Source organism: Eublepharis macularius, chromosome 4 (genome assembly GCF_028583425.1).
Source record: "Eublepharis macularius isolate TG4126 chromosome 4, MPM_Emac_v1.0, whole genome shotgun sequence".
NCBI classification, from domain to species: domain Eukaryota; kingdom Metazoa; phylum Chordata; class Lepidosauria; order Squamata; family Eublepharidae; genus Eublepharis; species Eublepharis macularius.
This window is the reverse complement of record NC_072793.1, coordinates 151,868,324-152,002,061: the sequence shown is the minus strand read 5'-3', so window position 1 is coordinate 152,002,061 and position 133,738 is coordinate 151,868,324. Positions and strand designations below refer to the sequence as shown.

The following is a 133,738-nucleotide window of genomic DNA, read 5'->3' as shown; positions in this document are numbered from 1 at the left end:
TTGAGGTATGTTAGGCTGAGAGAATGTAACTGGCTCAAGGTCACCAAAAGCGTCCATGGCATCAAGGGGATTCGAACCTGCGTCTCCAGATCCTACTCTAACACTCAAACCACTACACCATGCTGTCCCTTATATATAACTCCCCAGGCTCTTAACTGAGTCTGCATGGGTCAATTCAACTCCTTTGAACATGGGGAGAACAATGTCCTTCAATATCTCTTCCTTCCCAGCCAGCATCACTTTAGTCTCATCTGGTTTCAGTTTCAATTTGTTCATTTTCAGACATTTGACCACAGCTGACAGGCAGTGACTTAAGATATCTACTACATCAGCAGGCGATTGGGATAGTGAGATATATAGCTGGTCATCATCCCCATATTAATGACATCCAGTTCCATAGCTACGAATGATTTCTCCTAAAGGTTTTACATGGAAGTTATCAAGACAAAGTCAATGTTTCTAATTTAGCTGACACTTACATTTGTCTATTTTTATATTAATTATAAAGCAGAATCAAACATTGTTGGAAAAATTGGACTAGGATTACAAAATGAAGCAAGAGAGTGACTCATAGAATTTTGTCAAGCCAACAACTTGTTCATTGCTAATGCCAACACATGCTTCAGGCAACCAAAATTACCAGGTGGCCAATACAGAAACCAAATAGATTGCATAATTGGAAGAAGAAGATGGAAAAGCTCTATTCTCTCTGCTAAAACAAGACCAGGAGCTGATGATACAGAAAATGAAGAGGCACTAGAGATCACACTGCAAATTAACAATGGCTAATGGCACATACTAAGGAATTTCAGAAGAAAATCACCCTGTGTTTTATAGATTACAGCAAAGCTTTCGATTGTGTGGATCATCATGAAAAAGTCTAGATGGTGTTACAAGTAATGGGGTGCCACAACATCTGATCGTGTTGTTGTGCAACCTGTTCTCTGGGCAAGAGGTGACTTTCAGGACAGAAAAGGGGAAACAGAATGGTTTCCAATTAGCAAAGGTGTCAGACAGGATGCATAATATCTCCCTATCTTTTCAACCTATATGCAGAACATGTCATTAGGAAAGCTGGATCAGATTTAGAAGAAGATGGAATGAAAATTGGTAGAAGGAACATCAACATTTTGAGATATGCAGATGACACCACGACCATTTCCACACATCCTTACAGGCATGGCCTACCCATGGAACTCTGGTGGGCCATTTCCTCACGTCTACATTTGCAAAACGTATGCATACTGTTTCATTACCGCCTTTTCCACATGTTTACTGAGAACGCAGTTTCTTTAGTATTTTCTTCTGCTGAGGGTTGACAGAGCGGCTTTTTTCTGTTCTTTGACATATGAATGCTGTGAAGAATCCTCCTGTCTTTGCCTAGTCTGTCCCCCAAAGCTCATTCCCTTTTAGTTCAGTTCTAAACATCTCCTTGCAAAATGAGCTGAATGCAATCACATATGTGCCAACTGCCAAGTTAAAAAAAAAAGTTGAAAGGGAGGGGGGGTAATTTCAGGCTAAATGTTGAAAGGGAGGCAGGCGATTTCAGGCTATGATGACGAAAGTGCCCAACAACCTCTCCAAAACTACTTTTGTTAGGGACTGTTTGGAGGCTGTCCTGTGACCTCACAGCACAAGGTAAGCACATGTGGGGAGTGTGTTTGGAGGATGAGTTGTTGGAGCAACTCAGCAAAACACACACCTAAAGTGGAAAAAGGGTGGGAATAACGGGCTGTGTGGAAATGGCCCACGTTACTGACAGAAAATAGTGAAGACTTGAAACAACTACTGATGAAGGTGAAAGAAGAAAGTGCCAAAGCAGGATTGCAGTTGAACATCAAGAAGGCAAAAGTAATGACTATTGAGGAATTACAAAATTTTTAAGTTGACAATGAGGAAATTGAAATGGTTGAAGATTTTCTATTCCTTGGCTCAATTAACAACCAAGAAACCAGAAGAAGATTGAGACTTGGAAGAGCAGCCATGTGGGAACTAGAAAAGATCTTTAAGGGTAAGAATGTCTCTCTGTGGACCAAGATCAAGATAATCCAAACTACAGTATTTCCCATTACTATGTATGGATGTGAAAGTTGGACAGTGAAGAATGCTGACAGGAAGAAAATTGATTCATTTGAAATGTGGTGCTGGAGGAGATTTTCATGGATACCATGGAAAGCCAAAAAGGCAAATAAGTGGGTCTAGATCAAATCAAGCCTGAATTCTCCCTAGAAGCTAAGTTGACAAAATTGAGGCTGTCATACTTCGGTCACATCATGAGAAGACTCTCTGGAAAAGACAATAATGCTAGGAAGAGTTGAAGGCAGTACGAAAAGAGGAAGACCCAATAAAAGAAGCTACATCCTCCAGTTTGCAAGATATGGGCAAGTCTGTTAATGATAGGATGTTTTGGAGGTCTTTCATTCATAGGGTCACCATAAATTGGAAGTGACTTGACAGCACATAACACACACATGCATCCCATTATTCCTATGTTCTTGATATGCAGGGAGTTGCTACAGAGAGTCACTTTATAAACTTTCTTAAACATTTTACTTCATGTCTGCAGCTGATGCATGTAAAACTTTCCTTGCTACTTAACAGGATAATACAGAATATCAAGTTTCCAGAGGATGAAGAGAGCTCAGATCAGTAAAATTAATTCATCTTTGTGAGGTTTAAAGGCCAAACTACATATTACAAAAGAAATGCAGCAGCTGCTGACCATGTCTTTGCCCTACTTCCTTTCAATATCTGGTTTAACAAAGCACGTGCTGTGTGTTGCCCCATCTCCACTGACTGTGGTGAGGCAATGCATTGCATAATAATGCATTAAATAGGGATTATAAGGAATACAAGAGAGTCACAGCGGCCTCAGCTTCATACCTTTTGTAACATCTAGTTCTGCTCAGAGTTTGTTCTCAAGTACTCCTAACTTTTTGCTGGGGAGTTTTAATTGTGCAATATGCTTCTTTAAAAATCTGATAATATCAGCTTTATTACTAGGCAATTCCAATGTTTGTCTTGCAGGATGGGAAAGACCATTTTCATTAGACAATTTGGCACTTGCTTTTATCAGTATAACATGTCGTTCCTATCTAAATCTGGGGGGAGTAGAAAGACCACCCCTAAACCAACTGCAATCCTGCTGTAACAGGGCAGGGTCTTATTTATATACTAATTTAGTTCATGTACACCCTGCTTTCCTCCCCAATGGAGATGCAATGGAGTTTTTAATCTCCTCATGTAACCTCACTTTAACTCCATTCCCCAATCCTTAGCTTGTTCACCTTTTACAGAGTATGTTAAACCTTTTAACTCTTTCTCTTCCAGCTGGAAGGGTTTCTGTTTGACTTATCTTGGCCTTAACTCAGAATATCTTGAAACTTTTTATGGCCTTAACTCAGGAAATCCAAAAGTGATCTATTTTGCCTCTTTCTGGTAAGTGGGCAAATCCCTGTCCTACATGTTTGTCTCCATAAAGGGTGAGAGTTTGCTTTCTGCCTTAAACCCAAGGATTTTATTTCTTTGTTTTCAGGACAGAGGGTGATTTATCTGAGGCCAGGGTCTTTTGTGTGTTACTCAGGAGTCGGACAACCCATATTTCCTCATCATAATGTAGCTCTTTAAAGGGTGATGAGCAGAGTGTTGTGGTGAAATGATTTCTCATCCCACAGGCAACCAAAGAAAAATTTACAGTTTGGGTGTAAATATGTTTAATATGCCCTCAGTTAATGCTGAAATTCTAGCTTACAACTACCCCACCAAGTAGGACAAAAAATGTAAGTCATTTGGCTGTAGCAAAGGTCTATGCATTGCCTGTTTTCAGCTAAAAAGTCTGCTATGGGCAGAGACAATTGAAATGTAAATTGATGACCAAGGTTTTCCAAGTGATTACAGAACAGAGATTCCCAATCTTGTAAAGCCTGAGAACACTTTTGAAATGTAGAGAAAGACTAGTGTAAGCCTGTACTGGAAAAAGGGTTTGGGGCCTAGGACCTAGGCCTGAGTAATAGACTGCAGATACATAGACCAGACTAACAGATAATTGAGCTGTACCTAGGGTTGTTTAATTTGCATGTTTAGCGAAGGCCCATGGGGCATGTATATAAAAAAAGAGGTCACCATGACTAAGAGGAGTGGTGTTATACAGGACTAGGCTAGCTGGAAATACTAAAGGAAAGAACAGCTGCTGCTGCTGCTGTTTGGAAGGCAAAGCTTGTTTCCAAGCTTTGGAGCTAAGATCATCACAGAGCTGAAACTACTGGCTGGAAGAGCTGAACTCTTCTCCCTGGAAGACCTGCAGTAGCTGGGAAGAGCTGAAGAAGCAAGAGCAGGGGGCGTGGCGTCGGCACCGAGAGGAATGGACGCCTGAAGCCGGAGCTCCGCTTCACTCCCGCCTCAAAACCCCATTAACAGCTTCAAAAAACGTTCTACACACCTTAGCATGAAGGGTAAGCACGACTTATCCTCAAAGAAGCAGAGTAATAAGGCAGTGAAAAGTTTGCAGAGCTTCGATCGGGGAGGGAAGTCGAGAGGAGAATTTAAGATCGAAACAGCGATTACAACCCGAGAAAGCTGGAGAGAAGGTAAAGATCGCTATCTCTTGAAACGGGACAGATTGACAAAAACAGAGAGGAAAGAAAGTAGATTTTTAAACTGCAACAGACTAGTGAAAAGGAGGTGAAGACTCGGCAGGAGTTGTATTTTAAAAGAGACTAAGTTTAAAGAAGTTATTACAAAAATCGGACTATTGTTTTGAATACCTGTGGTTTTGGAGCTGTGGGAAAAAGACACCATCGCGAGACCTGCTGTGGGAAGACGGGAGACAGGAAGTGCGTAACAACAATAGAGTGGCTGGAGGGAAGCGGCCCTTGCCAAAGGACAGGAAGTGGGGAATCGCCATCTTTGAAAGTGGAAGGGTCGTGGCTTCAGCGGAAGAGGAAGTAGGCCATCTTGGATTATAATAACATAGAGAAACCATAGAGAAAAGACGCCCGACATTTTGGATATAAAAAATTAATTTTGGCAAAGATTGGGACATTTAAAAAAAAAAAAGGAAAACGTTTAATTATACGCCACGGAGCTGAGGAAGAGAGCAGATTCGTGGGAGCGAGCTAAAGCAAGCCCCACGATGTCGAAAAAAGAGTGGCAATCGGCAATAGAAAATTTGGACAAAAAACTTATAGACATGATGAAAGAACTTAAGGACACGAAATTGGAGCTTATTAAAGAGGTCAAGGAAGTTACACAGACAGTAAAGTCGGAGCTGTCAGAAGTGAAAAAAGGTGTGGAAACGATTAGCAGTGAATTACAAGGAACGCAGCAGAGAGTTAAAACAGTAGAAGACGCGATGGAGAATTTAATAGACACGCAACAAACAGAGATGAGGCTGGTGAAGGGGAGGATGTCAGTTGCAGAAACTAAACACATGGAGAAGCAGCTTCGTTTTCGTGGTCTGCCAGAAGTGGAAGGGAAGTCAGCGCAAGAACAGATGACTGAGGTGTTGGCTGATTACCTGGGGAAGGAGGAGGAGGAAATTGTGGCTATCCTAGATGTGGCGTATCGTGTGAACTCGAGAATTGCAACCCAGAGGAAACTACCAAGGGATGTGATTGTGCAGTTTACAACTAGAAATATGAAAGAGAGGATTGTGACCAAACAATTTCAAGATCCATTGGAGATTGATGGCAAGACGATTATTATAATGAAGGAATTGCCCAGATCAGTGTTATTGGACAGGAAAAAATATAGAGTGCTAATTCAGACTTTGAAGGACATGAATATCAGATACAGATGGGAGTTACCGGAAGGAGTGTCCTTTGAGTTTGGAGGGGCAAAAAAACGCATCAGATCTGAGCGGGAGATGGAGAGATTTATCAAGGACAATGAAAAAGACTTACCAACAAAACCATGAATATGGAGTGTAAAGTATTATCCTGGAATGTAAATGGACTAAACTCACCGAATAAGAGAAAAAATATTTTTCATTGGCTACTAAAACAAAAATGTGATATTGTTTGTTTGCAGGAGACCCATATTAGAAAACAGGATGTAAAATATTTAAAATCTGGAAAATTGGGCAAAGAATTTGTAGCGGCTTCCAACAAGAAAAAAAGAGGAGTGGTGTTGTATATAAAAGAGGAGCTGCAGCCAAAATTTGTTATGAGAGATGTAGAAGCTAGATTTGTAGCAGTGGAATGTAATTGGAACTTAAAGAGAGTGTTGGTAGTCGGACTTTATGCACCTAACGGTGCAAAGGAAAGCTTCTTTGAGGACTTAAGGAAGCACCTAGACGATCTTGTATATGACCAGATAATTCTTGCTGGAGATTTCAATGGAGTGACAGATTTGGAATTAGACAAAAAGACTACAAAAGCACAAAAGAAAAGAGGACTATTGCCAAAGCTTTTTTTTGAGTTGATTCAACAAGAGACTCTCGAAGACGTATGGAGGAGAGAATATCCTAAAACCAAACAGTTTACTTTTTATTCTGCAAGGCATCTTACATTATCAAGAATTGATATGATCTGGGCCTCAAAGGACTTAGCGCTATGGACTAAGGAGGTAGAAATAATGCCGATGGTAGGCTCAGATCACAACCCAATTATGTGGAAATTTGGAAAAAGGAGAAAAAGGAAAGCCTGGAGAATAAATGAGGACTTGTTACAGGAAAGTGAGAATATGGAAACACTGAGAAGAGAGACTAAGTTTTTTATACAATACAACGTGAATAAAGAAGTACCAACCAGTAAAGTTTGGGACGCGTATAAGGCGGTTGTAAGGGGCATACTAATGGACTTAAATGGTAGAGCAAGGAAAAAGAAAGAGGAGAAAAGACAAGAGATTGAGGAGAAAATAAAGGCCAAAGAAGTACAGTTAAAAAAGAGACCAGGGAAAAAGAAAATACATCAGGAAATTAAAATTCTTCAAGAACAGTTAACAGCAATGAGTAATAAAGAATTGGAGTGGAACCTTAAAAGACTGAATCAAAAAGCTTTTGAGGGTGCTAATAAACCTGGGAAATATTTGGCATGGCAATTAAAGAAGAAAAGGGAAAAGAAAATAATAAATAAAATTTGTGAAGAAAACATAACGTATTTGGAGCAGACTACCATTAGCAGAGCCTTTTATAAATTTTACGCTAAGCTGTATAATAAAAAAGAAGTAAACAAAGAATCAATAGCATCATATTTGGAGAAAACCAAACTTCCAGAGATCTCGGAAGCTTGGAGAAATAAGCTGAACAGTGAAGTAACTGATGAGGAAATAAATATGGCAATACAATCTGCAAATCTAGGAAAGGCGCCAGGGCCAGATGGACTTACGGCTAAATTTTATAAGACAATGGTCAATGAACTGGCACCATTCCTAAAAGAGGTGATGAACGGAGTTTTTAGGGATCAAAGAATTCCAGACACTTGGAGCGAAGCGAATATATCATTGATCCCAAAAGAGGGCCAAGATCTGACTAGCGTGAAAAATTATAGGCCTATATCACTACTCAATAATGACTATAAAATTTTTGCGAAGATATTGGCGGAGAGATTGAAGGGGTGGCTCTCGGAAGTCATAGAGGAGGAACAAGCAGGCTTTTTGCCAGACAGACAAATAAGAGACAACTTAAGGACAGTGATCAATGCTATTGAATACTACGACAAGCGTTGTGACAAAGAGGTTGGTTTCTTCTTTGTAGACGCTGAAAAAGCGTTTGACAATTTAAACTGGGACTTTATGTTTGCCACTATAGAAAAGCTACAACTGGGAGAAAGATTCGTCAGAGCAATCAAGGAAATCTATAGAGACCAGACTGCAGCAATTGTAGTGAATGATGAATTGACCAAGAAATTGACGATTAGTAAAGGAACAAGACAAGGTTGCCCGTTATCTCCATTGTTGTTCATTTTAGTATTGGAGATTCTGATGATACAAATTCGACAAGATGAGGAAATACGAGGAATAAAAATAAAGGACTATTCATATAAGGTCAGAGCATTTGCAGACGACATAATGTTAATTGTAGAAGATCCACTGGAGAACATGCCAAAAGTGATAGACAAGATCAAGGAGTTTGGAGATTTGGCAGGTTTCTTCATTAACAAAAAGAAGTCAAAGATATTATGCAAAAACATGACTAAGCAGAAACAACAATTGTTAATGGAAACAACGGATTGTGAAGTAACTAGTAAGGTGAAATACTTGGGAGTTGAGCTGACTGCAAAAAATATAGATTTGTTCAAGAATAATTATGAAAAATTATGGACTCAGATAGAGAGAGACTTGATCAAATGGAATAGATTGAACCTGTCATGGTTGGGCAGGATTGCAGCAGTTAAGATGAATGTGTTACCAAGAGTAATGTTTTTGTTACAGACAATACCAATCATCAGAGACTCTAAACAATTTGAAAAATGGCAGAGGAAAATATCAGATTTTGTTTGGGCAGGCAAGAAGCCTCGAGTGAAAGTAAAAGTTTTACAAGATGCAAAGGAGAGAGGCGGAATGCAACTGCCCAATCTGAGACTTTACCATGATGCAATCTGCCTAGTTTGGCTAAAAGAGTGGATGACATTAAAGAATAAGAAACTATTAGCCCTAGAGGGATATAAAAAAATTTTTGGATGGCACGCATACCTATGGCATGACAAAGTAAAGGTCAACTCGATGTTCCTGCATCATTTTGTAAGGAGAAGTCTATTTACAATCTGGAAGAAGTATAGAACCTACCTACAAGAAGGAACCCCCTTGTGGGTGGTTCCATATGAGGTGATAGATCCGAGAGCTGTGGATAATGAACAACAATGTTTAACGTACAAAGAAATAACTAAGATTGAAGTATCTAAACTTAGAATAAAGACGCAAGAGGAACTATCACCTAACTATGATTGGTTCCAGTATAGACAGATTAGAGACTTATACAACTCAGACTTTGCAAAAGGGGGCATACGAACAGAGAACTCGGAACTAGAGCAGACCCTTCTTAAAGAAGACAAGAAAAGAATATCCAAGGTATACCAAGTATTGCTGAAATGGTATACTGAGGATGAGATAGTTAAAACACAGATGGTGAAATGGGCTATAAATTTCAATAAAGAAATAACAATGGAGGCATGGGAATACTTGTGGAAAACTACAATGAAGACAACGACATGTATTAATATTAAAGAGAACATTTTCAAAATGATCTATCGTTGGTACATGACACCAAAGAAGATTGCGCTAGGGAACTTGAATACTTCTAATAAATGCTGGAAATGTAAGAAACATGAGGGCTCCCTCTATCATATGTGGTGGTCGTGTGAGGTAGCTAGGCAGTTCTGGGGGGAAATAATAAGAGAAATGAGTGAAATTTTACAGTTTCAAATAAATAAGAACCCAGAACTCCTGCTGCTAAACTTGGGAATGGAGGGAATTCCAGCCCATCATAGGACGTTGATTTTTTATATGACTGCAGCAGCTAGACTTTTGTATGCGCAGAAATGGAAAGTACAAGAAGTACCAACTATTGAAGATTGGATCTACAAATTGCTGTATATGGCTGAAATGGACAAGATGACAAGAAAACTGAGAGATCTGGACTCAGGGCAGTTCAACACAGACTGGGAGAAGCTGAAACAATACCTGGAGAAGAAATGGGAGGTGGGAGGAAAACTGTGGCAGTTTGAGAACTACTGAAATATAATAAAAGTATAAAAGAGAGGGGTGACTTTACCGGGGGAGGAAGAGAAATGTGAATTTATAAGCAGTTAGATTAATTGATTGAGATATATATAGATATGTATAGGTCAACTGATAGAGAATAATTAATGATAAGGTTTAAACATGAGGATTGACTAACTAACAATATTTTCTTTCTTTGACAAGATTTATATGCACCAAACTGAATGTATAGAAGAGTTAAATTGATTGAGTATCTGAGGAGTTATATAGAATTACCATAAAAAGTTGAAATGAGTAATATATAGAGAACAAATCAAATTGTTTGATTTAAATGTGGGAAATTTTTATGGTTTATGATATATAGGTTTATATAGAATTACTCAAAACTGGAAAATGGGATAAATTGTTTATCTAAAGACGTATAGTTTGGGTGTATAATAAGTAAAGGTGTTAAAGATGTACTGCTTAATATAATGGAGAATGTATATCTGTTTTAGACAGAGGAACTTAATAAAAGTAAGGGAAAAGGGACAGAGGGTGGGAAAGCTGTTGGAAGTCAACAAAAGGGGGGGAAAGGGAGGGGGTTAGAAACGAAAAATTAGGGGAAAATTGACTGTAATGTAAAAATAAAAATGTTCTAACCCAATAAAAATTTTTCAAAAAAAAAAAAAAAAAAAAGTTTGCAGAGCTACTTTCCAACATCGCAATCTGAAGGTGCGGAGGGAGAGGGGGAAGGAGCAGGCAATAACATGGCGGCCGCGGTGACTAACGCTGAGGCGCGAAAAACACAAATAATATCATACGACCCGGCGTTGAAAGCCCTACTGCAAGAGCTTGAACTGAGCTTTTCTGACAAAATTTCTCATCTGATGGAGCCATTATCTCAGCAGATAAGTGACCTCAAGATAGTTATGGACTCTGCCGTCTTAAAATCAGACCAGGCTCTTAACCAAAATGCTGCCTTGAGGGAAGAGGTCCGCTCCCTGCAGTCAGAAAATGACCGTGTCCAAAACAAGATCCTAGACATGGAAATCCAAATGCGGGGCTCTAACTTGAAATTTAGGGGGATAGAGGAGAATGCCGCCATAGATACGGACCTCCCTAACTTTTTGGCGGGCTGGCTGGCGGCAGAGCTGCAACTGAAGGAATTCCCTGCAATGTCTCTAACCAAAGCCTATAGAGTGGGCCCCAGAAATCCCGAAAAAAGAAAAGGTCCCAGGGACGTCGTGGCTGTCTTTGCAGACTGGAGGCTAAGAAAGACGACGCTTGAGACGGCAAGGGCGCGAAAATTCCTATCTTACAGGGGAGGGCGGATAAGCGTTTACACAGATCTGCCGACGGAGATCCTAGAACGGAGAAGGCAGTTCAAGCGCGTAACTGAAGAACTTAGAAATGCCCGTATAGAGTACGGTTGGACCCGACATTCGATGCTGCGACTCAAGGTGAACGACAAGCAACAGTTGATCTCCTCTCCTGAGGAAGGCCTTCGCCTCCTTCGTGATCTGGGCATAGAGGTTGCCATGGAGACAGATACCGGCTCTCAAAAGAGAAAGCGGAGCCCTCCGATGTCTCCTCAGAAAAACAGCAAAATACCCGTTCGGGACACCTGACTCCACATATGAGATAGGTGGCTTAGTTTACTGTGTTAGAACGTCCCTATCTTATTGTTCTCCAAACAGATGGGGGTGGTTGAGGTGGGATTGAAAGGGCTGCTTCCCCATTTGCCCTTTCCACAGGCAGTCCTCCTTACTGTGTTATTGCAGCAGTCTCGTTACAGAATCCATCTGCGAGGCTGCTGAGGACTGTTTAGCTCTTATTTGTTCCCAATATGTTGAAGAACTACCTACTTGATTAGTGCAAACTTGTTATACTTGTATATATATACAATTTTCTTCTTTCTCAAAATCCTTTAGGAAAACAAATACAATAGTAAAGTGCTAGGTGCTTGTTATATATAGTTAATATACACGGCTAAGGCAAGTTAGTGGTTAGATACTAGAAATAATTTCATTAGGTCGGTTCGCTCCTACTCAGGCTAATAGAACAGAGATTCTTAATTAATTTCTAATCAACTGAATAATCTATTGAATACCCTAGATTTATTGAAACCCAGTGCATTTCTTGTCAGGCAAGCTTGTTATACTTGTATATAGATATAGATATATAAATTTTCTCTTTACAACCCTTTAGACATATAAATAGTTTAGTACAGTGCTAGGTGATTGTTGTATATAGTTGATATAGACGGTTAAGGCACGTTAGGGGTTAGGACTTAGAGACCAATCCATTGGGTCAGTTCGCTCCTAATTGAATTGATACCAGGGAGAAGCTTAATTAATTTCTGATCAACTACATAGCTTATTGAAAACCCAGGATTACCTGATATCCAGTACTTTGTTAAGGTAGTTAAGGCAAGTTAGGGATTTAGTCTTAAGAGGTACATCTATTAAATTGATCTACTCCTACATACGGTAATACAAAGAAATCATAATTAATTGGTACCTATTTGATTAGCTTACTATATACTTGGAACTCATTGCTGTTTGATACATCCATAATCAGAGAGGGGAGGTAACATAGCATACTACAAGCTCATCACAACTATCTGTTTTACCCATTGACAGTCTGCTTGTTTATCATCATACTTTAAAAGGATAAGGGCGAGAGTTGATTAATTATTTATTGAAAATTATCAACACAACAAATTAATTTACGCTCGCTGTACATTCCATTGCATTTGTGTTCTGTGATAAGATTTCTCTCTTTTTTCTAATGAATTTATTGCATGATTGACTTTAAATTGATGAAATTTGACTGATTAATTAGCTAACTTTAGACAGTGATTTATTTACCTGAATCTTACTGCACTTGTGTATTGATCCTTCAATTGGTGCTTAGATCATTTCAGCCATCTCATTCATATATACTATAAACTATTGTAGCAGGAGCCATTACACGCCTGTTAGCGGTATATATACTTGCACTTTTGGTCCTACAATACTATTCCATACCATTTCAAAGGCCAATTCTGATACTCTAATTTTGCCCATTCCATAATGGCCTCACAACCACATGTCCATATTGTCTCGCAAAATGTGAGAGGTTTAAACAACCTGGTGAAGAGAAGGAGAGTTCTGACCAGCCTAGCGAAGCTGAATGTAGATGTAGCCCTGATCCAAGAAACGCACCTCCATGCATCCTATGAGGCGGAGCTTAAGGCCCCATGGATAAAATTGCAATTCCACGCAAAAGGCTCCTCCAAATCTCGCGGGGTGGCAATCTTACTAGCAAACAGGGTCCAATTTGAACACAAGGCCACCCTAAGGGACCCTAGAGGCAGGTTCTTATTTCTAAAGGGGCACTTCAATGGGCAGTTGCTTACACTGGCATCTGTCTATGCGCCCAACACGCAGCAACTGGAGTTCACGGAAGAAGTTCTCCAAAAATTGGAAGCATTCCAGGAGGGATCCGTAATTGTGGGAGGGGACTTCAACTATGTAGCACACTATGGCCTAGATAAATCCTCATTTCCCCTCAACAATGCACCTCGAGCGCCAAGAAGATCTAAGAACCCTAACCGTGACACGCAGATGCTCACACTATTTACTCGGTTCCACTTAGTGGATATATGGAGGGAGATGAACAAGCTGGCCAAAGATTACACATACTACTCCCCACGCCATGACGTATACACCAGGATCGACTATATCCTGGTGTCCCCAGATCTGAGAGACAGAGTGCTACTCTCCAGCATAGGAGACATAAACTATTCGGATCATGCTTGGGTAACGAGCAAATTGTCTCTAGACAGGCCCTATGAAAGAGAGAGGCATTGGACGTTTCAGAAAAACCTCATACTTAATGAGAACAATGTCCTACAAATTGAACGAGATATCGCCCAATATCTCAAAGATAACCAAACAGGCACGACATCTTCCCAAACAGTTTGGGACGCTCTTAAGGCGGTACTAAGGGGACAACTGATCGCTCTCTCTGCCTCTCTAAATAAGAAGAAAAAACTCCAAAAGCAACTCATAATGGATAAAATCCACCAATTGGAACGCTTGCACAAGGAAAGAGGCAGCAAAAAAACCTATAAACAACTGCTCCACGAGCGCAAAGCCCTGGAGTCACTTGAAACGTCCCAAATTCAAAAGAACATCTTATATATATATTTTTTTTTTGTTTATAAACTTTTTATTAAACGAAAACAATTACAACATACAAACTTGAACATGTACAACAAACAAACAATCAATTCAATGCATGGAATTTTGTTACAGAAGGAGAGTCAGCACATGTCAACAAAGTTATATACATTGTGGAACTTTATAGTGTAAAACCCTTTGACATAGTTATTGTTTGAAGGATTTTTGATTTCGGCTGAATGTTATGTTTTTCAACATATTCAAAAAACGGGAACCATTTCTCCACAAAATTAGAGCTCACCGGAAACTTCTCTGCTACATAGAGATCGTTGTGTGTTTTTTCCACAATGAAATAATTCCACACTTTTTCCAACCATGCTTCAATTAAGGGAGCTGAGTTTTTCTTCCAAACCAAAGCTATCTCATTCTTTGCTACTACAAGAAAAGTTGCAATCAGATCTCTTCTAATTTTAGGTATAGGTAAATCACCCCACTGATTCAAGAAGATAATCTTGGGTGTTGCCAAGTAGGCCCCCTCCCCTGCTTTAAAGCCTGCCATGAACTGTGTTAGAGTTTCCTGCATTACTGTTTTACTGCTACACCAAAGACTGCTTTGCACGTGTGTGCTCTGATACACGTGTCAGTTTCCTGCCTGCGTGTCAATTACCTTGCTGCTGCAATAGACTGTGTAGTTTACTGACTCCATGTTTGGTTAACTGCACAAAAGGACTCTCTTTCTGGGCAGCCCTGCCCTGACCTGTGTCTGGATTTCCCAGTGTGTGTTTGGACTTTATTACAAGTGTGCCCCGTGCCTGCATTGCCATCTGCCACGGACTGTGCCTGTTCCCTGTTTTGGACTGTGTTTTAAAGTGTTGTTCCCGCTGCCTCCATGGAAGCCTGCCTCATATGGGCCCAAGCCGCTGCTAGCAGCCGGGCGCCTGCCGGGGAAACCTCCAGCGAGCCTGGCTAGGCGCTCCCTGGTCAGTTCCCGCCTGGAGCCTCCCGCGGGCCGGTCGCCGAGCTTGCCCTCGCTACCGGGCAGCCTGCTATCCAGCCCCAGCTATGCCCAGCTGGCATCCATGTTCTCAGGCACCCAGAAGACCCAGAGGGAGAAGACTGCTTTGAGAAGCCATTTCGGCGAAGCGGGCACACCACGTCCGCAGCGAGAGCCCCTCGCCCCGCTCTGCATATCTTAGGAGCCGCCCCGGAGAAGGAACTAAGTGCCGACCATCCCAAGCACTTAGAGAATGCATCTCAAAGAAACCTCCGCATTCCAAAGCTGATGACATCAGGACAAGCCCTGTCCGCTGGAACATCCTTTCAGCCCACTTGGATTTCCCCCTCCCTCTTTTGTCCCCTCTTCCTGAGGTGTCACTTATCACAATCTGATTACCAAAGTGGCCCATCCAAGCCATTCAGTAGCCCATTAGACCCTTTGTTTTAATCTGTGAGAACCACCAAGTACAGCACCAGCCCCAGGGTACGTTTTGGGGTATTTAAGCTGGTCTCTCAGACCACTCGGTGCCTCGGCCATTCCCATCCAGAACCCCTCGCTGTCTGTGGCCTCGGCCATTCCCTATCCAGACCTCCTTGCTGTCCGTCTGTGGTCCCAGTGCTGGCATTGGGCCACCCTCGCTGCCGTGTCTCTGCTTCGCTCCAGGATTGTGAGTATTTCCCTTATCATCGTTGGGAACCAGCTAATGCGAACGTCTCTGTATTTCCTACTCTGTATTTCTTAGACCTTGTGTGTTCCTTGTATGATTGTGCAAGCTAGGCTTACGCTACACTCAATACACGTGTTTGAACCTGACTCGTTGTCTGCCTCTTTTTCACTAGAGTGTCTGGGATCAGGACCTCCGTATACATAGGTTATGATCCTCGCTTAATATTAATAGTTACAGACTGCTACAGCTAATTCCCCATTACAATAAAGAGCAGTTCTGGTAACAGTTTACTGGTGGAGAATATGCGGGCATAACCCAGTTCGTGTGAATACACGTGAGTCGACACGCGTGTCTTCAGCGAACTGACTTAGAGGAAAATTTTCCAGACCTCAGTGTAAAGAGCGCAATTTAGCTCAGGGAATTAAAAGTGTGAGTGTGTGTGGCTCTAGCGAGCAATCCTATCTTGTGGGTTGGCTTTTCCCCCATTTCCTCCTTCAGCCAGCTTTGGACTACTTGCCTTTTGTGGTGCACCGCGAGGCCCTCCAGCCGTTATAACCGGTGTACTGTGGGTGAGGACCTCTGAACTGGTGAAGTTCCTGGCCACCTTCCGGGCCGCCTAAACGCGTCTATGTGGGTGGGATCCCAGAAGTAGGCTCTATAGATTTATATATATCCTGCAGCAGCACATATAAAATTCTCTTCCGTCCTCCCCCGTCTCTCCTAAGCCCGTCCAAACCCCCGTTCCTGCCAGCACTTAGGCTTCAATCCCCGCTCCGGAGGAAACGTGAAGGGATTGATAGTCCGTTCGTTTAGCTTTGGGAATCTAAAGCCAGGTTCCTGAAGCCCCGCGGCAGCCGGCCGCACCGTGCTTAAGAGTTTTAAGTTAGACTCTTGGGCGCCTTTCTGCTTGCGAGTTTTAAGTTAGACTCGTGAGCACACTTCGCTTGGGAGTCAGTGGGACTCTTGGGCACACTTTTGCTTGGGAGTTGTTAGAACTCTTGAGCGCACCTCGCTTGGGAGTACAGTAAGCTTTACTCCTGGGCACTTTTGCTTGGGGACTTGCAGAGGCAGTCCTTGAGCGCATTTAGTCTTTTGGTCGAGGCTTGGAGACAGTTTAACCGTTTGTCTCTGAGCACGAGGCCTGGGGACACTTTGAGTTTAGTTCTTGGGCAGAGAGCTTGAGAGCATTTGCAGCTTCTGAGTAGAGGCTTGGGAGCATTTCTGGTTGCCTGAGCAGAGGCTTGGGAGACCCCTTTAGTTGCAGTTTCCAGGCAGAGGCTTGGGGACACTTTTTGGTTTTCCGAGTATAGGCTTGGGAGACCCCTGAGCTTTGGCTTCTGAGCAAAGGCTTGGAAGCACTGAGCGTTTTTGGTTCTTGGGCTTAGAGAGCTTGAGAGCACCCTCTGAGCCAGTAAACTCTTCCTGGTCCCGTGGCTTGTAGGCAAGCTTGAAACGGGAATAGGAATTTTCCTTCTCCCCCAGTGGAGAAGAACCGAGTGTAGGACCCTTAAAAATACCCTGTAAACCCTAAAGGTAGAACCTTAAAACCCCCCTGGTAAAAACCCTTGAGGACCTGAGGGAAGGATAAACCTCCCAAAAGGGACATAGAGAGGAAGAAGTTGTTAAAACCCTTGAGCACCTTTAATCGCCCCACCCCTGGTGTCGCTGATCCACTCTTTAACCTCCCCCGAGATCAGCCTTAAACTAAAAAGTAAAAATGTACCGGGCAAACCCCACCGTGCCCCGCCTGGAGAAGTGGCTAGTGAAGAAGGGAGATTGCCCCTGGGAAGCCGGTTCCTTCAAGGGACCCGACCCACTCCAGATAGTTAGAAGTGCCTTCCAAGATTTTTGTGAGAAAGAGAAACCCAAGTCGAGCAAGAAGGACAGATACGGAGCTTGGGCACTTTTCACCGCCCTACAGGACAGCGTGTCCCTGATAAATAAATTACATATAGCGCAGGAAGATAGTGAGCAGGAGATAGAGAGGCTTAGAACAGCCCAGGACAGAGAGAGGAAGGAGCTAGAAGAGAAAGCCAAACGAGAACAGGACGCCCTGCATCTAGAAATCCAGAGTCTCAGGGCCAAACTAGTCGAACAGGAAAGAGAACATGAGGAAAAGGCAGTTGAGTGGCGCGCCGAACGCGTCAATTTCATATTAGAGAAGCAAGGACTAACTACCGCCCTCCAGGACGCTCAGCACAAGGCTGAAGCGGCCACCGCTCGTGCCGATATGGCTGAGCACGCATTATCTGAGGGACAAGAAGAGATTACTAAGCTCACCCATGCCGCCCGGTTCATGGCGGACCACAACCAGTCCAAAACCGCAGCCGCGGACCATTCAGCTTGTAAGAGGGAGCTAGAGGCCCTAAAGCGACACTTGGGGATGCAACAGGCCGTAATTTCCGCCGTGCACCCCTCAGCCCTCTTGGCCCTCCCAGAAGATAGTAAGGATAGCTGGGCATCTCAATCGCCCCAACCCGAGGAAGCCCCACAGCCCCTCCATCCAATAGCTACTAAGGAAATTGTATCCATGGACGAGGATGGCAGGAAGACAGACCGGGTCGTTAAGGAAACCCGCAATTGGAGGCCTGATGAGCTCCAAGCCATAGCAGATCGCATGGGACCCCTAAACCGAGACACAGCCATCCAGTGGTTCACCCATGTGACCACCTCCCAGCCCTCCGCTAGTGGTTCCGATGTGGCCCAGCTGGCCCGCCAATGCGCTGCCCCTGAGATAGTCTCGGCCCTGAATGCCTATATCTCTAACCGAAGGTTAGCCACCCGCAGTCAGTATGGAGCAATTAAAGAAATTTGTGCATTCCTGTGGCCCACCAAGAGTTTGAAAGCCCTGTATATTGCAGAGTCCCAGAAACCCGGAGAGGACCCAGAGGCATATTTAGCTAGGAAACAGCTTCTTGCTGAGCTAGCAGACGAAGTGGACCTGGATGCAAGCGATGTACCCGACTTTGACGAGTTAGAATTCAGGAGAGCAGTCTTAGATGGACTCAATAGTACCACCCGCCTAGCCCTGGCAGGAGTAGAGCCCGGGAGCATCTCATGGGGAGACCTGGAGGCTCGCATCAGAAGCATTGCTGGCCTGTTGCGAGAAACCGGCGCCATCCGTCATGTGAAGTCCCCGGCCTCCCATAGGAAAGAGAGTGAGCCCATCAACACAGTCACGTATGCCAACCATGGTCCCCACTCCCAATATCGGCCCCAAGGACATAGCTCGTACTCGGAGCCTAGAGGTGGAATCTTGCGTGGGAGAAGCGGTAGCTTCACTCGGGGCCGCAGCCAGAGGGACTCTCGTCCAGGAGTAACCTTTGCGCCCACCCCCAGTCACTACCCTTCCTCCCCACAGGGACCCTCTGAGCCCTGGAGACCTGCGCTGCCCTCGGCACCCCTGCCCCCTTGGGCACCTCACCCCTACAATCACCATGTCTACCCTCCCCCAAGTCAGGCTGACTCCTGGAGACCGCAGCCAAAGGACCATGAGGAGCCCTCTGACATAGGAGAACCGCCACCAGCTGGGAACCCCTTTTTCCAATAGGGATGCCCGGGGGTCACACATTATTCTCCCCACTTAACTGCCTGTGGGAGAAAACCAAAGGTTGAGGCTAGCCTTCGACCTCCGGGAACTAAAAATAGCTGGAAACTTAAAAGAGAGAAGGAAAGATTCCAAAGGGTGATTCGCACCCAGAACCCAACACCAACTTTGCCAGACACCTCTGAAAGAAACCTGGCAGAGATGCAAAATAAAATTCAGGAGCTTATAAGTGTAAACAGGGAGCAGAACTTAAAAATAAATGATCTTAATAAAGAGAATGAGGAATTAAAAGAAAAATTAAATGCTTGCACAATAGAGAAAGAGCAGCTCCACAATAAATTCCTTAACATGCAGACTTTGCTGGAGAACCAGAATAATGAAACTGCCACTTTAAAAACCCTGATGCAAAATCTCCTGGAATCCCAGAGACTCACTGAGGCCAGATTAAAAACTTTAGAGGAACAATCAGTGATTGAATCACCACCCCGCCCCACCAAAGGCAGTGAAACATGTAGCCAGTCACCTTTGCCTCCAATTTCTGCCTCAGCCCCCATGCCCAAGAAGCCAGAATTCACTTTAGCCTCTGAGCATGTGCAGAGTTTAAAAGTAATTCCCCAGGAAATTGTCTTGGCTCCCATAGAGTGCCCCCAGCCAAGCTATACACAGCCCACTGTGACTGTGCCCTCTTGCAATGATCCTGAAGAACAGGTAAACAAAAGTAAAAATGCAGTTCCTTTAAAAGAATTAAATTGCTTTGAGAATCCAGTGCTTGCAACTACGCACCAAATAGCTTTCTCTCAGCCTTCCCTGACTAACACCCCTGAAGAAAACCTCATGTTGGGCCTGTGTGGTTTAATAGTGCTTGAGCTAATTCAAAGACATTTGTGTATCTGTTTGCACGTTTTAAAAGGCTCAAGCCCAAAACTTAGTGAAAAGGTAGAGCCTCCAGCAGTAAGTGCAGTCAGGAATGTAATAATGCAAGTGAGCAAACTCCAGAAAGAATCCCAGTTGCTAGCAGCATCTGAAACAGACTGTTCCCACTCAGCGTTGCACCCCCACCCCTCATTGAAATGGAAAAACTGGCCAGACCAGGATTCTGACCTCCTCCCAGTTCTTCCTTTTGTCCTCTCCCAGGCTGAAGCAAGCCCAAATAAATGTAATCACTGGTTCCCTGTCAGAATTTGGAAGGGATTGGAACCAGGAGTGGAAAAGCCACCTTAAGGAGACTTGAGTTCAAGTCCCCGCAGCCCCCGTCCCTTTTTGTTGTGCAGTCTTAACTTTATGTGTGTGTGAACCTGAAGCCCAATTCCCTTTTGAAATTAGATGTAAAAAGCCAACTTGGCTTCATATAATCATTTAGTGTTTTTGTTATTTCTTGTCAGTTCTATTCTTTAACTTTCTTAGGCGGGCCCCATAGTTGGGACCCTTGGGGGGAACACGGCAACCGGGGCCAAGTGGGACCACCACCGAAAGTGATTCTTAATTGGATTTTAAGCCGCATGTTCGGAAAAAAATTACACAGGCAAAAGAGAGTTGCCTTGTGGTAAGTTTTGGAGAGGCTTTAGCCCAGAGGTGCATACATTCTTTCGAACATAGTGGAACCACCAAATAAGGTGATCCCTGTATTCGAAAATATATCACCCGCCGTGCTGGTGAAGATCCCGCATCTACGTAGATTCGGGGTCTCACCTGCCAGACCCACGCTTTCGCATGATGGTCGGCTTTGGCTTTGAGGGTCGTGCCTCCCCTGGAAAAGGACCCCCAGATAGCCCAACACCCCTCTTTTACTAATGTTCATATTCGTCATGGTGAGTTGCTATACGGCGCCACCAGCCAGTACGCTTTAGTGCAAAGGTAAAAGACCCGCCAGTATTTTGTAAATATGTTACCTCTGGAATATGTTATTGGGGTACGTTCGCCACGCACAAGGGGCAGCGTACCTCATTTACATAGCCAGGATCCCCCGCGCCAAGATGACCCCCGAATAACCCAGACCCAGTGGCGCCGGCAGATCTCGGCCGCCTCCGCCGCTTTTCGATAAACGCCGCCGAGCGCCTTCGGCTCCACTTCGGCCCTTTCCGCCAGCAGCCGCCCGCCCCACGTAATCTTTTCCCTTGCCCGTACCGTATAAGGGAAAAGAAGGGGGGGAGACATATTGAAGTTATAATGAAGCCCTGCCAGGCACCCCAAGTAAGGGCAACCTAAAAGCACCCCATACCCGTGTGCTTCTTGCTCCGTGTATTTTTCTTTTTGCTCAGTGCATTTTTCTTTTGCTCAGTGTATTTTTCTTTTTGCCCGGTGTACCTTTTTTTTAAAAACCAGAAAATGGGGCCTCCCGAGGGAGTCCCTCCAAAAATTGCTAGTCCTGCAAACATATGACGAAAGCCCATTTTTAGGAAATTAAAGCGAGGGCCCTCGTCTGCAGCAACCCTTATAGTTAATGGAAGCCGCTCTTTAGTTTTTTCTTCCTTTTAAAGCGGCAAGGCCAGGCCGAGCCGGACCAATAACTCTCAGCCCGCAAAATAAAAGCAGCCCGCCACCGAGCAAGGGGCACCTGAAGGCCACATAGCCTAGGCACCCAGGGACCCCTGGGGCGAGTTTGCATAACCCCGCCTAACGTACGGCCGACCCTCGCCCGACGCAAAGACGTTACCCTCTGAAATATACACGCCTGAGAAAGAAACCTTCGCACAGGAGCTCCCCAGAGCAACAAGCTGGAAGGCTCGCTTAGTGCTCTGGGACTTCTCGTTCGAGCCCCAATCAGTAAGAGTGCTGGCAGAAAAACACCCCTCTTCTTCCCTGCTTTACTTCATTCATTTTTGCTGTAAGAAACTCAGGGAACCTGTACTTATATCCGCAGGTCTCCCCAGGATATTTTCACTACAGAAAGGAAAAGGAAGGCCAGGAGATGAGGCACCTGGCTACCCTGTGTTTGCTCGTGCTGGCAGGCACCCTAATAGAGGGACGCCCGTCCAAATTAGTGCCCTACCCCCACTGGAGATGTATCAATACACTGGCAGGAAATGAAATGATGGTCTGCAAAGTTGTGCAGCAGAGCAATATGACCACCCCTACGGATCGCACAAACTTCCGCAGTTGTGAAGAGCAGTGGATCCGACCCCCAGAGCTTGTTATTTTATGTGTGGGAGTAAAAACCATGTCCCAAGAATTAGTATGTTACTCGCCTACTGACACAGTGTCACCACTTGCTCCAATTCCATGTATGTTTCTTCCCCGTATAAGGCCAGCCCCCACCGCAGTCCCGGTGGTAGACAAATATACCACCCCTGCCAACTTCGAAACCTCGCCATTTGTCACTGAGGCTTTTGGACCATACTGTGAAGTTATTTTAGTGTCGGCCGCAGTATGGAAGGCAGGAGACCCCTTTAGAATGACCATCCTACTAGGCACCACTACCATTGAACCTGCATCGGTCACTATCACGCCCCCTTCAGGCGCAGTTCTCTCCTTTGCTATAGAACGCTGGGAGAACCTGACCTGGATTGTAAAGGAGGAAGACCTAGCCAAACATGGCCCACCCGATTGGATTCTGGTTCAACAGACGCCCGAATGCCAAACCAAGCCCCTAGTAGAGAAATTTCACCGGCTTGGGCTGCTCTTTGTAAATTTGGCTCACGAACCAGGCAATTATTCACTGCTGATCCGGACCCAGGAGACCCACACCATCCAAATTGACCCTTTGATTGCTAGCAATGAACGATTGAGCCAAGGCGGCACGCATATAGTGGGCTCCCATGTTTTGAAAACTGACATTCGAGAGAGAGTTCTAGTCCGCCCGCAAATGTCTTTAAAAGAGATCCGCATAGACTTAGCTGAGCTAAATATAACCCAGAGGCTGCCGCAGTGCGCTCCCTATCTGGAGGCCGGTAGCAAGGGTTGGAATGCATGGCTACAACTGTGGATCGATCCCTCCCCCTCTCTCTCGCGTGCCAGACGAAGCATTGCCGACTGGACTGCTCCTGCAGCCGGAGGCTTAGCAATCATGGATTCGGTCAATATTGAGACTCTCGCTAATAAGTTTGCCCATGTTACGACTAGCATCTCTGACTTAGGTAAACCAGTGGTGCAGTCCCTAAATTCCATTTCGAATGGGCAACACGAGATCAGCTCCATTTTAGTTAACTGGGAGAGTCAAATTGAAAGAGACTTTTCTCTGCTGCTCAAAGGGACACAGTCTTTTGAACGCAACGTGTCAATAGCTATGGCATGTATGCAAGCCCAACAATTAAATCAGGCTGTGGCCATGGGGCTAATTCGGCAAGCCACGGACGGGCATTTGCCCCTGGAAATTAAAAGATTGATTATGCCCAAATTGTCACCCATAGAACTGGAGCTTGAATCCTGGTGGTCTCTCGTAAATTCCTCATTCTCACCGACCACCCAGGAGCTTAAATTATTTTTATTAACGGCCAGTGCGCACGAGTCATTCCACGTGTATCCAGTCGTGCCTCTGGGACTCCAAGTCAGCGACACCGAAGTCCTCTACGCTCGCCACCCCGACCATTGGGCCCGCTTCACCCCGACCGGATGGCAGCTCGTCAGCCTCCAAGGGTGCCAGCATCGAGACCAGACTGGCTTCATTTGCCAGGACCAAGCCTTTGCACCTCACCACCCCTGTGTAGCCCCGCAAGTCGACGCCCTCAACGAGTGCCCTTTCGAGGTCGTCCGGGAGAACAGCTCCGCCGTGGTCTACATTGGGAAAGGATGTGCCTGCGTGCGAACGGCCTGCGACTTTGTGGTCCTGAACTCGTTCCAGCTCAAGCCCGTGATCCCGGGAGTCAATCGCTGCTTTTGCAACCTGTCTTCGGTGGCAGCCTGCGACTTCACCTACACGGTACCGGTCTGGACCCAAGAAGAGATCCTGGTGGCACCCTCCATCTATCGTTATGTGAAGCCAGTTTCCCTTGGCATCGGTCTGGAGCTAATCCACGAGCTCCTGGCCCACCCGCAGCTCCACCGCACCCTCCAGAGCATCCAGAGGGACGGGGACACTACTGCTTTGGTTGTGTCCCACAACGGAAAGGAGATTTTGGATCTGGTCCAGCGGATTAAAACCACCGGTGAGCATTCATGGTGGGAGACCCTCTTTGGCTGGAGCCCCACTGCCACTGGGATTTACAATTTGGCTTTGCACCCGATCATCGTTATTTTGGCCTTTCAAGTTTTGTTGTGTGCCTCACTGCTTTATTTGGGCTGTTGGAGCCGCCGACAGCTCCAGCAACTCCAACTATCCCACCGTCTGGACCATTACAATCCAGACCTACTCTTGCCCTAATGGTGATTCTTGGCGCCCTCCTTTAACCCTTGTTTATTTGCTTACGTTGTTATGAACTGTGATTATGTTTTATTATGTGTACGAATCCTGCACCGGCCCCATGGACGATTTGCTGCTGGACACCGCTCCGAGGCCCTCTTGTGGACTAGGGGGGGACTTAGTACTCTGCCTCCCAGCCCACGGCCCGTCTCCAAACGACCGCCAGCAGCGCCACCTCCATGAGGACTAGAACTGTGTGCCTGAAGCCCTTCTCGCCGCCTGCCGACCCTGCTCTGCGGATTGACACAGACAGCAAGGGGGGGTGGAAGTGTGTTTTGGGACACATGGACTAAGTTTGCTTGTTCCTGTATATATGCAACCCAGTCCAGCAGCTGTACTGCGGACTGAGCCGCCTGTGATCTTTGTTACTCTATGGTTTTATGAATTTCCCTCCACTGCTTTTATGAATTTTAACTCCCATGAATTTAGCCCCGAACTAGTCCCTCTCTCTATCTATTGCAAGTGCGCCCATGAACTTTATCCCTATGAATTTGATTTTAACCTCAGGAATTGCCTTTTTAACCCGACTCCCTCCGCCGAGGTAATTCTAGCATATCTATTATTTTATGAATTTGGTTTTAACCGGGACCCCTCCTGAACGGTCTCTTTTAAAGGTTATTTTATTTCTGATTTTAAGCTCGATGAATTTGGTTTTAATATGACTATATGAGTTGGTCTTTTAATTGCAGAGTTTATTTTTCTGACCCCCTATGAGCCCTTCCGCCGCTCACCCCTCATGAATTGTTTCCACGCACTTGCTTTTACTCTTGCTGCTTTTATTGGTTTTAACCTCCCGAATCATTGCTTTTAATCCTATGTATTTATGTATTTATGGTTTTAATTATCTATGAATTGTTCAACCCTTGATGAATTGGTCTATGCCCTGCTTGCACATTTCACTTTTACCTTGTATGAATTGCTTTTAACCCTGCATTCATGAATTGAACCATGAATTGCCTTTGCTTTTATACTTATGCTTATGAATTAATCCATGTATATGAATTGCCCCTGGTTTTAAGTGTTTTAATCCTCCATGAATTCCGCATGAATTACCCTCATCCATGAATTGATCAATGTACCCAAATATGAATTATTGCTATTTATATGCATGAATTGATCATTGCTGCCTACCACTATGAATTGCTATCACCTATGAATTATTACTATTTATTCTGACGGTTGCACTTAGCACACCCCCTGGTGTGAACCCAGAGACCTGCAGCCCATTGGCTGATCTAAATTGCACTTATTCGGATTAGGTGGTTCTCCAAACTAAATTTTTGAGTGACGCCTCCCCCTCCTTCCCTTCCCACTCCTTCTTCGCTCGAAGCTCGACCACCGGACATTGCTGACCACCTCGCCTTTGAAGTCAAGTTCGGAGACCCGCGCGCCTGGCGTCCCGGGGTCTCCGAGGGGGGGAATTGTTGCCAAGTAGGCCCCCTCCCCTGCTTTAAAGCCTGCCATGAACTGTGTTAGAGTTTCCTGCATTACTGTTTTACTGCTACACCAAAGACTGCTTTGCACGTGTGTGCTCTGATACACGTGTCAGTTTCCTGCCTGCGTGTCAATTACCTTGCTGCTGCAATAGACTGTGTAGTTTACTGACTCCATGTTTGGTTAACTGCACAAAAGGACTCTCTTTCTGGGCAGCCCTGCCCTGACCTGTGTCTGGATTTCCCAGTGTGTGTTTGGACTTTATTACAAGTGTGCCCCGTGCCTGCATTGCCATCTGCCACGGACTGTGCCTGTTCCCTGTTTTGGACTGTGTTTTAAAGTGTTGTTCCCGCTGCCTCCATGGAAGCCTGCCTCATATGGGCCCAAGCCGCTGCTAGCAGCCGGGCGCCTGCCGGGGAAACCTCCAGCGAGCCTGGCTAGGCGCTCCCTGGTCAGTTCCCGCCTGGAGCCTCCCGCGGGCCGGTCGCCGAGCTTGCCCTCGCTACCGGGCAGCCTGCTATCCAGCCCCAGCTATGCCCAGCTGGCATCCATGTTCTCAGGCACCCAGAAGACCCAGAGGGAGAAGACTGCTTTGAGAAGCCATTTCGGCGAAGCGGGCACACCACGTCCGCAGCGAGAGCCCCTCGCCCCGCTCTGCATATCTTAGGAGCCGCCCCGGAGAAGGAACTAAGTGCCGACCATCCCAAGCACTTAGAGAATGCATCTCAAAGAAACCTCCGCATTCCAAAGCTGATGACATCAGGACAAGCCCTGTCCGCTGGAACATCCTTTCAGCCCACTTGGATTTCCCCCTCCCTCTTTTGTCCCCTCTTCCTGAGGTGTCACTTATCACAATCTGATTACCAAAGTGGCCCATCCAAGCCATTCAGTAGCCCATTAGACCCTTTGTTTTAATCTGTGAGAACCACCAAGTACAGCACCAGCCCCAGGGTACGTTTTGGGGTATTTAAGCTGGTCTCTCAGACCACTCGGTGCCTCGGCCATTCCCATCCAGAACCCCTCGCTGTCTGTGGCCTCGGCCATTCCCTATCCAGACCTCCTTGCTGTCCGTCTGTGGTCCCAGTGCTGGCATTGGGCCACCCTCGCTGCCGTGTCTCTGCTTCGCTCCAGGATTGTGAGTATTTCCCTTATCATCGTTGGGAACCAGCTAATGCGAACATCTCTGTATTTCCTACTCTGTATTTCTTAGACCTTGTGTGTTCCTTGTATGATTGTGCAAGCTAGGCTTACGCTACACTCAATACACGTGTTTGAACCTGACTCGTTGTCTGCCTCTTTTTCACTAGAGTGTCTGGGATCAGGACCTCCGTATACATAGGTTATGATCCTCGCTTAATATTAATAGTTACAGACTGCTACAGCTAATTCCCCATTACAATAAAGAGCAGTTCTGGTAACATGGGGTCTAACGGGATTATATACTCTGTTATTACTCTGATTTCTTCAAGCACTTTACCCCAATAATTTTTAATAAGTGCACATTCCCACCAACAGTGGGCGAACGTTCCTACCTCTCCACATTTCTTCCAGCACTGTGGGGAGGCCAATGGGTATATATGTGATATTCTCTTAGGGGTAAGATACCACCTGTGCACAATCTTGAAAGATTGTAACTTAGTTGAAATAACATTTGATTTGAAAATGTCTGATGTCCAAATTTTTTTCCAGGTTTCCAAGGATTGGTCTACCTTACTGTCTTTGGCCCAGCTGGATTGACATGAAATCTGTTTTTTATTCACCGTGTTTAGAAGGATAGAATAAAGTATCGATATCATACCCTTTTTTTGCGTTGTATAGGAGCGTAGCACCATTTCAAATTCTGTCAGTGGTTCTTTCATAATTGACTTCAGACCTATTTGTTCTGACATGCTTTTAACCTGTAGATATCTGAACCATAACAGTTTTTGTTTCAGTTTACGTTCTAGTTCTAGTCTTCCCAGCAGACCCGCGGGTGACGCTAAGTCAATTAATCTTGTCAAGTTGGCTTGTCGAAAAATGTTTTGGAAAACTGGATCTTTACCTGGAGAAAACCAGGTTTGATTTATGAAGGAAGAGAATCTGGATATGTCTGGAACCAGTTTATTTTTATGTTTATCCCATGAGTTCAGTATTGCAAATAAAAACCTATTTTTATGAATGCTATTGGGCCTGTTTGTTTGCTTATTCCACATTAGATCGTTGATAGTGTATGTGTCTATAAGCGTCTTGAAGAGAGTGACCCAGCCTGCTGTATTATTTTCGGAGATAAGTTGAAGTAAATTGAGAAGCCTGATTGCTGTTTGGTATAGGTTGAGGTCTGGGAAATTAAAACCACCATCTCTGGATTTCCGACGTAGTGTGGAGAATGGGATCCTGGGGTGTTTATTTTGCCATAGAAAGTTATTAATTAATGTCTGCCATTGAGTGATTAGAGTTATGGGAATTACCACTGGGATTGCCCTAAAAATGAAGAGAAATTTGGGTAAAATGAATGCTTTTATTAGTTGGTATCTGTCAAACCAGCTAAGTTGTAATTTGTTCCAATTAGAGATCTCAATCTTGATCTGTTTTTCTATCCTTTGGTGGTTTAATTTAATAAGGTCATTTAAATTGGAGGGAATATTAATGCCAAGATATGTTAGATATTTTGATGCCCATTGGAATTTGTACTGTGTGCCAATTTGATCTTCTAAATTTTTAGCTATATTTATGGGGAGAATTTGAGATTTTGATTGATTAACCCTCAGGCCAGAGATATTACCAAATTCCGATAATAAGGGATGGAGATGTTTCAAAGAATTTACTGGATGTGATAGATAAATAAGCATGTCATCCGCAAAGAGGGATAATTTAAGGGAGTCATTTTTAATGGGAATACCATGAATGTCCATGTTTTCCCTTAATGCTATTGCAAGTGGTTCTAAGGCAATTGCAAAAAGTATGGGCGATAGTGGGCAACCCTGTCTGGTACCTCTATTTATTACAATTTTCTCTGATCGTAACCCATTAATTTTGATGTTGGCCGAGGTGTGTGAGTATATAGCCCCTACAGCATTCAACATTTTTTCCCCAAATCCAAAAAATTGGAGGGTACTACTCAAGTAATTTTTCTCCACAGAGTCAAAAGCTTTTTGAATGTCTAAAGACAAAAATAAGGCTTCAATTTTGTTGTTTTTGCAATGTTCTATCAAAGACAGAGTTTTGTAGATATTATCTGTGATTTCTCTTTTTGGGATAAAACCTGTCTGGTTGGGGTGGATATAATTGCTTATGAATGAGTTTAGACGCCGGACTAGAATGGATGTGAATACTTTATAATCATGGTTGAGCAGTGATATCGGTCTATATGATTCTGCATTTAATGGGTCTTTCCCTTGTTTATGTATTACGATAATGTCAGCCATGTTCCAAGTAGGGGGCATTTTACATTCATTCAAAACTACATTGCATGCATTGGTTAAGTGTTGAGCTAAAAGAACCGCATATTTTTTATAGAACTCTGATGGATAACCATCCGGTCCCGTAGCTTTGTTATTTTTTGCCAAGTTGATTGCTTCTAATGTTTCCTGCAAAGAGACAGGTTTGTCTAAGAGAGTCCTATGGCAACTTTCTATTTTTTTGACATTTTTGAGGGATTGTAAGAACTCCATGATTTTAGATTGATTAGGGTTCGTTGATGAGTACAAGTTCGTGTAAAATTCCCTAAAAATGTTTAGAATTGATTTGGAATCGTGAAATTTAACCTTGTTTACATCTTGAAGAAGATGGATATCATTCTGAGTGTTCCTCTGCTTTATTCTTTTCGATAGGGTCCTTAAAGCTTTTGGAGTATTAAACCAGTATCTTTGCTTGGTCTTAATTAAACTTCTATGTACTTTATTTGTTTCTAGCGTCTCCAAGATTTTACGTTGAGCTGTTAGAGCCATGTATGTCTTTTTATTTCCTGTTAGTTTATGTTTTTCCTCCAATATTTTAATGGACTCTTCTAATTCCTTCCTTTTCCTCATGTTTTCTTTATTTATTTTTGATGACAAAGCTATAATATGACCTCTAGCCACAGTCTTGATCGTGTCCCAAAGAGTGCTAGCCCCTATTTCTTCTGACATATTCTCATCTATGGTTCTTTTTAAAATTTTACCTATTTCTTCAGCTGACTGTTGGTTATAAATCAAATGCTTAGGCAGACACCATTGTTTAGAGCCTTGAATATGTGGTTCTGCTGTTATTAACACATTGACCCAAGAATGATCAGAACATGTGCTTGAACCAATATCTGAATCAGTCACTTGATCAATCACTGAATTAGAGATCAATATGAAATCAATTCTAGTGTATGTGTTGTGTCTTTGGGAATAGTACGTATAATCTCTTTCCCCTTCGTGTAGTTGTCTCCATATATCAGTAATTTTATGCTTCATTATTATGGGAAACAGTTTGGTTTTACTATGTTTCTGAGTGGAACTTTTCCCAAAATTTGATTTGTCCCACTTATAATCCATTATGTGGTTTAGGTCCCCCCCCAGTATGAGATGACCTTCCTGAAATTTTCCCAATTTATCTAAAGTTTCTTCTATGAAGTTCAGTTGTTGACTATTGGGGGCATATATAGATGCCAAGGTATAAGGTTGATTCCCCAGTAAACCTTTCACAAAAATGTATCTTCCTTTAGGGTCTTTAAGAGTTTTTTTGTGTTGGAAAGGAAGACCTTTGGCCAGTATTATTGCCACCCCCCTTGACTTAGAGTTACCCGCTGCACAATATTGGGATTGAATCCAGCTTGCTGTTAGTAAGCATGGAACATCGTTTCTAGCATGAGTTTCTTGTAGAAAGATTATTTGAGAGTTAGTCTTAGCTAACATTGATATCACTCTTCGTCTTTTAATAGGGTTTCCCAAACCTCTTACATTCAGAGTAGTTGCTTTAAATTTGGAAGCCATATTATACTAATTAAATTTCTACTGTTGCACTAAAATATCGTTTCAGAATTCCTGTAATATTATCAGCAGCGATGAGCTTACAATATATTACTTTATATAATTTTACAAGTTTACATACTATCAATATACGTGCAGCCAAACCTTGAATCTTGTCCCTAGATAAATACCTTATTGATCAACCTTGCTTGCTTCTGTATTTTTTTCCTTCTTTTTTATTTCCCACAGTTTCAAAAACGATGTTATCCTTGCTTGTGTTTTATGTTCCTTTGGGATTTTACTACCTCCTGCACTAAACTATCCTGTACAACACTCCCCCCCTCTTTCCCGTAGTATAAAACTTCCAATAAGAATGAATACAAGCCTCAAACGTCCCCCCTCCCCTCCCCACTCCCTTACCCCTAGAATATCAAGTAACTTTATGACTTTCCCAATCAACTTTAACACTTTTAACCACTTTTTAAACTAATATATATTTTCCTCAAAATTGTTTCAAACAAGCTTAATTTTCTATAACTTGTAAATAACAAATGACTTCTTATTAGTTTAACTTTTCTTTAAACATGCAAAATTCTGCACCTCTTCCCTTTCTTCTCCAAACACTTTGAACCTTGTTCCAACAATGAATTCCCCCCCTATAAACCAACACCCCCTCCCCCTCTTCCCAAACTATCTAACAGCCCTATAAACACTCTCTATCCCCCCCAACCTCCCAATTTGTCTAATAACTCTGTAAATATTCTTATATATAAGTATATTCTAACTAGTTATCACCTGATATCAACAATTCCAGCTCAATATAGAACTTTCAGACTAGAGCGATCAATACCCACTCTAGTCTTGGACAGCCCAGCTTCCAAATGAAAAGTTCTACAAATAAGGAGCTATGCCGAGGTCACCCTTCTCCCACCCCCCAAATCCCCATTTGGCATTTATTAAAGATATTTAGTACACAACGAAAACTACTTGTTACTGAGATATCAATCCTGTCTTCCAAGGCACCTTAAGCATGTCTTATGGGAATTTTACTTCCCTTCTGCGGAGAAAGTAAGTCCGTTGATTTCCTCTTCTGGTTCTGTTTGCTTGTCTCCATAGGGATCTCCACCCCGATGTTGTTGAGAAGTTCTGTTCCATTTTCCAAGTTAGTAGCAATATGATGCTTCCCATTCTGTATTACTAATATTTTCACGTAGTTTAGCCATTTATATCTAACGTTGGCTTTCCTCAGTGTCTCTGTGATAGGCTTTAGTTCTTTTCGTATCAGTAAGGCTTCTCTTGGCAAGTCATTGAATATTTGCACAGGGGATCCATTAAATAAAAATGATCCAGTTATTTTAACCTTTTCGATTATCTTCATCCTTATTCTTTGGTCAGGAATTTCTATAATTATGTCCCTTGGTACTGATTTATTTCTATATTGCTTGATTGTTCCAACTCGATATGCTTTGGTGATTAGGGGGGCTATACCCTCCTCTAATTCAATTTGCTTTACAAGCCAGCTTGTAATCACAGATGTTAAGTCCTCCTTTTGTGTAAAAAGCTCATCAATTCCTCTTAGTTTAAGGTGATTTTGTCTGACATTGATTTCAAGATTAATTAGTCTCTCTTGTTGGGTCTCGATGGTTTCTTGCAGCGTTTTTATTTCACTTTGTGCAGCAGAGCTCATATCCAAGGCTCTGTCTGCTTTCTGATTTGCTGACTGCAGATCGAATTTTATTTCAGCAAGTTGTGAAGTTAATGGGGCAATTAATTTAGACATTTGGTCTAGAATGTCAGTTTTCAGTTTTGCAAGCTGTGGAACCAGTATAATTTCAGAATTATTTACCTTTTCAGTCCCATTTGTAAAGCTTCCGTCGGCCATTTTGGCCTGCTCTGTTTTTCCTTCTTCGCTTAGTAGTGTCTCTTTTGATGCCGAAAAGAATGATTGTAAGTTTTTCACTGCTCTAGAATCATTTTTCTTCTTTTTAGCACTTGAATTTCTCATACTCTATTGTTTAAAAGATCCGTTGTGTTGCTTTTAATGGGGATTCAGGGGATGGGAGGATCGGAGATCTCTCAGCATGCATCCATCCCGCAGGCAGCGATGCCACACCCCCCCAGAACATCTTATATTTAAAACAAAAGTATTGGAACCACTCCCCTAGAACCCTACGTTATCTGTCCTGGAAGGTCAAGGAGAAGAGAATAAATAGGCACGTCAGACTCATAAAAGACGACAAGGGACAAATGTTCACCAAATCTCCCGAAATATTGAATGTATTTACAAAATTTTACACAAATTTATATACTTCATCCAGGCCAGATAAGGTATCAATTAGGAACTATCTCTCAAACCATAAGAACATTAAAAAACTGACGGAGGAACACAGCCGATTGATGGATACCCCAATCACCGCTACAGAACTGCTGGAATCCATTAAGAAATTAAAGAGCAATAAGGCATCTGGGCCGGATGGCTATCCGGCCGAATTCTATAAAAAATTTGCTTTGTCGTTAACCCCGCCCCTGTTATTGGCCTGTAATGAGGTACATAAATTGGGGACCTTACCTGGAACCTGGGCTGAGGCAGTCATCACCATGATCCCCAAGGAAGGCAAAGACCCCTCTAACCCCGGTTCGTATAGACCGATTTCTTTGTTGAATGTCGATTATAAAATCTTTACCTCAATATATGCACGACGCTTCAATTCTTTCATTGGAAATTATATTTGTACAGACCAGATTGGCTTTATTCCCAATAGGGACATCTCCGACAACATTTATAAGGCATTGAACATTTTGGCATTCAGTAGACAAAACAAATTACAAACCACATTCCTCTCCCTGGATGTCGAAAAAGCTTTCGACACCCTGGAGATCCCGTACCTGCAGATGCTCCTTTCCCACATGAAATTCGGCCCCAACTTCCTACAAACAATTAAAGCGATATACGCAGGCCCCAGGGCAAGAATCAAACTTAATGACTTAGCGTCCAATCCCTTCACTCTACACCGCGGCACGCGCCAAGGATGTCCCCTTTCCCCTATCCTTTTCGCCCTCGCGATAGAGCCCTTAGCAGAGGAGATAAGAGCCAATGAAGGGATTCGAGGCATTGAAATAGACAACCGTACTTACAAAATATGCTTATTCGCTGATGACATCCTGCTGTTTCTTACGTGCCCACTTGCTTCCCTAAAGGCTCTGGCAATTGTTCTTGCTCACTTTGGGTGTATATCGGGGTTGAGGATAAACCAAGCCAAATCCACCATCCTATCAGTGAATCTCCCAGAGGAGACGTGTACCGACTTAAAACGGCAATTTAAATACCAGTGGGCCAAATCACACCTCCGATATCTGGGCATAAATATCCCTTCCAACCCAGCCCAGCTACTCCAGGTAAACCACGTCCAAAAGCTGAAAGAAATCAAACACCTCCTGCTCAAATGGAACAAGCAAAATCTGGCATGGTATGAAAGATACCATTTGATAAAATCCTTCGTCCTCCCAAAATTGACATTTTTATATAGAACAATTCCGATTGAAATCCCTAGCAAAATTCTGAGCCAATGGCAGACGACATTAAACCGATTCTTGTGGCAGAATAAGCGTCCTAGGATTGCCTTCAAAGTTTTGTGCGCCCCTAAAACAGCAGGGGGCTTTAACTACCCAAATATAGGGCTCTATTCTGATGCAGCCAGATTGACAGACATCCTCCAGATATTACTCCCTTCTGGACACTCTGATTGGATAAACATAGTGGGCACCTATTCCCAGCCAAAAACGTTGCGAGAGACTTTCTGGTCTACCCCAAGTTTGCGTCCTCCCTCCATATATCAAAATATGTTCCTTGCTGCACTGCTGAAGCTTTGGGACAGACATAAGCGTTCCCTTCTCCCGGCCATATCCCGCTTTTCAGTGCTCACATCACATAAGGGCATGCCTCGCCAGCATAATATAACCGCACTGCGCTCCTGGGATGACCTGCGGGACTTGAGGTTGTTGGACATAGCCACCAAGGATGGTATTATAAGCAGAGTAGACTTGAATAACAACCTGGGCAGGGAAGTCCCCTGGTTTTTCTACCTGCAACTGCGGTATCTTCTGCACGAATTGAATATAAAAAGCGTAATGACTAAACCACCAACTAAATTTGAAACACTTCTGGACTCCCACTCATTTAACCGTAAAGGTCTCCTGTCAAGACTATATCTCACCCTGCTTGATACCAAACCCCTAAACACTGAAGCGCTGCTCAATAAATGGCAACAGGACTGTGGGATAGAACTCACACAAGAGGATAGAGAGCATGTTTGGCACTCTGCATTGCTTACCTCCCCTGTCACCACTGTGCGCCTCCAAACCTATAAGATTATCCACAGGTGGTACCTTACTCCCCAAAAGCTGGCGAAAATATATCCCAGCAGATCTCCACTCTGCTGGAAAAAATGCGGGGAGCAGGGTACGTTCCTGCACTGCTGGTGGGAGTGTAAAAGTGTTGCTGCCTTCTGGAAGGCTGTTATCCAGGAAATTTCCCGTATCACGACTTATGTGATACCCCCAAGCCCGGGACTTGTTTTCTTGGACCTTTGGGGAGATCTAGATATTCCTCATTTGCGGAAGGCATTGGTCAGAACTCTCCTAGTAGCTGCAAAAACCACAATTGCACTCAGGTGGAAATCACAATACCCACCCACTCTTGACATATGGTATAGAATAGTGTGGGATCACCTTATAATGGAAAAGATAACAGACAGAATTCGAGTATTGCAAAACCCCTCCAAACCTACACAATTTTACGCACAATGGTACCCCTTTCTGGAATTTTTATCTCAGAATGAATGGCTGATCTCTAAGCTACCTCACTAAGCGATTATAAACCCCGAAATTTGAACTATGGATTTACTCTGCGACATACTGGATGTGCCTGTACATGCTTCTCCCGATGCTGTTGTAATTAGCTTGCTTAACACTGTATTAGAATCCTGTTGACTATGTATAATATTTGCACACTTGATTATTGCCGACTATTAGTGTATTGATGTTTATGTATTGTTGTATTGTTGTATCTGAACATTGTTACGTATGATATCACCTTTTTTCTACGCATTTATTGTTGATCTTGTTACTTGTTATACCTTCAATAAAAACTTTAAAAAAAAAAAAAGAAGAAGCAAGAGCAGGAATTGCTGGCAGCTGAACTCATTGACTGCTTGAGACCAGTACCCTAGCAGCTGCCCCACTTCATCTTGCTAGGAGAAAAGGGGAACTGCTCCTAGGGCAACAAGCAAGCCCCAGGATTCAGACAGCATCTTCACAAGAAGAGTACTGTTGTGGCAAGGCCTGCTAGATATTTGGGACACTGTTCCAGGCAAAGCCTCTGGCCAAATCTACAGAACTGTCTGTACACTTTATCAGGGGATTGTGAGTAGGACTGTATTCTGGGGTTACTGGTTACTGATCCAGTATTAATAACTTTGGGAATGTTTTCATAGTTGTGTTTAAATAAATTGCATTTATATTTGAATTGGTAAACATATTGAACCTGGTCATTGGGACTCTGTGGGTTACACTAGTAGCTGCCACCACAAAATGGCTGCAAAGGTGCAGAGCCAAACCACAAAATGGCTAACAACAAGGGCAGGTTAATCATAAAGTACCTGGGAGGTTCCAAGCCAAGCATCACTCTGTGACAAAGGCAGGTGCTTCTATCAGGACAGACACAACAAGTGATACTTATCAGGCTTTTCTGAAGCACCTCTAGAACTACACAGGTAGAGCCACAGACAGAAGTTACCAAGCCAAGGGCACTCCAATGGGAGAGACCTGCTTGGGATAACTGAAAGAGAATAATACAGACCTCCATGTTTTTTTCTGTTCCCCTCAAGACCATTTGTATTTTAACCCTAACATTCAAGAATTAAGCTGTGTTAGGAAATTCATTGACAATCACTGTTGGTACCCCCCACCCCCCAACATTATGCCCCATGATGGAAGGAAATGGGAAATGCTTCATGGAGAGAATTTTTCTTCCTTTTTAAAAATTATAGTTAACAGGAATAATGGAGTGAAATTACAAAAAAATCTAAAGAATCACTCTTTTCAAAGTTTCAAAAACACAGAAGAAAAAATTGCCTAACACTTGCAACTCTGTGAGGTAACACAAAAAGTGAAATATTTAGGAACTGAACTCACTGCAAAGAACATAGATATACTTAAGAACAACTATGAGAAGCTGTGGCAACAAATAGACAGAGATATGATTAAATGGAATAAACTGAATTTGTCATGGCTAGGAAGAATAGCAGCAATTAAAATGAATGTGTTACCGAGAATAATGTTTTTACTGCAAACAATACCAATAATAAGAGATAACAAACAATTTGACAAATGGCAAAGGAAGTTATCAGATTTTGTGTGGGCTGGGAAGAAGCCCAGAGTAAAAATGAAAGTGTTATGTGATGCAAAAGAAAGAGGAGGACTACAATTGCCTAATATAAGATTATACCACGAGGCAGTATGTTTAGTGTCGCTTACAAAAAGGATACAAAAAGCTTTTTGGTTGGCACGCCTACTTATGGTATGAAAAACTTAAAGCGGACTCTATGTTCTTGCATCATTATATAAGAAGAAGCCTTTTTAGGGTTTGGTCAAAATATAAAAAATATTTAGATGACGGTATCCCGATGTGGGTGGTGCCACTAGAAGTTGTTGAACCAAATATAATTTACAACAGAGAACAATGTTTGACCTGTGAAGAAATTTTGAAAAAGGAGCAAAATATGGCTAAGTTGAAAACATGTGATGAGCTGCCAGTTGAATATGGTTGGTTTCAATATAGACAGATCAAAGGCTTATACGATTCGGATCATTTGAAATTTGGATTTAAACTGAAAAACTCTGAATTGGAAGAAAGCATACTGCAAGAGGGGGGGAAAAGATATCTAAATTTTATAAGGTCCTGTTAAGATGGTACACAGAAGGTGAAACAGTTAAAGTGCAAATGGTGAAATGGGCCATAAATTGTAACAGAGACATAACAATGGAGGCATGGGAACACTTGTGGAAGAACACTTTAAAGATATCAACATGCACCAATTTTAAAGAAAATGTATATAAGATGATGTACAGATGGTACTTAACACCAAAGAAAATAGCATATGGAAATAATCAAATGTCTGATAAATGTTGGAAATGTAAGAAACATGAAGGTTCATTTTATCATATGTGGTGGACTTGTGATGTTGCAAGGCAGTTCTGGAAGAATATTATAGAAGCTATGTCTCAAATTCTACAAATCCAAATAAATAAAAATCCAGACCTGCTTTTGCTGGACTTGAACTTAGATGGAATTATTCCATAAGACAGAACATTAGTATTTTACATGACAACGGAAGCAAGAATATTGTATGCTCAAGTGTGGAAGACAAGAAGCGCCATCTGTAGAGAATTGGATACAAAAATTACTACATATGGCTGAAATGGACAAATTAACAAGGAAGCTAAGAGAACAAAATCCAGAAGAATTTTTTAAAGACTGGGGGAAATTGAAACAGTATATAGAAAAAAAAAGTGGGACGTAAAAGGGGAGATGTGGGTATTAGATAATTTTTAGTTTTTGATTAAGGGAGGAGTTAGTGATCATTACAAGGGGGAAATATGGACAATGATGTGAAATAGTAACTGAGTTAAGAGAACAATTTATTTACTAAATAGCCAAATAATATTAAGCAGAGTAGTTAGATATTGGGTTGGAAAGCTGTTGGAAGTCTATAGTAGAAAGGGGGGAGGGAAAGGGTGGGGAAATAGATTAAGAATGGGCAGATTTGGGAAATGTAAACATTTATATTATACTCACCCAATAAAATTTTTTTTTAAAAAAAAAGAAAAAAAATTGCCTAACACAACTGACATCTACAATATAAGTCATGGTATCTAGGGTGTCAGATATAAGCAGTTTTCACATCATTTCCTTTTAAATCTGCTAGATACACGTGTCCATAACCATTCCCAAAGATATTTTGGTCATTGCAAAAATAACATTTTATTCCAACTTCCTGTGATCAAAGAATTTCACAACAGCCTCAACAGATGAGCATCATTTTTCATAGAATTTACTAGATAGTATTCACCAATGCAATAATACCCCTTTCTTGTATCTGTGAAAGATTTTTTAAAAATTACTTAGATATGGGTTATATTGCTTGTTAATGCTGGAATAATTAAATAACAAAAGAATAACTCAAATGATAGTCTTTGTGGCAGCCTAATCAATATTCAAGATTAAAACAATAGCCTGTATAATTTTTTTTACAAGTAGCATGAGGAATACAACAACAAAATTGTAAGTGAAACGTTTCCCCACCACCCTAAATCTTAATTTGACTACTTACTGAGTTTACTCAAAAGAAAGATGACCTGAATGTAAGATGACCCCACACCTAAAAATGTTATATGCAAAAAGATGTACCTGATGGTGAGAGCCCTGATTCTCAAAAGCTCATACCCTGGAAATCTAGTTGGTCTTTAAAGTGCTACTGGACCTGAATCTTACTCTTCTACTACAAACCAACATCGCTACCCACCTGAAATTATGCCCAAGTTGTTTTTCCAGACTGGATGTTCATTTTCAAGCTAAGCTTTTTTTCTTTCTCTACATTATAAGTTGTAATTATGCCATTCTAATAACTTTTCTATGGCAATTGGTCCAAAAAATTTCTTTAATGGTAAAAAGTCCAAAGAACTCCTCTTGGTGTACAATCCACAGAGAGCCAGTTTGGTGTAGTGGTTCAGAGCGTGGGACTGTAATCTGGAGAGCCAGGTTTGATTCCCCACTCCCCCACTTGAAGCCAGCTGGGTGACCTTGGGCTAGTTACAGTTCTCTGGAGCTCTCTCAGCCCCACCCACCTCGCAGGGTGTTTTGTTGTGGGGATAATAATGGCATACTTTGTAAACCACTCTGAGTTGGTGTTAAGTCATCCTGAAGGGTGGTGTATAAATCGAATGTTATTACACTTTTAATCGACAGTTTACACATCCATTTGATTCTTTCTTTCTCCTCTCCTTTCCCTTTTTATTTTCTTTGAAAATATATGTCACAGTGAAAACTCCTTTTGAGGTATTGCCGTGTGCCTCACAGAGTTGGAAGGGGCCATACAGACCTTCTAGTCCAACCCCCTGCCCAATGCATGATGAGTCTAAAGCATCTCTGACAAATATTCATCCAGACTCTTCTTGAAAACTGCCAGTGAAGGGGAGCTCACCACCACCCTAGGCAGCTGATTCCACCTTTTAATTACGCTGACAACCCAAGACTGAGTTTGCCTTTTTTGCCAACGCATCACACTGACTGCTCGTATTTATTTTACAGTCCACTCTTACTCCAAGATCTCTTTTGCATAGATTACTACCCAGAAGTGTATCCCAGTATCACATTTTTGTGGCCCAGATATAATACTGTGCACTTATCTATGTTGAATTGCATCCTGTTCACAACCGCCCTCTTCTCCAGAGTATTCAGGTCTTGTTGAATTTTAACTCTATCTTCTTGGGTGTTTGCCACTCCTCCCAATTTGGTATCATCGACAAATTTAATGAATAGCCAGTTTACCCCTTCATCCAGACCATTGATAAAAATATTGAAAAGTACCGGGCCCAAAACTGAGCCCTGCGGCACCCCACTGGACACCTCTCTCCAATCTGATGAAACACCCTTGACCATCTCTCTTTGGGTGCGGACCTCTAACCAGTTCCCTATCCACCGAACGATCCTATAGTCCAGTCCGCAGTCTTCCAGTTTACCCATTAGAATGTCATGGGGAACCTTATCAAAAGCTTTATTGAAATCCAGGTAAATCACACTGACAAAGTTCCCACAATCCAGTAAGCTCATCACTAGATCAAAGAAGGAAACCAGGTTGGTCTGACAAGATCTGTTGGGGACAAAACCGTGTTGACTTCCCTGGATCACTAAGTGGCCTGTAGTTTCCTTGGTCATCCTTCTTCCCTTTCTTAAAGACTGGGATAACATTCGCTCTTCTCCAATCTTGTGGCACATCCTCAGTCCTCAAGGAGGCCTTGGAGATGATGGACAGAGGCTCTGCAAGTTCTCTAGAAAGTTCTTTGAGCACTCTTGGGTGCACACCATCCGGCCCAGAGGAAGGTAAAAAAACCTCCAGGATCTGTCCCCTAAACATGGTCCCTTCCGATTCATGGAAAAATTATTCCTGGGATTGATCCACACATGAATAACCACATGCAGTAAGGTGGAAAAGGAGATAAAATTGCTCCCTGCTCTATCTTCCGTCAGTGAAGTTATGCTGATAGAAGAGCAAGGAAGGGGTAATTTTACCTTATTCCCCCTCTGCACTGTAGCCCCCCTGCCCCCAGCTTTTCACATAAATAGATCTGGCAACACAGGGAATAATCTTTCTAGATGTCAGAAGGGACTGGTGTGTGTGTGTGCGCGCGCGCGTGTAGAAAAACAAAAGTTCTGATTATGCTTCATTCAGTACAAGCCATTCGTTTTATAACAATCTGAATTTTAAAAACAGAATTCTGTAAGTAAAAAAAGTGGAATTCTTAAGTATAAGGAAGAGATGGGCTCTCCCTCCTTTGAGGTACTGAAGAAGGGGATAAATGGCCACCTGACTGCAAAGACGATTCTATGATTCAATATGAATGCACACAAATCAAGTGAGGGAGGACATGAAGCGATGAGCCAATGCTAGGCTCTTGTGGCCCCTTCTTATACGCCCAAGGTAATGGCTGTTACCACTTTGGGATCAGGAAGGAATTTTCCTCCAGGCCAGATTGGCCAGGGATCCTGGAGGTTTTTTTACCTTCCTCTGGGCATAGAGCAGGGGTCCTTGATGAAGGTGAGGGGGGAAGCTGTGAATTTTCTGCATTCTGCAGGGGTTAGACAAGATGACCCTTAGGGACACCTTCCAGCTCTGTGTTCCTATTTTTCTAATAAATTAACACTGAAACACTTTCCCCCCAGTCCATTCCACTTTAAGCATATTACATTCTATTCTGATCACAGGTGGATCAAGGTATCAGAAAAGAAAACATGGTTCTTGATTCTTTTAGAGGACTTTTTCATTTGGGCCTTGTACTTAGAGACAAATGACCCAATATGCTTTTTAATGAGTTAATTCTGGATTTTCCCCCAGTGGACAAGGGGCAATTTTTTGCCTCACTTTGGATCTGTACATGCATAGAATTCTGTATGTGAAACTCCAAGTGGGGCAAATAATCCCCCCAGGGCTGTTTTGGCTTGGAAAAATGGCACAGAAAGGAGGCAGGAGCCTTTTCTCCTCCTCTGATACAATCCCAAGATGAATCAGCCCCCTCTCCCCTCCAGGGTTGAAAACAATATTCAGAAGCTGGACCTGTCTCATTAAAAAAAAATCTCCTGTAGTTTCAACAATTGGTCAGACCTTCCATTAGGGCTGCCAGGTCTCCTTTTCCAGTGGAAGACCTCTAGCCCAGCAGTCCCAGTTCTTTGTTGCTGCTTGACAGGGCAGTGTAGGGAAAACTAGGTTGGGTGGGAAATGGCCATCTTTTGGAAGGCACATTACTTCCAGCATAAACTTGGAAGCCACATCATCACACCAGGAAGACACTGTAAGAGCCCACTGAAGCTCTGTGGCAAAACCATAGTTTTGGTGGAATCTTAGAACATCATACCACCACAATGGTACTTTTCGCACTCGGTTTTTAGAGCGCGTTTGTACCTATTCCACATCCTATGTTTGCAAGGTTTTCACACTTAAAAGCAGTCATGGGATGCAGTCCCGCTTTTTGTCCGCTGTATCCCCGATTTTCCCCCCTGCGGACATACCCCGATGTTTTTTTAAGTTCACTGCCAACTGGCAGCTGGCCCACATTTTGCTAATGTGAACACTTTTGCCCCCTTTTTGCTTCTCTCCCCCCCTCTCCTTTTCCCTGGGAGCTGATTGGTTTGTGCAGAATTAACCACTCCCACCCTCCTCAGCTCTCTGAACTCCTTGTCCACCATTTTTTTTAGTAAAGCGAGGTGAGAGTCATAAGGCTGCTTCTTCGTAGGTTTCCTTCCTCCCGGTATGCATGCTCTTTTATTTTTTTTCAAAAGCCAGGAATGATTCCTAAGCTTGCTGCTAATTCCCTGCTAGCTTTAAAAGCAAGGAAAGTGTTAAATAGCTGCTTTCTCCTTCCTCCCTTAGGGTATGCACACACATTCTTTTTTTTTTTTAAAGACAAGAATGGGTTGCAAGGTTGTAATGTTACTGCACTTTCTTCCTGGCTTTAAAAGCCAGGAAAGGATTAAATGGCTGCTTTTCCCTCCCTCCCAGGCATGTTTCAGACTTTGCCAAAGAGGGGGAAAAACCCAAGCACTTTGCACAGCCCTTTGGAAACAAGCCTCTGCTTCCTGGGAGGAGATGAATCGGCAGCATTTTAACCCTTTCGTGGCTTGATTAAAAAAAATGAGAGTGGTACATGTTTTCCCCCAGAACTCTGCCACCAATTGCCTCTCCAGTGGGCAGGGGACAGCCCAATCAGCAAAAAGGGGGGAAGGGTTCCAACATTGCAACGTTACTACGCATGCTCAATTTATTTTAAAAAAGTGTGACGTGAACTGCAAGGCCCCGAAAGCCCAAAATTGCACCGAGGTTTTGAAATGAAGCACAGACACCAAATCGAAATTGCAGTGGACAGTGTGAAATGAACAGGTGCAATGCCGAAGCCACTGCGATCGGGGCAAATGCTCATAAATGGCGGTTTAAACCGTAAATGCGAAAAGGGCCAATGATGTAACCCGAGCTCATGCCAGCAGTGACATTGTACCATTGGAGCAACAGCAATTTACATGTCCGTGCCCCAAACTATTGCCTGCTGGTTGCTGGTGCTGGGTTGGCAACTCTGCCTCCCATGGTCATGCCAATTGCAAACAATGGTCATAAAACTGTCTAAATGTACATGAACCATAACTACTGCTGAAGCTTAGATGGGAGCCCATCTTGGGAACCACATGTTGGTCCCTCTGAGCTCTTTGGTGGAAAATAGCAAGGAATTCCATTACTTTGACAAAATATAAAACGTTGTTCACTGAAGGCTGGGTTCTTCAAACTGAGCTGCTGTGATTTAAGGCTATTGGTAAGGTTGGAAGTAGTTGCACAAGAAAAAAAATCACTTAAGGCGATGAATTAACTTACAGGAGTTTTTCATCTCAGTCCTGTTGGCACAGCATGGTTTGAACTGTAGCTGAGCTATAAATAAGGCTTCCACACACTTATAGTAGTAAAAGTGTATGTACAGTTTATTTACAGTGACTTATATACTGGACTTTGTTCTCAGTGTCAAAGTGCTTCGCCAAGCACTTAATGGAACAAGCTGCACACTTACACTAGACACAGCTGGCTTATATACATCCATAGCACCCCCCAGTGTCCAATCCCTGCACATCAGGTGAGGTGTCTAAGGCTGTTGCTTCGCAATTGCGTCATCCAAGGACCTGTCAAATAGATCTTTTACATCAGTTGTGACAGACAGACCTAAACAGCAAGATGCACACAATGCTTCTTGGCTCATTATGTCAACACTCCTCGAGACAAGAGGCATGATACCCAGCATTTCTTTGCATTTAGCCAACATTTCCTGGTTTTGTCCCTTTGTCAACAGATCTGCACAATTTTCATTTGACCTACAATGACTTAAACATATTATACCTCTGTGAATGGCATCACGTACATTTTGGTAACGGATCATAATATGTTTACTTCTGGCACGTATTGTTTGGTGTTGTGCCAATTGCTCCGTAGCAGAACTGTCACACTTTATTTTCACTGGCAATGGACATTGGATATTCAGATCCCCCAATAACTTTATTACCCTAAGAGGTTAAATCGGAAGGGGCGTTATATGGGCGGGCTTTGTGGCTTATTTAAGAATGCCACCAAATTACCTGTCACCCAATTGGAGCCTTGCCCTCCCTTTGCCCAGGCTTTTCACATCCCTTTTAAAGATTTCCAGTTGATTATTGTTAATGTTTATATGCCCCCTTGTCAAGACAATAATATGCTCAGAGTTCATTGGAATTCGCTGAAAGACTATTACCCATTCCAGTTGCAGAATACAATCACTTAATGAGGCAAATTCGGCCTCACACGAACTAGTTGCCACTAATGTTTGCCTTTGTGATTTCCAAAATATTAGTGCTTCCAGAACTTGTATAAGATACCCAGAAGTAGACCTTCCTTCATCATCACCCCATGATGCATCACTAAAGGCTACCACTTCAGTACCTTTTGTAGTGTTTAGTACAAGCCTGTGGTCAGAAGTTCCCTTCAGATAATGCAGCACCCTTTTTGCTGCTTGCCAGTCCCTTTCACAGGGATCTGCACACTGCCTACACAGCCACTGCACCACATAACCCAGATCAGGGCGGCTCCAGCAGGACAAATATAGCAGTGACCCAACTAACGATTGGTGTTTTGTTTTATTTTCTAAAGGAGTATTCCTTGGCTTCTTGAGACACCCAGCAGACATGGGAGTTTGCACTTCTTTTGCCTCTGACATTCTATGCTGCTTCAGCAACTGTTTTATTTTATTGCTTTGACTCAGATCAAAACACCCTGAGCTGTTTCTGGTGATTTGCATACCTAAATAGTTTGAAATAGGTCCCAAAAATCTTGTTTTAAGCACACCAGTTATTGCTTGTTGGAATTCATCCAATTCTTCGGTTGACTTACAAAGAAAACAGAGATCATCCACATAGCAAAGTAGGTAGCATTGCTTCTCGCCTCTCTTCTTTGTGTATAAACATGGATCCGTCTCTGCTTGCTTAAACCCAAGGCTAGCTAGTGCCTTTGATAAACACAAATTCCAGCACCGTGCTGCCTGTTTCAACCCATAGATGGACTTTACAGTTTTAATACACAACCTGTTTGTCCAGACTCCAAACCTGGAATTTGTTCCATATATACCTCTTCTTCCAAGTTTGCATTTAGAAAGGCAGTTTCAATATCAAAGTGATAAACAGCTAAGCCCTCTGCACTTGCTTTGCACAGAGCAGCTCTGAAGGTTTCCCCCTCATGGTGAAAACACTAAATCATAATCCTGCCCCTGTATTTGGGAGTATCCCTTTGCCACAAGGCGAGCCTTGCACTTAAAACCTCCGTCAGGGTTATATTTCACTTTATACAATCACTTGCAGCCCACTGGGCTTTTCCCTTCTGGCATTTCAGACAGAGAGAACACTTGGTGACCTACGAGAGACACATATTCCTGTCGCATAGCAGCGAACCATGCCTCTCTCTCAGACCCATCCAGCTGCAAAACTTCTTGATAGTCAGCCGGTTCTGGCACCCAGACAAAATTTACTTGCGGCAGATCTGGCTTAAAGCCATATCTCACAGGAGGTGCTCCTTTTGTGGAGCGTTGTGACACTCTTGGAATTTTCATACCAGGACTCTGAGACTGTGTAGGAGATTTCTCTTCCCTTTTAACCTCCTGCTCATGAATCACACTCTGTGGCTGACTTTTGCCACTCTGAGCCTCTTTGTGCTCTGTTAATGGCAGAAACACCTGTGATTTCTCCTCCTTACCATGGAGTCTGTCCCAGCTATTGTGTTCGTTAAAGCTTGCGGATCTGCTAAAACAAACCTTTCTGTCTGCTGTGACAAACCTGTAGGATTTCATACCAGACTGATATCCTACAAACACATGTTGAATTGCCCTGACAGATCCCTTTCTTCTCTGTTTCAGAGGCACATTTACCCATGCTTTAACCCCAAACACTCTTAGATACCTGAGCTTTGGGTCCTTTTTATACAACACTCTGTAGGGAATATTAGTTATTGCCCTACTCCAAACCCTGTTGCTGACATAACAGGCTGCTCCCACTGCCTCAGCCCAATAAGATATTGGCAAGTCTGCATCTGTCAGCATGGCTTTCATTATTGTTTGGACTTTTCCACCACTGCATTCCACCACGCCATTTTCACTTGGAACCCCTGGGTTTGCCATTCTATGAACAATACCCTTTTTATTCAACCATCTAGAGAATTCATTTGTCTGGAACTCTCCACCCATGTTGGTTCGAATGGTATAAAGCTTTTCTCCCAGCTGCAATTCAGCTCTTTTGTGCCAGTACTTCACTGCTTGAAACATGTCTGACTTGTGTGTCAGCACATATGCCCACAGATAACGACTCTTATAATCACAGATAAAGCATATCGTTTCCCTGAATGACTTTGAGGGTACGGCCCTGTCAGATCCATGAGGACCAGTTCTAAGGGCTTATTTGACACATGGCTACTGGTCTTGGCCACAGGATAAGTATGACTCTTTACCTGTTTGCAGACCTGGCAGTCTAGAGAATGCTTACATGGTTTTACACTTTCCCCTGGTAGCAGAGCCAATGTTTTCTTAGTGCTTCATACCCGACATGACCAAGCCTACGGTGTAAAATATGAACACACCCCTCATGGTCACACTTGTTGGACACAACCTGTGCCCCTACTTTAACATTCTCAATGGAATAGACATCATTATGCAATTCACCTTGCATCAGAGGCTTTCCTTCTTTAGAGATCGCGCACCCACTCTGGGAAAAAGATACGTTAAACCCTACTCTTGTTAGAGCACACACACTCAACAGGTTGCTTTCTAACGAGGGTACGCATAATACATCCCTGAAAGTATGTCCTAAGGAAGGAAAAATTAGTTTGCCCTGGCAAGTCACCTTTGCACACCTCCCATCAGCTAGCCTGACGTGAGGCAGTGTTGACTCGTGGATGTCCTCCAGCACGGACTCCTCTTGGCAAATGATCTGCAAAGCGCCTGAATCAACGAGCCAATAGCTTCCAGCGACAGCAGACAGCTTCTGGAATCACCTCGGCTGTTGCTGGACACCGGCTTCCTTCCTTTCCTTCGATGTGGGCACTCTCTACGAAAATGGGATGTGCTTCCGCAGGTCCAGCACTTTCTTGCTGCCAACAAAACTGGAGACATATGAACAGCTTGCCTGTCGTCTCTCTGGAGTGTGCTGTCGGCCCCCTCAGAACATGCTGTAGACTTGGCTGCATTCCCAGATTTGGCTGCATGCCCAGACTTGGCTGCACGCCCGGACTCAGATAACAGCCTGTCCCTTTGCCTCCTTTCATAATCCAGCAGTTTAGCTACAACATAGCTCCGTGTTAAATCATCTGTTTGCACCATCTCCAGTGTGGTTAGGAGAATATCATACTCAGGTGCTAAGCTGGAGAGCAAAATATATACCCTGTCCGGCTCTGAGAAAGTCTTTCCTCTTAGCTCCAGGTCCCTGAAGCTCTGCGTCAATGCGGCTATGTGGTCTTGCACTGGTTCTCCAGGCTTCTGAACCCTTCGGTACAGGGCTCTTGTCAGGGCTATCAATACTCCTGCTGACTCACGCAGGTGCACGGCCTTGAGTGCCTTCCAAGCCGCCTGAGCTGTCTTTTTGTGGGCTACATAGTTTAGCTGGCTGTCAGCTATGCTTAACACAATTACAGCCAGTGCCCTTTCATCTCTTGTCTCCTCTGCCGGCGTGGGTGCATTTGGAGGGTTGTTAACACAGACCCACAGACCTTCCCTCTTCAAATAATGCTGCATATGGAGGGACCATACCTGGTAGTTCTCATCCATGAGTTTCTCCACCGGCAGGGCTGTTTGGATTTGTGCCATCTCTGGTATCTGAAATGGCCCCGGGAGAACGTCTTCCTCCTTCTCCTCCTCCACACTGTTTCCCTGCAAGGACAGCTTGCCAGCTGCTGTTTTTCCTCACCAGTGCAGGACAGTCACTCCTGGACTTCACCGTCCACAGCCTTCATCTCCAAGCCTCTCGGGACTTCACCGCTCACAGTTCCTCGAACCTTCAACGCCCACCACGCAGTTCTGGGCCCATAACCCTGTTGGCACAGCATGGTTTGAACTGTAGCTGAGCTATAAATAAGGCTTCCACACACTTATAGTAGTAAAAGTGTATGTACAGTTTATTTACAGTGACTTATATACAGGACTTTGTTCTCAGTGTCAAAGTGCTTCGCCAAGCACTTAATGGAACAAGCTCCACACTTACACCAGACACAGCTGGTTTATATACATCCATAGCACCCCCCAGTGTCAAATCCCTGCACATCAGGTGAGGTGTCTAAAGCTGTTGCTTCGCTCTTGCATCATCCAAGGACCTGTCAAATAGATCTTTTACATCAGTTGTGACAGACAGACCTAAACAGCAAGATACACACAATGCTTCTTGGCTCATTATGTCAACAAGTCCATACTCTGAATTCTGTTGGATGCTTGTACTCAATGCTCTGTGGTTCTTTGGAGGAAGAGACATGAGACTTTGGTTAATTGCCTAGGTGCTCTATCTCCATGTGAGAAGCTTCACTTGCTTCTTTTCTTCGCCTCATGCTACTGTGAAAGATACAGGTGCAGCTGCACTTGAAAAAGAAAAAAACTGTTTCTTACATCTGGAGCTCTTTTGACACTAAAGACCCAGTTTCTGCTGACTTCCCTACTTCTACCACCCTGAAGGCACCAGAGGTTCTGTAACCGAATAGCCTTGTTTATATTTTCCACACCACATAGCTAGGACCTGCCACCATAAGTGACTCTGTTCAGCATTATGTACACTGATAGAGATAAAGAAGTAGGGAGTCCATGAGGAGTGTAGGGGCCTCCCCTAACTCACACTTTTTTCTCTCCCCTTTCCCAACTTCCTTCTCTCTCTGTCTCCCACACAGCAGTCAATCTACATTTATCTTCCCAGTCAGTCTTCAATGTTACTTCTTTACTTTATCCTGGCATTTCTCCTCTTTCTTCTCCCATCCTGCCCAACTACCTTTTCCCCTGTTCTCCCCATTCAACTTCCCCTCCTTATCCTCCTTTCCTTGCTTCCTGCTCTCCTTTCCATCTTTTGTCTTTTTCAGTCTCTTCCATTCCCCACATTTGACGGACAGAAGGCTTGGCAATATTGTTGTAGTTGCCTAGTAACCCTTGAAATGGCCAACGAGATCTCAGAACGTAATCTTATTTGTTTGTTAGTTTATTAAAACATTTATACCCCACCTTTTCATGTGGTTCAAGGCAGCTTACAATAATGGTAAAAAAACATTTCCAAATTAAAACCCAGATAAAATAACAGACCCCAAATTTCTCCCCCCTCACCCTTTAAAATCCCTGTCAAACAAGCAAGCCTTACAGCATCTCCTGAAGATCTCCAAGGAGGGGGCTCCCCTCTCTTCTTCAGGGAGCCCATTCCACAAAGCAAGAGCCAGAACGGAAAAGGCCTAGCTCTGGTCAATGTCAAATGGGCCACCCTATATGGTGCAGCACCCAACAAACATCTGCCTGAGTGCTGTAATTGGTACACTGGGACATATGGAAGGAGATGATTCTTCAAATATTTGAATCTCAGGTCTTGTAAGGCTTTACAGGTTATGACCAGCACCTTGAAAAACAAACTTTTCTGGGGGTTCAATTTACTATTCCTGTGTTTCTTCCCTGGCATTTGTTTCCCCATTGCCTGGCAAAGAGTTAGTGCTCCTAAACCTGCTGCGTAAGTAAAGACACGTATGAATGCTGTGGTTGGGGTGGTCGTATTTCCCTCCTTCTCTATGTATGAGCCTGGCAAAAGGGATCTTGGCTGCAGGTGGGGACTCAAACCCACATCTGCAGAGCTCCTCCTGACTGCACCACAGTGCTCCTTCCAGGAGGGGGTGCTGTCTCTATCTGCAGATGGGAGTCCTCTGCAGAATGGCCACAGGATATCAACAAATGGCTCCAAGGCCATACTTAGATTTGGGCTGAAAGTTCCCTAATTATCCCTAACTATGTGGAAGTCTTTAATAATAATAATAATAATAATAATAATAATAATAATAATAATAATAATATTCAGTTTATATACCATCCTTCAGGACAACTTAACACACATTCAGAGCGATTTACAAAGTATGTTGTTATTATCTCCACAACAATCACCCTGTCAAGTAGGTGGGGCTGAGAGACTTCCTAGAAGAACTGTGACTGACCCAAGGTCACCCAGCCAGCTTGGAGGAGCGGGGAATCAAACCCTATTCTCCAGATTAGAGTGCTGCTGTTGTTAACCGCTACACCAAACTGGCTCTCCTGAGGTGAGTGATTCAAAAGGGATTTAATAATAACCCTGTCCCAGATTTCCACGATGGCAGATCATATCAAGTAGTTAATGATGGCTATTCTTTCTTTGTTCTTCTGCCAAACCTAGGCAGATACAGGGGTGCTCACTCCCATGTGATCTATTGCGTAATATTGCTATGACATTTCCCAGGGCCTCAGAGTGGGGAGCCGCCTTATAGCTTTAGCCTGCTGCCCTACTTCTCATCCCAGGCCCTCCCGTGCACCTGCTGCCTCTGCAATTCCCTGTGCTACCTTCACCTGTGTACTCAGAGTTTGAAGCTGGCCCCTTGAGCTTGACAGATGGAGGATTTCAGAGGAAAGCATGTTTCAGGTTGCCTGCTGTTGTCAGGTCTTGACCAAGTGCACCTCTGCCACAGCTGGCTGCTCTCGTCCCTTTGAGGAGCCTGCATCTCGCCAAGCCCAGACTCTAGTCTGTGAATGTTGGCCCCACTTCCCTTCAGGCTTGCCTTGGCCTGCAGCCCCTGCCAGGCTTTTCCAGCGCCTGGCCTGAAGCTGTCACTGGCCTGCTCATCTCTGGCTTCTTCCTCCTCATCTCCAAATTCTTCCCCTTGGGCTCTTTCTGCCTCTTGCTCTCGCTCTCCACACATTCCACCCTTTCCGCCTCTGCCCACCCTGCTGCAGGCTGCACGTATGCCTTATAAAGTGTGTGCCTCCCGGCTCCACTCCTCCTGTGGGGCGCCAGGTGCTGCTGCATCACACACCCTCCCCTTAAGGTGCTTATGCTCCCTTCCACCTATGCATGCCACTGCAACAGGAAGTCTGCATTAGAGTGCCCCGAACCTGCCCGGTGCAGGACTGTGAACACATATGGTTACAGTGCCAACATTCATCACTAGACTCAATTGTTGGGCTTGTCTCAATCTTTCATCCACTTCAGGGTGGCATGGTTGGTTACTAGGGTGAATGGTTTGTACCATAGGTAATAGCACAATGAGGTGATGGCCCACTTCACCACCAGGGCCTCCTTCTCCAATGTCGAGTAGGTCTTCTCCCTGGGGAATAACTTCTTGTGTTCTTGTCCCTCATGAGTTTAGGCTAATACTGCACCCAGCCCCACCCCCAAGGCATCTGTGTACACCGCAAAGGGTTGTTCAATATCTAGCCCTCGTAGCACCAGTGGGTTGGGCAGGATGCCCACAATCTGTTCCAGAGCTTTCTGGTGTACCGACCCCCATGGGACTGGTTCTGGGACCCCCTTCTTCAACAGGTTCAAAAATGGGGCCACCCAAGTCACAAAGTGTGGAACGAAGCGGCTATAGTAACCTGTCAGTCCCAACAGCTGACGGACTTGTTTCTTAGTTGTCAGCTGGGGCAGATCCTGAAGAGCTTTTACTTTGCTGTATAGTAGCCGGACCTTCCCCCCCCCACCAGATGCCCCAAGTATTGCAGGGAGCCCTGTGCTAGGTGACACTTCCAAGAATTCAGGCATAGCTCTACTTGCCCTGTGGCCAAGAATACTGCCTCCAAGTGTTGCAAGTGCTTGTTCCAAGTCCTACTATACACCACCACATCATCAATATAGGCTGCCGCAAATCCCTGGTATTAGCTCAGGAGCTAGTCCACGAGCCACTGAAAGGTGGTGGCTGCCCCATGCAACCTGAAGGGCATGGTTACAAACTAGAACAGGCCCCAGAGCGTCACAAAGGCCATATTTTCCTTGTCCCACACCAGGAGTTGCACCTGCCAGTAGCCTTTGGTCATGTCCAGTGTAGAAAGGTACTGGGCATCCCCCAGGCCAAGCAGATGGGGGACCTATGCCATAGGGTAGGCGTCGAACCATGATACCCTACTCATGCCTCTAAAGTCCAAGCACATCTGTAGGGAGTAATTGGGCTTGGACACCAGTACCAGTGGTCTTCGCCAGGGGCTGGTCGAGGGTTCAACTACCTTAGCTTCCAACATTGTCTGCAGTTCCTTCTGTATGGGCTCTGAATCTTTCCAGGAAAGGGGGCTCAGAGGTTCCCAAACCACCTTCCCCAGCTTGGAGTCTATTACATGTTCCACCAGTGCTGTCTTCCCTGGGCATGAGGAGAACAGTGTCCTGTGCTGCTCTAGCAAGTCTTGCAACTCTATGGGTTGCTTAGGGGTCAGGTTCTCCTGATCCACCGGTGGAGGCCCTAACTCTTCATGTTCCCATTACTGGACTTCCAGGCCCTCGGGTAACTCAGCGGCCACTGCTACCATTGTGTTTGCCTCGTTCCACTCCTTCAACAGGTCGATGTGTAGCCACTTGGTTTGGGCCTGTGTGCGCCCACCTGGACAACATAGACGTTCCCCTGATGGTCCATTACTGGGAATGGACCGTGCCACAGATTCCCACCTCATTCCCAGGGCATGGGCCCATACTAACTCTTGGGACCTTTCATCCAGTTCTCTGGGCTGGACTTTCCAGTTATACTGGCACTCTTGTGTGGCCTGCTCATGCATCAGGCCTTGCCGCACCTAATCCCTTGCTAGCTGCAGCCGCTCCTGCAAATCTGGTAGGTACTCCTCCTTCGCCCAGGGCGCTTCACCAAGGTTTTCACCCCAGCCTTCTGCCAAAACAGCCATGGGCCTGTAGGGCAGCTGTCCGAACACTAGACGGAATGGGGCCTCTTGGACTGACTCCTGGGCACTTCCCTCAGTGTAAATATCAAGGGGTCTAACAACTGGTCCCAATCCCCCTGTCCACTTCCTTAGCATGGTCTTTAAAGTCTGGTTGTACCGCTCCACCAAACCATCTGTCTGACGGTGGTACACCGAGGTCCGTAGGTCCTTTATCCCCAGAGTGTGACTCAACTGCTGCACCAAGACTGTCGCTCTCCAGTGACGGGGAACCACTAACTGCCACAGCAGGGCCACCCCCACCCCTTGGCCATGGGTAATCCTCCACAAGAGTCCCTTGCCTTCCTCAAACCAGGGGACCCTCTGGGCTTTCTGGGTATCTATATTCTGCCCATCGTGTACCACCATTTGTGACCTTACCACCTCCAGTGAGTCATCCTTCGCTTGCCATTGCTGGAATTGTGGATCTCCTTGCCACACTGTTGCTCCCCCGACCCAGGGGCTCCCGCAGCTTGCATTTCGCCTTTCCCATCTGCGCCATCCTCATTTGCCAGGGCTTCCCCTTCTGAGACTTGCCCAAGGGTGGCAGCCCCTATCACCAGACCCCTCCAATGCTGGTAGTTCCATCCAATGAGGAGGGGAGTTGGAATCTTGTCAGATAGTGTGATGTGGATGGTTGCTGCGAAGTGGGCCACCTGTATCTATCCTTTCATGCTGGGGCAGCTGACACAGTCCCTGTGTACGCAGAGGCTGGGGTCCTCTGATAGCTGTGTCTGGGACTAATTCTGCCACGGCAATCATAACATCACTCCCAGTATCCACCAGGGCCAGCACTTGATGCCTGAACAGTTGTGCTTGCACTATCAGTGGTGCCAGAAAGGCCATGTCACATTCCACAAAGGGGCAGTCTCTCTGGTAATGTCCCATCTGCCAACAAGTGAAACATGACCCCTTCCTGGTTACTCCTGGGCCTTCGCCCGTCAGCTCATTTCCTAACCTGGGAGCGGAGCCCTCTTCCGGCCCTCCTAGGGGCTCAGGAGGTGTGGGGTTGATTCGGTCAAGAGGTCCGCTGACCCAGAGGCCTCTGCCAGCAGGCTGCGCTCAGCCCCAGTGTGGTGGCAGGCCACCTCACCCCCCCGGGAGCCCGTGACCCCTCTCTCTGGATCCCTGGGTCCATGCTCCAAGCAGAGGTTTCTCCCTCAGACCTGCCTCCCACCTGCTCAGCTGCCCAGTAGTCATCTAAGACCTGGGCCAGGACCTCTAGAGTCTCAGTCCGTTGGCGCAGAGCCCAGATATGGCAGGGTGGGGGCATCACCTGGAGGCGCTGCTCAAGCACCACTTTGTCCATTACCTCCTCCGCCTGAGGCCCAATGTGCTTTAACCACTTCTTGGCCAGTTCCCTCAATGTGTAAGCTGTCTCAAAGGGTCCCTCAGCCTTGGCCCTTTTATATGCCCAAAACCTCTGGCAGTACATCTCTGGAGTTATATGGAGCTTCTGAAAAATGGCCTACTTAACTTTCTCATAGTCATTGGCATCTGCTGCATTGAGAGCTTGGTACGCTAATAGGGCTGCACCTGAAAGCAATGGCCTGACCATCGCCACCCAGTGGGCCTTTGTCCAGGCTGCCGCTGTAGCCATCCTCTCAAAGGGCCCCAGATAAGCCACCATGTCATCTGTTGGGGACATCTTTGGCACTCTGAACATTCCATTCCCCACAGTGGTGCCCCTTGCAGGGTTGCTTGAGTGACCTGCTGCCACTGCCTGTGCCATCTCTTGTATCCAGTGGTCCTGGGCCACCCTTTGTTGATCCATTACATGCTGAATCAAGTCACCTTGCTGTCATGTATGTCTGTACCCATTCATCCATGCCAATTTTAATTCTGATTCTGAGGCTTAGTCCAGTTATAAACATGATCTTGATATAATTCAATTTCCTTTTGCTAGTGTTCTGTTTCTCAAGTGGTTATCTGTTGGACTTCAATGTTTATGACCTTGTATTGCCTCTCAGACTATGATATGTCTTTCGTCCTAGCAATGCATCGTGATAACACAAATATGTAAAATGTTCTCTATTAAATATTTTAGAATCTCGGGAGCAAAAGGCCATAGAGCATCATGAGCAGTTAGTAAAGTTGCTCCCATATTACAAACTGCAAGAGTCAGTCTGCCCTGCAGCAGGCAAATGATGGCCTAGAGCTTAGGGTTCCCACGTGCCTGCTGGTGGTGGGTAAACTCCCGAGGATTTGCTCCCTCATCTGCCGATCACCCAGCAATCAGTAGGAGCTGGTGAGCTCCTGGAGGAATGTGTGCTGCATGTCCACACACAACAGGAATGTGTGCTGCATGTCCACACACAACAGGCATGGAGACATCACTTCCAGAAGTGATGTCATCATACTGGCCACAGGAGTGTTCCCATGCTTTGTTTGAGGCTGATTTGCACCCCAAACTGGCCGAATTGGCCCCGTGCAAAGCACAATAGTGCTCACATGGCTGGTGTAGTGACATCACTTTCAGAAGTGATGTCATTGCATCAGCCCTGGGGTACATGTGTGCTGCACACACATGCGAAGAGGATCCTCATGGAAGGCACGAGGTGAGTGCCAAGTGTCCCTGCCCTCCTGGTGGGAGGTATGAGGGAACTGGCAACCCTACTAGAACTTGATTGAGGAAACTGATGATTTCTTTGAAGGTGTGTGATGGGACCAACCCAGGAGAAGTTGAATAGTAGCATTTCCTTTTTAGGAGATATTGTAAAGAAAAGGTTTGTCAAGCTGTTGTTTCGTGGTTAAGATATTGTTTAAACCCTTTCCCCAGAGTCAGTCTGTCCTGCAGCAGGAGAGAGAAGGCCTAGAACTTGACTGAGGGAACTACTAATTTCTTTCTAGGCCCAAGCCAGAGAAATAAAGTATCAATAGCAGTAGTGGAAGGATGAGCCCATGAAGAGCATGTGGGGAAGAACCCCTGCACTTAAGAACATTTTGGACTTTCTATTTTCTTTGTATTATTGGACACCATTTGTCAAGATTTGTCTTTGTTCAGAGTGCTCTTTCTAAACGGCACTGTCTTTGTTCATAAGTAGGGTTGCCAGGACCCCTGGAGTCTAAATCAGAGGATGGTGGGGGCGTGCACATTGGGAAGACTTACCTTGTGCATGTGCACACTGCACACACACTCCAGAACACTTCCTTGCTGCCCTGGGAATGATGTAATTTCCTGCACAACAAGGAAGTGAAAGCCCCTACGTGGGGCTGATTTGATAATAGATTGGAGAACAATTTTTATCACACACACACAACCTTTCTTGGCATGTCAGAGCGAAAAAAGGTACATTAAAATTAGTTGATAGCTTCCCTGATACAGATTGTAGATTGAAGAAAACTAGCCACATTAGAGGTTATAGGAAAGTTGTGACCAGATAGTAATCGCTGGACCTTGACATTATCAGAAAGGCCGCACCATGAATAAAGAAGGGAGTTCAAAAGTTTGTCTCGGATCTTAGAATAAAATAAACAGTATAATAGAACATGGGAAACAGATTCAATGACACCCAGGCCACAAGGGCATTTTCTGAGTTTGTAAGGGGTCACTTGGCATCTGCCAACGAAAATGGCCGAAGGCAGTATGTTGAATCTGGCCAGCATTAGTGCCCTTCTTTGATGGGGATCAGTTAAGAGCAGAAATAGGTGGCTAACTGGCCAGATGACAGAGGCAGTCCCAGGTGAATTGGGGAACAGGTTTTCCTAGCTGCCTCGGTCAGGCGCTGAAACTGAATGTCTAAGAGCCTCTGTTTAATTGTCTGAAATGCTGTTGGAGCAGATGCAAGGTAAAGTGATTCTAAAGATATACCCATAGACCTAACTTTTTTGTGGATTAGCTCCAACCACTTGAATTCATGGAAATCTGAGAGCATTAGAAAAGTAAAGGAATTTGAGTTGGAACTAAATAGAAGGCGAAGCCAGAATTTGATTGTTAGAAGCCAGGCCCGAGTTTCCAACAATACCTGTCCGGTTTCAAGACAGATTGTGGTGTATGGGACACAGTTAGGAAGACCCAGAGTTTTCCGTAGGAAATAAGATTGTACCCCCTCTATTGAGTGATTGACTGCACTAATCCATATGGGCACTCCATAAAGGAGTTGGGAGCTCGATTTGGCATTAAAGGCTTTTAAAGCCATGGGAATGTACCTATTGCCTCTCGGATAGAAAAATCGGGTGATAGCGGCTGCACTATTTCTTGCTATACTGATAACACCTTTGCGGTGTATAGCCCATCCCCCACTTGTAGAAAAAGTTAATCCCCAGATATTTAAAGTTTTTTACCTGCTCAACAGGATTTCCTTGAATTGACCATGCAAACTGTTTCCAGGCTTTAGCAAAGACTATGATCTTTGTTTTCTTATAATTCAAAGTTAGCCTGTTATTATTACAATAGGTCAAACATTGATGTAGAAGGTGCTTCAGTCCAATTCGAGAGCATGATAATAAAACGGCATAATCCACATATAGGAGAATTGGAATATGGCAGTGGCTAATTTTGGGAAAATGACCGTCAATTTCAGACAGGGTAGGGGCTAGATCGTAGGGGGCAAGAATGCAGCCCTGTTCAACCCCTTTGCAAATTGGAATTTTAGGGGTTAGATTTCCTGAAAGGTTGAATTTAACCTGACAATTTTTATCAAATCAGCTCCATGTGGGGGACTTCACTTCCTTGTCACTCCAGGAATGACATCATTCCTGGAGCAACAAGGAAGTGCTTTGGAGGATGCTGGAGCATGCTGCAGGGGTCCTGGGCCCATTCCTCATGCCTTTCCCCCCCACACACTGATCAGGTGAGAAGTGGCATGGGAGGTGTATGAGGGGGAAGTTACCTGAGACATGCGCACTCTGGAGCTCTTCCTTGTGGCCCTGGGAATTAAGTCCTGGGCCCGTTCCCCACACTTTCTCCCCCACTGGCCAGGTGAGTGGTGGGGGGGAGCAGAGGCTGGAAGTGGGGATATCCCCCTTCCACCAAGGGACTGGTAACTCTACTATGATTTTGCAGTATTCAGAGTTAAGTGCAAGATAGAACTGAAGCAAGCAGATGCAGATGAGATGAGAGTTTCAAATTCAGAGGCCAGGAAGGAATTTTTGCACATCCATTTCAGCTTATTAGGTCAAGAAACTTTCGGTGAAAGCTAGTTGTTCTAATTGTGAATAGATTCCAGAAGGAGTTCTATTCTAGGAAGGCAGTATTAATTTGTCCTTCAATATCTGTGGAGTTAGAAATGCATCTGCTGTAGCACAGGATGCAAATAGAATGTTGCAATGGTGAGTGTGCTTAGTACAGAAGTTAGTTTGTTTTCTCAATTTGCCATGAGAGAAGATGCATCAGAAGAGACCAATATAGAAAGACACAGCTGATCTGTTAGCCACAGTGTGTGCCTGTGGTTAGATGTTCCCATCTTTTCAATTTAATTGACAGCTGCACATACCTGGAAATGTATGTACATACCAAAGAGTTTCCTTTACTCCTTGGGTAGAGGTGATCAGTACTATCCACAGCCAGATGTTGCTGCAATGAAAACTTGCTGAGTGATTATATCTCAAGCACTCAGCCCTGGAGAGGAAAGATACGTTGATACCAAAAAGAATCCTGGCTTCTAAATCTGTTCATTTGTCTTCACCCTAAGCTGCAAGATCTTTAGTTCTCTTACCACTAGAATACTGCAACCTCTTATAGCACCAGCAGTAGGCATGGGCAATTCCCCCCTGCCACCTGCCAGCTGATAATTTAAAGGGCCCTTTCCTGCCACGTGCAAGGGCAAGGCCCTTTAAACACCCCACAAACTGACCTTCCCAATGTCCAATACCCACCAAATTTGCAGGGGACATAGTCCTCACTGTCCTCCAAAGACCACCCAAGTTTCAGAGAGATTGCACCCCGGGAAAGGCATGATCCATGTGCCCTCCCTTTGCTGTCATTTTCTGTTCACAGTGGCAAAAACGGAACTGCCTGTTGGAAGGTAACTAATTTGAGGGGTTACAAACTGACCTTCCCAAAGTCCAATACCCACCAAATTTGCAGAGGACATAGTCCTTACTGTACTCTGAAGATCCCCCAAGTTTCAGAGAGATTGAACCCCGGGAAAGGCATGATCCATGGATCCTTTCTTTTGTTGTCCTTTTCTGTTCACAGCGGCAAAAACGGGACTCTCTGGTGGAAGCTACTTTGAGGGGTTACGAACTGACCTTCCCAATGTCCAATACCCACCAAATTTGCAGGGGACATAGTCCTCACTGTCCTCTGAAGACTCCCCCCCCAAATTTCAGAGAGATTGCACCCCGGGAAAGGCACGATGCATGGGTTGTCATTTTGTTGTCATTTTCTCTTCACAGTGGCAAAACCGGGACTCTCTGCTGGAAGTACTTTTTAGGGTTAAAGCCAGAAGGAGTTCAGACAGAGTTCAGTCCCTGCTGTTGCCAGGGGAATTGATTGAAAGGGCCCAGATTGTCTGGCTTGACAAACGGCTGACGAAGGCAATGAACGAGGCTTGCAATGACCACTTGTTTGTTTAGAATGGAGCCTCACAAACGGCTTGTTCACGAACAGACGAATGCGCTGTTCATGGGTTTTTTCCATTCGTAATGCTGTTTGTGCCCATGTCTAACGAGCAGTAGGTGAGGACAACCCCCTAATTTGTACTGAATTTGCACTACTTTGGAGTATATCAGGGATACTGGACTTTTAAAGCAGAAACTGTTCTGAAGGCAAACATGGTGGCTGTCTGTGGGTGACCCAGAGAGTTTTATTTATTTTCTTGGTTCAGAACTAGACCTCTTTCAATAATCCGTTCAATAAAGAAGAGGAATTTCCCCAAACTCTTTGGTAAAAACCATAGAAATTGGAGGGGTTCCTACAGCATTTCCGGGAACTGACGTCACATCCTCCAAACCTCCTCTTGGAAGTGAAGTCATACCTACTATGTCACTCTAGGAATTTCCTGTCTCTACAATCTTTGGTAAAGACCATAGCAACTGGGGAAATTCCTACAGCAGCATGGAGGATGTGACATCACATCCCCTAAACTCCACCTTCTCAGGTATCACCCCCCTCAAATCACCCCAGGATTTGCCAGGGCTTTAATAACAATAAATGTGTCAAATAAATCTCTACAATGCATTTGACAGTCAAACTCCAATTAACTACAGTTAAATGGAAAAAGTCTTCCGGAAAATTATCTAAAAATGATATGAAGCTTGCTAGATGTGCCTACCTAGAAGCATTATAGGATAGGTGCCGTCGTATGGAGATCAGTTGTAATTCTGGGAGATCTTCAGGCACAATCTGGAGGCTGGCAACCGTTGTGTCACTATATAAAAGGCCTTAAATCTTGTAGCCATCTAGGGGAATTTGGATGGTAACGGTTCCCACAATAGAGTCTCCAGTAGGATATGAGATTAAGTAAGAGAGAGCTTGCTAGAGGATGTGTGTGGGATATGTTCTCTGGCAAGATTTAAGATGTTATATAAGACCATTTGTTCCATTGTTCTTTTGGGAACCAGTCTCCTGTTTATTTAATTCTTACAGTCTTTAGTTGTGGTATTAGAGTTTCCCCATGAGATTTATGAGCTGGTGTGAGTTCAAGTATTTTTGACTTGGGAGGCTAGTTCCTCAATATTTAAGGACTATTGTCTTTTTTGTGTTCTGTTAATGCGATATGACCATTTTATGAAGCACACTTCTTTTTTAATCATTCTATAAGCCATTTTGTGTTTTTGAAAACTGATCTTTTTAAATAAACAAATGAAATATTACTCTTGGAAAAGAATCATCTCAGTTAATGGACATATTCACATCAGTTTATACCAGAAAGATAGTGATAGCTACACTCTAAAACACGTTCAATGACCAGCAGCCAACCCTGAGAGACAAACATATCTGGACACAAATTGGACATTAAAAATAAAGATGCAGGATTACCTACTGTTGTAGCTCAGACGTGATCCCCAGTTGCAATCAAAACAGCTAAATCTTTGACAAATGCATTTGATAGCGTTCAAACCTGTTCAATTAAGCAAATAAGCCAGCTGCGCGTGTAGATTGATCCGTATTAAACACTGGTGGACACATTGTTTGAAACAGGTTAATAAATCCAAATTCAGCAATTTCATACTGAATTATCTCATTGAACCAAACTACACTTAGGGCAGCCCCAGGTCCAACCTATGGCCACTAATGTCATTTTAGAAAATGTAGCCATTTAAAAATTACCCTAAGGGTAGTGCATTGGCACATATGATCTTGTTTCCCCACTATGCCTTTTCAAGTGCTGAATAGCTCCTCTCCCATGACTGTTTTGGCACTTGAAAAGGCGCATAGCGGCAGGGGGATAAGATAGCATGGTGCTGCCACACTGAGGTGATTGGGCCCTTGTGGCAATTTTTTTAATTTTTTTTTTTTTATTGGTGAGCATAAGTTCAAACAATATTACAATTAAGTCCTATCTAATTTAAACTAACCTAATCCCCCCTTTCCCCCCTCCTTCTTGACTTCCAACAGATTTCCAACCCTTTACCCCCTTTATTACTTAGCAAATTCTATATTAAACATTAAAACATCCCTACATAACATTCCTTGCTCTAAGCCCCATATTTACTCTATACATATTATGTTAATTTTACTGATATTTCTTCCAATAATTAATAACATACTTATCGAATTAATTTTACTAATACTTCTTCCAGTAATTAACAGCATACTTATCATATCTTATGCTTAACCATAATCCAAACTTAAAAGTAATTAAGTTAATATTCTAACTTAATAACATTTATTACTCTAAACAATTTCATATTCCCTTACCTAAACTATATGTATGCTATATTACTTTTTCTGATGTCTCAATCCCACTTTTGAATGATCAGTTATAAATTCTACCCCCCCTATACTTAACTATAATCCTAGCTTAGATTAAAATAAAAACACATTTCTTTTATTGGTAAAGTCACTTCTCTCTTCTGCTTGTAGTATCTTAGTTTAAAAGTTCTCAAACTGCCACAATTCTCCTTTCACATCCCATTTTTTTTCCAAAAATTGTTTCAGTTTCGCCCAATCTGCCATAAATTGTTCTGGATCTTGATCTTTGAGTTTTCTTGTCATTTTATCCATCTCTGCCATGTACAGCAATTTGTAAATCCAATCTTCTACAGTAGGTACTTCTCGCACGTTCCATTTCTGCGCATACAATAATCTTGCTGCTGTAGTCATGTAAAATAACAATGTTCTGTGCTGCGTTAGAACTTTCTCCATTCCCAAGTTCAGTAACAGCAATTCTGGGTTCTTATTTATTTGGGTTTGCAACACCTCATTAATTATTTCTATTATATCTCCCCAGTATTGCTTAGCTACATCACAAGTCCACCACATATGATATAATGATCCCTCATGTTTTTTTACATTTCCAGCACTTATCGGACATATTAACATTTCCCAGAGCAATTTTCTTCGGTGTTAAATACCATCTGTATATCATTTTGTATACATTTTCTTTAATATTCATACAAGTTGTAATCTTGATTGTATTTTTCCACAGGTGTTCCCAAGACTCCATTGCTATTTCTTTATGAAAGTTTATAGCCCACTTCACCATCTGTACTTTCACTGTTTCATCCTCGGTATGCCATTTTAGAAGTAATTTATAGATCTTTGAAATTTCTTTCTTACCTTCTTGTAATATTACTTCTTCCAATTCTGAATTTTCCATTCTTATTCCTCCTTTTGAACAGTCCGATTTATAAAGATCTCTGATCTGCCTATACTGAAACCATCCGTAACAAGGAGACAACTCTTCTTCTGTTTTTATTCTTAATATTGAGTGTTGTATTTGTGTTATCTCCTTGTATGTTAAACATTGCTGTTCATTGTCGACAGTTCTCGGATCTATTACTTCATACGGAACCACCCATGAAGGAATTCCATCTTCCATGTATACCTTATATTTCTTCCAGATTGGAAGAGGCTTCTTCGAATATAGTGATGCAAAAACATAGAGTCCGCTTTTACTTTATCATACCACAGGTACGCATGCCATCCAAATATTTTTTTGTGACCTTCCAGACCCAGAAGTTTGCAATTTTTCAACGTTATCCAATCCTTTATCCATGTCAAACATATTGCTTCATAGTATAGTCTTAAATTGGGCAGTTGCAAGCCACCTCTCTCTTTGGCATCCTGTAATACTTTCATTTTCACACGTGGTTTCTTGCCTGCCCACACAAAATTTGAATTTTTTCTTTGCCATTTTTCAAATTGTTTAGAGTCTCGAATGATTGGGATCGTTTGCAGCAAGAACATCACACGTGGTAACACATTCATTTTTATTGCTGCAATTCTTCCCAACCATGATAGATTCAGCTTATTCCATTTTATCAAGTCTCTCTCTATTTGTATCCACAATTTCTCATAATTATTCTTGAATAAGTCTATATTTTTCGCAGTTAGTTCAATTCCCAAATATTTTACTTTGTTACCTCGCAGTCCGTTATCTCCATCAGTTCTTGTTGCTTCTGTTTGGTCATGTTCTTACATAATATCTTCGACTTCTTTTTGTTTACATAAAATCCAGCCAGATCTCCAAATTCGTTTATTTTCCTTATTACCTTTGGCATATTATCTATTGGATCCTCAACTATTAACATTATATCATCCGCAAATGCTCTGACCTTGTAGGTGAACTCTCTTATTTTTATACCTCGGATTGTATCGTCCTCTCGTATTTGAATCATCAATATTTCCAAGATCAGTATGAACAGCAATGGAGACAAGGGGCAGCCCTGTCTCGTGCCTTTCCTTATTTTCAGTTTTTTTGTCAAATCATCATTTACTACAATCACTGCACTTTGGTCTTTATAGATTTGTTTAACCACTTGAATGAACTTTTCTCCCATTTGCAGCTTTTCCATGGTGGTGAACATAAAGTCCCAGGTCAGATTGTCAAATGCTTTTTCCGCGTCTACGAAAAAGAAACCAACCTCTCTATCACAATGCTTGTCATAATATTCAATAGCGTTTATTACTGTCCTTAAGTTATCTTTTATTTGTCTATTAGGTAAAAAACCAGCTTGTTCTTCTGCAATGAATTCCGACATCCATCCTTTAATTCTTTCTGCCAATACCTTTGCAAATATTTTATAATCATTATTCAGCAATGAAATTGGTCTGTAGTTTTTAACATTCGTCAAGTCTTGTCCCTCCTTTGGAACCAATGATATGTTAGCTTCATTCCACGAATCAGGGATTCCTTGATTGTGCATGACTCCATTCATTACCTCTTTCAGGAACGGTGTCAGTTCACTCGACATTGTTTTATAAAATTTTGCCGTTAATCATCCGGTCCTGGCACCTTTCCCAATTTTGTTGATTGAATAGCTTCTTTCATTTCTTCTTCCGTCTCTTCCTTATTTAGTTTCTCTTTCCATTCATCAGAAATTGTCGGAAATTTCATCTTAGTTAAGTACTCCGCTATTGAATCTTTGTTCACCTCTTTTTTTTAATATAATTTTGCATAAAATTTAAAAAAGGCTCTACTAATAGCAGCCTGGTCACTTAATATCTTATCTTCTTCTCGTATTTTACTAATAATTTTCTTCTCCTTTCTCTTTTTTAATTGCCACGCCAAATATTTCCCAGGTTTATTTGCACCTTCAAACGACCTCTGATTCATCTTCTTTAGATTCCACTCCATTTCTTTATTGTTCATTGCCAACAACTGTTCTTGCAATATTTTAATGTCCTGATATATTTTCTTTTTCCCTGGTCTCTTTTTAAGTTGAATCTCTTTGGCTTTAATTTTTTCCATAATTTCCAATCTTTTCTCCTCCTTCTTCTTCCTAGTTCTTGCATTCAAGTCCATTAGTATCCCTCTTATCACTGCTTTATACGTGTCCCAAACCTTATCAGTTGATACCTCTTTGTTCAAGTTGTATTGTATAAAGAACTTGGTCTCCCTTCGCAGCAACACGATATTGTCTTCCATCTGTAGCAAGTCTTTGTTTATTCTCCATCCCCTTCTTTTACTATTTTTTCCAAACCTCCACATAATTGGGTTGTGATCTGAGCCTACCTTTGGCATTATTTCCACATCTCTAGTCCACAACGACAATTCTTTGAAGGCCCAGATCATGTCAATTCTTGATAACGTAAAATGCCTTGCAGAGTAAAATGTGTATTGTCTATTTTTAGGATATAGACTCCTCCACACATCATCTAGACTTTCCTGTTCCATAATCGCAAAAAATGACTTTGGCAATAGTCCTCTTTTCTTTTGTGTAGTCTTGGATTTCTTGTCTTCCTCTAGATTTGTAACTCCATTGAAGTCACCTGCCATTATTATCTGATCATAGGACAGTTCATCTAGCTGCTTTTGTAAGTCCTTGAAAAATTTTTCTTTTGCACCATTAGGTGCATAAATTCCAATCACCAATGTCTTCTTTGAATTCCAGATTATTTCCACTGCCACATATCGAGCTTCTACATCGTTTAGCACTAGCTTGGGCTGTAGCTCCTCTTTTATATACAATACAACCCCTCTCTTCTTCTGTTTAGAAGCAGCTACAAATTCTTTTCCAAGCTTTGCATTTTTCAAATATTTTACATCTTGCTTTTTAATATGTGTCTCTTGCAAGCATACTATTTTACATTTTTGTTTTAAAAGCCAGTGAAAAGTAGCTTTACGTTTACAAGGTGAATTTAGTCCATTTACACTCCAAGATATAACTTTGCAATCCATGATCACATTCTTGTAGTTTTTGGTAAGTCTTTTTCATTTTCCCTAATAAAGATTTCCATTTCATGGCCAGATCTAATGTTCTTTCTTGCCCCGCCAAATTCAAATGCCAAACCCTCTGGTATCTCCCATCTATATTTGATTTTCATTTCCTTTAACATCTGAACCAACTCTCTATATTTTTTCTGCTCCAACAACACTGATCTGGGCAACTCCTTCATAATTCTCACCGCTTTCCCTTCGACTTCTAATGGATCCTGAAATTGCTTGCTCACAATTGACTCTCTTATATTTCTTGTCGTAAATTGCACAATCATGTCCCTTGGTAGCTTCTTCTGAAGCGCAAATTTTGGGTTGATTCTGTACGCCATATCCAGGAGAGCTGCAATTTCCTCTTCTTCCTTCCCCAGATATTCTGCCAGAATTCCTGTGATCTGCTCTCGGGCTGTTTTCTCCTCCGTTTCCGGGATCGAACGAAATCTTAGTTGTTTCTCCATTTGTTTACTTTCCGCGACAGCCATTCTTCCTTTTAATCCTCTCATCTCCGTCTTCTGCGCATCTACAGTATTTTCCACTACATTAACTCTCTGCTGCGTTTCTAGTACATCCTTGGTCAGTTCTGCCATTTCCGATTTAAGTGTCACTTTAAAGTCTCTAAAATCTTTCGCCATCTCCTGTATCATGCCTTTTAACTCTTTATTACCTTCTGTAACTTCTGAAATTTTTTGTCCAAATTCTCCATCACAGCTTGCCACTCCTTCTTCGACATCGTGGGGCTAGATTTGCTACGCTCCCACGAGTCTGCCCTTTTCCTTAAATCCGTGGCGCTGGTTTACTACCTTCTGTTATTTTAAAAAGCCCAATTTCACTTTTTTATTAAAAGTTATCTTGCACAGTCCAAAATGTCGGGCGTTTTTTTTCTATGGTTTTAAACTGAAGCAAACTCCCTTACCTTCTTTAAAGATGGCCTACTTCCGTTTCCATTGAAGCCGCGACCTTGCCCTTTTCCAAAATGGCAATCTTCCGCTTCCTGTATTAAAACAGGCCGCTTCTTGCCAACCTTTTTGTGGTCCTGACGTACTTCCTGTTCCTTCTTTTTTCTCAGCAGTTCTCGCGATATTAAAACTTTCCCACAGTCCAGTATCTCTTCCCACCGCAGGTATGTAAACAATAATCAATTTTCCACACTAAATTCACTTTGCAATGTCACTTTTTAAAAAAATTTCTTGCCAGAATCTTCCCCTTTACTTAATCAATCTGTTGCAATTTTTAAATCCACTTTTATATTTTATTTCTTGTTTTAATCTGTCCCGTATTGAGAGATAGCAATCTTTACCTTCTTAAACGTTTTTCTTGGGTTGTAATCGCTGCTTCTTTTAATCCAATCAAATCTATACCCCTTGCTGCTTGTTGAAGCTTGGGCATGCAGGTCTTATGCCAAAAAAGATTACTCCAGAGCCGCTGCAGAGTTCTTAGCAAAACCTTTCTCTGGGTGAGACCTCAAGGGCGGGTGAGAGTTCGTTGTGTAGAACCCCCCTCCACCCGAGATCAACGCGCCCTCAGGTTCTTGAGCATGCTAGCTTGTTCTCCACCTGAGAACAGGGAGCTGCAGGTAGTCGGTGCCCCTCCAGCCTCCACAAACAGCGGTACGGACAGCTCGGCTTTTAGAGCTGCGTTAGACCTCCATGGATCCCAAACCGGAAGTCTCGGGCTCTTGTGGCAATTTTTAAATACCTAAATTCACCTCTAAAAGGGCTTCAGTGGCCACAGGTTGGCCCCATGGCTGCTATAATGTGTGGTTTGGCCCTTTGAAGTTCCTTTGTAAAATAACGGCAAGTGTACTCCGGCTCCCAATGTTCTTCTCGTTCCCTAGGTTGCACAGACCCTTGGGGTCTGGGCCCTCGACTGATGCTATGCAATGCAAGGTCCGTGGTAAATAAAGCTCTCCTCATTCATGATCTTGTTCAGGAGGGGGGAGTGGACCTGGCGGGTATTATGGAGACCTGGCTGGGCCGGGAGGGGGGGCTCCCCTCGTTGAAATGTGCCCGCCAGGCTTCCGTGCATTCCATCAGCCGAGGGCTCAGAGTAGTGGCGGGGGAGTGGCGGTTGTTATAAGGGAAAGTCTTTGTCCGAGGGAGACTGATGTGCCTCAGATAGCCGGATGTGAGTCTCTACTTGTGAAGTGGGGCCGTGGGGTGCAGATGGGCCTGCTAATTGTGTATCTGGCTCCCTGCCGCGTAGCGGTGGCCATGCCTGAGCTGCTTGATGTGATAGCCGGGGTGGCGGTTGATACCCCTAGGCTAGTGGTCATGGGGGATTTCAACCTGCCATCTGTTGGCGAAGCGTCGGAGGCGGCTCGGGAGTTCATGGCCTCTATGACGGCCATGGACCTGACCCAATTAGTTCAGGGCCCTACGCACACTGGGGGGCACACTCTGGATTTGATTTTTGTCTCTGCCCAGTGGTTGAATGACCTAGGAACAGGGGAGTTAGTCACTGAACCCTTGTCATGGTCAGATCATTCACTCCTTCGACTGGACTACCGTTTAGCTACCCCCCGCCACAGGGAGGCGGAGCTGACCAGGTAGTTCCGCCCCAGGCGCCTGATGGACCCGGATAGGTTCCTGACGGAGCTTGGGCCATTACCAGAGGCGCTGGCTCATGCCCCGGCTGAAGAGCTGGTGGCTGCCTGGGATAGGGCGGCTGCTGGAGCTTTGGACCATGTTGTGCCTTTGCGGCCTCTCACCCGGTGCCGATCCCGAGTGTCCCCCTGGTTCTCTGAGGAGCTGAGGGAGATGAAACGCCGGAAAAGACGCTTAGAGAGTGGTTGGAGGGCCAGCCGTTCCGATTCTGACCAGACACTGGTACGGTCTTATATTAAGACCTACCTAGGGGCGATAAAGGCGGCGAAATCCAATTATTTTTCCGCTTTGATCGCGTCTGCTGATAATCACCCAGCCGCCCTGTTTAGGGTGACCCGCTCCCTACTTCACCAGGGAACGCGGGAAGATCCTTTTCAGGGCAGGGCTGAGGATTTTGTCCAATATCTGCACGACAAGATCGCTCAGATTCGGGAGGGTCTGGACTCTGACTGGGTGGGTATAGATGGGGGGACAGAGGTGGGTCGTGTGAATGTCATCTGGGAAGAGTTTGACCCTGTGACTCCCGAGGACATGGACAGGATACTGGGTAGGCTTAGCGCTGCTACTTGTTTATTGGACCTGTGTCCCTCCTGGTTGGTGGTGGCCTCCCGGGAGGTCACACGAGGTTGGCTCCAGGGAATTATTAACGGTTCTCTGCGAGAGGGTTTCTTCCCAACGGCCCTAAAAGAGGCGTTGGTGAGGCCCCTCCTCAAGAAGCCTTCCCTGGATCTGGCTGTATTAGCAAACTATCGTCCAGTCTCCGACCTTCATTTTGTGGCGAAGGTTGTCGAGAGTGTGGTGGCGCAACAACTTCCCCAGCACCTGGAGGAAGATGTCTATCTGGATCCGTATCAGTCAGGCTTCAGGCCTGGGCACAGTACAGAAATGGCATTGGTCGCATTGGTTGATGATCTCTGGAGGGCTCGGGACAGGGGTTGCTCCTCTGTCCTGGTCCTGTTAGACCTCTCAGCGGCTTTTGACACCATTGACCGTGGTATCATGCTGCGGTGGTTGGAGGGGCTGGGAGTGGGGGGCACTGTGTTGCGATGGTTCTCCTCCTTCCTCTCTGACTGCTTGCAGTTTGTGCTGACAGGGGGGCAGAGGTCGACCCGGAGGCACCTCACTTGTGGGGTGCCGCAGGGGTCAGTCCTCTCGCCCCTTCTGTTTAACATCTATGTGAAGCCGCTGGGTGAGATCATCCGTGGTTTTGGGGTAAAGTACCATCAGTATGCTGATGATACTCAGTTGTACATCTCTACCCTGGATCACCCCAATGATGCCCTTAACGTGATGTCCCGGTGCCTGGAGGCCGTGCGGATCTGGATGGGGAGAAGCAGGCTCAGACTCAACCCTTCCAAGACCGAGTGGCTGTGGTTTCTGGTGCCCCGTTATAGCCAGCTAGTCTCATCGCTGACTATCGGGGGTGAGATTTTGGCCCCCACAGAGAGGGTTCGCAACTTGGGTGTCCTCCTGGATGCGCGGCTGTCATTAGAAGATCATGTGTCGGCTGTGGCCAGGGGGGCTTTTTATCAGGTTCGCCTGGTTCACCAGTTGCGTCCTTTTCTGGATCGGGACGCCTTGCGCACAGTCACCCATGCCCTCGTTTCCTCCCGTCTGGACTACTGTAACGCTCTCTATATGGGGCTTCCCTTGAGGACCTCCCGGAGGCTGCAATTAGTGCAGAATGTGGCCGCGCGGGTGATTATGGGAGCGACACGGTGCACCCATGTAACACCTCTCCTGCGCAAGCTACACTGGCTTCCGGTGGTCTTCCGGGTGCGCTTCAAGGTGCTGGTTACCATCTTCAGAGCGTTCCACGGCTTAGGGCCTAGGTATTTACGAGATTGCTTGCTGCTACCGATAGCCTCCCACAGGCCAGTACGCTCCCACAGAGAGGGCCTCCTCAGGGTGCCGTCGGTCAAACAATGTCGGCTGGTGACCCCCAGGGGGAGAGCCTTCTCTGTCGGGGCACCTGCCCTCTGGAATGAATTGCCCCCGGAGATACGTATGGTCCCTGACCTACACACCTTTCGCCGTGACCTTAAGACATTATTGTTCCAACAAGCGGGGCTGGCCTAAATGTGTTTTAAGTGAATTGTCCTGTTTTTAGTTAAATTATTTAATATGTTTATATTATATATTCTTATTGTTTTATATTTGTATGTTTTACTTTTGCTGTACACCGCCCTGAGTCCTTCGGGAGATGGGCGGTATAAAAATTCAATTAAAGTAAAGTAAATTAAAGTAAAGTACATCAGTAGATGAGAAGTCGTTTCATCGCAACAATCTTTGCCAATTATCCCATGAAAGAACTTCCTGTTTTCATATATGGAAGTGATACATTGTAATTCTATTTTTATACGTCTACAACTTTTAGTCCTGCCCTAATAATCACAACGTTGCACGTAATCTGCAGATAATACCTTAGCTCAAGTGGAGAGATGCTATTATCTCCAATCAGAAATAGCTGTTGTCATTTCAGTGATGTTAGGGGGTTGATAAAGTTTGATCAGCCATAGCAGATCTTTGATACATATATAAGCACACCAGTTGCCCATCTGCATGAATGCGACAGCACTCATTGAAGAGCAACAGGTACAGGTAAGCAATTTTGATGTTCTTTTAAATTGAGTGGGGAACAGATAATTTTTGTTAAAAAAAAATTTAAAAAATCTTTCTACAAACCTGAGAATAGTCCCAGGTTTGCAGAAAATTCTGAATTCTAAAAATAAAATAAAATGAGGTTCATTTTTAAAAATGTATTAAACAGGTTACAGATATATACAAAAGATACCAATAATTGTAAAATACATTATCAACCTAAGTCCCCTCATCTTGCCTCCATAGACTTATAAACCCCTTCACCATCAACTGACAATATTGATAACATTTCCAGTTATATAATTGTTAGTTCCATTCTTTGTATTGCTCTTGACCAAAAAAGATCTATACTATAAATATCTCTATTTTTCTAATGTAGTTTATTTCACTAAAGTATAGATCTCCTTTATTTTCAACAACCAATCTCGTCGTCTAGGAATATTTTTTTGTTTCCATTGCCTGGCAAAAACCAGCATGGCAGCTGTAATCATATGTAAGGCGGCCATTTGCTGATGTTTAGATAAATCAGGTAAATAAATTCAGCACATTTGTTCTTCCAATTCTTTTTATATAAAACTATATAAAATTATATAATTTATATAATTTTCACCCCTTGCTTCCAATAACTGGAGACGTGTACATGCCCACCACATTTGAAAAAAAATGAGCCTTATCTTCTTTATAGAACCAGCATATACAGGTACCGGTCTTATAAATCTTTGTCAGTCTTAAAGGAGCTGAATGTCACCTGTAAATCATTTTCTACAATTTTTTTTCTAAAAGAGAGGCAAACTATGAAGGAAATACCATAAGTGAAAATAAATTTCCATGCTGAATCATCTGTTTCCTATATTTTTTCCCACCTATTGCGAAAGGTTTGATCAGGTTGGAGTCATTTTCAATAAACAAGAATACATACTAGAAATAATACCTTTATCATCTGCTAAAAGCAATTCCTCAAACTCTTTTATGGGCCTTAAAATAACTCTTTTTTGTATCAATTTGCATAGGTACCTTCTAACGTGGAAATGAGAACAGATAATATTTTAATGATGTTCCAAAACTTAGAGTCAAACCAGATAAAGAAAATTTCAGAGAGGATGCTGGCATAGTCTTTTGCAGCAGAAATAAAAGCTAACAATATTTTAGTCAAGCATCTGAGGTTGGTTCTAGTCCATAAAAACTTTTGCTAGAATAATTTTTGGTTAGTCTAGGGTGTTACAAGACTCATTTAGCTGCATAAAACTACATCTCTGGGATTTGTTATCATAAAGGACATCATAGTTTTCTGTATGAAGTGCAACTCTATCCACATCATAAAGACACTTATGAAGATAAGGAGTCAGGTCTGTTTCCATCTAAGTGCAAACAACTACACGACATGCCAGGGAACTGAAAATGAAAAATCTACTATTATCTATTTTCCACGCCAGTGATGGTTGTAGTGGCAGTTTCAACCCAAGAACCTGAAAACAGCGATCTGTTAAAAACCTTTTATTTGAGAATAGAGTAAGCTTCAGAATAAACAAGAATTCACAAAGAGACAGCTATACAGAAAGATACACAGAGATGCACGGTTTCACAGCTGTGGACTAACAGCTCTATCAGCCCTAGGAAGCTGACAACAAGTTGTCAGTGTAACATTCTTTATGAATAACTTTCTGGATCCAGGATGCAGTACAACATAAAATGAACTTTTATTAACTAGTTTTGTGTAGAGGTTACAAGTGGCAGGACTCTAATCTGGAACACCAGGTTTGATTCCTCACTCCTCCACTTCCCGACCTCTCTCAGTCCAACCCACATCACAGGGTGATTGTTATGGGGAAAATAATAACACACTTTGTAAACCACTCTGAGTGGGTGTTAAGTTGTCCTGAAGGACAGTATATTGTTTCTATTCATGTCTGTTGTCTGATGCAGTTGATCAGTGGTGAACTTTCCTGATTCAGATCTTGCTGTATCTGTAGCCAACTCTTTTTTCTCCTCCCCTTTAGGGATCAGTTGTAGATTTCTCCTGATTCTCCTGTAGATTTGCTCAGCATCAGTTATCACCTCATAGGATTGAGGAAACAACCAACCATAGCCTTTTGTTTCCATATATTTGTCATTGTTATATACACAGAGGGCTTTTTTCTGCAAGTGGTGAAACTCAGTGGATTGGCAGCACACGGGCCAACTCCCGGCAAGAGGTGGTGCCCCTGGTACCACATGCGGCAAAGCAGCTGGAGCAAGGGGGGATTTTAAAGTTTAAAACACCCTCCGCACGGGCATGGAGGGCAATATAAACTCCCCGCTTTTTAAAAGTTTAAATCGCCCTGATTGGTGAGTGCAATATAGGTGGCCTTAATTTTGATGATGAACTCTGGCCACTCTTTAGGCATCTCTCTTTAGATCCAACTGTCAATTTTGCTGGTGCATGCCTCTTTCAAATGGCTTTTAGGCTAAATCTGGTTATTCCAAATGGTCTACTACCGGATGATTACCCTGGCCAATTTACTTTTTGGTCAGGCCTAAAGCACTTGACTATTGATTATATTCTTATTTCTCAAGATCTTTATGATGAGCATATTGATTTCTCGATTGATGCAAGAACAGAAAGTGACCATTTACCTTTAGTCCTTAAAAGTCTTAGCCCATTGTGTCCCTTCAGGGACCATCCTTGCCCCAAAGTACCTGAGTCTGAACCCGCTAAACATACAGGGAGGACCAGACTGAAATGATCCTCTCATATTAAAGAGAATTTCTCTCTTTGGACTCAATCAGTTGATGGTCAGTTCTTCTCACATGTCTTAGCAACTAATACTGACAGGGAGATCTCTCCAGTTGACTATTATCATATATTAACTACCAAACTCCAGCCTTTGCTACCGATACTTGGAGGCCCATGGCAATAAAAAATGGTTTGACCAGGAGTGTACCCAAGCGAAATTGATGCTTAGAGAGTGTTTCAGGACATTTCAACAAAGCCCAAATTTAACTACTAAACTTGATTTACAATCTAAAAAGAAAAAATATAAGGAGCTGTTAAAAGCCAAAAAAAGAGCTGAGTGCTGACTCCCTTTTATGGCAATCCCTTATTAAGGCTACTAGAGAAAAAGATAATGTTAGTTTCCGGAAGATTACCTCCTATCTGCAAACCAAGAACTCTAATCCCTCTAACCACATTTCTGCAGAGGTTTGAGAAAAGTACTACAACACTACTATGGGAACAATACTATGTTGCACCTTCTGTTATTCTTCTAGATAACCAACACAATGGCCCCAAGTCTCTGAATCGGAAATGATTTTGTTAATTTTGAAACTGAAATCTGGAAAAGCTCCTGGAGGTGACTTTATAGTTGCTGAGCTCTTGAAATCACACATAAATTGGTGGACCCCAATTCTAGCAAATTTGTTCTCCTATATAGATACCTCAACTCAGATCTCCAAAGATTGGGGCCTGGCCATAATCATTCCCCTATTCAAAACGGGTAGTCCCTTGGATCCATTGAATTATAGGCCAATTAGTCTGCTGAACATGATCTGTAAATCATACACCAAACTTCTATGGTGAAAATTGTGGAATTGGCTAGACCAAAATAACCTACTTGAAATTGAACAGGTCGGCTTCATACCTGGTCGCTGTACTCTTGATCACTGCCTGGTCTTATTTTCAAATATGTGAAACATTGGAAGAATCCATTGTATGCGGCCTTTGTGGACCTCAAGGCAGCCTTTGATTCAGTATCTAGGGGGCGGCTTTGGGCCAAATTGGCTGACATGGGTATTGATAGAAGGCTGTTACTTCTGTTAATTAATTTACATAAAAATAACAGCCTTCAGATAAGACTTACACAAGAAAGCAATTTATCGAAAAGAATTCCGGTTCAAAAAGGAGTCAGGCAAGGTTGCCTTTTGGCCCCTTTTTTATTTAACATCTATGTCAACCACTTAATTACATGTCTTCATACAATTGATACTCATACGCCAGCACTTTCAAGCAGCAGAAAGATCTCAATCTTAATGTACGCTGATGATGCTGTAATCCCAAACAAGGGTTGGTCTTAAGCGAGCTTTAGTAAAATTTAGCGAGCAATGTGACACCGAACTACTAACTATCAATTTCACTAAAACTAAAATTGTCCGTTTCAGTAATTCATTTAGGAAGTACAACGGGACGGGGAGGGCGGTCTAGAAATAAATAAATAAATAAATAAATAAATAAATAAATAAATAAATAAATAAATAAAGGAAATGCCATAGAACAAGTCAGGAACTTCCAATATTTAGGTATCACCTTTTCTTATAATTCCAAATTTTCAAAGCATTTGTCTTCATCAGCTATTTAGGCAGAGAGAAGTGCAAATGCTATCCTTAGACTGTTTAGAAGGAAGGGTGCTGGCTTCTTCCCTATGGCCTTAAAAATCTATCAAGCAAAACCATTGGCCCAACTTCTATATGCCTCTCAGATCGGTCCCTTTGTCAACTTAAAGTCCCTCGAAATCATCCAGTCTAAAGTTCTTAGATCCCTATTTGGTGTACCTAAATGCACTTCCAATGTAATACTCAGGCAAGAGGCCAGTCTACACAGAGTAGAAGCAAATGTCTGGGAACAAGCAATACCACTCTGGCTAAAAATTCACTACAAGTCGAAGGGCCTAATACTTTTCCTTCTGGCCTCGGACCCCTATCCTATTTGGTCTACACAAATTCTTAATAAGATTAAACAGATAGTTTTAGTTCCAGAAGATCTCTTTCATGGAAGCCTACAAATGGCAAGAACTTCCATTACACAGAGACTTCTTGATATTGAATTACAAAATGAAGAAGCTCTACTACTCAAGAACTTCAAATGTCTAAAATCCAGCCCCAGTTTTACTGCTGCTCCTTACCTTTCCAACATCACTCATGAGCCTTACAGATGGGCATTCTCCTGAGCCCGATTTGAGGCACTTCCCTCTGCCGTATTGCAGAGTAAATTTGCTCGTGTGCCAATGCATGAATGCCTATGCCCATGCATGACCAACATGGTGGAATCGGTCACTCATGTTCTCTTATTCTGCAAACTATATCAAGAGGAACGGGCTTGCCTTATAATGCCTCTCTTGTCTAAATTCAACCCTTTGCAGTCCTATTTCAACTTTAGACCAGAAATTTTGCACAATTTCCTTTTAGAAGACACTCAGAGTTCAGTGACTTATTAGGAAACGCAGACTCCTTTTAGCTGAAAATGTGATATAATTGCTTTTGCAATTTTTTAAAAATCTCTTTTATCCTCATGGTTTTTATTTTATTAATTTTCCTATCATTAATGTTCTGATCTTATTGTTATGCCCAGAAATAATAACAAGAAACAATATACAACAAGAGATTGATTTTGTTTTACTGGAACTCTCCACTTGTTGTTGGACTGTTGCTTACAAGAACCTGTGAAAAAAGAATATGCTGAGTTGTTACAATGCACTTGCACTTTAACAATATACATGTGCAATGAATTTTTTGTAGCAGTCTGTAGCACCAGCACTTTATCAATTTCTGGTACCTGTAGTTTAGCAACTTTTTAAATGATATTGTATATGTGGACTGTAGTATTTGTTTTATGAACTGCTATTTTAGAACTATGTGTTTTACTGTGTAATGTGTTTTATGTATTAAATACACTGGTTCCAGTGTTGTCAGACACGTCACATGGTTTTTTGCTGATGTAATAACTTATCTCTTATCTCGGATTTGTTTTGTTTTACTAGCTTTTGCTGTAATCAATTACTTACTTTCATATATATATATATATATATATATATATATATATATATATATATATATATATATATATATATATATATATATATATATATATATATATATATATATATATATATATAAATCGCCCTCCCTTGCCAGTCAGCTGGAGGAAGGGAGGAAGATTTTAAAGTTCCTCCACGTTCCAGCTGAAAAAAAGCCGTGACACACACTTTCTTGTGGTTGCAAAGATTTAAGGAAGAGAGAAGGCTCAGGTGAACTTGAGGATGCATGGATGGGTCCCACATGGCTGCGCAGGCTAATTATAGGGCATAACATACCCTGGAGCAATGCTGACACCTTACTCCCCAAAACAATGGCTTAATAGCTTAATAGGTAAAAATATTGTTTGATGACCTGGTAACTACCGGATAGGGAGGCTATCAGATGTGCTGAACAGCCCTGATTAGGTAAGTGGGAGAGGAAAGGTGGAGGAAGGTGATGAGATTAGGCAGGGAGATGTTTCAGGACACCTTGCTCTCTCTACTGCTCTCCATGGGGGGGGGGCATCAATCAAACATTCTTCTTATGACTAGGCATGGGCATGAACAGAAAAAAATGAACATGGTGTTCGTTGTTCATTGCCATCCATGAAAAATGAACAACGAACATTGACAAACATGACCTGTTCATGAACATGTTCATTGTTCATTGTTCATGGGGGCCAGCAGGCTGTCCTCCAGCCATCAAGATCCCTACCACACCACTCCCAGAAACCTTACCTGAGCAGGCAGCAGGAAATGTACCAATAATAAATAACAGCTTGGCCCCAGAGCCTGGCAGCAGCCCTGGAACCTGAAGGGGTAGATCCCTATCCCACCACACACAAAGAAAATTGAAGCTCCAATGCACTCTCCCTGTCTCTCTCTCAAAATGCCAACAGCAACTCTCTCTCCCTCACTGTCTGCAAAACCAGAGCTGGGAGCCCCCCCTCCCCTGCTCTTTGCTTCCTTGTAACAAATTTGGAGCTCCACATTTGGAAGGAAGACCTGCCTATCAAGTTAAATTGAGCTTAGATTGGGGTTTCCAAGGCAACAGCAGGAGTTCAGACAGAGTTCAGGCAGTTCCTGCCTCCAGTTGCCAAGGGAATTGATTGCAGGTGCCAGACTGTCTGGCTTGATGAACAGCAACAACGAGGCTTGCAACAACCACCTGTTCGTTTAGAGTTCATTTCGAATGGGGCCTCGTGAACAGCTTGTTCGCGAACAGCTGATTGGGCTGTTCATGGCTTTTTAAAGTTCGTATTGCTGTTCATGCCCATCTCTACTTATGACTCATGGCTTGGTAACTTTCCAGTTTCCAGGCCAGCTGGCATCCGTTCTGCCTGGGGTCAGGCAGTGTCTAGGATTCATTGCAAGGGGCTTATGATATTCCATATCCATAAACTGCCCATTCAGTGTGAGGGAGGTGTCTGACTGCTAACACTAGAGAGGTGTAGTGTCACTTCTGAGAAAAACCCAGAAGTTGCTGATGACTTTTTAAAAAATTCCCCCACTATTTGCTGGACTGCTGGCACCCCCAAACAGGCTTATGGCAAATCTAGGCTGGGTTTGTAAACCGCTATTGTCCTGCATGCTGCCGCTTCTCTGTAATCATCATTGTCTGTTTGCTTTTTACTACATGCAGACTCGAATGAACTTAACAAGCAAGCATGGACTTCATTTTGTTTCAACTGCTTCTGATATTCCCAGGCATTTTATTGATTATTTTCCTCACAGTCTACTTTCTGCAGCCTTCAGCACTGATTAGATTTTTGATATGGTAAGTGGTTATCTAGGATAGTATCTGGGAAATTTTCCAGGCATTGACAGGCTGAAAGCACGTTCATAAAGCAGAGTGCTACAGATATGTCATGTATATGTGAATATTGTTCTATGTCCTAAACTGTGGGCAGTGCTATAATTTTTTTTTTTTGCCAGGATGAATTTTCTTTATTTAAACTATAAACAGTAAACATAAAAACCATAAACAGTAAACATAAAAAACAAAAAACACAGCATTCTAAAGGGACTATGCTAACAATATATATAAAGAGGAAGACCTAAAATGAGATGGCTTGACTCAATAAAAGAAGCCACATCCTCCAGTTTGCAGGATCTGAGCAAGTCTGTTAATGATAGGACATTTTGGAAATCTTTCATTCATAGGATCACCATAGGTCGGAGGCGACTTGATGGAACATAACACACAGTGGCTCCCCAGAATCTCAAGTAGAGATCTTTCACATCACCTACTAACTATCTGATACTTTTAACTAGAGATGCTACTCAGATTTGTCCCTGTGCTAAGCCTGTCATATCAGAGTATCTCCTACAAGTGTACAGCCATAACACAAGACAAGATGTATACACCTGACCTGACATATACACAACTCCCCATTTTGGGACAGTAAATGAAAGTTGTAATTATGTCCTTCCCAGCTTTCTAATATGGAATTAAAATTATAATTTTTGAAGGGTATCCCCCCTAGTTCACATGGCTGAGTAGTTCCAAAGAGCTATTGGATGAAAGTTATGGCCATTTACGTAATCAAGTTTTAGTAATCAATGCACTTTTGTATTTTTGTGAAATTTTTATAGTGGCATCTGCTTAACTGCATAGTTTGTAGGGTAATTTTTCTTGTAATGTGTCCTGACCTCTGAGGACAAGCAGGTCAGATTTTTTTTAAACAAATGAATAAGTAAATGCTGCAAGTGAACGCCAGGGCCAGTTTCAAGGGCAGAGGGGGAGAGAGAGGGAGAGAGAGCTTGGGACAGCAAAATGCTCTGAACCTATTCCAGTTGGGACTCCTATAACTGATTACCCTCCACAGGAAATTAGATATCAGGGAGAAGATCTCTAATTTATTGTAATAGTTTTGTGAATGATAATGAGCACAAAAAAACGATGACTGTGATGAAATCTTGTTCATTTATCTTGTCCTTTTTGGTGTTAGGGCTGTGAAAAATATAAATGGCTTGCAAGTGAGATATGCTGAACATAATGGCTACAAGTTCTGTTACTTGTCCCGTGGGAAACCCGGCGTTCAGCCTTCTGTCTTGATGCTTCATGGGTTTGCGCTCAACAAGGACATGTGGTTAATCACCCTCAAGGTAAGTTTATGGAGGCAGATAATGCTGTTGTTACTGAGGAACATTGTTGGGGTGCAAATGGACTAGGAAAGATTCACATAGGTAGCTAGTCAGACCCCTTTCTTCTACTTGCTTTCTCCACTACTTCAAAGACCTGTATACAGAGATGTTTAGAGCTGAAAGTTTCCTACCTGTTTGTGACTTCACCATACAAACACATTTTTAACCTTAATGATTAGACAGGAGAAGTTGGAAATGTGTACGTTGCTATTAGGGTTGCCTGGTATGCCCTGGCATTTTGTGGGTGTTGGGGTGTTTTGTGTCCATTCCTAAAGAATCGTCCTTGGTGCAACACCTTCATTTCCAGGTCACACAGGAAAAGACATCACCACAGGGTGCCTTAGAGCACATGCCCCTTATTTCTCGGGCCTGCCTCCTCCCACCAATCAGCTGGTTATCAGCGGGCAGAGGCAGGGGTCACTGGGAGATTGGCGAGGCCCTGGCATTCCTTCCTAGATGCTATATCTTATGATGCTTCAGCAACCAACAGGTAGCAGTCCTAGTTGTGGTGATGGGGAACAGTTCCTGTTCTTACCTGGGTATTATTGATTTACCTCAGCCTTGTTGCTCATCTGCTGCTATGGCCACACTCTTCTCTTCTCTTCAGCTTTGACATTAAACTGCATTATGAAAAGTTACCAGAAGAGAACACCGGAATTTATTATTGCAGCTCTAATTATATCATTACGAATGTATATATGTGTGCGTGATCACATTCTTAATAATATATGTAGGGCCGGTTCCAGCATCGCAGGCACCTGAGGCAGCTTAGTGCTGCCTGGCACATGCACGGGGGGGGGGGGGCTTCCAGCCCTCCCATTCAGTTGCTCTGTGGGCCAGTCACAGCCGGCCACCCTGGCCACCGGCTGCGCCTGGCCCTCAGAGCAACTGAACAGGAGGTTGCCCGCTCAGCTGCCCCATGCTGCCACCGCCAGCACGTGCTCCTGGCCACTGGCGGCAGTGGCGGCAGCTCTGTAGCACACTCCCCTGCCCCTGGGCTGGTGCCCCTCCAGAGTCTTAGCACCCTGAGGCGGCGGCCTCACCGGCCTTAATGGGTGGGCCGGCCCTGAATATATGCATCCTGTCAGGGCCGCTGAGAGCCACAATGGACCTCTGGACAAAAAATCCATATAGCCTCCCCCATTTGAGCCTCAACTAAAACAAATATCATAACAAAATAAGTTTTCTGCTACTGTGAACAGAATAATAATTGCAACAGGATATGGTGCAACCTCCCACCTCTCCCAAACAATAAACCAGGAGCAAGCAGAATCAGAAAGACTTTCCAGCCAAGTGCCTATCCAGAACACTGAAGCACACCATCAATTAAATATAGGTTAGGTACAAGTTACTTGGCAATAAGCCCCATTGAATAAAGTGAGACATCAGTCTCTCCAAATGAGAGAGGCAGTGTAAAATGTTCCAAAAGGGATATGATAATGAGGTCGATATGTATTGTCTCTGCTTTCACTTCTTGAAATCCCCATTTCTGGCTTTTTTCCCCCTTAAGAATTTTCCTAAAAACATCCATGTGATTGCTGTTGATATGCCTGGTCATGGGGATACCACTTGCTTGCCTGCAGATAGCTACACAGCGTTTGATCAAGTTAAAAGGATACACCAGGTAAGGACTCTCTCCTGATCAGCGATCCCCAACATGGTGCTCATGTGCATTATGGCATCCACTGATGGGTTTCTTGGTGCCCATTTGCTTCATCCCCAAAGCATCTCTTCTGCTAACAGATAGCTAGTGCTGACTTTCTTCTACCACGTTGTAGCAGGAGGTGCTTCAAAAAAGCCCTGGAGAAGGCAACACCTGTGTCTGCAAGGAGCATGCATTCAGAAACTGCTGTCCTCATCATAGGATGATGCTTGGCTGGACTCTCCCAACATTTTGGCCCCAGTGCCTTGCAGCAGTCATTTTATGGTTGGACCTGATCTCCATGACAGCCATTTTATGGTATATGCTTCCCATGCTCAAAGTTCCAGAAGTGCCCACAGGCTCAATGAAATCATTGACCTCTGTTCTAGAGGTATTCGGATGTTTTCAAATTAGATTCTAATAAGAGTGCTTGATTTTTGGCCTCAAATTTTGCAGATCAGCTAAAGGTTGGAATTATTATGACTGTTGCTGCATGAACCATCATAAATGGACTGCTAAGAGGAACCCTGTTATACATTTTGGCAGTCATTTTTCAGCACTTATTTTTATTTATTTATTTTATTCAGTTTATTCCCCACCCTTCCCACAAGCGGGCTCAGGGTGGCTTCCAACAAAATATACAATTATAACATACAATAAAAACATTATAACTACTTGAACCAAATAACATGAGAAAAAGTCCAGGCGCCACTAAGCGAATCAGGCTACTTACCCTTAAGCCAGCCCCATGGGTCATGAAATCCCCTTTGAAGAAGCCATTTGTGTACCCAAGTGAGTTTAACAGCTGTCTCCCAGTAACAATTACCCCATTTCCAAGCCAGGCACTTAACAGCTATCTCCCAGTAGGAATTACGCCATTTCTGAACCAGGCATTTAAATGAATGATGGCTGGACATCTTCTCCAGAATATTTGGACCCAGTTGAATCTGGATTAATACCCAGTTTTAAAACTGAAGCTGCTTCAGCTACCTTATAAATAAATAACCGTTGCTGGTGACTTGCGTCAGGATGGAGTCCCTTTTGATTCTCCTGATCTGCTCAGAAGCTCATAATGCTATCTAGTGTGGTATCCTTCCTGGATGATTAGCTGAGATGAGTATCATTAAGCCCCTCACTCTGGTCCTTTTATCCTTATCTGGCTGATTGGTTCTAGAAGTTGGTCTGAAACTTTTTCCAGTGCCCTTCTTTGGGGGTCAAAATTACAAAGTTTTCTCCAAGTGGGATCCATCTTGAGAACTGTTCTAGTGTGAATAACAACAACTAGTATGTCTCATCGCCCATCCATCTTCTTACATGCCTATCTCAGGTATTCAGAGCCAAGGTGTTTCCTGTATTTACGGCTGCATGGAATAATGGCTCCTCACCTTAAAGTAAGATGGTTTTGGCCCCTACGCCCTGCTTGTAGGGCACCCTGTTTGAAGCAGGATGCTGGATGACATGGACTTGTTTGTGTGTTGCACCATGTCCTTATGTTTCCTTTGTTCATGATGCTTCCTTCAGTTTGTTGAATGTATTGGACTGAACGGAAAGCCTTTTCACCTGGTTGGCATCTCCATGGGTGGACTGGTTGCTGGGATTTATGCTGCTAACTATCCATCAGAAGTCTGCTGCCTGTCCCTCCTTTGTCCAGTTGGTGAGTGTCTAAATTCACTTAACTAAACTAATGCAGTTTTATCCCAGAATGTTCTAGCTGGGATATCTGGTCCAGTCTGCAGACTAATGGAACAGAGGTGTTCTGTTTATAATAAATAGGAACAGAGATTATTATGAAGTTATCATTTTATAGAGTCCATTGATGTATTACAGCGCATATCTCATCCTTACAATATCTCTAATAAAAGAATATCCTAAGGCATGTAATCAAGGCAGAATGCACAATTTTTAAAAAATGCAGTAAAGCTGGAGTACAAAATTGAAGAACAATGCAATGAAACAGTATAAGCACACAATAAACAATGCAATGAAAATTGCCTAACACTTTCACAGATATATTTCAGGTTATCAGCTTTTTCCTAACATAAATCTTGTGCCTTGTGACAAATAGAAGTCAAACAGGCAAGCTTAACTTTTATGGAAAAGTCAATTCCATAGTGTCAAAAGCTTCAGGTTTAGTTTGTTAATGCAGTTTTAAAAGTTAAAAAAGGGCTTCCAGGAAAAAGTCTGCAGCCATGAGTAACTCCTTCCACCTTTCCAATCTAGTCTCTACTTTCTTCTGGCACATGCAGAGCTCTCCCCTTCTTATAGCCACAGGTCAGATCCTTCTAAACTGTGCCTTTTCTCCTAATCCTTAGGCTTGAGATGTCCAACAGAAACAGAGATCATGAAGCGTTTGAAGGTGCTGTGTAAAAATCGTGCCACTGACAACGTTCTTTTTATTCCCTTGACTATCCAACAAGGAAAAGACTTGCTCAGAGATGGTATATACAATCACATCAAATTACCTAAACAGGTGAAAAAGTGAAAAGTGCCACTAAAAACTGAGATGAGGAAGAATGTAATGTGCTTGTGCTCAAGAACGTAATCCTTATGCTCAAATTTGCATGATAAAGTTATAAAGATCAAACAGACATGAAGTTACTATGCTCTATTGTTTTGATAGCATATGTCAATATAGAACATTTTTACAGTTCTTTGAGTTTATTATCTCTGAGATCTTCATGCCAATTTCCACTAACAGAAGGAGAGGCAATTTTTGCTTATTCCCCCATTCCAAAGAATGTTAGCAGGCAACAAACTATGACCAACCAGGTCATAGTTTTCTATAAAGATGTTGTGATGGGCTTTTTTTACAGTACTGCTATTGGATTAGTTTTTATTTATTTTATTAAGGTATTTGTGTTACACAATACATCAAAAACTTTAATGTGAATGATGAACACTAAAACATAGAAAGCAATCTTTTTTATTTACTCCATTTAAAATCCTCCTTATTTGCTGAGACTCAAGGCAGATTACAAAACATAAAAAATTAATTTGAACAGCAGAGACCTCTAGTAAACAATGGTGTAGGACTGGAATCACAAAACTGGAAAACAATGCAAACAAAAAACTTGTCTAAGACAAGAACAATAAAACATGAACAAAACCCATGAAATACCTTTTATGGAACCAACCAAATTAGCACAAATAGAAGATATTACATGGATTTTCTTCCTGGTTTATGGATTTTGCATGGACCAATAAGGCTGTGCAGCTTTTTCTAAGCCTAAGACATGACATATAATGCAGAAAGTGGGTTACAAAAGTAGAACACAATTCAGTAAAAGGTGATACATACAATAAATGGTGGTAAACTATCCTATCCCTTACAAAAGGGATCTCCTGAGCTGTTCTATTACACTACAATTCTAATCACTTGATAAAAATGCCCTTTTGAACATTTCTGTTTCGTACCTTGTGTGAAACAACAGAAGCGTTGGAGCCTTCTTGTCCTCCTCAGGCAGGCAATTTTACAGTATCAGATATCCTGTGAAAATGTCATAATCCAGTTAAAAGCAATCACTGTAGAATTTCTCACAATCCCACAGAAGCAAAAAGTTTGTTTAGAAAACTTTACACTGTCTCCAAATTCTAAGCAGACAGGTGTCTTTTTTCTTTTCTATGTGGTATAAGTTCCAGAGGATAGGTGCCATTATTAAATACCTCTCATTCTTTACTGTCATAATATTAACATGACAAAGATGGGCAGCCAAATTCTATACTCGTTGATGCTTCTGCGTTTTCTTCTAGTGGAGCCCCTTGCAGAGTGCATTGCTGTAGTCAAATTGGGAGGCTATTGATGTACCTGATCAGAGCTATCTAGCATATGTTTCTGTGCAAGATGCAGATGGGAAAAAGTATTTCTAATGGCTATCATAATCTTGTTTGTCAAAAAGTCCTGTGTGTAAAAGGACCCTGTCCAAGACATGTTATCTGTATTGACAGAGGCACCACAACACTACCCATATAAAAAGTGTCCATCTTTTCCAAGACTGCTGCGGTCCTTGTCAGCATCTCTTCTAACTTGATTAAATTTTAGCCTGTTTGCTATCATCATAGTGGCTTCAAGGCACTCATTTAAGACTGAGATGGCAGCTTCTGGTTGGTTTGGGAAACAGATATAGATGATTCAGGAGGGTAGCCATGTTGGTTGGCAATAGAACAGCAAGACTCGAGTCCAGTAGTGCCTTAAGGACTGACAAGATTTCCAGGGTGTTTATACGCAGGAAAAATATTGTTGGTCTTTAAGATGCTCCTGGACTTAAATCTTGGAGATAATGCTGTGATAATATCAGCTTATTGATAGCAGCCTGTTCCTTAGCTACAGATGGTCTTATTTGGTGGTTGCATATAGACATTACATTTTGTGATTAATGGATATTGTGAAATGTATGTCGAGTAGACATGGGCATGAACCAAAAAAATTAACGATCCAGAGGATCGTGGTTCGGTGCAGACCATGATCCCAAATTCCCGAACAGCAACGAACATCTCCCGTTCCCAAACTGAACTGTGGATCGTGGGTCGTGGAGGCGAAAGCGGAGGGGTGCCCCGCTGTTCCCTTCCCAGTGATACAGGAACGGTGGGTGATGCCAGCGGCCGCTGGGCCTGGCGGGCACGGGGAGGAGGCAGGTGGTCTTGCCACTTGCTGGCGGCACCCCCCATGTGCCCACCTGCCAGGCCAAAGTGGAGCACCTTGGTATTCCCACTGAGGGCAGGAACGTGGTTGAGGCTGGCAGCAGCCGAGCCTGGTGGGCTTCCATTGGGGTTTCCAGGGCGACAGAAGGAGGGCAAACAGAGCTCAGGCATTCCCCTGGCTCTGTTGACAGGGGAATAGATTGCTGGCACATGAGTGTCTGGATTCCTGAACGAAGCCCGAACACCACGATCCAGGCCTCTCCCAACCACTGGATCGTTGGCCATGGATGATCACGATCCGCTGGGTCACGATCGCGCGATTGCCATTTTCATGGGGTTTTGACGTTTGTAATGCGGTTCGTGCCCATTTCTAATGTCGAGCCTCTAACTGCCAGACTAGACATCTTCCATGAGCTTTTAATGAGTAAATGGCAGCTCAGGGCTGTCTAATTGGGATCAGGGCCAAGGCACAGGAAAGAGGGTTAAGCTATTCTCCCATTTTCCTCATATGGTGCCTCTGTACTTCCTCTATGGGGGAAATAGAAAGTACAGATTTTTAGGGGATGAGGGCATTAGAGGTTGGAAAAATAGTATGGAGGAATATATGGTATGGAGAAATTCATCTTTACAGGCTTAGTTGTGGGTAGCTGAGTGGCTTCATCACAGGACTCTAGAAACTGGGGCTGTCTGGGAAAGAACACCCAGAACCCAACAGCGTGCAACTTGCTCCTCAAGTTATTATTGGCTGCCTGTCCTTTCCCACTGTCACCACCTCCTCTGGCCAGGCACTTGGCTCTACGAGCTCTGAGTGCATGAGAAGAGAGGAGATGGCACCACTCCTCTCCTCCCCCAAATCCCCTCCCAAGAGTCTGTGACATGCAGCAAATCCTAGTGCAGCAGTCCTACTACTTTCACTTTATGTAAGGCTCTTTTGGAATAAGGAAGGCTCCCTGAATGAAGGAGAAAGGCTGCTTGCACAGCTCTGAGTCATGTGGAAGCTTAAAGGCTAAGGAGATTTTTGTTCCAGAAAAAGCTTTTGTAGATGAACAGTGAAATTCTAAGCAGAGTTACTTCAGACTAAGCCCACTGATTTCAATGGGCTTAGACTGGAGTAACTCTGCTTAGGATTTCACTGGAAAACCTACTTCTTCTGATTCACTGAGTGGATCCTCAATATGCTGGGATTTGCAGTGCAATCCTAAAAAGAGTTACTCCATTCTAAGCACATTGATTTCAATGGGCTTAGACTAGAATAACTCTGTTTAGGATTACTTTGTTTATTTATTAAGTGTCTGCATAGTGAGGATCCACTCAGTGCATCTGAAGAAGTTGTTTTTTAGTCTACAAAAGCTTTCGTTGGAATAAAAAAAATTCTTATGGTGCCTGAAGACCTCTGCTTATTTTTGCTACAGCAGATTAACGTGGCTACCCTACGGGAACTGTGAATGAACAAAGAGAGACAACATACTACTCCAGCTCAATAGCATCACATGCTGGTTCCTTATGAGAAATGTTACATTATTCATACTATGACCCCTTACTTCCATGCACTTTCTGTGATCTGAAACAGATTCCTCTTTTTCTCATAGATCATAAAAGGACTCATGGAAATGCGGGAGCCAAACAACAATTTTTTCTTAAAATGTAAGTGAGCACACAAAGTTCTTCACACTTAAGAGTCTTTGAACATGAGGCTCTGTCAGTTTCGCCTCCCCTTCTGGGAAGCGAAAATGAACTTTAAAAACCCACTCAGGAGAGATCTCTGCTGGCTCTCTGTACAGAGATGAAATTGACAGTCTTTTTAAACTAGACTTCCTGGCTAAGGTTGTGTCTCCCTACACTTGAGCGTCCTTGTGTAGGAGGTCATGTGTAGAGAGATTCTAAGAAGGACTGCTGAGTATATGAATTCAGGTTTACCTCTTGCAGAGAATAGAATCCCCATGATGTTTCATCCTGTGAAACTCCATCTCTGTAAGTCTCTTTGATTCCTTTCACACATACAGTATCTGTGCTGAACAGTATACTAAAAACAAACTGTCATGTATTTTTTAAAATGGAAGCTATCACAAATGGGAAAACCTGTTGTTGTTTTTCAAACATATTAGTGGTGATGCTGCCACCATCCTCAACCTGCTTATGACCCTGTGGTCCAACCAAGATGAAAGCCTACAGATGTCCCTTCTCTTTTAGTAATCCTTTTATCTATTAAAAGGAGGCATCATAGCTTTTGTGTGACATCTCCATCCATTTTTCTAGTTCTGATCCTCATCACAGACCTATCTGTGGTGTGCTTAGCAAGAAACAATATCCCTTACCTACTTAGAAAGAGGCAAAGTCTACTGGTCTTAACAAGCTTAGAAGAGGAATGTGGGCACAGGGAAGCCAGCAACAACTAAACAACCCAGGAAACAGGATGATTCTCGGGAAAGCAAAACCATTAGACTGTATCTTAACACCATATACTGAAAGACACGGAGTTAGCAGCACCAGCGTCACTGTAGCTTGCACATGCTTCTGCAGCCGGACAAGCTAGATGGATCACAAAGTGACACTCTACCACAAAGTGACACTCTGCCACCAGCATGAAGCCATGCATATCCCAGCACATAAGGGAAGCCTTAAAAACTCTTGCACTTAGAACAAGAAGTGGACTGAAGGGACACAAAAGCCTGCAGCAGAGACGACACTGACAGCTGAAAAGCAAGGAGGATGCTGAACATGGGCACTCCTTGCCAGAAAATACATTGATCTATATATTAGGTGCCCTGACCTGGATAGCTCAGGTGAGCCTGATCTCATCAGATCTTGGAAGCTAAACAGGATTGGCCTTGGTTTGTAATTGGATGGGAAACCTCCAACGAAGACCAGGGTTGCAGAGGCAGGCAATGGCAAACCACATCTGTTATTCTCTTGCCATGAAAATCCCACCAGGGTTCACTATGACTTGAGGGCACTCTCTACCAAATATATATGGTGGGATGAGTCATGATTGACTGTCTACAGAAGCTATGAGGGAGGAGGAAGAACAGAGGTGATGGGCTGGCTTGGGTGGCATTCTTGGATTTCAGTCATGGAGTAGGAGTCAGTTGGAGAAGGGGGACTTTCCTGTGGTACCTTCTGGTTCTGAATTTAATGGATATAAAAAGTAATGCCATGTCTGTTTTTTTTTTAATTGGGAAGGTTTCTTTGACATGTTCAGTGAGGAGTCTTTGTATAGCCTCCATGACCAAATGAGCAAGATCAGGGCTCCAACACAGGTCATCTGGGGAAAGGAGGACAAGGTAAGTACTCTATTTATATCTTTGGGGATGACACGAATTAGGATTTCTGTTGCATGTTTTTACAAGTTTTTTAATAAGCTTATTTAATTTATTCTAATTATATTAATGTAGGATTGAATGAGAAAATGCACAAGGTACAAAACTCAACATATTTTATGAATCTCCACATGTCCTAATGAAACTTGGATCTAAGCATCTTTCACCAGAAGTCTCACATTTCACTTGTTCTTGCATTTCCTTGTTCTAGTTCTCATAAGCTTTGAAATTAAAGGTTGCTGAGCACTGATTTCTTAATATCTTTGAAATTCTGAACACCATTTATAGACCACTTCCCTATGATGACAATTGTCCATGTATAATAATAATAATAACAGTCGATTTGTATACTGCCCAGGACAACTTAACGCCCACTCAGAGTGGTTTACAAAGTGTGTTATTATTATCCCCACAACAATAATCACTCTGTGAGGTGGGTGGGACTGAGAGAGCTCCGAGAAGCTGTGACTTACCCAAGGTCACCCAGCTGGCTTCAGCGGAGGAGTCAGAAATCAAACCCAGCTCTCCAGGTTAGAGTGCTGCTGCTCTTAACTACTACACCAAACTAGCTCTAGTAGTCATTGCCACTTTCAAATGGAGAGGCAATTGCAATGATAACAGAATGTACCCATGGCATTTTCCTTCATATTTTCCCTGCCTCAGCCCCCTGTAGCCACTTTTCACCCCGGCCCATGATCTAGTAACTGGTGATATTTAAAAAACCTGAAAAAAATATCTCTGGTGGATTGGGAAGGGTTGAAATGGCAGCCATGGGAGGCTGAGGCAAGGAAAATGGTGCCAATGTGTGTGTGAGGGAACCTTAACAAATGTGCAACTCCTAGTCCACAAAGCATACAAAGCCATTTTGACTACAGTCTTTTAAAAAACGATTTTAAGCAGGGCTTTTTTTCTGGGAAAAGAGGTGGTGGAACTCAGTGATGGAACTCATGACCGCACAATGATGTCACTTTGGGTCAGCTGGAACAAGGGAAGAATTTTTAAAAGTTTAAATCGCCCTCGACGAAAATGGTCACATGGCCGGTGGCCCCGCCCCCTGATCTCCAGACAGAGGGGAGTTTAGATTGCCCTCCACGCTGCTGCGCGGAGGGCAATCTAAACTCCCCTCTGTCTGGAAATCAGGGGGTGGGGCCATCGGCCATGTGACCATTTTCAAGAGGTGCTGGAACTCCGTTCCACTGTGTTCCCGCTGAAAAAAAGCCCTGATTTTAAGAAATCAAGATATGGAGAGATCACATCAAAGGAAGGGGAAAGCTAGAAAATGAGGAATTAGGGGAAGATGTGGTTGAATATTCCCAAAAGCTCCACTTGTGTTTGAATGCCAAACTGGAGCAAAAAGATCCAGTTGGAAGGGACCATGTAAATGTTATGTTTCATTTCTTTTTTGTACAGGTGCTGGATCCATCTGGAGCAGCAGTTTTAGCTGCAGGCATTCCTCATTCCCAAGTGCACATTCTGGAGAAATGTGGACATGCCATACTGATAGATTCCCCCAAGAAATCTGCAGAGCTTATGGTGGACTTCCATACTTCAGTTTCTTATGTGGAGAATAAGAAATTGGCATAAATTAAAAATCAAACACTTAGAATATTTTTCTCTTGTAATCATCATGGATACAAAAGTACTTCCTTGTGTCTTTATTTCTATCCAGGAGAGCTTATGTTACAGTAAACATATTATCTTTAAGTCCCACGAGACTCCTTTTTAATACCAAAGAAAGTTATTAGAGGCTGGATGAATATTTGTCAAAGATGCTTTAGGTTCATCCTGCATTGGGCAAGGGGTAGGACTAGAAGGTCTGTATGGCCCCTTCCAACTCTGTGATTCTGTGATTAATTTTGGAACAATCTGAATTATTATACAAATTTAAGAAGAATGATAAGCTAATGTTTCATGAAATCCCTACTAATATTTTCCTGAAGACTTCCTATTTTCATTTCTGCTGATTATCATAAGGTTATAAATAGGCTCTCATCACCCGAGATTCTGACATACACTCCACGGCTGTGCTTTCCAAGCTGCATTCAGAGGCTTTCATACTCTTTGAAAAATCATCTTCGATTAGATCATCAGTAAAGCTGGGTGTAGGGCCAACATCCAGGTGAGGCCTGGAAAGTTCAGGAACTAAAACTGGTCAGCAGACTACAGTGATCAGTTCTCCTGGAGAAAACGGCTGTTTTGGAGGGCAGACTACATGGCATTATACCCCACTGAGGTCTCTCTCCAATCCCTGCCTCCCCAGGCTTTACCCCCAAATCTCCAGGAATTTCTCAATCCAGGGTGGAGTGCCTTGGTCTAACTACTTGTTATACTTTCCCCTGTCCTATCTTGACCTAGGATCTAATTGACAAATGAGGCCTGCGAGTTCAAAGCCCAGGCAAGTGTAGGCTTGTTTGGATCAGAAGTGTGGCATGTAGAGGAAGGGGTTTTAAGTTTCTCCCAACACCATTTTTCCTGTCTGAAATGGCCCCAGGGATCTGCTATTTGGCCCCTTGGGGAAACAGCAAGTACTGATGGGCTGCAAGTGTACTGCAGGTAAGTTTCCCCCATGTGGCAAATAGTGGCTCCTGGGAACATCTCATGCTGGGAAAATGGTGCATGCGGGAAGGCTTAAGCCCTCTCTCCATATCCCCAAATCCTCTGCAACACATAGACACAGCGTGGCAAATACATTGATGTGGAAAGTCTGAAAAGCACTGGTCTAGTGGATATAGAATCTGAATATCATTTCAAAGTGGCACAAGGGTCACTGAATATCCTTCCAAAGTGTTTTCAACTACAAGCCAACATTATGAAGCATCATCACCTGAGGAAGTGAGCTGTGACTCATGAAAGCTCAAACCCTACCACAAATTTTCTTCATCTTATAGGTGCTACTGGATTCTTGCTCTTTTCTACTGCTACAGACAGACTAACTCGGCTACCCATCTTGATCTAAGCTAACATTATATTCCTATCAGATTTGAAAGTTGCAATATCCGTTTTATGCAATTAAGTCACATTGAAGCACCTACTCCTAGGCCTCTTCCACTTTAAGCACTGTAAACTTCAGTCTGGATACAGCTTTACCAAAGTATCAGAAGACAAATCTGTCCACATTTTAGAAAGCTTTTTTATTTGGACCTCATATCAGGCTTGCTTACCAATGCCCTGGGTGGAACGGGGGATTCCTTGCCACCAGTAGGTGCTTTCTACCACCACTCAGCTGGCTAGCAGAGGAAAAATGGTGGGAAACAGAAAAGGAACATCAGCAGGAAAAGGAAACTGAGGATGCTCTAATATTCGGGCAAAACTCTACCATAGTGTTTTGCCCAAATACCAGAGTATCCACAGTGTCCCCTGATGATGGGCTGATGTCACTTCCAGGCTCATGGGAGTGATGTCAGATCATCACCAGCAACATGATGACATTGCTGGCGAGCTCCTCCTGCAACCCAGTAAGTCCTCCACCAGTTGTGATGTTTGTGGTTCATTGGATACATGCAAGCCATTATAATGACTATGTATTGTATCATCAGATAATAAAGCATGATAAAACACCTGAGATGTAAGGGAATTATGTATTGGCAACTTGAAGCAGATTATTGTGATTTTGAGGAGTGAGTGGTGTGCCACAGTCCCTCCAATCTTGTGTCTAGTTGCAGACCAGGCCTGAACATTCCTGTTTGGCAATGTAAAGCGTTTTTCTCTAAAATGTCTTGTTTTTTCACCATAATGTCTGTTTATCTACATTATCACATTTAGGGGTGAGGTATGTGAACTAGGCAACTGGTACAAGTGTGTAAGTAACGCTCTTCATCTTGGACAGTAGACGTTTGCCAGACATACTGCTTATCAGTTGGCTTTGAATACATTATGTCTTTCTGAAGACAAGATAAAACAAGTACCAGGTGCAACTTAGTATCTATATAAGTCTTAGAAACCCCTGTGCCTCCAAAACCTCAGCTCAGGCTGAAGTACAGACAGCATCGTGCGAACCAGACCAGAACCAGGGCCCGTTGTCATCTGTCATGGGTTCCTGACAGCAGTATAGGGGAGTAAGCATAATCTTTTATGAATCTGTTCTCTGTGCATTTATTCACTTCTTTTCTGTAAATTACTGGAGGAATTTAATAAATTTTGCTTTCCTTCCACACTTGTATGTTTATTGTCTTCAAATCCAAAAGAACTCTTTGCCCCTTGGCAAAACACATCTACTTGGTTCCTCAACAAGAGACATCATTATAATTCTCTAATGTTTCTGTAGAATTATAGTACAGATAAGCCTGCATTGGTGGTGATATATTAATTTATGAATAAAACTAACTGAGCAAACTAACCAAGTATGATTATTTGACCTTCTGATTTTAAGCACCTAAAGTACATTTCCCAAGAACATTTTAAAATTCAAAGTATTTTGGTAGCTCAATTCTAAGCCCCCAAAGATGACGCTATTATATCCGCCCCTCCATAAACATCTTGCCACAAGCCACCCATGGTAGGATGGTATGCTGATGATGGTCTCTTGACAGGCAGATGGAGGCAGCCTGCCAGTACACTGATTGGCCGCTCCCCTGACATCTGGCAGCTGCCACCCATACATAAGAACACACAATTTATGTCCTGCATCAATGTGCTTTGAAGAACTCTGAGAAAGATTAGAAACAAGCACAGAATTCGGAACCTTAAATTTTCAGAAATACGGTATTTGTCAAGTAGATTTTGTATAAGTTTTGATACCTTGCTATATGAAGCATTTACCTACGGATTGTGTATTTATCCTCCACTTGCAATATGTTTCCATTTTTTTCTCTGGACCTTTTTTCTTGCTCTTGTGCTGTCTGTAATAAGGACTCCCTCTCCTTTTCTGTTGGTTGTGGTTTCTTTGGAGCCACTATGGCGGTTTTGAAATAGATGTTCACATTCAATGATAACGATAACATTAGCAGGGTTTAAGTCTAGAGGCACCTTAATGACCAAAAAACTTTTTAGTGTATATGTTTTCGACAGTCAAAGCTCCCTTCTTCAGATACACGAAGGGAGCTTTGACTCTTGAAAGCTTATAGACTAAATATTTTGATGGTCACTAAGGTGCTACTGGACTAAAATTCTGCTGTTCTACTGCAGATGACAACATTAGAATTCTATCAGGGTAGACCTTTATTCAGTCAGGACACCTCTAAGGCCCAACATAGTGACTGGCAGGATTTAGTGTCTCTTAAAAACCAATGGCTTAGGCTAGAGTTTACACACCTTCACTCTTGCCAGGTATTGAAGAGTTGAACGTATTCCATGTGGACTGAAACTCAGAAATAGCTTTGGTTCATTTATCCAGGACCAAGCCTTCAAAATCCTTTAGATTCTCAATGACAAAACCTTTAGAGTCTCAATGACAAAACAAGACAATATATGAAGTCAAATAAATAAGTACAAGCAGTAGCAATATTGAACGTGTTCTTTAGATCTTATGATGCTGCTCATTGAACAATCTAATGAGAAACTGAGTTTTGCTGAATAAAAATATATTAAAATCAACATTCCCCCCCCCCCCGCCCGATCAAGCAGCAAATAAAAAAAAAACAGGATGGAGTCTTTTTCTAAGGACTTAAAGTCCTTAAAGATCAAGAAACTCAATTGGATTGCATTACAACCATGGGAAAAGTACCAGCTGTGATTGGGAAAATGGCATGTTGGACAAATGAAACTCCCTTCCCCGTGGAATGGTTCCAGTCTAAATCAGGCCATTGGATTTAACCTTTTAAAAGACTACAGAAACTCCTATTCATGGATTTCTGCGATTCCTTTTAATTTGACTCTTAAGAAAGAACTATGTGTTTTGTTCCATGATCTTTTAAAAATATTTTTCCAAAATGGAGACTTGGGGATTTTTTGTAGAAAACATGCCCCTACATTACATTGTTGTGGTTCTGCTTGTCTAATCTCCACCACCATCTGCTTTGTCTCTATTTTTGTGAGGCCAGTCTAAGGGCAATCCCTCCTTAAATCCCTCTTATCTGTTGTTGCTAAGATAAAATAGTTTATCATTGTATTTATTGTAATCTTGAGTGTCTGCTAGCAGGAAAGCTCCATAGTGGGGAGACAGATATAACATCCCAGAAAGGTTGTGATCACTGGAAGGTTTAATAGTATGATCTATGAATAGGCGTTCCCTCATCTTTCCATTAAACTAGATACCAACATGAAATGAGAAGAACAAGCAGGAAACGGGAAGAACCTCAACTTTTAGCTGAAAACTAAGCCAGTGGGGGAACCAAGACCACATTTCAACTTTATAAAGAGCTTCTACAAAAATTTGCACTTAGTTCCATTCCTGACCATCATAGGTGGAACACATAAGGCTGAAACCTGGTCATTTCACCAGAATGAAGTTTTCAGACATTCAGTGCAGAATTAACCAGTGGTTATTTGTCAGTGCTCCCCCGCCCCCATTTTGCCTGTGGATACCACTCTTGAGACATTTGATTCTAACAATTAGATATTTACTTTCCCCAAACTGCTATCCTTTTAAACAACTTAGTTTTTTCACTTGGAATAAATGTGCTACATTTTCTTTTTATTTTTGGGCACAGAAACAAGTACAGAAATCACTCAGGCAATAATTGCAGATGACAAATTAATCTGGCCAATCAGAATGTCTGTCTCCCCATTTTTTGTCTCCACTCTGGGACCAGAGAGTCCAGTAGGTGGCAGTACAGGCATGTGATCTATTTAATCCTTTTTGTCCCTGGTGTCAGCTCATACATCCATTTTTTCCAGCTTTGGGGGATCTTCCCCAGCTCCTTTTATTTTTCACCCCAATCTGAAGGAAAGGCTGCTCCTCAGGTCAATACACTTCACCACGTGCCCTTTCCGACCTGATCCCCCACTCTACAGAATTTATTTGTCCTCTTGCTAGTGCTGCCAGCTCTGCGTTGGGAAATAAGTGGAAATATGAGAGTGGAGCATGGGGAGGGCAGGATTTGTGGAGGAGAGTAATACCATAAGGGTATAATGCCATAGATTTCACCCCCTACAGAAACCAGTTCCTCCAGACGAACTGATTTCTGTAGTCTGGCTCTGGAGCTCAGTTGCAGTTCTGGGCATGAACCAGAAAAAAACCAAACCATGGGGTTTGTGGTTCATGGGGTTTCCACAAACCACAAACTGGCATGGAACTGGCCCAGTTACGAACCAGTTTGTGATTCATGGGGTTTAAATGCCCCTTTCCGGCATTTCCTGCAGCTTGCAAGGGGCAGGACCCTTTAAACTATCAGCTGCCAAGTGGGGGAATCCCCCCCTGCGGCCTGCCAGCTGATAGTTTAAAGGGATAACAATATAACAAGGGAATGGTCTTCAAAGTGCAATACCAAAAGGGGGGACCAATCAGTCCAAGAAGACCATATGAAATTCTTATGACAACCATTATACAATTAAAGAATCCAGTCCATCACACAATAAATTGCAACACTTATAGTCACATTATTTTCTATCAGTTTCACAGGTGCAAAATCTCCATAGCCACACGAACTTCCATATGCAGCGCTGTACAAATAGAGAATCCAAACCATCAAACAGTAAACTGGAATGCTTAAAGATATGTTTCTTTCTCCATTGCTTCTCACAGGCACAGAGTCTTTTTAGCCCCAAATCATTCATATGTGGCAAAGCTGTTTCAACCCACCATGCTGCCCCTGAAGGGAGCTCCCGGCGGGAGATTGGCAATGGGTATGCCAGCTTCGATAGTTCCCCGTTTCACTGTAACCTGCTTCTTCACCAGCCTTTATAATATGCCTGGGAAATATATGTATCATATAATAAATTCTTCAACATAAATAAAGTGCACGAGTGCATACAGTGACTCGTGGTTAAATACATACAAGTACCTGTAAACCTGATTATTACAACAGCATTACTACAATAAATATTGCAATTTAAACCTCTCAAACTTTTTGAGCTCATTTTAAACAAGAGTTATTAAATACAAGATGGTAATTACATCACAGACATATTGCACATATAACCACAAAGCTACTTAGAGAATCGTATTCTGTTCCTCAACTCTAGCTTATTTCGCCATATCAAGGAGCCCTTCCACCCCGGATTTATATGGGATACCGAGCAATTAAGCAGCCATGCTTCCCATACCTCTGCATTAAAGGGACCTACACTCTCATAAAAAGGGAGAAAAGTCCATTTCCTGATTTAGACCTTTCGGGGCAACAGTATTTAATTTAAAGATCCATTCTGTCTCCAATTGCAAAAGTGCTTTATGGGCATTCAACTCACATTTGTTGTTCAATACCTTCCGCACAGAGAATCTTTTCTCTCGCTCATTTGGGTGGCACTCTATGAAATGCTGTGTGAGTGGTGCCTCTGTTACCCTGTTTCTAATTTTAGATAAATGTTCCTGAATCCAGAGTTTAACTGGACGTGTTGTACTGCCCACATACAACAAATCACAAGGACACCTGATGATGTAAATTACAAAGGGAGTTATGCACGTAGAGAAGTCCCTTGTTTACAAGTTCTTTTTCATTACAGGGTGCACAAAACTGTTTATATTCACTGACAGGGAGCACACGTTACAGTGACCACAGTGGAAATGGCCCATTGGTGTGGTCCTCGGTGGGCGTCTGTCTCTAAAGTCAGAGTGTATCACTATATCCTTGATATTTTTAGTTCTTCTAAAGGCCACTACCGGTGGATTCTCACATCCCATTATGCTGTTAACCATGTGCCAGTTACATTTAATTATATTGACAATACGTGGCGCTAACATTGAATATTCTATAGACCAAATAATGCTTGCCGAGGTCTCCCTGTTAGGGGAGACCAAGAGAGCATCCCTAGGTACCCCCAAGGTGTGTTGTCTTGCATGTTCTACCACCTTAGGTGGTAGCCCCTGTTGATGAACGCCTGTCTCATTTTCCTCACTTCCCTATTAAAATCCCCAACGTTAGTCAAATTGCGCTTAATCCTTAGGAATTGTCCATAAAGGATGTTCTGTTTTAAGCTGATGTTGTGGAATGAAGTATAGTGTAAGTAAGACCACCTGTCAGTTGTTTTTCTAAAGGGTCTAACCAGCAAGCTATTATGGGATTTCTTGTAGATGACCACATCCAAAAAGTTAATACACTGTGGGTGCACCTGCCATGTGAACTTGATATTGTTATCTACTGAGTTCATCCAATTCCCCAGCTCCTCACAATATTCATTCCCCTTCAGGATCAGAACCATGTCATCAATGTACCTTTTAAAGTAAATAATTTCCTAAAAGTATGGATTCATGCTGGGGTTCCTATAATATCTCATTTCTAAGTCTGCCATGTAGAGGTTAGCAATACTGGGTGCTGCCGGGCACCCCATGGCGACCCCCTTACATTGATAATAGAACGTGTCCCTCACGGCTGTATGGCTGAGGCTTAGGAGCTTGAGCTGGGGGGATCCATTTTGCTGGCCAGCCAGATCTTAGACATCTATAGGATGGCTCGCACCTGGGGCTTCGGGACTCGCCCAGACAGGTCAAGGCAGAGGTCCAGGGGTGACCACGCGGCTTGACCTGTACCGCTAGTTGGCCCTTGCCGCAGTTATTAGTTGTTTATATCAGTTGTTGTTAATTAATAAAGTGGACTTTAGATCCAAGCTTGGTGTCCATCTCTTTATTCCCAGCTGAGGTTGCAAATGGTGTTGCTCTAATAGTGAGGCGAGACGTCGCACAAGCAGTCAAGAGCTATAATGCGAAGTCTGACTAATTAATATCCATCAGACTTCAAGGAAGGCCTATTAATATAGCCATCATTCAAACTTATGCCCCAATTACAGATGCTAAGGAGGAAGAAATCAGAACTTTTACGTAACTGCCCAAGGAGAGGTTGATTATACACATCAACAAGTTATGCCGATAATCACAGGTGACTGGAACACAAAAGAAGGAGACAAAGCAGAATCAAAGAGTGGCCCATTACACATGGCACACTTTAAACCAGTGATGCTGAGCATTCACGCTGATCGGTGCTGAAACAGCTTGGGGTCCCATCATTCTGCACTGCGTGACCTTGAGGCACTTTGGCGTCTGCTGAGGAGTTGAGATGTGTCTGTTTGGAGCTGCATTTTGTGGGGGCTGGAGCTGATCTCATTTTTTAATTTTTTTCCCCACATGCATGGTAACGTTGCAATGTTGGAAACCATCCCTCCCTGTGTTTGCTGATTGTGCTGTCCTGTGCCCACTGGAGAGGCAATTGGTGGCAGAATTCTGTGGGAAAACATGTACTTACCTGCTTGTTCCACTCTCATTTTTTTTTTAAAGCTAAGCCAAGAAAGGGTTAAAATGCTGCTGTTTCATGCCCTGCTGCTTTGTTTTGCAAACGGCTGGGGTTTTTTACTCTTTGGCATTAGAAGAAGACACTGGGCGGGAGAGGAAAGCAGCCATTTAACCCTTTCCTGGCTTTAAAGCCAGAAGGGAATAAGCAGTAATGTTACAACTCTTTCCTAGCTTTGAAAAAAAATAAGAGAGTATTTGTATATCCAGGAGAAAGGAAGCAAACGGAGAAGCATCCTTATGACCATTACCTCACTTTACTGATAAAAAGGGCAGAAAAGGAGTTCAGAGAGCTGAAGAGGGTGGGAGTGGTTGCCATTGAATAGACCAATCAGCTCCTGGGGGAAAGGAAGAGAGGGCATGAGAAGCAGAAGAGGAGTTTTTGATTCTGCACAGACGTAACATGTGCCAGCAGCAATTGGGCAGTGGCTTCAAAACAAATCATGGAATGTATGCAGGGGGGGCGGAAACAGGGAAAATACGGACAAAAACCATTTCTGCTTCTCATGACTCCTTTGCTCTTGTGGAGCAATAACATAATAATATTTGATTTATATACCTCCGTTCAGGACAACTTAGCACTCACTCAGAGTGGTTTACAAAGTGCGTTATTATTATCCTCACAACAATCATCTTGTGACATGTGTGGGGCTGAGAGAGCTCTGAAAGAGCTGTGACTGACAGAAGGTCACCCAGCTGGCTTCAAGTGGAGGAGTGGGGAATCAAACCCAGTTCTCTAGATTAGAGTCCTGCCGCTCTTAATCACTACACCAAACTGGCTCTCATTGCTAACACGTGCCTTAGGCAACTGAACAATTGTACACATAGAAATGACCAAATGACCAATACGGGAAAAGGAATACATTGTTATTGTTCTGTATGGAGAACATATTATTATTGCTCTGTATGGTTGAGGATTATGACCATTATTAGCGTATAGAATTCATTCAAATATAATTCATACTTTTGTATTGTTTTTGCATACATGGAATTTCTTTGTGTTTTACTAATATGCAACACTGCATTGTTATGTCAAGTTTGATCAGCAGATAATAGTTCTACTCAAGAACAGAGGTGTCATTATCTCTTGTTGTAAGAATAGCAATTAGATTATTAGATCGATGGCACAATCTCCATCATAATTTCAGTCAGTAATCCTTTTCATATATAAGTAAACCAATTGCCTACCTGCATGAATCTAAGCGACATCACTCCGAGAACAGCAACGATTACAGGTTAGGACATTTCATTTAAAAATATAAATTTGATGTATTATTGATTTGTTTGTTTCATTTATACCTTGTCTTTCTCCCCAATGGGGACTCAAAGAGGCTTATAGCCTTCTTCTCTCCTCCATTTTATCTTCACAACTCTGTGAGGAAGGTTAGGCTGAGGGTATGTGACTGGCCCAAGGTCACCCAATGAACTTCCATGGCAAAGTGGGGATTTGAACCTGGATCTACTAGATCCTACTCTGACACTCTAATAATTATACAAGAATACATTATGCTACGCTATTCTAAAAACATCCAAAAATACAAATAGGACAAAATTGAGTAATTACCAAAGTCTAGCTACAATAGCAAGTACAAATCAAATTTTAAAACAATTAATAGATAAACCAATTCAAAATCTTCAGTAGAATTTTAAAGAAAATGACATGTCCTTTAAAGCTATCTTGACAGTATACATGTTGGTGGGTTGAATCCAAAGATGCGTTATTTACTCACAGAGAAAGGAGTCTTTCCATGAATGGAAGACTCCTTTTATAAGCAAAAGACTCCTTCCACAAGTACCTTTGGATGCACCTTGTCCATTTTCACCCAGCTTTAAGCCTAGCTATGGAACAGAAACTGCATTAGTAGCTCAAGTAGATCATATCTTCTTAGAGCAAGATAAGGTTAAATGTATCTCAGCTGATTTTGCCTGACTTGTCCATTGCCTTTGACATGGTGCATGCTATGTGCTGTCCAGTCACTTCTGACTTATGGAGACCCTATGAATGAATGCCCTCCAAAACATCCTATAATTGACAGCCTTGCTAAAGTCTTGCAAATTGAAGGCTGTAGCTTCCATCTCAATTTGTGCCTTCCTCTTTTTTGTACCGCCTTCAACTTTTCCAAGTATTATCTTTTCCAGTGAGTCCTTTCCTTTCATTATGTGTAGGCGTGATGGAATTCACTTTAAAGAAGGTTTTCCTTAGTGCAGAGAGATGGAAGGAAAGAAGAACAACTGCCTGGAATAAGAGACTGATTGACAGACTGCTCCCTCCTCTCTCTGATCAGCCAGTCAGAACTAGCCCTCAGTATGACAGTTGGTGTTGACTTTTTTTTAGTTCAGTTGAATGTGTGAGAGAGTCTGACAAGGAAGGTCAGACAGGTTTCCCTCTGAAATGAGGAAAGGAAAACATTTGCCCTAACTGTAACAACCTTGTCTTAAGGAAGATTTTTAGTTAAGGATTCGAAGTATAAAAGCCAGCACAAGTTGAAACCTGTTTACACAGCCATGATCGAACAGGATGTGTGTTTTTGGCAGAGTGAGTGAGTAGTAAGTGGAGACTCCTATTCAAGCCAAGTAAATAAGGTTATCTCTTCTTAGGTGAAGAAGGATACTGCCTGCCCAGTGTCTAGAAGGGGGTTTGGCTTTAAGGAGGACCCCGGGTCTGTTGTAAAGGGAAAACAGTGTTGAACGAATGTCAGGACAGCTGAGTTGAAAAGGGCAATGTGTGAAGAAACATGATTGATTTAACCAAAGTATTAAACAAACAACTCTACCTCTTAAGGACTGTAAGCATTGAAATTAAGCTGCCAGAAAACTATTTTGCCTATTACTTTTAAAGTATTCTATTCTACCAACAAATTTTACTTCAGCAATTTCATCCCCTGACTGCCCATGTTCCATCCCTACCTGTTCAATAAATTTGCTGTTTCTTTTGAGAGTTATGCAGCCTCTAGTGCCTTTTCATACAAAGAAGAGGGCTCCTGCTTTCTCCCTATCAAGTTTCTGGGCTGGGCTCAAAAGCCAAAAATATAACTGCTTATCAAGGTGGGATAAAAAGAACTTTACAACCATAAACAGAGACATGCTACTTGGGGCTGATCAGCCATAGCAAGCGAACTTGGATTTTGGCAGGAAAATCTGCCTCAGTGTGGGGGAGTGAAAGGAGGTCCATCATAGTATGATAGCCTCAGTTTAGTCATTTTAGCTTCTAGGGAGAACTCAGGCTTGATTTGATCTGGAACCCACTTGTCTTTTTGGCCATTCATGATATCTGTTCAACGTCTCCAACGCCATATTTCAAATAAATCAATTTTCTTTCTGTCAGTTTTCTTCGTGGCCCATCTCCCATATACAAACATAATAATGGGGAATACTGTAGTATGTATTATCCTGATCTTAGTCCCCACAGTGACGCATCCTTATTCTTACTAATCTTTTCTAGTTCCTTCATGGCTGCATTTCCAGGTCACAACCTCCTTCTGATTTCTTGGTTGCAGTCTCTCTTTGATTGATGACTCAGTCAAGGAATAGAAAATCTTGAACAATTTCATTTTCTTCATTATGAACCTTACAATTTTGTAATTCCCTAGTAGTCATTACTTTCCACTTCTTAATGTTCAGCTGCAATCCTGCTTTGGCACTTTCTCCCTTAACCTTGATCAGTAGTCATTTCAAGTCTTCACTGTTGTTGTTGTTGTTGTTGTTATATCTCAAATTGTTAATATTCCTTCCACCCGTTTTCACTCCACTTTCTTCTAAAACTAACCCAGCTTTCCTTATGATAGATTGAACAGACAAGGAGATAATATAAATCATTGTCTGACACCTTTGCCAAATAGAAACCATCCAATTTCTCCATATTCCATCCTAAGAGTAGCCTCTTGTTCAGAGTACAGGTTGCTGTGACAGACTGATCTTTAAAAGCAGGTTTTTTAGATGCAGCAAATTCAGAAAGTTGGTTAACTCTTGATTAGTAGAGAGAGCCGGTCACTCGACAGGCTGCTCCCTCCTCTCTGATTGGTCAGTTAGGACGCAGCTGAAGGGCTGACAGTTGGTTTCTGTCAGGATTGTTCAGAGAGAGTTGGTGAGTGAGTCTGACAGGAAAGAACAGACAGGTTCCCCTCTGGAGCGAGGGAAGAGAAAAGTCTTGCCTTTACTGTAACATCACTGTCCTGAAGAAGAATTCAATTTAAGAATTCTTAGTATAAGTGTCAGTAGAAGCTGAAGTCCACTTTACACAGACATCATAGAACTGGGAGTGTGTTTTGGCAAGAGTGATTGAGTAGTAGGTTAGACTCCCTTTCAAGCCAAAAGAAGAAGGGTTATATCTTTTTAGGAGAGGAATAATTTCTGCCCGGTTTCTAAAGGAGGTTTGGCTCTGAGGAGGACCCTGGGTCTGTTGTGAAGGGGAAAGAGTTTTAAACTAACTTCAGGAAACCTCAGCTGTCATAGGAAACTGTGAAGAAACATTGTTGCTGTAACTAAAGTATTAAGTCAAACACCTCTCACTGCTAAGAATATAAGAAGCTAAGTTTAAAGGAAACTATTTTGCCTGTTACTAAAAGGGTATTCTGTACTACCAGCAAAATTTTACATCAGCATTTTCATTCCCTGATTACACTTATTCAATCCCTGCCTGTCCAATAAAGTTATTTCCTTTTTAATGTTACACTGTCTCCAGTGCCGTTTCTAACAAAAAGGAAGAGGGCTCCTGCTTCTCCCTATCAAATTAATGGGCTGGGCCCAAAAGCCAAAATTATATCTGATTGTCAGTGTGGGACAAGCATACTTTCAAACCACAATGATTAATATGCCACTTGGGGCTGCTCAGCCAAAGCAGGTAAACTGAAATTTGGCGGGAAAATCTGGCTCACAATGGGGTAGTGAAGGGGGTCTGTCATAGTTGCACATCAAAACAATCAGGTGTTGTGGCATACCCATATCTTTTTAAAACATCCGTATCTTTTTGTTATCCATACAGTCGAAGGCTTTGCTGTAATCAGTCAGTCAAGCCTTTATTGGCATATATAAAATATAAAATCACAAACTGATTCTCTTCTGAAATTCTTTGGTACACTCTAGTAAGCACCCTAACTTTTCAATATAATCTCTAGTGCCTCTTCCTTTCCTGAATCCAGCTTACACATGTGATACTTTTTGTTCCATATATGTTAAGAGCCTTTTTTGTAGAATTTTGAGCACCACTTTGCTTGCATGGGAAATCAATGAGATAGTACACTAGTTGTTGCAGTTTTAGACATCTCCTCTTTGGGAACTGGAATGTAGATCGAGCATTTCCAGTCTGTGGGCCATTGTTTTGTTTTCCATATTTGTTGTCATATTTTTTAAAAAATGTCTATTGACTCATCTTCTGAAGCTTGAAATAGCCCTATTGAGATCTTATCTACTGCAGATGATTTATTTCGCCCAATTGCTTTGAATGCAGCTTTCACTTCACCTTTTTGAAGTGCAGGTTCTTTGTCAAAAGTTTCTTTTTTGAAGGACACTGTTATCTTTAATCTCTTCTGTATATTACTTCAATACATTGTTTCCATCCATTATTTATTTTGACACTGCATTCCCATGTTGATCTTTCAGCATCCCAAGCCATGATTTGAATTTCCCTTTGATTTCCTGGATTTTGTGGAACAGGATCTCTTGTTTTTCCTTTTTTGTTGTTCTGTTTTTCTGCACTGGCTATTATAATAGTTCTCTTTGTCTCTATGAGCAAGTCACTGAAAAGCTGCAGTTAGAATTCTGACTCTATTGCTTTTAATGTTTGCTTCTTATCAGTCTTTAGCAATTTTCATCAGTCATTCATCAAGGCGTTTCTTTTGGCTACAGCCATAGTCTTTGTGCATTCTTCCTTGATGATGTCTATGGTTTCAGCCCAAAGTTCTTCCGGTTCACAGTCAATTAAACTCAGTAACGCAACTCTGTTCTTTACATGGTCTTTAAATTCTTCAGGAATGTTATTTAGATTATATTTCAGCACTATGATTGTTTTAGTATTTCTCTTCAGTGTAATTCTGATTTTTGATATTGACGATCCATGGTTTGTGCCACAATCAGTTCCTGCTCTTGTTTTAGCAGAGAATAGAGCTTCTCTATCTTCTGCTTCCAATTATGTAATCTACTTGATTTTTTATTGGTCATTCGGTGATGTCCATGTATGCAATAATCTATTTGGTTGCCTGAAGCATGTGTTTGCAATGAATAAGTTGTTGGCTTCACAAAATTCTGAGAGTTGCTCTCCTTCATTTTATGATTCTAGTCCTAGTCCTAGTGATATGGCAGATTACTCAATGTAATTAGAATTGTACTGTGGGTTTGAAAGATATTATGTCAAAGTAGTTCCCTACTTACTTATCTGGGTGAATGCAGAGAGTCATTGTGAATGATTCAGAGTCAGTGGTATGCATGGGCACTCTGACCATTAAGGTCAGCGGGATTTTTCCTGGTGGGCCAATGCTTGCATTCTGCTTTGATCCACCCACCCTGGCCACACTGTGGAATCAGGCACTGTGTGCTAGCTACATCAAAATCTAGCAGCTGGCCCAATCAGGTTATAGAATTGATGAGCACTCCACTTGCTGGTTTCAATGCACATTGTGGCTACAAGGCTTTAATGGTCACCAGCAGCACGGTGGGAGGTGGGTGTGGTACCAGGCAAAATGCACAGTTCATAAGCATCATAGAATCATAGAGTTGGAAGGGGCCATACAGACCACCTAGTCCAACCCCCTGCCTAGTGCAGGATCAACCTAAAGCATCTCTGACAAATATTCATCCAGCCTCTTCTTGAAAACTGCCAGTGAAGGGGAGCTCACCACCTCCCTAGGCAGCTGATTCCACTTTTGAACTACTCTGACCGCGAAAAAGTTCTTCCTAATATCCAGCCAGTACCTTTGTGCCCATTGCTTCGGGTCCTACCCTCTGCTGCCAACTGGAACAGCTTCTTGCCCTCCTCCAAATGACAGCCTTTCAAATATTTAAAGAGAGCAATCATGTCCCCCCTCAATCTCCTCTTCTCCAAACTAAACATTCCCAAGGCCCTCAGCCTTTCCTCGTAGGGCTCAGTCTCCAGACCCCTGATCATTCTTGTCGCTCTCCTCTGTACCCTCTCGATTTTGTCCACATCCTTTTTGAAGTGAGGCCTCCAGAGGCACACAATACTCCAGGTGTGGCCTGACCAAGGCAGTATAGAGAGGGGCTATGACCTCCTGCGATTTCGACGCTATGGCCCCTTTGATACAACCCAGGATTGAATTAGCCTTTTTTGCCACCGCATCACACTGACTGCTCATATTCAGTTTACAGTCCACTCTTACCCCAAGATCCCTTTCACATATACTACTGCCCAGAAGTGTATCCCCCATCCAGTATTTGTGCTTCCCATTTTTGTGGCCCAGATGTAATACTGTGCACTTGTCTTTGTTGAATTGCATCCTATTCACAGCTGCCCACTTCTCCAGAGTATTCAGGTCTTGTTGAATTTTAATTTTATCTTTTTGGGTGTTTGCTACTCCTCCCAATTTGGTATCATCAACAAATTTAATGAGCAGCCCTTCCACTCCTTCAAATCCCATTTGTGTGGAAGGAAGCCCACCAGTCACGTGGAGCTAGATGTGGCTAGCAAATTTTCCAGTCAGCTCTTCGTCAACATGACTTCCTCAGGGGCATTCAATTTATCTCTCCGTGTCTGTTCTTATCAATTACTCAAATCACACCACCCAATCGGCATGGAAAAGCTCCAGCTGGAGCTTTGCTAGCCACAGTTCTGGGCATTTCCTCTGCATTCGTGCTGGATTTTCATACTCTCCCATGTTCCATCTAAAAGAAAAGAAGAGAAGAAACGTTTGTAAATAAAATATTGTAGAGATTCTGATGGACTTACCTGCAGCATCGCTGCCCCTCCGGGTTTTCTTGGATCTCTCTCTTCTCGCCCGCTCCACCTAATAACAAAGAAAAAAGAAAACACTTCTAGAAAATTGGAAGATCAGTAATTTCTCTGACTTACCTGTTAAATTTCCATCCTTAAAAAGAATTTGTCCTTGAAAAATCTGGGGTACTTACTACTGGGACACTTGTGTGTATCATGTTTGACTTTTGTTGTAAATAGGGATGGTTAATAGGAAGTAATTTATGTTATAGGCTAATAAATTGGTGAAGTTTGTAACTCACATTGGAAATAGTTTTTGGTATGTAATGTGAGGAAGTGTTTGACTGCACTGGTACTTTAACTATCCAAATTGACTGCACTCTCCTGGGCGGACTCCGTCAGCTCCTTGTTTTGTCAGCGTCTTCTGGGAGTAGCCTCCTTGTTACCACTGCTGTTATTGGAGCTGCTCTCTCAGAAGACTGACCTTGGCCGGCTTTGACAGCTCTTGTCAATTATGGACTCTGTTTATTAAACACTGGCATCCTGCCTCTGTTAGCTGGCTCCCATTATCTGCCTGAGTTAACCCTGCAGATGCTGGCACCTGCCGGAAGCAGAACACTTTTACTCTAAGCACTTTGATCCCTTATAAACCAGTTTCTGTTTCCCTCCCGCAAGACATGTATGGAAAAGGCCTTTTTATAGATGGTTGTTGTGGATTTTCCGGGCTGTATAGCCGTGGTCTTGGCATTGTAGTTCCTGACGTTTCGCCAGCAGCTGTGGCTGGCATCTTCAGAGGTGTGGCACCAAAAGACAGAGATCTCTCAGTGTCACAGTGTGGAAAAGATATATTGTCAGAGGCTTTCACAGCCGGAGAACGATGGTTGTTGTGGATTTTCTGGGCTGTATTGACGTGGTCTTGGCATTGTAGTTCCTGACGTTTCGCCAGCAGCTGTGACTGGCATCTTCAGAGGTGTAGCACCGAAAGACAGAGATCTCTCAGTGTCAAACTGTGGAGGAGATGTTTGCAAGTAATTTATATCTACTCAGAAAGGTGGGTTGGGTTGTGTCATCCTATAAGGGTTTCCCAGGGTGTGAAATGCTAATGGAGTGCTAATGCTTCACTGTATCCTGAGGAGGTTCTTTTGCATATGGTTTGGTGCTTGATGTGCTAATCTTCTCTGTAGGGCTATTGTCGGGTATAGAGTGTTTTGTTAGCCTGGTGTTTTTCAGGACTGGAAACCATGCTCTGTTCATTCTTAAAGTCTCATCTTTCCTGTTGAAATTGTGCTTATGCTTATGAATTTCAATGGCTTCCCTGTGCAGTCTGACAAAGTAGTTGGAAGTGTTGTCAAGTATTTTAGTGTCCTGGAATAGGATACTGTGTCCTGTTTGAGTTAGGCTATGTTCAGCCACTGCTGATTTTTCTGGATGGCCAAGTCTGCGGTGTCTTTCATGTTCTTTTATTCTTGTCTGGATGCTACGCTGTGTGGTTCCGATGTAAACTTGTCCACAGCTGCAGGGTATATGGTATACTCCTGCAGAGGTGTGGGGGTCTCTACTGTCTTTTGCTGAACGTAGCATCTGTTGTATTTTTCTGGTGAGTCTGAATACTGTTTGTAAGCCATGCTTTTTCATAAGCTTTCCCATCTGATCAGTGATTCCTTTGATATATGGCAAAAACACTTTTCCTGTAGGAGACTGTTTTTCCTTAGTTGTTTGATTTATCCTTGGTTTACTCGCTCTTCTGATTTCATTTCCAGAGTAGCCATTTGCTTGAAGTGCGTGGTTTAGATGATTAATTTCCTCATTGAGAAAGTGCGGTTCACATATCCGTCTTGCACGGTCTACTAATGTTTTTATTATGCCTCTTTTCTGTCGAGGGTGGTGATTGGAGTTTTTGTGTAAGTACCAGCCCGTTTGAGTTGGTTTCCTGTAGACCTTGTGACCTAACTGAAAGTTTGCTTTGCAGATGACCAAGGTATCTAGAAATGGAAGTTTACTCTCGGTTTCTTTCTCCATGGTGAATTGTATGTTCAGGTGGATATTGTTGAGGTGGTTTAAAAACTCCATAAATTCTTCCTCATCATGGCTCCAAATGATAAAGGTATCATCCACGAACCGGAACCAGACTGTAGGTTTGTGGGGTGCTGATTCTAGAGCTGTTTTTTCAAAATGTTCCATGTAGAAGTTTGCTATAACTGAGCTGAGAGGGCTTCCCATGGCCACCCCATCCATCTGTTCATAGAACTCGTTATCCCATTGGAAGTAACTGGTTGTCAGATAATGGTGGAATAAGGCTGTTACATCCTCTGTAAAAATCTGATTAATAAGTGCGATTGTGTCTTTTACCGAAACCTTGGTAAATAGGGACACAACAGTAAAACTGATGAGTATGTCCTGTGGATTGAGTTCCAGAGAACTGATTTTGTTGATGAAATGTGCTGAATCTTTGATATAAGACGTGGTTTTTCCGATGTGGTCCTGTAGAAGATTGGCCAGATGTTTAGCTAATTCATACGTTGGTGAGCCAATGGCACTCACGATGGATCGGAGTGGGACTGAATCCTTATGAATTTTAGGGAGTCCATATAGTCGTGGTGGCTGTGCTTCTGTGTCTTGTTATAGTTCCAGTTCAGTATGTGAGCTAGTTATAGCAGTTTAAGAGTGGCAGTGTTCCTTTCCCTGTTGGGAGCAATAAAGAAGCCTGTTGTTGGAACTGCACAAAGTTTCTCAACTCTCAAATATATTAAGAACAAGCTGAGAATATTGAAAGAGATTAAAGAGATGCAACGCCAAGACATACCCCCAGTGGACTCCCTCAGAGGAACAGGCTTTCTTGAGAGGGGGCGATCTCTCCTTTTTTGGAGGTTTTTAAGCAGAGGATAGATGGCCATCTGACAGCAATGCTGATTCTGTGAACCTAGGCAGATCATGAGAGGGAGGGCAGGAAGAGTTGCATCAGTGCTTAGTTCTCATGGCCCATTCTTACGTGCCCAGGGTAATGCCGATCGTCACTTTGAGGGTCAGGAAGCAATTTTCCCCAGGCCAGTTTGGCTAGAGATCTTGATAGTGTTTTACCATCTTCTGGGCATGGATCAGGGGTCACTGTGTGTGTGTGTGGAGGGGGAGGTAGTTGTGAATTTCCTGCACTCTGCAGGGGGTTGGACTAGATTATCCTGGAGGTCCCTTCCAACCCTATGATTCTATGATCCTATTTATTCACTGGTAGTAAAGGTGGAACAGGTAGCAGTAATAAAGACAGGTGGAAAGAGCCTGTCAATGAATATATTAGAAAAGTTGTGGATTAGTTTACATAAAGGTTTTTTTTTAAATCAGCCAATGTGGGTATAAGGAAGAATATACTTAAAACCATGTAGAGATGGTATCTCACTATATAGGATAGTTAAAATTGCACCTATAGCCTCAGTTTGATCCTGGAGGCATAACAAGCAATCAGCATCCTTTATACACATCTGGTGGTAGTAGATGTCCAATAGTTAAACCATATTGGTTCCAATAGTTAAACCATATTGGTTCAGAATATTTAGGACTGTGAATGAAATCCTACAAATGTGAGGTGGGTGGGGCTGAGAGAACTCTGGAAGAGCTGTGACTGACCCACGATCACCCAGCTGGCTTCAAGCGGAGTGGGCAATCAAACCCGGTTCTCCTGATCAGAGTCCTGCCTCTCTTAATCACTACACTAAACTGATGTAATTAGTGAAAATGAATCTCTGAAAAAGCACATTGCTATACAAAGGCCAGTAGCTGCAGTAATTCCCTGATTACGTGTAAGATTGCTGCAACTGAAGATGGATGTTATAATCTTTTGCTTACAGGTTTTGACATGGTTGCACATTTGTTTACTTATTTTGATTCTGTTGTATCGTAACCTGTGCTCTCAATGTGCATGATACAGATCAGAGAGAGATAGTTCCAAAGCATACACCCTATCATTTGAGCCACGGGTGTCTTGGCTGGGGATTACACAGTGCTTGGGAGGTCCAGAACTGGCAGCCTGGAGAACTGCAGTCAGCTACAGATGTAGGATCAAACTATTGTTATTTAAAACATCTTCAGGGATCAGGTCCCTGCTTTATTTTGAGAGGTACAGCCAGGCTGTAAAATGGTGCTGTGTCCCCATGGTGGACTCAAGGATGTGGCACCATCTAGTTTTGCTCTTAGCAACATTCTAAGATTTGTTGGTGCTTCAGGTGGGAGGTGTAGAAGGGAATTGCATTTTTTCCCTCTTACCTGGGCCTCTATGGGATGCTTTTGAGTTATACCACCCGCTTTGGGCTGCATTCCCAAGCAAACCAACTCTGGGAAGACCCGGTCTCAGCAAGCTGCTACCCTCCTCACACCATCTGTGGGCCTGCCTGTGTGCCGCCCCCATAAGGGTGGGGTAGCTTAGGCTGAGAGTGTGTGACGGATCTGCTCGGTAATTTTTATCTTTATTAATCCTATGGATTAGCAATTGTATTATGTTTGATTATCTGTTTAAAATTAAATATTTTTTAAAAGAGTGTGTGGCTGAAGGTCACGCAGTAAGCTTCCTGGCAGAATGGGGATTTGAACCTGGGTATCCTAGATCCTAGTCCAACACTGGAACCACTACATTACACTTGTGTATTTCAGTATTTTCTCCCAGATTGAATATTTCAATAGTTTCTTCCCATGTAGATTCTTTGATAAGAAATAAGGATTTTGCTGTACCCAAATTCCTCTAAGCATTTATATGGTTTATCCCATGTGGATTCTGTAATGTGTACAAAGGCTGGCCTTCTGACTGAAGCTCTTTCCACACTTGAGTATTTATATGGTTTCTCTCCAGTGTAGATTTGTGAATAGAGCTGAGGTTTGAGGTATGATTGAAACCCTTTCCCCATACTGAGCATGTATAAGTTTTTTCTCCTGTGTGGATTCTGTGATGGGTAGCATGAGTTAGATGAAACAGATCCATGCCATTGCTTCGTCTGTGTGATGCTTTCTTGCCCCTTCTCTGTTTAAATACCCATCACTCATAGGAGGTGGGGAATGTTGGGGCAGGGTAACAGGCTTCCCATCACACATCTTCTTTGCCTGTTCTCAGTCAGAAAGACTAGGGCAGATGGGGATGATAGCAATCATGTTTTTTATGAGTAGTTTGAACTGGGATGAATGGCAGTGGCCATTTCAGGGTCAAAGAGTTACTCTGATTCGTTCAGCATATAAAAAGTTGAAAAGACTTGGAGAATGAGAGAACCTGCATAAGCAGAAAGGGGATAAAGAAGCAATATTACTTGATTGCCCCCATCGTTGCTGCAGCTCCCCATCCTGTGGCACATTTTTTCTTGCAAGGCTCTCCTCCTGATCCTCAGAGAATAATTTTGGGATAAAGAACAGGGTGCTAGCCAGGAAAGATCTGTTCTGCCAGTACCTTCTGTGAACTTTTCTGGTGGATCCAACCCAAACTGGATTAGCTCTATATTGCTGAATTTTGGACTTTTGATATTCTCAAGCATCATAAATTTGAGGGAGGGGGTTAGGTAAGAAATGAGTAAAAGGACCATGTGGTTTTAAGTCTACTTCACCATGCAAGTAATGTTTATTATGAAATAATAAATGACACGAGAAGAACAGGAGGACACACACACAGGCCGTCATCACATGGCCATACATTTAGCGCCAAACTAGCGCCATCTCCCACTGAATGCTCACCTTATTCCGGCTCTCTTGCAATTTCGCCATTCTCCCCAATTCACACTTTGTGACTCTTTATGTCATCTTTATCCACTTCCATGTGAATGCCCTGGTTCGACTATGAACTCTTTGCAACACCAAAACGCTCACTCTCCCCAATCATCTGTCTCACCTAACACTGATTCTCCTGCCCAAACTCCCACAAGCCCCAGGGTGACCCGCAATTAAACCTCAAAGTAATTTTTTTAAAAAAACGTCAGCCTTATAGCGCTATAGCGCTATTCTGCCATGGGTGGGAAACCTCTGCTACCTAGCACGGTTGGCTTTTGGGTTGGCCAAGCACAACATTGGTATAATAGAAGAGTGATATAGTGCAAATATGTGAAATTTTTTTTAAAGGGCGGGATTTTTAGGGCCCTGTTTACAGAGGCACTTTGACAGACCGTCAAATTGCGCTTTTCCCTTTTAATGTGACTGACTGGAAACGCAAGCAGTCATCAAAAGATGGGAGAATCCGTTCTAATAACGATAACAGAAGAAACGACTTCTAGTGCAAAACTGACGAAATAAGGGCCCGTGTGATGACAGCCACACACACACACCATCATACTTATGCTGGAGTTGGCCAGATCTCTGCATAAGAAAGCTAGTCTGTTGTCTTGTAGTCTCTGAAGAAAGCTGATCTGAAGAAAGTCTTGTAATTTGAAGAAAATGTTCATTTGAGGCAGAGAGATGAAGATAACCTTGTAGCATGAAGGAAGTCAATTTGAAGAAAATCATGTGATGTACAAGATAATTCCACCCGAGGCAGGAAGGGGAAAAAATGCAAGAGAAATAGATCTGAAGCATTCACTTGGAGCAGGAGACATAGGGCACAATTGTGTACCAACTGTGTCAGGTAATCCAGGTAGAATCCTCCAACTTGTTTCATATTCCGTGAGTCTTATATAGGGTTTTGAGATCTTTGTCTGCCTTAGAGAATTCTTAGAAATCTCCCTCCTTTCCAACTGGATTCAATCAGCTTACCTTGGTTCAACGTGGTTCATCTCATGTCGGCCTCTGACCCTGTAGTTTCACTCCTGCTTCCTGGTCTTCCTGGTCTTCCATCATAACTTTGATAAACATTTCTGCTTTTAACCACCTGGCCATAATCTTCTATCTTATTAATTGGCACATTCTGTTATCTCTTCACTTCATTTGGCCATCTTGCTGTTTATTCTCACCCCACTCATGAGCTTCTAGGATTTTAGTCCATTTAGTCCAATCACTATCACAACATTTGTAATCGCCCAGGAATTTCAGCCTTTTGACTTTATCTCACTTTTATATTGCACATATACATGCTTCCTTCTGTTCCAGCATTTCCTTCAGTGATGTTATAATACTCACCAGGAATATATTTTAATCTGTATATCAATATATTGTTTGGGTAATGCTACTAATAAAAATGTGTTTACCAGTTACATCTGGATAGCCTTCTTTGCCTCATCTGTAGGATCTGGTACAAAACAATTCAGTGTGGCCACCTCTGTGATCCAAATACTGTAGTATGAGGAAAGGCCCTTGCACTTGAAACAGCATTCCATATTGTGACATAAATTTGTTGTAGTTGTCCATCAACAACCACAAACTCTGAAATGATCACTAATTGTTACATCATAGGCAAATAAAGAATTTGTCAGTCCCTGGCAGTTAAATCCCCAAGTTCTCCACAGTTAACACGCAGGTGTTCCAGTTGAAGTAACTTTATTAGAGATCCATTCAGTACAAGGTGCTTAGATAGTGGAATTGGCAGAAGTGATGTATGTGGGGCTAGCAATGTTAGTTATAGGAAATATTCCCGCCTTGGGAAAGAGACTGTTAAGAGAAGGGTGTGTGTGGAGTGAGACATTGTTTTAGAGTAGACAGTGAGAAAGATGAATTTATCTTAGGTTCTCAAGAAGGATACACTTCAAGCCAGTTTCAGCTGGCAGTCAAGGACATTGGCTCAGCAGAGCGAGAAAGAGAAAGTAAACATTTGCGAGATAACTTACTGGCAGTGCAGTAACAAAGAACTTCCCATACTCTCAGAGATCAGAGGCAGAGCCCATATACATTTATGGCATATATGCAGGAGGCATATATGACAGAATCACATCCTCAGATGGAACTATTGCAAATTTAAGAATGCTAAGATGTCATGCCTGCAAGCCAAAGTGCTACACTGTAAAGATCTGCCGAGTAATGTTCAAAAGACTCCACTATTTGTTAGTAAGATAGAAGCTGTAGTGTCCAGAGGAGTTAGCCGTGTTAGTCTGTAGTAGCAAAATCAAAAAGAGTCCAGTAGCACCTTTAAGACTAACCAATTTTATTGTAGCATAAGCTTTCGAGAATCACAGTTGTCTTCGTCAGATGCATGGAGGGCAAAAAGAAACTGGTCAGATATAGAGGAGGAGAGGGGAGGGCGGAGTAGATGCAAACAGCTCCTTCTGATATGGAGATGCAAACAGCTCCTTCTGATATGGAGATCAGTTTGCTTCTGTTGAGGAAATCAGTTACCTCTGAAAATGAGATAACCATTCATAGTCCCCATGGTTATCTCATTATCAGAGGTAACTGATTTCCTCAACAGAAGCAAACTGATCTCCATATCAGAAGGAGCTGTTTGCATCTCCATATCAGAAGGAGCTGTTTGCATCTACTCCGCCCTCCCCTCTCCTCCTCTATATCTGACCAGTTTCTTTTTGCCCTCCATGCATCTGACGAAGAGAACTGTGATTCTCGAAAGCTTATGCTACAATAAAATTGGTTAGTCTTAAAGGTGCTACTGGGCTCTTTTTGATTAAGCTGTAGTGTAGATGTTTCACATGGATGTGTTGAACAGAGGCAAACCTTACAGTCACAAAAGGGCATTGCCTTCTAGGGAGGAACATGCTCACACCTTTGGGGATCAGGGCTCAAGGGGTATATAACATTTACAGAGAGAGACTGGGTAGCTTGTGTTTCCTTGTGTATTTTCTCAATAATTAGGGGGCTATATAGGTCTCATCATGCTTTATCAGATAGCATCTATCTTACAATATATCCTTCATTCTGTGTCCTGATGGAGAAATTGGTTGGTTTATTGCTCAAGAACTCCTTCAGGGTGTGGCCGTGGGCCGTGGCTCAGGAGTAGAGCATCTGCTTTACATGTGGAAGGTGCAAGGTTCAATCCACATCATCCCCAGCAGAAAGGAACAGTGGACTGACTGAAGATACGGCAGCTTCATGTGTGTCCATATGCCACAGCCTACCATCTGGGCTTACCATTAACCAATTACTGATTATGTTTAGAAGAAGAAGTTTTTGCTAAACTTTTCCTTTGATCAGGTATATAGAGAGTTGATGGCATGCTGTTGATGCCCAAACTATAATCTCAGATAGAAAAGTATCAGCAGTTTGGAATTTCCGTAGCACAATGGTCTTTCCAATGGGCTATCCCTGGAGTTGTTCCATATTTTAATGAAGTACTAGTCATGCATCCATCTGAATAGCAACTCAGAGAGCAATCCAAAGCAGAAGTATTCTTGCTATCTTTGGGGCCAATTTGGTCCTGCTGAGACCCCGTAGCTTGTTTTTCAACTGGAATTGTGTCACCAGAGCCTCCGAAGTGCACGTGCCTGCCATTTTGCCATGTTCTCTGGGGGCTCCCAAACTGCCTCCCCCTCTTTTCCCCCACTGGCCAGGTAAGTGGGACCAGGGGGCAAAGGGTAAAGGTGTGAGATCCATACCCCCACACGGGGACTGGCATCCCTCATGCACTAGAATGTAAATCCTCTCAATGTGCCACTGCCCTTGTTCATTATGAATATGTCAGCGGTTATTATTTGGTAGTGGTGCTATTCTCAGTCTGATGACAGTAGAGCATCTAATTTATTTTTTACTCAGAGATGATGACTCCCTGGGAGAAACTATGCCCACACTGATAAAGATGACTTGGCTTTTACTTAAGAAATTACTCAGTAATTTAAAAACCTTTACTGTATCACATGCACTTTTCTTTTCATTAATCCTGAGTGTTCACCTTGCTCCAATCCACCATTTTCTGTTCTGTGTTTTCACTATATACAGGTGCGAAAGCTTAACAAGCAAACATGGAGTTTATTTTGCCCATTGGCATCTTATTGATTACTTTTCTCACTGTCTACTTCCTGTGGCCTGTAGCACTGGTCAGGTTTTCAAGATGGTAAGTGGTATATATCTAGGAATGTATCTGTGAAGGTAAGCCTTGTTGTTAACAAACCTGTTTGTAAACCAGAACCATATATATGTTGTGAATATCCTATCTGCAATCATGGGCTGTACAAGAATGATGGAATTTGGTTATTTAATTTCTGTAGCTGTGAAATCTTAGCAATGCTAGCTTCTGGAAAGCAGTGTAATTCCTGGAAATGCAGAACAGAGTAACCAAGAATGGTAAATTATGAGAAGACCAATGTCATCATATTTGACAAACAACATTCTAGATATAAATTGACTTTGCAAGGACAAGATATTGAACACAGTTAAAACACTTTGTAGTCATGTTGAACAAACAAGTCATTGAACACATTTAATATGATAAGAAAATACAGATGTCACCAGGGCTTTTTTTCTGGGAAAAGAGGTGGTGGAACTCAGTGGGTTGCCCTCGGCGAAAGTGGTCACATGGCTGGTGGCCCCACCCCCTGATCTCCAGACAGAGGGGAGTTTAGATTGCCCTCCACACCGCTGGAGCAGTGTGGAGGGCAATCTAAACTCCCCTCTGTCTGGAGATCAGGGGGCGGGGCCACCAGCCATGTGACCATTTTCAAGAGGTTCCGGAACTCCGTTCCATCGCATTCCTGCTGAAAAAAAGCCCTGGATGTCACTGATTTGAACTTTTGGTAAGTTGCTTGTTGTCTGTTCTTTAAAAACATACTTGAACTTTCATCAGGGCCTTCTTGCTGCAGCCTTCATACTAAATCCAGCACTGCCTCCATACTGAGCCTGTAATTGGCGGATATCAATTCGCTGTCACTTATTTATTTTATTTATTTATTTGATTTGACTTATATCCCACCCTCCCCACAAATGGACTCAGGGCAGCTCATATCATCATTAAAACACAATAAATTAATAGTCAACTTTAAAAACAGATTTAAAAACTTACATTAAAATACTTCGGCACCATTATACATAGGCTACTTTGGATACTGATAAAAGACCTGGGCCATTTCTGCACGGCTTACCTGAACCCAGAACGCTGCGCAACATGCCGAAAAAAACCGTGGAAGATCACATTTTCTCACAGGAGTTTTGCGCAATGTTGTGCAAAACTCGCGTGAGAAAACGCAATCTTCCCTGTTTTTTTCGGCATGTTGCACAGCGCTCCGGGTTCAGGTAAGCCATGCGGAAACGGCCCCGCATGAGTCAGAGCTGTGGGTGAAACACACATAGCCAAGGGCAGTCATAGAAGAGGTAGCGATCTTAGATAGGATACGAGGGGACACTCTCTTTGTGATTAGGTTGTGAAAATGAAAACCTTTCCTCATTGTTATCATTTTCCCTTGGAAGTTCTTCCAATATTTGCTGTGAGGCCCAGAAGAGAATTATGGAGGACAAGAGGGGGATCTGCAAAGACTGAAGGCTGAGAGGAAAACCACACCTCTTCCTCTCTTGTTTCCAGAAGGACAGCTGGTGGAGCCAACCTACTAATGGGAGGGGCTTGGAACTGAAAATGTACAGGTCTCCTTTTTACCTCCAAGCCTCCCAACTGCTAGCCAGTGATGGCTTGTGGGGGAGGGGGCTTAGATCAGAAACCCCATCACACCTTCCTCTCCATATCTCCCTGACTGGTCCATACTTACTCTCCATGCCACCAATGGTCCTCCCTCCTGTCATCACCAGCACCAGCACCACCAGTTCCTCGGCTCCCATCACCTCCTCCTTCCATCAACATTGCCACCAACTCCTCCTCCTGTCACTCCTGCCTCTTATTATACCCATCCCCTTCTTGCCTCTCCTCTTCTCTTGCCCTGCTTTGCTCCCTCTTCCCATCCTCATGCTGCCATTTTCTCCTCTTCTCCATTGCTGCTCCTTATTTTTTCCTTATGTGCCCAGTTATGCTAACCATAATCTCATGAGATACTGGATGGCATTTATTTTTAGGTTACAATGAGCGGAACCACAAGTGACAAAAGGCACAGGTTGGACACTTGTCAGCTTCCCTCAAGTTTTGATGGGAAATGTAGGCAGCTTGGCGGAATGTTGGACAAGTGACAGTTGAAAAGTCCATTGGACAGCAGTCAGAGAGCCAAGCTGCAAGACTAGGATGCCTACATTTCCCATCAAAACTTGAGGGAAGCTGACAAGTGTCCAACCTGTGCCTTTTGTCACTTGTGGTTCCGCTCAATATGTCTGCACCCACACACATCTTGCTTCTTCAGTTTTGAGGTTTGTAAAGCCTTCCAATTTTGTTATTTTTTTATTTTTCTGCAAACCTGGGGTTCTCCTCAATTCTTACAAAACATCCCCCTTTTTGTCCTTGGCCCCATTATTTTGATTTGTGATCAGCAGTGTAGAGCCAGGTTCAATATTAAATATATGATTTTGGTTGGAATCATAAAAGCACCTTCCTGGTAGTAAGCACTATTAAACAAAATGAGACTTATTTCTGAGTAGCCCTGCTTAGGCTTGCTCCTAATGTTTGGGGAAAGAATTCTCAATTTAATGTGGAAATTATATCTAACTCTTAGTTTTCTCTGTGATGACATTACCATAAGGTTGACCATTTCTAGAGAACACTTACTAGATTTTAATTCCATTCTCCAAGGTTGGCTTTTACGAGACTATGTTTTCAAATTATATTGTTTATGTTTCTTGATAAATTTTCATTGCCCTGACCTGGATAGCCCAGGTGAGCCTGATCTCATCAGATCTCAGAAGCTAAGCAGAGTTGGCTTGGTTAGTAATTAGATGGGAGACCTCCAAAGAAGGCCAGGGATGCAGAGGCAGTCACTGGCACACCACCTCTGTTAGTCTCTTGCCATGAAAACCCCACCAGGGGTCGCCATAAGTCAACTCTGACTTGAGGGCACTCTCCACCACCAAGTAATATTTGTATATATGTGGAAAGGGAATAGACTGACCATTGTATGATGGCCCAAGAACTAGGTAAAACTATGTTTGAGCTATATTACTTTATAGGGGAGCACAAATGATTGTTAGAGAGACAACACGGCAGCTTAAAAATGCTAGAAAAGTATAACAACAATGGTAAAAATGAATTTTTGTCCATTTATCTTGTCCTCTTTGCTTTTAGGGCTGGTCAAAAAATAAATGGCTTGCAAGTGAGATATGTTGAACATAATGGCTACCGGTTCTGTTACTTGTCCCGTGGGAAACCTGGCCTTCACCCCTCCATCCTGATGCTTCACGGCTTTACGCTTGACAAAGACCTGTGGTTAATCACCCTTTACGTAAGTTTCCACTTTTTCAGAAATGCAGTTACTGAAGAACATTTTTGATTTGCTAGTGAGTACAGACAGATTCACCTAGTCCTGTTACCTCTACTTGCCTCCACAATTATTTTATTTTCATTTTATTTTAAGAACCTCCTTTTCAGCTTTGACATGACACTGCTTCACACAAGGTTACTTGAAATTTTTGACGGAGACAAAAGTACTTTCAGGGTGAAATGTCATTATAATTTGAAGTGTGTGTGTGTGTGTGTGTTTGGAGTGTGTGTGTGGAAACCCTGTTCCTAATTCTTAACATGTTTTTCCTGGTTGTCTTCTTACACCATGATACTACCCTCGTTTTATATGCTTCCTTTTTCTGCAATATTTTTGGCATCCTTTTGATTTGGAGTGAGAGCATAATGCTCTTTTTAATTCCATCAGATTTGTACGCAGCCAGTCATAGAAGACTATTATATATGGAGATGTGCTCACAATCACATTAAACAATTTAAATATTTTAAAACAGCAGTATAGGTGGAGACAGTTGCGTGGGTAGTAAAATGTACCAAAGACATGATAGTGAGGTTACATAATGTCTGAACTTTCATTTCTTGAATGTATAAACATTGCTCTCTGAGAGTCTCAAAACCTGATATTTTTTCCCCTCCAAGTTCTTTCCTAAGAATATCCATGTGGTCTGTCTTGACCTGCCTGGTCACGGGGAAACCTCTTGTTTGCCAGGAGATAGATTCACTACATTTGACCAGGTGAAAAGGATACACCAGGTAAGGCCTTGTTCTACATGTGTATGTTAAATCGCAACTAACTTATGCCAACCGCAGCAAGGAGTTTTCAAGGCAAGAGAGAAGCAGAGGTGGTTTGCCATTGCCTTCCCTCACAGTGTTTTCCTTGGTAGTCTCCCATCCAAGTTCTGACCCTGCTTGGCTTCTAAGATCTGATGAGATTGGGCTATACCATGCTGCCTTCCCTCCCCTTTCTACATGTAGGTAGATGTTTTCCAACCGAAAGACTGACAAGTGAGAAGTTCTACTAAACATGCACCTTTGGGGGCCAGAGATTCATCTAGATCAGCTACGTCATCATGATTGTCACTGCATAAATAGGGCTGTTAAGAGAAACCTAGCTATCAACTTGGTGGCCTTTGCCTTAGGGCAGCCCTGGCAGCACAGGGGGGATTTCAGGCTTCAAATGGAACCAAAGAGGTGTACGTGTTCCAGCTGACCTTTGAGTCCAACACCCTGCCTGAAAACCTGATAGTAAACAAAAAAGTGTTAAAGCCGTACAACAAGGGACTTGGAGGACGCAAAAGAACTGAAACATTCTTATTTTTAAAAAATTATTTTCAACTTAAAATTGGGCTTCAAAGCCTGAACATGTTTTGATAAAACTATTTTCTATATGGGGTGCAAAAACAGAAATACAGAACAGAAGCCAACAAATTTTTAAGAGTCAGAGAAGTTACAAATATGTCAGGGGGAAAAACACAGGGATTGGGAACAAAGAGATAAATAACTCTGGATGGATTGGCCAAATTCTTAGATAGTGTAGAATTGCAAACTCTCCTCAGCTCAGCATTCAGATAAAATGCAGTAACTCAGCTAACTTGGTTGATATACTTACTGACTGTCCTGCTATCAGCTGCAGATATGAGAACGGCTTCAAACTTAGCTCAGTGGAGTGGTAGGTCAGGGGTAGAACCCACCTCCACTATCTTTTGTTGTCATGGACATTGCAACATTCTCTCCAGATGGAAGCTATGCACAACTCATCTGAGAACTCCCACTATTATTTAGAAAATTTAGCAAACTAATCCAGAAAGACAGGATGCTTGATGGTATTCAAGGCTTGGTGGTATTTTAAAAAAGAGGTCCAGGAGAATCAACAAGGGCCTATGCATGGTGCCTCTCTCTGGAGAAGGTTGTGTATCAGGGCAACCATGGCAGTTTCAGCTCCAAAACTGAACCTGAATCTGCACTGAAATGGGTATAGGAAACCTGTATCACTTAAGAAGGCCTGGGATTGTCTGGCTACCACTCAACTATCACGCCCAAATAGAGAATGTTTGTTACCAGATGATAGTTGTTAAACTCATTAGGGTCCAGGGACTGCTTCTTCAATCTGAAAAGCAGTTACAGCAATTGACTATCCATGATTTTTCCTACCCAGTTCAGATACTACATGCATCCATAGTCTTCCTTTACAAATAAGCCCAAGACAGCATTATAACACATAGCATGCGCTGTGTCTTCATTCACTCATCTTGTTCTAGTTTGTTGAGTGCACTGGTCTGAATGGAAAGCCTTTCCACCTGGTTGGCATCTCCATGGGCGGAATGATTGCCGGGGTTTATGCTGCTCATTATCCATCTGAGGTCTGCTGTCTGTCCCTCCTTTGTCCAGTTGGTGAGTGTTAAAATGCAGTTATGTCAAGGGGAACTCAGAAGTGGCTTATGTCAGAATGAAGAGGCCAAGACATCGGTTTCACTATCCAGACTGGTGATAGAAAGTGCTGTCAAGTCATAGCTGACTTACGGCGACCCCTGGTGGGGTTTTCAAGGCAAGAGACTAACAGAGGTGGTTTGCCATTGCCTGCATCTCCAACCATGGCCTTCTTTGGAGGTCTCCCATTCAATTACTAACCAAGGCTGACCCTGTTTAGCTTCTGAGATCTGATGAGATCAGGCTTGCTTGTGCTATCCAGGTCAGGGAAATATCCAAGACTACAGGGAGGGAAATTTAATCAGATATCATAATCCATGGCACCTAGCCAAGATGATAAAAGAGAATCTCCATTGCTGGAGGTGGCACAAGCACATTAAATACAAGTGCTAAGTGATAACATCAGAACAGGTGAAGTCCTTGGTGTACTGTTTGTGAGCCCTCCAGAGCAAAATCCAGGATGCTAGACTAGGAGGTAGAGATGGGCACAACCCCAAAAAAATTGCTGATCTAGCTGATCGTGGATCGGCGCCGGTGACAATCCCAACTAAATGATCCACACCGATCATCTCCCGTTCCCAATCTGTAGATTGTGGATCATGGAGGCCAAAGCGGGGCGCGCTGCTATTCCCAGCTATGTGGGAAGGTGGGTGTTGGCAGCGGCCACCGGGCTCGGTGGGCACGGGGAGACGGCAACGAACCGCCTCCCCTCAGGGGGCAGGGGGTCTGGCTGCTCGCCGGCGGCACCCCCCATGTGCCCGCCCGCCAGCCCAAAAAGGAGCGCGCTGGCGAGAAAAGAACGATGGGTGATGCCGGCGGCATCTGTGTTTGCGTTTGGTCGTCTGTGTTTGGCCGTCAGAGCTGCCTATCAGGGTTTGCAGGGATGAGATTGGAGTGCCCATGGCTACAGAACACCCCCTTCCCCCTCCCTCCCCTGGGTGTCTTCTCCCAACTGGTGACTGCTTTGCTGCTCTGTGGTTGGAAGGAAGCCCTGCTGATCAAGGAAAGCTGGGCTTCCATTCGGGTTTCCAGGGCGACAGAAGGAGGGGAAACACAGCTCAGGCATTCCCCGGGCTCTGTTGCCCCAGGAATAGATTACTGGCGCCTGAGTGTCTGGCTTCCCGATCCAAACACGATCCAGCCCCGATCCAGCCCCCTCCCGATCGCTGGATCGTTGGCCGTGGCCGATCACGATCCGCTGAGTCATGATTGTGCGATCACCATTATTGTGAGGTTTTTTGGATCATAATGCGGATCGTGCCCATCTCCACTAGGAGGTTTACTGATCTGACCCAGGAGGGCATCTCTTATTTATTCCCTGAGCTTCTTGTATTACAAATCGGATGTAATGTAGTGAAATAAGTTAATAAACAGTGGCCAGCAATCAGCTGTAGGGTGGCGGGGTAGGTTGTCAGGCCAAGCTGGGCAACCAGCAAGAGGGTGTGTGTGTGATGTCAGCAATATCTTTGATGTCACTACGTCACTTATGGGTACGACACAGAAGTGACAATGGTAGCTTTAGGAATCACCACAATTCCATGGTAAAGCACTACAACGATTCCAAGAGCTACCATTGTCCCTTCTGGCTTCTCCCTGGAAGTGATGTGCTGATGACAAAGGTTTTTAACCCCCCCCCTTTATTTCCCTCCCACCACCAATTCTAATGGCAGTGGGCAATGGATCAAATCCCCGGGAGATTGTCTACCATGAGCACCTGGTAAGCCTAGTGGTGAGTCCTGAAGCCACCAGAACTCCAGGGGCAATGGCAGCAGGGGGAGGACTCTCCCTCCCTTGCCACCATCACCTCTGGAGGGAGGCAAGAGGGGCCCCCTCTCACCCCTCTGCAGCTCATCTTCATGAATTTCAGATAAGGGGTGGGAGCAATCACTGGTAGGGCAGGGGCCCCTCCAATCACCCTACAACTGACTGCCACAAGCTGCTGCCCTGAAGCTCCTGCAGTTGTGACTCTGAGGTAACCATAGCAAAGGATAGGCTCTCAAGCTGTTGTCATCAGTTGTCGGGTAGGGAGCCCCCTACAAATGATTTACAAATGATTGTAGGGAGCAAATGATTTACAAATGATTTACAAATGATTGTAGGGAGCCCCCTACAAATGATTTACAAATGATTGCCGGCCACTTCCCCGAAGCTGCTCCACCCTATAATTCTGGGAGCCCATCCTTCGCTTTTGCTCTCAAGCCCAGAGTCATCACACCTGTACCTACAACTGTGGCCCATCTTTCTCTTTCCTTTCAAGTTACCAACTTTTTTCTAGTTGCTTTTAACAGCCCCACACAGAGTCAATAAAGTGAAGTGTTTCCTGAAAAAAAAGTTAACTATGTGATGGCAAAATGCTTCAACTGCTCTGTGTTTGGTTTGCCATGCTGCAATAGAAGATACTGGAGGCCTTCCAGGAAAAAGCTCACTACCGTCGCAAATACTTCCCATTTCCTCCCTACTTCTGGCATGGTCCTAGTGTTCTCTTCTCCCATGACCAGATGCAGTTCTGAATCCTGTCTTCAAATTTCCCCAGGATGCTTCTAAACTGTGCATTCTTCTCTTCTAATCCTTAGGCTTGAGGTACCCAACAGATACTGACATCATGAAGCGTGTCAAAGAGGAGAGAAAAAAACATGATGAAGTCCCTATGGTTCCTTCAAATACTCAACAAGGAGCAGAGTTTTACAGAATTGGTCTATACAATACTTATAGAATACCTGGACAGGTGAAAAAGTGGCATTGTAAATGTGGGGGAACACTGTGATGCTCTTATCTAAGTTAACACTTGTGTTCATATTGCACTGTAAAGTCATAAGGAACAGAAAGACATAAAGACCATCTAGATCTTATGTTAGCCCTTTTCAGGCATTACGTTTGACCACACATGTGGCAAGCACATGTTACACGCATTCCTTTTAACATGTGCAATTGCCATTTTGTCTGAAAAGGGCAAGGCACATATATTCCAGAGCATATGTTCTGGTAGGTGTTTCTTGTGTCTGAAAATAATGAGTATTGCCCTTTACAGGCAAAATGACGGTCACAAGTATCAGGAAAATTACTTGCAGCACATTCTCCCTGTATGCCTGGTTAAATATAATGCCTGAAAAGGGGATGATCACAAACTCTTATTTCCTTTCCACAACATTTGTTAGCATAGTAAATGTTTTACAGTTCCTATTTTTGTTTAATCTGTGAGTTGCATTGAGAGAGTTGCAAAAAATCCCATGACTGGTCATGGATTTGAACCTTGGTCTCTTACTGCTCCCTTTCCGTTGAATCATGTACAGATTTTGGGAAGGGTCTTCTTCTCAGACATTCATATTTACATCACCCAACTATTGATTTAATCCATCCAGATTTGGAATCATTTACACACTATTTATTTATTTATTTATTTATTTATTTATTTATTTATTTATTTATTTATTTATTTATTTATTTATTTATTTATTTATTTATTTATTTATTTATAATCTACCCTCCCCACAAGTGGGCTCAAGGCAAGGTACAACATTGATTAAAATACAACTTAAAATCAATCATAAAAACAGATAAAATACTGTACCCCTTTTGGGGCAACCAGTGTGAGTGGACTCTCCATACCCCTTGTAGAGGGAGACTGGTGGAAAGGCTTGGCAATGATGGGCTAAAATTAGCCTCCATCATATGCCTGGAGGAACATCTCTGTCTTACAGGCCCATCTAAATGATACAAGATCCTGGCAGGCCTGACTGTCCTCAGACAGAGAGTTCCACCAGGTTGGGGCCAGGACTGAAAAGGCCCTGGCCCTGGTAGAGGCCAGCCGAGCCTTCCTAGAGCCAGGGACCACTAGTAGATGTTTTCCGCATTTTGTGTCTTCCATGTGGCCTCTCTCTTGTTTCATATTTGATGGTGCACGGAAACTAGGAAGGAAATTTGTTTGTTCCAAGGACTGGCTCAGACACAGTTGAATAACCAAAAAATTATTTCATGGGGAAACAACTGTTCTTATGACAAGTTGTCCTCTTGTCTATGAAATAGTGTGTGATGCTCCCATCCCAAGCATCAAATTGGAGGGGGCAACACACCGAGGAGGAAAGTTTGGCAACTGGTCTGAAAATTAAATGGAGAGGTTGTCTCACTTCTGTCAGTGGCAGTTCCAAAGTGTAGGTGGGCCTCCAAAAACATGCCAGTCCTTGCTGTCATAGCAAGGAATCAATGGCAAGAGGGAACCATCAATACAGGCTGTTGATTGGATCTCAAGAGGTAGGGGGGCTCTTATGGAGTGGGGCGGTCCTTCAAGTGTATGGGATTTCAAGGCATGAAAAGTTGTTTCTTAAAGAAATATAATGTTGGGTATCATCAGCAGATTGATGACACCTCAGTCCGTACATACAGATGATCTTGTTCAGGGCTACATATAAAGAATACATTATTATTAATAAATATTGTGAAAGGCAACCTGAGCCTCTGGGAGGAACAAACTCCATAAACAGATTTCCCGTACTTTAAGAGACACCTCATTCAGATCAGGACCATGGCACAGAATGGGAGGGGTTTAAAACCTTTTTCCTGTTTCCCAGTATATTTCCCCTATGGGGCAAACAGAAGCTCCTGTTGAGGGGATTGGGAAAACTGTGGGAGGAGGGGGGAATGGTTAAAACTCTTGTCATTGCCATGCTGCTCCCCAATGGTTGCTAATTATCTCTTAATTCTCTTAAAAATCATGGCACAGAAAAACCAGAGAACATTTTAATCTTCAAGGACATTCCATTGCTGACCTAAGAGGGGCAGTCCTCAAACATACACACTTCAAAGGAAGATTGCAATGTGAGATTGTTGAAACTTAATTCATTCACAAGTTCAGAACAATAGACTCAGTAGGGACATAGGATTCTTGCCTCACTACAGATGCTAAATGTATGCATTTCCTTCCCTGCTTTAATCAAGCAGATTACATATTGCTTTGTACTTTTGCATCCTGACTCTCTTCTTTACAACACCCCTGCCACCTTCTGATGGATATAAGGGCTCAGGGATCTCCATTCTGCCTTGAGTCTGATGAAGGGAGCTTGACTCTTGAACGATTAAATCATGGAAAATCTTATTTGCCTTTAAGGTGCTAATGGACTTGTATCTTGCTCTTTGACTGCAGACCAACACAGCTACCCACCCCAAATGATCTATCTCATAAATCCACAGGGTTCCTATTCATGTTTCTCCTTTTCCTTAACATAGATTGACGAGTAGGTCATTCTAGAAGGGAACTTCAGAATCCTAAAGGTTCTGCTCCTAAAGTTACTGAGAGCTGTGTGTCCTCTCACTCCTGCAGCCTTTGCCGTTTGTATGAACGGTAACCTTACCATGTGCAGAATGCATTAGATGAGGAGATTATGCCACTCCTGCTCTTAACAGGATCCCCACCCCTCCTTTTCTGTGCAACCTACAAAACTCCAGAATCTTTCCTTTTATGTGGAGTTCCTTTGAAGGAAGAATATAGCACAGGCTCTTTTGAATCTCTCTTGCAAACCCTGAGTGAAACGAGAGGATTGCTTGCTGTTTGATGCATGCTGTGATCCTGCCCTACACTTTCTATGATCAGATTTTTATTTTTCCTAATAGATCGTAAAAGGGTTCTTTCAAGATTGGCTGGTAGAGAACAATTTTTTCAAAAAATGTAAGTACAGTTGCAAGAATGACACATGCTTATTTGCAAAGCTGAAAGGGGCTTGTGGACATGAGAGGTATTGCTGAGGTTATGGATTCAGGTTCACCCACTGCAGTGAATTCCAAAATGCTTCATCCCCAGAAACTCCACACATTCTTATGATCATGTCCCACAGTACCTTGCTGCCTTCCTTTACACATACTTCCAGAATCATGGGTAGTTAGTTCTTCAATACTGTACATTACAACAATGCCGAAGTGCACATGTGAATAATACAACTACATTAAGAGGAGCATGTAGTATAGTATGTCTCTTCCCAAATATTTATTGCTAGGGAGGAAGGGGAGATCATCATCATAAGAAAAAACACCATTCATTCATTCATTCATTCGGAAAATTTATAAGCCACCTCTCTGGAGACTTGCTAATCAGAGACTCACAAAGTAATACCAATACAATAAAGGAAAATAATAATAGCAAGTAGAAAACCAGGACTGGCCTTGGTCACTTAGCTGTGTTACTTGTATACATTTCTTTATTTTACAGGTTTTTTAGATGTCTTCGGAGATGAGTCCTTGTACAGTCTTCAGGAAAACATGAGCAAAATCAGGGCTCCAACACAGGTCATCTGGGGGAAGGAAGACAAGGTAAAAACTTCTTAAATCTTGTTAAGTGCACCTCACTTCTCCAAGCAACAAGACATTCTATGGGTTAGAGTTGCCAACCTCCAGGTAGTGGCTGGAGATATCTAGCAATTACAACTGATCTTCAGAAGACAGAAATCAGTTCCCCAGGAGAAAACGGCTGCCTTGGAAGGTGAACTGTATGGCATTATACCCAGCTGAGGTCTCTCCCCTTCCCAAACCCTGCCCTCCCAAGGCTCTTCCCCGCAAATATCCAGGAATTTCCCAACCTGGAGCTGGCAGCCCTAGTTAGTAGTCTGTCAATATTGCTCAGCCAAATGTTTCAGGCATGAAAAAACAACCTGCTATCATATGAATAAGCAAGACTTTCACATAATCTCTTAAGCAGCAAGTGTCCTCGTTTGCAGCATAAACCAATGTAGTAGCATACTTAGTTTGCTATCTATGGGACTCCATCAAAAAAAACTCCTGTATTTGAATACAGGGAAGAGTATATCATCATAATATAACTAACTTATTCCTCCAGAGAAGTTAACCATGTTAGTCTGTAGTCACAAAATAGTAAAGAGTCCAGTAGCACCTCTAAGACTTAAAGGTTAGTCTTAAAGGTGCTACTGGACTCTTTACTAACTTATTCCTGAAGAACAGCCTGTGCCAACTGAATCATTATATATTTTTTAAAATTCTATTTAATCAGTTTTAATATATTAATTTATTATCTGATGCAGAGCCAGCATCAGCAATCCGTGAGGTGGGGCAAATGTCAAAGCCTGAGGGCCTCCCAGGGCATACCAGCTTTGAAATATTTTTTTTAATATATATATTAAACAAAAGCTCAGTGGCACCTTAAAGACTAACAATTGACATTTGCCATTGCAAGTTGCAATAAAAGGCAGAGATCCATGTTTCTGATTGCTTCAGATCAGAGGCCATAAAAGCAAGAGGTAATAAAACAGTGAAACTCCATAGCACAAATTCACATCAAGCCTTGACTCCTCCCCCTTTCCCCATAAGATTTCCCAGTATGCTTTTCCTTCACGTATCTATAGAGATTAGAGATGGGCACAAACCAAAATACGAACCAAAATTAAGCACAAACCAGGCCGGTTCGTGGTTCGCGAACCACGGTTTGTCAGATCCTATTTCTGATGAACCGCCACAAACTTTTAGGCTGGTTCGTTTTTTGGTTCATCACTGCAGACAGCCTGGTGCCAATCAATCAGTTTCGTAGGCAACAGAGGATGGACTTCCTGCAGACCTTCTGCTGACCCAGAAGTGACCTTCTGCTGACCCAGCAGTGAAAATTTTCTGACCTGGAAGTGACATTTTCACGAACCAAACGAGCTGGTTTGTGAACCAGGAGCAGGTTTGTGAAAGTTTGTGGTTCATAGTTCGTGAAATTTGACGAACCACAAACCACATGGTTCGGGGTTTTCCCGGTTCGTGCCCATCTCTAATAGAGATGCAAGGCTCTGTTGCTAGTCAATAGTTCAGAGAGTTGGGGAACAGTAATATAAGCAGTAATAATTGTCTTATAGCAGCAATATAAAGATTAATAAGTCATAATGGCAAAAATGTTTCCAATGAAAAGTAATAGCCAACTTTACATGAAGAGTGGTGAAAATTTCTTCTGAGTTGTAAGTATATTGGGAATCTAAGTTATGAATCAAAATAGCAGTGGTGAGGGAACAAAAGGTTGTTTTTTTCTAAGTGTCTTGGATTGTTTTTGTGGAATTTTAAACATACTGCAGTTGACAGACTGAGCCCATCTGACTAAGGAAATATGAGCACTTTTCCCATGTTAACTGTAGAGTGCAATAATATACTAAACCACTTTCCCACTGAAAACCAAGCACTTCACACTATGGCTGCATCCACAGAGTGCCAATTTTTCTTTTCTTTTTGGCGGGAGATTTTAATTAAAAACGTATTAACTACAACAAAAAAAGAGAGAAGGAACAAAAACATACCAAGAAAGCACATTGTCAAAAAAAATTACCCATTACATACTATCCACATAAACATAAAAACAAAAGTACGTTTCTACTGCCAGGGTGACAATTTTCTGTGTTGCTTTCATGAAACCAAGAAAGCAAAATTTTGTATGAATTCTAAGCAAATTGAAATAGGAAAGGGTGTTGTTAAAGAAGAAAGAGTAGAGCAAAAAGGGTGGGGCCAAATAGAAGAGGGTGTGGTTAAAAGAGAAAGGGTTGTACCAAAGGAGAAAGGATCTTGGTTTACCCTATTACCAAGAGCCCACAAAAACTTGGCATTGGTCTGCCTGATCATATAACACAATACAGTCCTAATGAAACTTTGATGTAGGCACATCTTGCATTCCACCCTTTAATTCCTTGTTCTAGGGTACTTTGATTGCTAAGAGCTCTCTTCTCTTTGACTTCTCTACATCCTATGTATTTATTGAAAATATTTATGATATGAACCTCCTTTTCCCAACGTGTGAGCCCAATGCAGCTTTAAAAAGTGCAGACATAATATGAGTAAATGCTATAATTCAATTATCTGTCTACAGATAGTGGATCAATCTGGAGCAGAAGTTTTAGCCAAAGGCATTCCTAATTGCCAGTTGTATCTGCTGGAGAAATGTGGACACTTCCTACCAATTGATTGCCCCAAGCAATCTGCTCAGCTCATCTTGGACTTCTACACTTCTTACATGAAGAATAAGAAACTGGCATAAACCAAGAACCAAAACAGTTAGGATATTTAATGTGAAATTTGGAAAGGAAGGGAGGGGGCACTGTAGTAGTTTTCTGTAATAATTTGTCAAGTTCCTTTTGCCAAGCTTGGTTTTTATTTCCTTCTTTCTGTACATTGAAACCTGTAGTTGACCCTTTCCAGATTAATGAAGCATTATTCCCAAAATGTACTTCCTAATGGTACAGAAACAAACTTCTACAGAACCATAATCTATAGTAATAGAAGTTTGATGGGTTGGTTCCAGTGATTTGCCAGCAGAAAGTGATGGTCACAGTCCTGGCAGAGCGCCTTTACACTGAGCTGATTAACAAAAGCTTTATTATTAGAAATGATAAACTGGATAGGAAAGTGGAGAGATAGCTATCTGCCAAGCTAGTTTAAGTGTGTGTCTATGGAGTTCTAGAAGGACAGCCTAAGATTACTAATATGCTGAGACAAGAGGAAAGGGTCCATAAGAAAGAAGGTAAACCCCTACAGTCCTATCTAGAACTTACTTGCTCCTTGCAGAATCTTCTTCTCTTCAGCTCCTTCTTTGTATACTGGAATTTGCTGTACAGAGATCATCCCCTCATTCCTCTCTCCCAAGCAGTCCTTCCTGACCTAGGGAAAGATCCCTAGCTTTTTTTGTGGAATCTACATATTGAAGTTTTGCTTTGTGCTGAATCCTAAAAATATATTACATATTTTACCAAGTAATATAATAAAAGAGCATAGTGCACTTTTTAAATATGTAGTGACAGTGGTAAGAGTAGTATATGCTACAAAATGGAAGGCAGAATCTTATCCAGATATGACTGATTAGATGAATATATTGTATGAATATGTGTCAATGGCAGAATTAACTTCTTACATGCATAATAGACCAAACCCAGAATTTCAGGAAAAACTGAAAGTTTTTTTTAAAATATGTAGCTGTAAACTAAGGAGAATTAAATATAAGTAATATTAAAATAGATCAATTGTCAAGCTAAATAGTTAAGTTAGCATGCTAATATGCTGAA

At 42.9% G+C, this 133,738-nt stretch overlaps 2 protein-coding genes across 2 annotated transcripts; both read left to right on the top strand.

Annotated features, from left to right (window-relative positions):
* Positions 1-71,396: 71,396 nt before the first annotated feature.
* On the top strand, positions 71,397-91,673 carry LOC129328918 (monoacylglycerol lipase ABHD6-like). The gene is made up of 9 exons (XM_054978244.1): positions 71,397-71,436; positions 78,844-78,978; positions 80,153-80,309; positions 81,859-81,972; positions 83,512-83,644; positions 84,303-84,460; positions 88,218-88,272; positions 89,809-89,909; positions 91,356-91,673. The coding sequence occupies exons 2-9, from the start codon at positions 78,869-78,871 to the stop codon at positions 91,527-91,529; spliced, it is 1,002 nt and encodes a 333-aa protein (XP_054834219.1). The 5' UTR covers positions 71,397-71,436; positions 78,844-78,868; the 3' UTR covers positions 91,530-91,673.
* Positions 91,674-101,447: 9,774 nt separating this feature from the next.
* LOC129328841 (monoacylglycerol lipase ABHD6-like) lies at positions 101,448-133,218 on the top strand. The gene is made up of 9 exons (XM_054978146.1): positions 101,448-101,495; positions 117,914-118,028; positions 121,125-121,281; positions 121,935-122,048; positions 123,554-123,686; positions 126,296-126,447; positions 129,327-129,381; positions 129,919-130,019; positions 132,550-133,218. The coding sequence occupies exons 2-9, from the start codon at positions 117,937-117,939 to the stop codon at positions 132,715-132,717; spliced, it is 972 nt and encodes a 323-aa protein (XP_054834121.1). The 5' UTR covers positions 101,448-101,495; positions 117,914-117,936; the 3' UTR covers positions 132,718-133,218.
* The last annotated feature ends 520 nt before the right edge of the window (positions 133,219-133,738 follow it).

What these genes read in the sequence shown, in the direction of transcription:
- LOC129328918 (XM_054978244.1), top strand. Translation starts at nt 78,869, where the DNA reads ATGGACTTCATTTTGTTTCAACTGCTTCTGATATTCCCAGGCATTTTA. An exon ending in CTGATTAGATTTTTGATATG is followed by an intron (nt 78,979 to 80,152) that starts GTAAGTGGTTAT and finishes TTTTGGTGTTAG; the next exon opens with GGCTGTGAAAAATATAAATG. An exon ending in TGTGGTTAATCACCCTCAAG is followed by an intron (nt 80,310 to 81,858) that starts GTAAGTTTATGG and finishes TTCCCCCTTAAG; the next exon opens with AATTTTCCTAAAAACATCCA.
- LOC129328841 (XM_054978146.1), top strand. Translation starts at nt 117,937, where the DNA reads ATGGAGTTTATTTTGCCCATTGGCATCTTATTGATTACTTTTCTCACT. An exon ending in CTGGTCAGGTTTTCAAGATG is followed by an intron (nt 118,029 to 121,124) that starts GTAAGTGGTATA and finishes CTTTGCTTTTAG; the next exon opens with GGCTGGTCAAAAAATAAATG. An exon ending in GAACAATTTTTTCAAAAAAT is followed by an intron (nt 129,382 to 129,918) that starts GTAAGTACAGTT and finishes TTTATTTTACAG; the next exon opens with GTTTTTTAGATGTCTTCGGA.